Source organism: Plectropomus leopardus, chromosome 2 (genome assembly GCF_026936395.1).
Source record: "Plectropomus leopardus strain MGB_pleo_1.0 chromosome 2, ASM2693639v1, whole genome shotgun sequence".
Classification (NCBI taxonomy): domain Eukaryota; kingdom Metazoa; phylum Chordata; class Actinopteri; order Perciformes; family Serranidae; genus Plectropomus; species Plectropomus leopardus.
Window position 1 is genome coordinate 17,142,634 of NC_142177.1, and position 144,179 is coordinate 17,286,812.

At 40.1% G+C, this 144,179-nt stretch overlaps 5 protein-coding genes, 1 long non-coding RNA gene and 3 other non-coding genes across 10 annotated transcripts; 7 read left to right on the forward strand and 2 right to left on the reverse strand.

Annotated features, from left to right (window-relative positions):
• The first annotated feature begins 1,909 nt into the window (after positions 1 to 1,909).
• On the forward strand, positions 1,910 to 26,303 carry sfmbt1 (Scm like with four mbt domains 1). 2 transcript variants are annotated; one of them, XM_042502718.2, is made up of 21 exons: positions 1,910 to 2,512; positions 8,977 to 9,034; positions 9,130 to 9,224; positions 10,059 to 10,302; positions 11,784 to 11,872; positions 12,811 to 13,063; positions 14,573 to 14,670; positions 14,847 to 14,948; positions 15,289 to 15,448; positions 15,654 to 15,736; positions 16,495 to 16,621; positions 18,115 to 18,228; positions 18,397 to 18,439; positions 18,543 to 18,610; positions 18,732 to 18,871; positions 20,075 to 20,184; positions 20,992 to 21,167; positions 21,943 to 22,121; positions 22,234 to 22,455; positions 23,384 to 23,512; positions 23,882 to 26,303. In XM_042502718.2, exons 2-21 carry the CDS (start codon positions 9,010 to 9,012, stop codon positions 24,020 to 24,022), a joined length of 2,598 nt encoding a protein of 865 aa, XP_042358652.2. In that variant the 5' UTR covers positions 1,910 to 2,512; positions 8,977 to 9,009; the 3' UTR covers positions 24,023 to 26,303. The 2 variants fall into 2 exon arrangements, with proteins under 2 accessions (XP_042358652.2, XP_042358660.2); XM_042502726.2 differs by having other exon boundaries at positions 2,413 to 2,512; positions 8,909 to 9,034.
• A 107-nt stretch (positions 26,304 to 26,410) lies between these two features.
• Positions 26,411 to 43,039, forward strand: stimate (STIM activating enhance). Its single transcript, XM_088086655.1, has 8 exons — positions 26,411 to 27,385; positions 30,910 to 30,958; positions 31,061 to 31,156; positions 31,313 to 31,434; positions 33,362 to 33,474; positions 34,900 to 34,977; positions 35,190 to 35,333; positions 40,332 to 43,039. The coding sequence occupies exons 1-8, from the start codon at positions 27,175 to 27,177 to the stop codon at positions 40,443 to 40,445; spliced, it is 927 nt and encodes a 308-aa protein (XP_087942781.1). The 5' UTR covers positions 26,411 to 27,174; the 3' UTR covers positions 40,446 to 43,039.
• On the reverse strand, positions 37,175 to 37,246 carry trnae-cuc (transfer RNA glutamic acid (anticodon CUC)). The gene has a single exon. It is a non-coding gene; the product is annotated as a tRNA-Glu (tRNA).
• trnar-acg (transfer RNA arginine (anticodon ACG)) lies at positions 39,821 to 39,893 on the forward strand. Its single transcript has one exon. It is a non-coding gene; the product is annotated as a tRNA-Arg (tRNA).
• Positions 43,040 to 47,130: 4,091 nt separating the features above from the next.
• mustn1b (musculoskeletal, embryonic nuclear protein 1b) lies at positions 47,131 to 51,356 on the forward strand. The gene is made up of 3 exons (XM_088086663.1): positions 47,131 to 47,283; positions 47,388 to 47,511; positions 51,091 to 51,356. Exons 1-3 carry the CDS (start codon positions 47,275 to 47,277, stop codon positions 51,198 to 51,200), a joined length of 243 nt encoding a protein of 80 aa, XP_087942789.1. The 5' UTR covers positions 47,131 to 47,274; the 3' UTR covers positions 51,201 to 51,356.
• On the reverse strand, positions 48,203 to 48,274 carry trnae-cuc (transfer RNA glutamic acid (anticodon CUC)). Its single transcript has one exon. It is a non-coding gene; the product is annotated as a tRNA-Glu (tRNA).
• Positions 51,357 to 52,940: 1,584 nt separating the features above from the next.
• LOC121954985 (inter-alpha-trypsin inhibitor heavy chain H3-like) lies at positions 52,941 to 63,126 on the forward strand. The gene is made up of 22 exons (XM_042502760.2): positions 52,941 to 53,093; positions 53,415 to 53,444; positions 53,688 to 53,711; positions 54,297 to 54,451; positions 54,565 to 54,669; positions 54,808 to 54,970; positions 55,090 to 55,200; positions 55,384 to 55,512; positions 56,331 to 56,447; positions 56,538 to 56,706; positions 56,825 to 56,950; positions 57,072 to 57,253; positions 57,418 to 57,603; positions 57,724 to 57,863; positions 59,048 to 59,208; positions 59,444 to 59,470; positions 59,573 to 59,629; positions 60,944 to 61,057; positions 61,478 to 61,679; positions 61,795 to 61,967; positions 62,563 to 62,674; positions 62,773 to 63,126. Exons 1-22 carry the CDS (start codon positions 52,980 to 52,982, stop codon positions 62,909 to 62,911), a joined length of 2,736 nt encoding a protein of 911 aa, XP_042358694.2. The 5' UTR covers positions 52,941 to 52,979; the 3' UTR covers positions 62,912 to 63,126.
• A 2,577-nt stretch (positions 63,127 to 65,703) lies between these two features.
• Positions 65,704 to 83,157, forward strand: LOC121954972 (inter-alpha-trypsin inhibitor heavy chain H3-like). The gene is made up of 22 exons (XM_042502738.2): positions 65,704 to 66,358; positions 69,557 to 69,592; positions 69,722 to 69,745; positions 72,376 to 72,533; positions 72,614 to 72,718; positions 72,804 to 72,966; positions 74,257 to 74,367; positions 74,493 to 74,621; positions 75,565 to 75,681; positions 75,768 to 75,936; positions 76,193 to 76,318; positions 76,836 to 77,017; positions 77,138 to 77,323; positions 77,954 to 78,093; positions 78,280 to 78,440; positions 78,681 to 78,710; positions 78,811 to 78,954; positions 79,771 to 79,884; positions 79,994 to 80,195; positions 80,986 to 81,161; positions 81,295 to 81,406; positions 81,504 to 83,157. Exons 1-22 carry the CDS (start codon positions 66,218 to 66,220, stop codon positions 81,643 to 81,645), a joined length of 2,868 nt encoding a protein of 955 aa, XP_042358672.2. The 5' UTR covers positions 65,704 to 66,217; the 3' UTR covers positions 81,646 to 83,157.
• A 1,510-nt stretch (positions 83,158 to 84,667) lies between these two features.
• On the forward strand, positions 84,668 to 101,987 carry LOC148190188 (uncharacterized). The gene is made up of 4 exons (XR_015775320.1): positions 84,668 to 84,797; positions 85,102 to 85,158; positions 86,555 to 86,626; positions 101,280 to 101,987. It is a non-coding gene; the product is annotated as an uncharacterized LOC148190188 (long non-coding RNA).
• Positions 101,988 to 144,179: the final 42,192 nt, after the last annotated feature.

The window sequence follows — 144,179 nt, forward strand, 5'->3', positions numbered from 1 at the left end:
TAGAAAACAGGCACTGTGAGCATTACACTCAGTGTCAATGCATATTTCCAGCAGTTTCTCCCGCCCTCTCCTCAAAAAAAGCCCGACTTGATATCCTTGTGCAACTGAAGTACCGTACCAGCAGTGACATATTGAATTTTATCCAGTCATTATGACAGGGCGTTATTGTTATTTATTGTTGAAAAGAAAAGTAGTTGTCCTTGCCGAATTGTATTGCGCATTTTGTTTTGTTTTTTTTATTTACTTAACAAATATCATATTGAAGGGGAAATAAGCAACTCGAGGTCACCTTCAATAGAAGAATTTATGACAGAACGAATAGCTTTTCCACGGCAAAAAACACTCCACTCATCGAAAGTGGGTCGATTATATGTGCAATTAATTCCAGCTCAACCATTAACAAAGTGTTGACTCCGCTGGGGATTAAAAAAAAACCTTAACGATTGATCAGGTTAACCCTCGCGTTTTTGTAAGAATTAAAGCAATCGGAAAGCATTGTGCTTTCTTTTTTTCTTTTGTGCGTTTTGACAGATTTTGGTCTTGATTCCTGTAGTGTAATATTTTATTGTGTGTGTGTGAAGATGGAAGTCAGTGTGATGTAGCCGGGCTCAGAGGCATATAGGCGGCAGAACATGCGCAGTGGCCATTTGTGCCATATTGGAATGAGGTCGTGAACGAGAACTGCGTCAAGCTGGCGAGACGCTGCTAGAGCGAGACCGGAAGTCTCGCGATTTAATCCTAGACATAAAAAGACCGGGTAAAAAAAATATAATAATACTTTCATTAGAGATTCCTTTAGGCTTATACCTCAGCACCTGTTAAATATGAATGGACATACCAGAGTCCTTATGGTGAGGCATTTAATACTGCATTTACTCTTCCTTGCAAATATGTGCTGCCCAAGAAAATCAAAGAGTTGATTTTTAAAATTATACATAGATACTATCCAGTAAATTCTGTTATTTATAGATACATTTCTGATATTTCTGACAAATCCACCTTCTGTAACAATATGGTAGAAACATGACAGAACCTATTTTTTCAGTGTGTTCATGTGGCAATCATCTGGACTAGACATTTTGGCAAAAACATTTCACTCAAAGAACCTGATTTGTTACCAAAATTCAAAAATCCTAATTTGTCCAAGCATGAACAGTATGTAATGAGGCCTAATTTTATACAGATAAGATAACATGTGATATACGTCCTGTGAAAACAATCCTATAAATCATATATTCTCATGTATTTTGGATATACTGTAATTCTGAAAAGCAGAGGTCAAATGTGTCCTAGGCCAAAAAAAAAGACAAGTAAAATCAGACACTGAAGAAAACAAAGTATTATAAGATATGAAAACTAGTACGTAGTACAACTAGTACCTAGTAAATGCAGGCTTGGGGTATCAGATGACAAGTTTAAAGGTGTTTCAATTAAAACTTTTTCTTTTTTTTATATAAACAGTCACATTGTCAGTGATATGAGTCAGTAAATTAATTGTTGTACTTGACCCATTAAATGGTAATCATATACCCTTTCATGGGCCCTCCTTGGCCTTGGGTAGGGGTCATCTGTATCCTTGGACCCCACCTCAAAGCAGGCGTGTATATCTTATAACTAGGGGTCAGCCGATATTGGTTTTCAGGGCCAATTCCGATAGCCTGCCAACTATTAGTAGTTAATTAGGCTGACAACCTTTGGAACCGATATGCATTTATAACAAAAATGAAAATATTTCTGTTAATATTAAGAATTTGATATATATTAAATTCCAAACAAAACTTTTTAAAATGCCTTAAGCAAATGTGATAGCAAAACCGAAACTTTTAACATTAAATACTTTTCCCTTTAAAGTCAAGTAAAAATTTAAATTAAAAAAAAGAAAAGAAATCAAAAATTCTCCCTAGGGTTTTACAAAGTAAAAGTCCCCCATATGCTGACACTTTCTTTGAACTTTCTAATTAATTAATTTTTATCAGCCATCAATAAAATAAAACCCCAATAGGCCAGCAGATACCCTAACTGTTAAAATGCCAAATATCGGCGATAATCGGCCAGGCCGATAATCTGTCGACCCCTTCTTGAAACAACATCAAAATTAAAAAATATATAATAAAATTAACCAAAACTGATTTTTGCATGCAAATGTTACAGCTTTTTATATAACAATGTAGGTAACCCCTGTGTTTGTTCATAGGTGTATATCGTACATGTGTATTTAATTTATTTTTGTCTGCTTGTTTTTTACCTACTTCTCGCATTATTTTCATTATAATCTTTTTGTATTTACCACTGAATGTAGCTACTGTTTTAAAAACTTTAATAAAAAAGAGAGTTTGAGAAATAAAACAGCCGTTGCTTAGGAGACGGTTGGAACTTCCGCGCTGGTGACGGTTTTATTGTGAAACGTCTAACCGGTGCTCTCGGTGTTTCTTCACGTTAACTTAACGTTGCTGTGAGCGAGCAGGCGGAGAGGAACGGCATCTAAAAACCGACTTGGAAAAACTACTTAACGGTAAGGGGCGAATTTTGCGACTAAATATTCACATACTGTGTGTTGTTAGTTACAAATTGCCAGCGGTGTTTTGTATTGTGGTGGCGCATTCGTCTTTTTTCCCGTCTCTCAAAAAGATGAGTCGGGTTCGGTCGAGTGTAAGCGCCCTTATTGCTCGTCAGCCTGCTCTTATTGCTCAAGCCGTGACGTTCAGTAACTTGACTCGGACACAGGCGATTTTACCATGTGTTCAGTGAGTCCCACACGGTCGTTGCACATTCAGGACCGCGTGTTTACTCACAAGACAGCAATTTGATAATTCTCCCAGTCGGTATTTGCCATGTTCCCCTCAGTGTGAAAGTTAGACCGTCGGCGCTGTAGTCTCTCTCTGCAAAGCCATTGCGTTAATGGCCCATCTCTGTTTCTGAATGCTGCGGTTAGTCCGTGCAAGCAGTGCAATCTTAAGCTAGTTTCAGTTCAAGGATTGTGTGGAAATTTCCAGTGATTTGTCCTTGAATAGCCCAACTCAGTATATTTATAATGCCGAAGCATTACATAATGAAGGTTGCACGACCTCAGCCGATCTGTCTCACCAAACAGCTAAATAAAGTCATTTTGGATCTAAACGCTGTTCGCATTGGTCTGCTCCTAACAGCTGATGAACAGGAGGATGCTCAGTCAGGAGGTTGTCATTTTCTTGTCATATTCCACGTTGACTTATAGCAATCTTATTTTTCTTCTGGCGCTTAACTTCCCCATTGTGCAACTTGAGTGATCCGCTGGCAGCGCTGCTCCGGTTGACGTGCCGCTATGCAATGGCTACGATGACTGCAACTGAATGAAACCGCCTTGTTATTTATGTGTGTTGCTGTGTGGAGGAAATGTGGGGTTTTTTTTGTATTTCAGCACCCTGTTTGTTCTGAAGTTACAGCAGGTCGGTCAGTTGACAAAAATTGAGGGCATCTACTGAGCAGGCCAGCTCATAGAGCTTGGTCTTCAGAAAAAAAGCCCTTTGTTGTCAAACATAATATCCTTATTAATGACGTTTGGGGTGTTTAAAGTTATATAAAAAGCCTTGGCAGGTCAACACAGGAACCAGAACCTCCTCTGGGCTGCACAGTAGTTTGGTTCTAACTATTATCAGGAGTGGCACTGAGTGTAAACCTACTTTAACGTTATTTAAAGGCCTTTTTAAAGCATAATTTTACCAGAATTACAAAAAGACTCAAGTGCCTGTAGTGCTCTTGACTAGGAGTCGACCAATATTGGTTTTTCAGGGTTAATACCGGTACCAATTATTAAAAGTTCATGAGACCGATAACCGATATTTGGAACCAATGTGGATTTCCAAAAATCTTTCTGTCAATATTTAGAATTTGGAATATAACAAACTCCAACATAAAACTTTGTTTAAATGCCTATAGCATCATATGCAGCAAGTTCCCAGCAACTTTTTTTTAAATAAAATCAAATGAAACAAAAGTAGCTCCCTGAGGTTTTAAAAAAGAGTGAGATTTTTGTGATACGATAACCATTTTAGAAAATATTACGGTGTCATGATATCAGGATATACGGTACACAATTGGTATTACTGTTATCAGTTACGATTAGCCTTAAAGGAATGAAAACAGAAGTTATTTGTGGTTGAACAAGCACTTTATTGTAATTAAAGTTTGAGACCATTTTTTAATTCAGGGTTCCCATGTCATGGAAAACCTGAAAAAGTCGTGCAATATCACAATCACATTTTCCAGGCCTGGAAAAGTCATTGCTGAGCATAATGAAATTGTTGCTGTAATCTTCTGTGGATAACTTTCCATATAATGTTAAATAATGGAAAATGTATTTTCTGTAGCTGTCACCATAACATAGCTCTAAAAAGCATCAACGTCTGATGTTGCATTTACCGTCACTTCATTTCTCCATGTTTTTCCCCCATGTTTTGTCTCTCACTTCATAAATACCAGCTAGCTAAAATGACGTGTGAATAGAGTTTGATATGTGGGTATGATAAGTGGGGCAAAAAAAACCCCAGTGTTTTTATCGGTCTTGAAGAGTCATGGAAAAGTTTTGAAATTTTGTCGATGAAAATGTGTGGGAACCCTGAAGTATGTAAAATGAGGCAGTGAAGGAGATGCACAGGATAAATTCTCAGTCTAACTGTGTTTTTTCAACACCATAGATAAGTAAATGTACACTGTATGATAACCGTCAGCTCTCATTGCATGGTAAACCTTGAAACTGGTACATTGCTGGAACCCTACTTAAGACATAAGTCCATGAGATGTCTGTCCTCACCCCAAAATAACAGAGGTGAGTTTAATTTTTTTTTGTGGTGTTCAGCATTGAATGCTAAGCAAGATAATCTACAGACTTCACTGTAATCAGTTTCCATTGAAACTAATTTCTACATAAGAAATATTTCCTGTGAAAACTGATAACAGAGTTGATTGATAAAGACTTTTGTGAGCAGAGTTTCTGGAAGCAGCATGGATGCAGTACCTAATCAACGGGCCTGCTGGGCAGAAGCAGTAGTTTAGTTAAGTCAATTTGAAGTGGACATCACAGTTGCATTAGAATTGTACAGTTTTGCACAAAAAACAGATGCGCCGTGTGTAGTGTCTGTAGCGAAATGCTCATTCACACCTGTCCACAGGAGGCTTAAAAACAGAGTCACTCAAAATAACATTTACTGAACAGAAAGAGACTCAAAATGCCCACAAAGAAATGCAGAGGAACTGCAGAGACAGAAAATACTACTAAAAGGGACAAAACAGCTACAAAGAGACCAGGGTTTCTGCAATATACTGTGATACCAAACACTTTTATGAAAATTAACGGTTATCATACTGTGTGAATTTGCTTATCTGCAGTATTTAAAAAATGCCACTGAACAGACAATCTCACCTGTGCATGCGCATCTAGTTTCCTGCTCAACTGTCTTTTACAAATACTTCATTTTTTTTCAAAAAGTTTTAATTATAAATAAGTGTTTGTTCAACCCAAAAAATATTTTAAGTGATAACTCAAATACTGTAGTGTTGTAAAACCGTGGTATTTTCGTAGGTTGTTGTCATGCAGTGAAAATCTTATACCGTTGCACCCCTAAGAGAGACTCAAAATGACTACAAAGAAACAAAAAACAACTCAAAAAGGCAGAGCCATTACAAAGTCTGAGTGTTTTGCTCTTGTGTAGGAGACGCGGTGGGGCCTTTTGCATATGTATGCCAAGGGGCCCTTTGTCTTATAATCCGCCCATGACAAAGAAATGTTGCTGTTGAATTTATATATGTAACTTTTCAATTATTTGAGAACCACAAACACAGTTTCAATCCCCTCTGCTGTACGTGGGTGAAAGCAGAAATTTCAGACACTGATATGTCAAAAACTGGCACCACAAAACCAAAATTAATTGCATGACTCAACCATTTGAACTTGGGTTGAAATGAACATTTAAGTGTTTCAGTTAAACAAATTCATTACACGCGCCATTGTTAAAAAATTAATGCAAATTGTAATCAAGAAAAATAAGTTCTCTTCTGAAAATACTTTTTGGTTATGTTGGAATATGGTCACCAACAGGAGGACATGCTGATTTTCTGCTACATTGCTGCTGATAGAGTAATGTCATACTGGTGGTCTGCAGATGCCATTGAAAAGTGTTTGGGAAATGTTTCAGCAGCTTGTTTCTTTCTTTTTTTATTGAATTTTATTTGCTGCAGAAGCTAACCACTCGTTATTTTGTCCGGTTGCATTTTTTCCACCCGTGGACCTCGGAGGTTCAGGAAGGCTTGTTTAGAAATGCTCAATCGCATGCTAAGTGCTGATGAGAATATGATTCAGTAAGTACTTGGTAAGAGGATGTACTGTGGATCTCAGTTGTCTGCGAGTGCTTGTTATTGTGCGTGTTTGCGTGGGTGTGTGCACATTTGGCCCTTTCCCTCTCAGGTTCAGTCAGAGTCTCGGGTGGTGCACAACGATTCAGGCAGACTGCTGCTTGCTGCCGTCCACGCAGACCACTTGCGTTATATGAAAAAGGGGAAGTTGCTTTTCTTCCTGTGTGCTGAGGCCGTGCTGTTGTGCGAAGTTAAGTGCTGCAGAAACATACAGCTCAGGCAGACCAGTAAAAGCAGATACTGAAAGCCTGTCTTTGTACATTTCAAATGATAGTTCTCAGAGGTGTTGCAATCAATAGCCCTCTTAGAGTGTGTGTATATACACTATTTCATCTTCTGAGAATGACAGAGTTTCATCATATTTTACTTGTAACAGAAACATTCACATACATAGCCATGAAATCAAATTTCCCAGGAGTTTCTAGGTCGATGTATCAGAAATATAAACAAAATCAGCTGATAATTCCACCATGAGCTCGTAAATTATCAAGTATCCATAAGCTCAACATCAGGTGTTAGCATACAGCTTCTTAACTTTAGGGCTGTATTTCTACTCCTGTCTCTACTGCTCTTTTTTTTTCCACTCTTGTGTCAGGAGTGTGACCCCCCGGGACAATAAGCCCTCTGGTGTGTTTGTCAGAGGGGGGAGAAAGACAGAGGGAGTCTGGGGCAAGGTCGCGGGTGAAAGGTGGCGCTGATCCTGGTGGAGCACGGGGGTCGCGGTGGCAGTCCGCTCACCAGGAGGGGGTGGTTTCTGATGGCGGCCCTGGTTTTAATAGAGACGTCAGACATGACAAAGACGGGCCTGACAGGCCGGCTGAATGGAGCTGCCGTGACAGAGCAGCTACCCTCAGCATCCCATACACCGCTCTCTCCACTGTCGTCACGCCCAGCACTCCGTCCTTTCTCATTCATGCCATCTCTCTTGTTGTATCAACTTATTTCCATCTGCTTTTCACAACGGTGCGGGTCAGTTTGATGTGTCAAAGCTTGATGCGTGTGTCCACATTCATGTCAGGGGGCCGTTTGAAAGCTTCACACAGGGGCAGGAAAAGGTACACGGCTTTAAACAAATAAGCCCAAATGCGTTTCACAAGTAGAGGATAAGATTAGTATAATATATTTCCCGGCGTTCACGTACCATCTGGTGTGTTACTTAGGTGGTAGTCTGTGCCACCCAAATGAATGGCAACTGTGCAGGATGTAATTTGTGATTTTATTCACCACTTCTCCTATTTTGTATTGATGGAGACCAGAACCATCTTTGCAAATAATTTTAGCCTTGAAACAGGGTTTGTAAATTATGGCTATTAAATTATGCCTTTCGTGACTTGACCTAATGTTGCAGGTTGCTCTGCTTGCTCGTTCAGGTCATGGTTGCTTTTATATTTATTTAAATGTCAGTTAATTTGAATTACGACCAATAATACGTATTTCATTTTGAAATATATTTCAAAATGCCTATTGGCATTTAATGCACTTAAAATGCTAAGATGTGGGAGGTGTGATGTTGTGAGTCAATTTTCTGTCTTAATGATTTACTGATTGCCCCAGGATTAATGTCACGCAGATCAGGATAGTGGAGCCAACAACACTAATGTTGTATTTCTGGTCAAGATGCTCAGTGTAGAGAGGTCACTGTCTGCTAGCTAGCTGTCACTGTAGCCTGGATAAAATGAACTGCTCATTTAAGCAAGATTTAGGGGCTCGACTGAACTCGCTACAAGGCAGTGCATTTAAGGCTCAGCGCACTTCTCAGCAAAAAGTTTCTCAAACTCACAAAAGGAATTAAGTGAGTGGAATCCAACATGCAGAGTGAGAAACACAAAATCGCCACTGGCCAAAAAACTTTGCTGTGCCTTCATCTTGCAATGTTGTTCTTTCGGAGTTGCATTAAAATGTCTTGAAAAGTCTTAAATCTGTATATTCTGTGTGTATATTTCTATTTGTCTATTATATTTTTTCCGGGCAAGCATGTGTTTACGGCCTCTCTGTGGCCATCAAGTGGTTGTGCTCATTTACTCTTCCTTCAGAATTGTTGATTATTGTTTTGTTTTTTTGGTTTGTTTGTTTTTGTCTTTTCATTACTGCAATGTCTGTTTCGTCTCTAGTGATTCATTTCTTTTTGCATGTATGACGAGACCCCCACGAAAGATGGTTCATCCTAATGAACAAACTTGTGCAACAATATTGGTATTATCTGTAGCTGTCAGCTGACACATTATAAACTGATAGATGTCATGTGTCTTAGGTGGTGCAGTTTGCATATGATAGTCTCCCTTTCCAGCTCTTTTGTGTAACTTCAGCTAAACCAGTTTGGCTTGCGAACTGCTGAGCGGGCTGTTACAAGCCAGCTGCATCACTCATGTCATTAATCCTATAGTTGCTGCAAACAGAAGTGATTGCACAGATTATTTAGGGACGTTGAGATCTACGGACAGTGATTTGATGAGGCACTCCATAGTGTGCTACAGATTACTGCAATAGCTGCATGTCTATCCTTTCTTCTCTGTGTCACCAGAGTTTTGGACCGGTGCGCGTTCATTTACTCTTGCTGGATAATAATCCTCCTCCTCTGCTCCTCCGTAGAGCTCCTTGTCTCGGCCTTGAGGGGGCAGCAGCATGAGTCAGGAGTCGCCGGAGTCTGGTAAGAACTACTCTGTGAACAGCTGCGTGAAATGAGTGAGATAATATTTTGGAGGGCGGGTTGGTAAAGAGAAATGTGTTGTGTACGTGTTCCAGACAGAGACTCTGCTCAAGATGCGTCTGACTTTAACTGGGATGACTACCTGGAGGAGACTGGAGCCGTGTCCGTGCCACATCACGCCTTCAAACATGTGGGTGATGACAACCTTCACAGATAACACACATCACAGGACAAGCTTGTGCCAGCTATTTTTAAACAATTACTTAACATCTGTGTCAAGCTCTTACTAAGTTTTGAGAAACTGCTAGTTTAAATCTGAAAGTATGACTCAAATTTGTGGCATGTGTCGGCGAATAAAGCCCTAGAAAAAGCCGTAGAAGCATCCAGTCATAAAGTAATCAACAGCATTAACACAGAAGTCAATGTGGCATCACCATTAGTAACAAAGCTTCTATAAATAACATGTTTAACACGAGACACTTATCTGCATGCTTGCAGTCAGATTTAACTTTAGAAGGCCAGTAAATTAAAAATAGTCTTTTCTTTGTGCACTTTTGCAAATACTTTTCTGTATAACAAGCTGCAGAAGACAAATTCATGTACCAGTCAATTTAACCCTTTGAAACCTTGAGCGACTTTTCTCGATCACTTTTCTTGTGCTGCTCTTAGATGCTTTTCACAAGTATTTAAAACTTTGAACCCTAAGCAAATTGGAGGAAAAGGCAATGAACAACTTGGCAAGAAATATTCCACATATTGCTAGAAATTTGTAGATTTTGAAAATTACTTTTTAAAAAAAGCTAAAAGGAAAATGCCAAGGGAAAAAGGAAAAAAAAAGCAAGGAAAAACTATATTTATAATTACCATAGCTACATATTTAAAATTATGTAACAATATTCGTATGATTTTAAAGCACCTTTTCCGGGACATTTCCTTTTTTGATTAATTTGGTTGATTAATTTATTTATTTACTAATTTTTAGTTAATTTTCTTGTACATGTAACATGTATCTCTGTTCTGTCAGGTGGACCAGGGCCTACAGACAGGACTGACTCCAGGCATGAAGCTGGAGGTGTGTGTGCGCTCAGAGGCCGACAGCCCTTACTGGGTGGCCAACATCATCACCACATGTGGCCAGCTGCTGCTGCTACGCTACGAGGGATACCAGGATGACCGGCGTGCAGACTTCTGGTGTGACATCATGACCGCAGACCTCCACCCGGTGGGCTGGAGCCGCCAGCATGGGAAGACAATGAGGGCCCCTGAGGGTGAGGGATCTGCCTGTAGATGCTTAAAAAGTTGCATGGTGTCTGTCTTTCCTGGAGAGCTAAATGATCTTATTTAAAAAAACAGCTATGAAAAGTTGGTCTTGTGACAGATAGTAATCATTTTATTTTGTAAGTGAAACTCAGTTACTTTCGATGATAAATTGCAGACGTTAATTTCATACATCTGTAGTGTAACTTTAGTTGGGTTGTACCAAATAGTTTGAAGCTTCATTCATAATGTCGCCATATGAATTTTAAATCAACATTTGAATGCTGTGCAGCTTTTTTTGTTTTGTTTTGTTTTTGTTTTCCTTCCATTTATTCAGGTTAAACAAAGCATTTCTGCACAGCTGCAGATAGAGATTAAGCTTCACTAATATTATTGGTGTTATACTATTTGTAGAACTAGATTTCAGTGGTGGCTGCGTAGGATTGTTACTGACTCGTGTGATCTAAATATTTCCAGTAACGCCAGAGGGTTGTAAAGTCTAAAAGTCCAAATTTATTGATCAAGGATGGATGGAATTTTGTTCGATCCATAAGTTTTGGTGGTCAGCCTTGAAAAACAACACTTTCACTGTGGTAAAAAAAAAAACCACAAAGGGAGGTATGCAACTGTATTAATGCAGGGTGTAGCAGTGATATAACAGCACCATGAATTAAATGTATTCCTTAATGAAAGTCTATTAAAAAAAAGACAAAATAAAAAACACCAACGCACTTAATTCTAGGATTCACTTCATTCAAACTGAGCATTCTGTTTCAGGACCTTTTTTTTCTTAGGGTGTTGATGTAATGAAATATGGTGACAGACATTCAAAGCTTCATTCGAAAACCTCAGTAGAAGCTTCAGATGTGAAAAGTTACATTCCTCAGTGATTTGGGGACAGGTGAGCAGTGGACAGAGCACACGTTTGTGTACGTATGCTGTCGAACTGCTGTTTAAAACTGTAACCCAAATAAGTAAGCGCACTTTTGTTCAGCATAGCAAAGAGGAATGAATATTTCTGTTCTACTGACGCAGTGCTGCCACATCCTCCCAAGTTGTATTACACCTCTGATATTCTAGCTTCAGGAGAAATAGTTTTGTCAGAAAAATTGGCATGGTGCTAAAGCAATTTAACACTTTCCCTCTGATTATCTCTAATTAATTCAAAATAATTAGCACTCTTATTGCCTAGATATGCTAACCTGGTGAAACAAATATTTGATTTATTTTATAACTGAAATATTAAATTTGACTATTCAATTTGTGGTAGCTGCATGAAAATAATTAGATTACAAAGATGAAGTTGTTACAGTATGATGAAAAACACCTATCAGATGTAATAATCTGTTATCTTTGACTGAATTCCCATATTTGATCTTTAATTTATGGCTGATGCTGTGACTCAGGGTGACCAGCCAGAGGAGTGTATGAGTGATCCTGAGCACACCCGCTTGTTTTGATATTAAACTCATCACTGTATGATCTGCTTCAGGTGTGCGTGAGAAGCACCAGGACTGGGAGGCTCTGCTGGAAAAGGCCCTGGCTGAGGATTGCAGCGTGCCTGCCAACCTGCTGGAATTGGTAAGTCAGGGAACAGAGAAGCTGTCCTTTTTACAAACTCCTCACACTCAGGGTGTGGCATCAGCTTTCGTCATTCTCTCAAGTCTCTCTGTGCCAGGAACAATTTCCTCTATCAGTACTGATCAGATTAATCTAACCACTATAAAATCACATTTTGCAGTATATATGACTGTTGAGGTTGCCCTGAGTGTCCCCTTTATTCTACAAGTGGTGGGAATCCATCTGACTTTATAGAACAGGAATAGAATAGAATAGAAACCTATCAAGTGCAAACAGTAAAGTGCAAGCATCAGTAAACATAAATAAATTAATAAAAGACAAATGCCTCTAAAAACACCAAGTTGACAGTTTATACCCTCAGGTGATCAGAATCATGCCTCTGCAGTCTTCACACACACACACACACACACACACACACACACACACACTCACACTCACACACACACACACACACAACTGTCAACTGTATAACTGTTACATTTTCTTTTACTGTTGTTTGCTCCTTTATAGTGTAAATTTAAATCTCCAAGCACTTGGTTTGTTCGGTTTGCCCGTTTTGAATTCGCAAGACATGGCAAAAAAACCTTGACACTCAAAATGTCCGACAGAATAAATGTGAACTAAATAAGTCTGTTTAGCTGTTATGAAGTCTTGACATGTTTCCCTGCTTGATGTCCCAGGTTTTCCAAAGAAAAAAAAAAGGCTGTGAGCTTTTGTTTACAGCACAAGGGTTGTGCTGCTGCAGGAACAGTCTGTGAAATTCTTTAGAGCCATTATTTAGCTTTCAGTGACTGTGCTTCAGTTCTGCCACTTAGTCATGCAGTGCGTTCTCCACCATTACAAATTCCTCGCCTTGCCTAGGCGTGTGTTCGTATGTGTTTGTGTAAGTGTGTGTGCTGTAAGCTCCTCTTTTACCACCTCTCACCACCACCCCACAGCCTCAGCGTGGTAGAGACCCAGTGGAGCTCCTGTGCGCAGGCTGCTATGTGGAGCTCCAGGACAGTGTTGACCAGGGGATTGCCTGGGCTGCTGAGGTGGAGGAGAATGTCGGGGGAAGGCTGAAGCTGCGCCTGGTAGGCACAGAGGGCCTCCCAGACACGCCCGCAACCCTCTGGCTCTTTTACCTCCACCCACGCCTTCACCCACCCGGCTGGGCCAAAGAGCACGGCTGCACCCTCAGGCCTCCCTCAGGTCAGTGCCACTGACACAGGTCAGATTTTTTAAAAACTTACAAACAAAAGAAAATAAAGGGAAAAAGATTTCTAGATCTTGAGGTTTACTGCCAAAGCAGGTATAAGTAATAGTTTTTGATGGAAGGACACAAGTAGAATTCACATGGCAATCATTGACTGGATGCATGTCTAATGAAATAATGCAATCCAGTGATTTCCTATCACACTGTGTCATTTGGAATCACTCTGTCAGAGCTAATGTTGTATTACGAATCAGTTTTCTTCATTTGTCACATTATGTGAGTTTTATTAACTTTTTTGTAACACTTTCACGAGTGTGTAGCGTTGAAAAACAAGGAACCAATATTCAAAGTGTGATGGTATCAGTAGACCTTGAAATTTATTTTTCATGCAGGATTAAATAGATCTTTGTTTTTGGGAACACGATCTGCTAATGCTCTTCAAGTGAATAAAGTTTGTTAATATGCAAGATGGAAAAAGCACCGGAGGCTTCATCTCTCTCCTGACACAGCTGATCTACCTTCTGCTACCACTACAGTTAAAGCATTATTGGTATTTAATGCCAGGCGCTTATTGCTAAAATTGCAAATGTGTGTGTTTCATACCAAGGGGTTATACCTGGATATGCTGCATTTGCAAATTAACAGCAGAATGTAGTGAGCAGAAGTGGTGGATTAAACTGTTTTTGAAAAAAAAAATATAGTGTTAAAGTAATTATAGCATTTTGTTTTACGTGTATTTTATTGTTTAACTGAAGAATATGGAGGATAAAATGCTTTTTTGTATGTAGTTAAATGCAACAACCGAAGTTCAGCCTAATGAATTCAGAATATCATCTTGTTTATAAGGCCGTCTGGAACCCACTGTAGTGCAGTGTAGTAAGAAGTTAATGTGTTCTGGGGTTGCAAAATTTTGGAGGACAACACTGTTTTTTTTTTTATTTGCTTGTATAATTATTGTGGGTGACCTAATTGGAAATCCAGAACAAAAAAAAGTATAGACTAATACAGAAGTAATCCTTTTGAAATCATCACTCGTGACCCATTAGAAGTGTGTGGTGGTGTATTTATCTGCAGAGCCTGTATTTTCATATTTTCTTCTTATTTTCTGTGTTCGGGACCTTTATAGATGTGTAGCCCCCAGCTGCTAACAACACGCAGGTGAGGTTGGAGCTTTATAAAAATGTAGCGACCAGGTGCCAGACAGTAAGTAGCAGGGATCCAAGAGATACAGCGCCTAAAGAACACAAATGTAGTGAGGCGAAACGTCAATCGAGAGTGAATCTGGGGTTGGCTTGTACTTTCACTTTTGATGGCGAGTGTTTACAAACAGTAACCGACAATCCTGCATAGTTTACCTTTAAAGAAGAAGCGTGCAGTGTAAAACTCAATTCGAAGTAGGTCTCACCTTTTCATTAAATATATTTTAGATAAACAATACATACCCCAGTCATCAGGAGGTCAGGGTTTAGCTCCTCAGCAGCTGATTTGTGTGTATTTGTTTGCAGACTTGTTGCCGCTGCGGACAGAGGGAGAGTGGGAGGAGGTGAGGCAGAGGATCAGTGACCTGCCTCAGGATGAAGCTCTGACTGCAGAGTTCAGTAAGGTACTGCCAACTGTGCTCTTATTTCCTCTCATTGGCACAAACATATCACTTCTTTATTGCGTATCTGCTCATTAAGATTTTATTAGTATGCGTTGAGCTAAGAGTTGTGAGTTGTTTTCCTCTGGAGTGGACGCTGAAACGAAGAGCTGAGCTTTTGAAAATTTTGTTTTTCTCAGGATCAGCCTGCCATCGCTGCTCATTGTTTCAAGGAAGGAATGAAACTGGAGGCTGTTGACCCTGCTGCTCCTATTTCCATCAGGCCTGCCACTGTCACCAAGGTAACAGACTTTCCTATCAAATCTGTCTCTCCTGTGCTGCAATGTTTTTTTCCTGTTTGCTGTTTATTGGCTGTAATTGTTTATGATTTTTGTCTTCATTACCACACTGTCTTTGGTTAGTTAAGGCTGTAGCTAAGTTGCTAATGATCACCCCAGAGTCTTCAAAGACCACAGACATGGTTGGAGCTATTTCCTTTTGAGTTTTGCTAATTAATCACACACTCCAGTATATCTCCCTGCTTTACAAAGTCATTAGTGCGACTAGGTGAAACAAAACAAATGGTAAAAACATTTACAGAATGTCTAGAAGTGTCCTAAAATGACCTCCTCTCTGCTTCAGGTGTTCAATGAGCAGTACTTCCTTGTGAAGATGGACGACCTTTGTGGTATTGAGGAGTCCGAGAGTGCTGTTAGGTCCTTCCTGTGTCACAGAGACAGTCCAGGAATCTTCCCTACTCAGTGGAGCCTCAAAAATGGACTCACTGTCAGCCCTCCACCAGGTCTGCTCTGTCAGATGTCATTCTTTTCTATAACCACTCACCTTATCAGCTATCAGTGATATCAGAAAGGGAGGAATGGCAGTGATTGGATTACTCATGCTTTCTTTCCTGTGTCTCCCTGTCTTTGTTTGTTTCCTTTATCTGCACTTGCTTCTCTCTTAATGTCCATTCTTTCTCCCTTCTTTCTTTATTTAATCGTGTACAGGTTACCAAGGTCCGGACTTTGACTGGGCAGATTACCTGAAGCAGTGTGAGGCCGAGGCAGCTCCTCAACATTGCTTCCCAACAGTAAGTCAACCTTTGTTATACCCCTGTTAAGTTCACTGTTAACGGTTGTCTGATGTCCAGCAACTCGCGTGCTGACACACCAACAGATCAGCAGACTTACACCGGGTTCACACAGGATGCGGAAGCCCCCCAGTGAGTTAATTTTTGCGCAACAGACTCAGAGCTAAAAACCTCCTTTTCATTACTTGGGTTGTATTATCCAAAGAGGCAATCTAGGCTACTGTAGAACCCTTTTTTAATTGAAACAAATCCGCTGTTTACTGTGTACAGGTTCAGCTTGAGACTGAAATTGACAATATTCTTCTGAAAGCATTGTACGGTAGCAGCCTACAAAGTGTTATACATAATGTATCTTTTGCCCACTTCTTGTGTAAACTGCTTGTCACCTGTGTGGGTTTGATGCACAATGAGCTGGTTGGTGAACAGAGGTTGAACATTGCTCAGATCAGTGCTACTCTACAGTGAGCATATTGTCACCTTGGTTTGCAGCATTGTAACCATTACACTTTGGAGGAAATAGCTTTCATATTTTGCTATTCAACACGGCCTGAGATGTTTTTATCCTAACATAAACATCATGTATGACAGAGTGTAGGAAATTTTATTTTACCCATTTGACAGACAGCATAATAGAATGCCAGTGATGATACCTTTGTTGTTGTAAACAGGTGTCTCACTCAGGCTTTTTCTAGTCACACAACACTTTGCTGTGAAGCACTTCTCACATGTAGTTTTCCCCCTCTCTGTTTACCTGTCAGGAGCAGTGCGACCACAGCTTCAAAGAGGCCATGAAACTGGAGGCTGTCAACCTGCTGTCACCCGAGAACATTCACGTGGCAACTGTCACCAGGGTCAAAGGTCAATACATTTGGCTCAGCCTGGAAGGTGAGTGGGGCTACTGAAAGAATGTGTTTATTTTAGTGGATGGAAGTAGAAAATTAACGTGTATATTCTGTGCAGTCCCACAGCACAGACGTAACATTTAAATGACTTGTAGAGCATTAGTCTGTGTGGATCTAATCTGAATTTGCTGGCTCCCTATTTCAATGGTTACTTTATTATGTTATATGGAAAATGCAGGAATATGAGAAACAGATTTTAGTATTTTACATGAGTTCATACACGAGATCATGGCTGCATTATGCAGTCTGTTAAAAAGGCAGAAGTTAATTGTTTTACATTTCAGACATAGCAACCTAATAATCTGCTATTTTTCAAGCACATACAAACTCTTTAAAAAGGTACTACCAAAAGTCAAGAGATAAGGAAGTAGTAAGGAGTAGCTCTCAAAAACTTGAACAGATTTGATTGATATTGGCATCTCCCTTGCATCTGTTATGTTAAGAAGCTGTATAATAATAATACATTTATGGTTTTTCAGGGCCTTTAGACACGGTTAAAGAATAATCCACCCCTCTAATTATCATATATTTATCAATTAGTCATCCATGTTAAGCTGAATTTGAAAAGAAAATGTTGTTTCTCTCAACCCTTTACAAACTCTTCTACAACTCGTGCAGTGTAATCCAGATCTCTTTTATCCAGTCGTATGCTCACTTCTTCCCAGGCACATGCACTTTTGCTAAAACCTTACTATTTAAAACACTTCTGCATAAACAGTCTCAGGCAGGGACAAGTGGTGCGCCTGTGCTATTTATGCAGAAGTGTTTTATTTTTTTAATGAAAGCTTCATAAATGGACATGTCTCTATAAACTGGGTTGTCAAATTAGCATTTTTACTGCATATGTTATAAGATGTTTCATCACAAATGAACCTGCGAGTAGTAGTAAATCATTTGAAACATTATGTGACATTTGTGCTTTGCTTAATATGGGACACATCGGTGTAAACACACTGCAGATACAACATTTTCATTTATTATTAAGTGTAGGCATATATAAGTGCACAATTAAAAGGTGTGTGTGTGTGTGTGTGTGTGTGTGTGTACTACAACACTACTTGCAAACAAGTACATAGACAACCCCAAAGTAATTTTTACGAGTGTGACATTTGTTTATCAATGGCAATTTTATTTATAGAACACATTTCATTGCACACAAACATTGACACATTGAACATTGAAAGACAACAGATAAAAGAAAATATGAGAAAATAAGTAGTGTAAAGATATATGAGCAGTAGTTATCAACATCAACAAAATAACAGAACTCAAAAATGTCAACTAATAAAATGTGATCAAATGTAATCATAGCTTAAATCACTGTTCTTTTAACACTGGAGTTAAGTATGTCACTTCCAGTTGCTCTGGCTGAATTAGGCATCTCTGTCAGGGTAAGAATGTTGTCTGTGATGTTATTATGTCTTCTCACTGTCCGTGGTTGTCTAATAGCTCTGTGTCTGTATGATGTTTGTACAGGACTAAAGCAGCCCATGCCAGAGCTGATAGTTCATGTGGACTCCCTCGACATCTTCCCTGTCAGCTGGTGTGAGACAAACGGCTATCCACTCATCTTCCCCATCAAACCCTCAGGTATACAGCATGAGGGTAGTCTCATTCTCCTCACACATCTGCTTTAACAAAACTGTTACTGATGCTGTAGCAAACATAACACAGCCTGTTTTTATACTCTGACCTCCAAAGTAGTGGCATAATGTAATAGTGGAACTGGGAACACATTAGTCTATTGTTGTTTTTCAGTTGAAAAAGAGAGGAAGATTGCTGTCGTGCAGCCTGAAAAACAGTGAGTATAAGACGAGGGTGGGGGTGTCGACTGGTTTATTGGTTTAAATGAAATCAGTTGCTATTGCCTTTCAACATCTGACTCAGTTTTCATCACTTGACAGCCGAACTCCACCCAAGTCATCATCACCTGACGCGGTCAAACAGCAGATGGCCAACCAGTCAGAGACAGGTGAGTGGTATCATGTCTCAGGTCCCATTGAAGGATTTCAAACTGTGACATTGTCCCACAGACTATCTCTGTAGACTGTGGTTGTTTTATCATTTGTATCTCATTTCATGTCCATGCACAGGGCAGGGGAATGGGAAATACTGCTGTCCCAAGATCTACTTCAACCACCGCTGTTTCTCTGGCCCTTACCTGAACAAGGGACGCATTGCAGAACTTCCTCAGTTCATTGGGCCAGGAAACTGCGTTCTCGTGCTCAAAGAGGTGAGGGGTGCTGGTCCAGCTGTTTACTGTATGAGTAACACAAAAATGTACTGTCTCTGAGTCCTTTTAGGGACCCCAATATAAAAAAATACATATTTCTTATCTTACCAGTAGTGCTATTTATCAGTCGAGATTGTTTTGGTGTGAGTTACCAGTGTTGAAAATATTGGCCGTAGAGATGTTGTACTTCTCTCGAATATAATGGAAGTAGATGGCCAAAGTACACCTGACAACCATATCACCGCACAGAAGAAAGCGTGCATCTACTCACAAATGAGAGGCTTGTGCTCATGACAACCGAGATGAAAACATTAATGACGTCCTCCTCGGCTGAGCTGTCACATTAGCTATCTCAGCGGTGCGAGGTGAGCTAGCAGCAGATAGTAGAAATAGCAATACAGGTGAGGAAAAATATGTAGGCTGTGTTGGATTTTTGGGGTGAACTGTCCCTTTTAATATAAACAGGGTGGTTTCTTTGTGATATGTTCACCTTTGGGTTTTTTTTCATGCTAGGGGTGTGACACCATAGATGGCATTGCCAGCTGTTGGGTCTGACACTATTGAGCTGATTGTTATGACGTTTGATATAGACATTCATTGCTCATAGAGGATGAATTGTGAGCTTCAAGGAACCCATAGTCAAATATAGTGTGAAGTCAAAATTTTAATTTTTCCAATTCTTTGGTTCATAGCTGCAGATCTAATGGAAATCTCATCTGTCTCAACTGTACTTAATGTTTAGTGCTAATTCCCAAACGTTAGCATGCTAACACGCAAAACTAAGACGGTGAACATGACACAAATTATATCTGTCAAACATTAGCATGTTAGCATTGCCGTTGTGAGCGTGTTAGCATGCTGTAGTAAGCATTTAGCTCAAAGCACTGGTTTGCCACAGAGCTGCTTGCATGGCTATATACTTATAATTGTTCAAAATTCATTTAAATATTTAATCACAAGAAATTAAATCATGTTGGAGATGTCTGATGTCCTCTAGCTCACAAAATCGCACACAGCATAAAAGTCAGTTAAGGCTGATAATCCACTGACAGTCAAAAGTCATACAAGTTGTGTCTCAAAATGAATGGTAACTGTCTGACATTAAAATACTATACCTACTACCGTTTTAAGTATAAAAGACATAACTCTACAACCTGCAGATAACCTGCAAGTGTTTCAATCCTCTGCATGTCTTGTATCCAGGTATTGACTCTGCTGATAAACTCGGCGTACAAGCCCAGCCGTGTGCTGAGGGAGCTGCAGCTGGACCAGGAGAGCCGCTGGCAAGGCCATGGAGAGACACTCAAAGCCAAGTGAGGGGAAGCACCATTTAATCCTCAACTCAAAATTCTCCACTCTGTAGAAAACCTGCAGGAATAACAGGAGTGTTCACAGCTGGCCTATTTTAGGACGCATGCTGGATTAAACGTGTACTTGAATGCACAAGTGGAAATAAATATCTGCACACCAGAGCCCAGCTCAAGCTCCTGATACTTTATTAAAGCAATGATTTAGCTGAGAGCTTCTGGGTTACTTTAAAGAGAAGCCTTTCTGGTTGTTGCAACCTTGTTATATCAAACATTAACATAATAGGAGCTTTAGTGAGAGAGAAGAGTTAGATACAATTGTTAATTGTGTTTTTGAGAATGTAACTCTTTTTTTTTTATCCAACTTTTATATACCTTTTCTTTAGAACCATTAAAAACAAAAGATAAAGAGCAGAGCAAATAGAAAAAAAAGAATAAGTATGAGGTCATGTCTCATTGGCTCAATCAACACACCATGTTTCCACACTTGTTTTTCATCCCAATTCTTTGGGAGAAAAACTGATCATCTGTTCTAGGACATGTAAGTGTTAAACAAAGTTGAGAGAAAGGCCAACAGCAGGGTAGTTTTTCTGAAGCCAGTATTTTGTAATGGCCTTTTTACTTGCTGCCAGAAAAATCTTTATGGGATAGGTATCATCTTTACTTAATCTATCAGGGATGTGTCCAAGATTAAAGGTTTTGAATGTTGTCCCGATAAGGAAGCTAAAAAATTTTTTAACCCACTGTAATGGAAGTATGAACAATTTATCACAATTCATCAACTGTTCAATCTTGCTTTTCTTACGATGTCAGGTACAAGGGAAAGAGTTACCGGGCCACTGTGGAAATAGTCCGAACTGCAGACCGTGTCGCAGACTTCTGCAGGAAAACCTGTATCAAGCTAGAGTGCTGCCCAAACCTATTTGGACCTCGTATGGTTCTGGAGCGCTGCTCGGAGAATTGTTCTGTCCTCACCAAGACCAAATACAGTAGGTGGTTTACAGAACCAGAGACTGCTGATTATTGAGACTTCAAATTATTAATCAGACGATCTGAGGTGGCTGCTTTATTGTCAAAGCAGACGACGAACCTCTAATTGCTATGATTGTAATATATTAGAAATCTCTCTTTTCTCTCTTTGCTTTTCATTTTTTGACCTTAATTTTAAACATTATTCAGACTTACTCTAATTTAACACAAAGCTCATTAATTTTGTCTTTTTAAGAAACATATAATGCTTTTCCTTTGTGTTCCTCATGAATAGAAATGATCAGCAGGTGCATAAATGCTCCCTTGATGAATACACAGAATTTCTGTGATGCAGAGGGATTATATTTGCAATTTAGAAATTGTAAAAAAAACTTCCTAGGCAATGAATGTATGGTTTGCTGGAAATATGAGTCAGAATTGGCCTCTTTCATCTTCTGCTGAACTATATCGAATCACAGATTTGTTGATATGTTTAATTTGAATCTGCGCTGCTCTGTCGGGGTTATGAAACTGATGCAATTTGAAAGCAACCCACAAGTGATTATACTTTCTCTTTTGTCTCTGTTTTCATATCACTCCAGACAGGACATATCCTCCACAGACATGTTTTTACAGATTATTTATTTTGTCCTCGTGCAAAGCATACATTTATTTAAAATACAAAAGTCTTCATCTGTTTGATTGATTTATTTCCATCTATCTCAATAATGTATTAAACATTTTCAGGCATGTCAAATGCACTATTTCACAATAAGTCTGTTGTCTTATCACTAGCCTATTACTATGGAAAGAAGAAGAGTAAACGAGTTGGCCGTCCACCCGGGGGCCACTCCAACCTGGAGGGTGGCGTGAAGAGAAGAGGGAGGAGGAGGAAGAGGAGGAAGCAGCTCTTTGTCCACAAGAAAAGACGCTCCTCTGCCTCAGTGGACAACACGCCTGCTGGGTCTCCACAGGTAACACATATTTTTTTGATTAAGCGTTATATTCAACGATGCATAAGTTTTATCACACTAAACTTGAATCTGTGCTAATGGACTGTTTGTTGTCCTTGTCTTTGGCTCACAGGGCAGTGGGGAGGAAGAAGACCTGGATGAAGATGATTCCTTGAGTGACTCTGGCTCTGAGCTGCAGGACGATCTCCAGGATGATTCTGAACAATCGATGGGGAAGTCTCAGCCCACAACGCCGTCCCCTTCCCCGCCTGCAACACCCAGGCCCACACGCCGGCGCCGGAAACCCCGCTCACCCTCATTTTCTGATGATGAGAACCACCCTCCTTCACCAAAGGTAATGAAATTCCCCAAGAGTTTTAAAATGCATTTTAAGTAGTGTTTACTTTCCAGACTATCTTTAAAGGAATACTTCACCCACAAAATAACTATTCGGATATCAGTTATTCACCCTGTGTTACCTTGAATTTGTAAGGAAAACTTATTTTTCCTCACTGTGAAGGAAGAATCCAAAAATGCCAAACACTCTGGATGAATTATAGAATAGGGGGCCACGTTCAAAAAAAAGCAAAACTATATCAAAACATCCATTTACAAACTCACAAACAACCCGTGCAATATAATCAAAGTCTCATTTATCCAGCTCTATGCTGCTATTCATTCACAATAGAGGAATGCAAGAAAAACTAAGTTTTCTTCATAAGTTCAAAATAACACAGATTGAGTTAGTTATAGATATACAGAAGTATATCTGTTAGAAGTATTCCATTGATTAATACTCTATTATACAGAGCTGCTCAAGGGACATGGGAAAGAAAAAAAATAGATGGTGGAAAAAAATAGATGGTTAGAAATACTTACTGTTTTTCCACCATCAAAATGTTTTTTTCACCATCTATTTTTTTAAAAATATCTATGTTTTTTCTCCCCCATATCCCTATAGGGGCTCTGTACTATTATGTACCACTAGGTATAAAATAAATATTCCAGCTAATACAAAATTAATTTCACGCTCAGTCCCACCTCTCTGTCTTTTCTATAAAATATTACTGCCTTTTTCTGCCTACCTAAATAACATCTTGAATGATGCTCTCACCATGACCTAAACAGCTTATGGAGAAATCAACAAGACTGAAAAAGTGTTTCTTTTATGAAATGTTCAGGTCTAAAAGCCATTCTCCTCAGCATAAACTGTGGGTCTTTCCACTTGAGCTGGGAGATCTCTTAGAGTCTCTGTCTGACTCACCATTACTGTGTGTTTATAGAGCTCAAAGATTGAGCCTCCTCAGAAGTTGTGTTTGGACACCAGCCCACTGGAGTGGAGCGTTACTGATGTGGTGCGCTTCATCAGGACCACTGACTGTGCACCTCTTGCACGGATTTTCTTGGATCAGGTAAGAAGTACTCACGGCCATTCAGGATGAGAGCTCTGTCTGCTTTACTGCAACAGGCGCATTTTACACTTCTTTTGTAAAACATCACTTTGCCAGCCATAGATAGTCGAGCCAAACCTAATTTTAGAAATTGCATCTAATAGGGGTGCCCGGTAGCTCAGTTGGTAGAGTGGGTGACCCATGCACAGAGGCTGTGTCCTCGCTGCAGCGGCTGCAGGTTCAATTCCGGCCTCGGCTCTTTGCTGAATGTCATCCCCTCTCTCTCCCCCTTTCATGCTTAAGCTGTCCTATCCAAATAAAGGCAAAAAAGCCCAAAATATAATCTTTAAAAAAAGAAATTGCATCTAATATAGATGTATGTTTTTATAGGAGATAGACGGACAGGCACTGCTGCTTCTGAACCTCCCAACAGTGCAAGAGTGTATGGACCTGAAGCTGGGACCGGCCATCAAGCTGTGCCACCACATTGAGAGGGTCAAGCTGGCATTTTATCAGCAGTTTGCTACGTAGCTGACGGGGAATGAATATGGACGTGACTACATACTGTTCTGTGTATTAATTCTGTAAAAAAAAAAAAAAAAAAACACTGTATTTTCCAATTTTAACGTTTTGAACAGTGGACATCCTTTATTCCTGCATATTCCCCATTGTGTCAGAAAAAACACGGACGTGAGGTGGACGAAGCATCATTTTCTGATCATTGAAAAAACAACAAAGAAGAAGAGCTACATAAGGCAAAAACAGTTCAGGTGAAGAAAGACACGGGAGGACTAAAAGACAGAAGAATTCAAGACACTTTGATATCTCAAATAAGTGTAAAAACCTTGAGTAATTTCAGCACATTTTGCAAAATGGGGGATAGAAGCAAGCCATCGTCAAGGACATACTTCCACATTTCTGTGTTCTAATTTGTGTCTTCAGAGTGTCTCGGATTCTCCTCTTTTACTTCCTCTTTTTTTATGATGATTACCACTCATTGCTACAACTTCATTTGTCTGTTGTGTCCATTTATAATTCCCGCTGTTTCTAAAAAGGAATGCCACTTAATCTCAGCTTGTACTTGTCATACTCAGCCCTAGAATATTTGGGATCTGCTAGTCAACAATTGATATGGTCTACTGGACTCAGAAATTAGGTGGTCTTGCCTCGTATTCTGGTGATTTCACACTGAAATCTAAATTTGTTTAAAAGATTTCACCATGTTTGGTGCAGATAAGGCCAAACACAGTATATGACAGCCAACTTACATGGAAGCACATAGAAACAAATATTGTTTTTCACAAAGTTTTCTAAATGCAAAATCTTCAAGCTGTATTTTGGAGCCATTGCCTAAGGCTTCTTAGTAGGGATGGGCAAGTGTACTTGAAAACTTGAGTTGGACATTGTTCAGCATACAGAGAAATGGCATTTTTTTAATTTACTTTGTCAAAAAAAACATATACATCATAAATACAAACGTGAATTGAACCTGTTGTACATTAAAAGTTTTTGGATGGGACACAGTGGTGTAACTGCTATATCTATATTTGCACACATCCAGATAGCAAAAATAAGAGATCTTCACAGCCACAAACTGTTTTAGTCAGCCATCATTGAAGCTATTTTTACAGACATGATGGGGACCAGGCATTAGAGTGATGTATTTTGAAAAATAAATGAAATGAATGTGTAGTGCAATTATAAAACTTTATTCTCTACAGTCTATACAGTGCAGAAAAGTAGGCTAACCCTAACCACTACCTGTAATTTTAGCCCTTATACATACGCTACATTTTTTAATTTTATTTTATTATGAGTACTCATGTACTTGATCATGATGTAATGCAAGTACTTGAAAACAGACACACTTAAAATGCCCATCCCTACTTTATAGAGACTAACATGTTTGTGAAGAGCTCATTTGGCAAAGAGAAAAGTATTTGCATAAATATAAAACAACAAGTTGCATATAATCAATATGGTTTGCAAGTTTCTTGAAAGCCAGAGGTTATATTAAAGTAGATATGATGATAGTAGAAAAAAATGTATAGTGTGCCATTGCAAGTGAAGGACAGTAATTTAATTTTAGTGTGAACACCAGAAGTTTGTACTGTACTAACACCGTTTACAAATGTTATCCAGCTGAATTAAGATACAATCTGCTCAAAAGCAAATGTAAAGGGGTCTTCATCTCAAGAGATCAAATTGCTTTCTTGTTCAAGCTTCTACAGTATGTAAGAGCAGTTTACAATGTAAGGACTCGGTAATGCAAGCACAAGCAAAACCATATACTGTATGGTGGTATGCAAATATGACAGTGCATGTTTGTATATAATGTATATAATCAAATATCTTCTAGTTCAACAGGGTGATTAGAGAGAGAGAAAAACGGATATTGAGCAATTAACTCTCTACATAAGCAATGTGTAAATGCCCTAAATATACAGTATATTTGCACAGAATACACCTAAACTTTCTCATGTGGGATGTATGGTTAAATTAATTCAGCAACAATTTATTTGAGCCATTTCATATATTTCAATGATCTATTATTTTTAACTGTTAACTCAGTGATAAATGGGTAAGAAGCTATTCTGAAAATGCTTTTGTAAATCATTTTTCCTCTTTTTACCAGGTCTTGTAGTGTGATTTACTGTAATGTGCTTCCTTTGTTGTGGCATAAACCTTCCGTATGTTGTTTGTTTACTAATTTGCTTGTAGTTTCCGCCGTGCTCAAAGCAATGGAACCGCTTTTTAATTCACATTTGAAGATTATAAAAGTCAGACTGCAATTAAAACGGTGAACGACAAATTTTAAAGGGCTCCTGGTGTTTGTCATACATATCCCAGCATGCAGTTCGGGACAACGCAGGTCACGTGACACTACGTCTGTCAACATGAGTGGGCACTGCTGGGGCAGGGAAGCAGCTGGATGAACGCGAGCCGTGACCTGCAATTATTCATATTCAGTTTTTTATGTATACACACGAGCTGTGTATAGAGGCGTTAATGTCACGAGGAACCCATGCACGCTCTGTTTTCAACGCACGAGAGAAAATGTAAGTTTGCTGTTCCAGCGTTAGCTTAACGGAACAGAGTTGTGAGCTAGCGTTAGCTAGGTAGGTAATGATAGCATCTCAGCCGCTGGAGCTCCTTTTTTTTTTTTTTTCTTTTATCTCTGGACGTTTGTCTGCCAAATGTCAGTTTTGGTTGACCTGCACTGGGCGACACATTTGAAGTAAGTTGTAACACCGGGGTTTTTTAATGTTTGAGGAGCTGCATGACACAGGTTTAGCTAATGTTAGCTCGCAGCTTTCCAGCGAAGATTGGTTGAGCCAAGAAATGTTTGCCGGACCTCATAAACTAGCTATTGATTTTTAACGTTGCACTTGCAGTGCGTAAACGCCTCAGTCACCTCTACTTAGTACGTCATTGCAACTACTGCTAACCTTTTTGGGCGACGACTTTACTTGTTTCATGACCAAACAGCTATGAGTGCTGCGTGGATGTGTGAAGCAGGAGAATGAGTGGGCGCTTGGGAGGGAGAGGATGCCACCATCTTTCACCGAAGACTGTCCGGCTTAACACATCGATTAGCTGACCAACAACCGCGGGACTGAGAAACACACAGAGTCTGTGTGTGAGAGGCTTTTTCAACTTGTCTCGTTGAGCTCCTCTGTCCCATGGCTGCTGTTAGTGGCGTCAACATGGTGTCCCAGCTGGCAGGTCCAGGAGCAGCAGAGCTGTCCGCTGTGTCCTTCCCCAACACGTCGGTGTCTGCCAGCCCGACGCCAGGCTCTGAGAACCGGGGGTGCGAGAATGGCGCCTTGATGGACTCGTTTGGGATTTTCCTGCAAGGACTTCTGGCAGTGATGGCTTTCAGCACGCTGATGTGTGAGTATGACCACTGCTCTGCTGTGTGTCAGATATCTGACACCAGCTGCTGATGTGACCAGGCAATTATCCAATGGCCTCACTCGGTTGATCAGATGCGATATTGATCTCAACTAGGAGGCTCATTTCCGAGCCGATAACAAGAGAAGGCAAACAATAGTAAGATAGACAGACACTGCAGGGGCTGCAGTTCAACGTAAGACTACACCTGGTGACAGTTATTGTCTGTGGTTGTAAGAAAAGCTGCCTACTTCTAGCAAATGTTTGACCTACATCACAATAATATCTGTTCTGCCTGTCTCATAGGCTTGGGCGGTATGTAATATAAAAGTTTGCTGCTCACCTTAAGCTTTTCAACATGATAAAGACACAATAGAAACCATCAAAATATATAAAAACGTCATATTCTTACATCTATTGTCCCTATTAAATTGAGAAATACAACCTTCTCAGGCCTATTTGCCTTGTTAACTCATCATAAAACACATTTCATTCAAACAAGACAGAAGCGACATGGAACTCACCCAAACCATCTTGGTTAGCTTGCTATTAATCTAGTCGGTAAGTTCACTGTTCCATCAACCACCAGCTCTGGACTGGTTGATTTAAATACCTGCCGTTATTTCCCCACGGTCTCTCTCTGCTGTTGCTGGCCACCGGCTCTTTACAATCCTGTAATTTATCCCTCTAACTCTAGGTGTCATGGGATTGTTCAGCTCTGCCGCCTGTAACAGCAGTAGAGAGTGGAGACTGAGTTCTAGCAGTGTGCGCTGTGCACTACATACAGTGAGTTTAATAGCAAGAGGATCACCTTTAAACTGTTAAAAAAAAGAGGAAGAGGATCACCTGCAAAACTGCCCAATCCTACTCTTCCAGGTTAAAAACCCAGTCATGAGAATTCCCAACAGGAAACTGCTCTGGTTTTCACCACAGGGGTTTTGCTTTGCAGATGGCAGTCAAAGTTGGTTAAAAAAAAAAAAAAAGTCTTGGCATCAAGGGAGCAATAGCAGGTGAAAAGATAAGATAATACTTTAATAGTCTCATGTCAGGGAAATTTGCATCATTACAGCAGCAAAGGGGATAGTACAAACAAGAAGATCAATTAAAACAAACAAACAAAAGCAATATAGTAAGTACACGTCATGTGTTGGCAGGGTTGGCTGAGCAAAGTACTCCAAACGTCTCTCTCCCAGGAACACCTTCCAGCTCCTTTTGAGAGATCCCGAGGCGTTTCCAGGGAAGATGGGATATATTGTCCCGCAAAAACACCCAACAATTAAATTAAGTAAACAGTAAAAACACACAAAAAACAACAACCTCTGAGCAATATAATGAGTAAACAGTAGAAAATGCAGAGCAATATAATAAGTAAACAGTGATTATGTGTGTTGGAGGTTCACTCAAACTGTGATAGACGCTTGCAGCCTCAATTCACTTGAACTATACTGATTTTCAAACAAAAAAAATTCCCATTGTAGATGCAGAATAACTTCTGCTGTAACTCAATATACCCTGCAGCAGCTTCACAGTAAGAGCCAGAAGCATTTCTCTTTGTAGACACTGTTTTGTAAGAACTGGTATGTGTGCATTTCCAAAACATGCTAACATTGTACAAACTGTTATTTTCACAGCTGTGTACTGGCCACTAAGCTTAATTTAGTTCAATTTCTCGTGGTGAATCATCTGCACGGATTTGTTTTCAACTCTGGCCAAGGTGGCTTTACGTTATGGCTGGGCAGCTGAACTTGGTGAAATGTTTGTGTAGAAATAAAATCACACTGAGGGTTTAGTTATGGTTCCATTCAGTCAGTGTCTGGCACAGCACTGACAGCAGTGTGACCTAATGAGAGCAGCCTCAGTTTTTCTGTGTCCCAGCAGCCTCGCAGCTATGAAGAATGTTCAGCATTTTAGCCTGTCTTTTTTTTTCTCGAAGCAGCTCTCTGAGCAGAGAGAGTCGGCCGAGGCCTCCGCCTGCATCCACATCACACCCAGCTGCACGCAGGGTGTGTTCAGTCTGAAGACGTATTTGGTCTCAGAGCATAAACTGAGGTCACAGCTCACAGTGTTAGCTGCCTGCATCGAAACACACAAAGTACTGAGTAAATGGCTCAGCACAATTACAGTATTCACTGCAGGTTTTGAGAGGTTAGATAGTTTGATGTGTTCTTTATGAATTAAACGAATAAGTCACCCATAACTTTAACATTTGTATATCGATTACTCACCCCATGTTATCTTTAAATTGTTAAAGAAAAACCAAAAACTTATTTTATCTCCCATGCCTCAACGTGAACAAAGACTCCAAAAATGCCGATTATTACTGATGAATTGAAATACATGGGGACCATGTTTAACAGCAGCAAAACTATATCAAAACATCCTCTTAAAACTCTCACACAACTAATTAAGACTTGGAGTCTTAATTAAGACTCCAAGTCTTAATTAACCAGTCGAATTTATGGTAGTCCACCATAGGTGTCTCAGCTTAGAAAAATGAATTCTGTGTCTGATGTCCGAAAAGTTACTCGGTGATGTTGTAGTGTGTCTAAGATCCTAGCCCATAGTGCAGTTCTGTGATGTAGGAGTTAAAAGAAGATGGTAGTGGGGGAGCTATTGAAATCAAGCCACTATTGTGAAGAGAAGCAAGAGCTTTATTTGTAGACCTACATGCTTTCAACAATGAGCCTTCTTGGATAAAACCCCTAAGACTCAATTACACACTGGGATTAATTGAAGTTAGGTCCTCTGAAGGCCTTTAACAGCTGGTACAGATACGCCTAGTTGCTGCAGTTTGTTGTCTTTGTAACACAAAAAAATATTTCAGTTTGATTCTGGACAAGCAGCTCAATGTTAGTCACTTTATTGCTACGCTGTTTCTGAACCTGGTCAGATAAGATGTACAATTCTGATGAATAAACACTTAAGTATTTAGAGTCTGATCCACTTCTCTCTTTGGCTGCCTTTAAAGAGCATTCCTCTGATTCCTGTTAACTTTGCAGTGAGCTGAAAATATTGGTGTCAGATCTCACAGCTGCTACGTCACATGAGGTCATGCTTGAGGTTCTGGTCTGGGCCACTAGTTCTGCTTCCTCTTTGACCAACAAAATATTGCTCAGTTCTCTTTTATGCATTTAGCAAGTCATCCACATATAGATGTGGCTTGTATCACTCAGCCTGTTGCACTTTAACTCAAATAGCTGCTATTCAGTTTCCTGTTGACTCGATGAGAAACTGTCTGATGTCTCACTTCTGAGCGTGTGCTGGTTTAACTGCACAAAAGGGGATGTCAGCCCTCATTTCCAAATCATAAATATGTCAGCACTAGGCAAGATTTTTAGTTGAACTAAATGGATAACCCTCTATAAAGCCAACAAATGCTCATTGGACCCTTGACAGTTTATAGGAGGAGGATTGTAACTCGGTTGAATTAAAACAAGAGAGATTCTGTTTGATTGATTCTGTGTTTGTACGAGAAATATGTATTAAAAACCCACTATCTTTGTGGTGCACTTTTTCCTCCACAGTGAAACGCTTCAGGGAGCCAAAACATGAGAGGAGACCCTGGAGGATCTGGTAAGGCAGCTGAGCCAGCTTAAATTCATTTCTCTGCAAAGGCATCAAATGAGTCCTGCTGGAGTGCCTCGGAAGTGTATCAACCCTCCTGTCTCTCTGCAGGTTCCTGGACACCTCAAAACAGGCCATTGGCATGCTGTTTATCCACTTTGCTAATGTCTACTTGTCAGACCTCACAGAGGAGGATCCTTGCTCACTGTGAGTAAATTATTTCACTGTTCATGTCAGAGATTCTCGAATGATTACAGATAGATTTCTGATAAACCTTTAAAATCAGATTAGTAGACATAAAGTGTTGAGTAGGGAAGTTCTAACTGCAGATTCAAATTACATTGACTTCTCTGTCTATCCCAGATACCTCATTAACTTCCTGTTGGATGCTTCTCTGGGCATGTTGCTGATCTATGCTGGGGTGAGAGCTGTCAGCGCTGTTGTGGAGTGGAGGCAGTGGGACTCTCTGCGTTTTGGAGAATACGGTGAGGACAACGGGTCTTTTTCATCATGTTAACCAATGCATTCTCGCCTCCCGTGACCCGGACATGCACCCGAAGGAGAGAGGAGGTCTCTGGTGGAGCTTATAGAAAACCACAGGAATAAGTCCTAAAAGCCAGAAATTAATTAGCATTTTAGCACCTCTGGTTCCCTCGTCTCAAAGGCAATGATTTTTTTTAAAATGGGTTTTTCTCTGAGGTAAACACAAACTGAAGAGACTTTCAAATTTTGTTCTACAACATAAAAAACGTTAGTAAATACCCCCTCGCAAATATTGAAGGTTTTATGTGTCTTTAAAAGGTTGGTTGGGGTGACCTCTAGCTCACCTGGCAGAGTGTGTGCCCCGTATGCCTGAGGCCTCTGCAGCGGCCCGGGTTTGAGTCCGGCCTGTGGACCTTTGCTGCATGTCATTCCCCCATCTTTCCTGTCTGTCTTCAACTGTTGTATAAATGAAGGGAAAATACCCTAAAAAATAATAAAAAATTGTTTGTTTTAGCCTAGCAACAGCTTTTTACTTCAGGTGACTGCGTTTCCACCTCAAAAAAACTGAAGGTGGTGTTCATTTGTGAAGATTATATTGCCGAACAAAACGTGTAAGGATCATGTTTGTTTGCCCCAGAGTTAATTTTCTGAAATAATCCACAATCCAGTGGAATGAAGAAAAAAAGTATAATTCTTGTTAAAGGGAAGTCACGGGAGTCCGTGTTAAACAACAGCAAAACTATATTAAAACATCCACTAACATAAGTCTCATTTATTCAGCTGCAAGCTCAGTACTTTTTGCTAAAAGCTTTATGTTTGAAACTGAACTGTAATTTAATCTTATCTTTTATCTCTTCAAAGCTGGACTCTAATACTAAGGTTGTTGTAGTGGAAATGCACGTTTGGGATGTACTGATCATACAGATGGATAAATGAGACATGTAATATACTGCTCAAGTTGTGTGAGTGTATGTAAAAGTATGTTTTCATGTAGTTTTGCTCTTTGTAAGCATGTTCATCAGCCAGTCAATACATCAATATGTTTGCTGTTTTCCTTGGAGGCATGCGAGAAAAGCAAAGTTTTCTTCACAAATGGCATGACCATAACATGGTTCTTTATTCATACAGTTTTCTCGCAGCGCTTACTTAGAGTGTCATGAATAGGGATCTAGAGATAATACAATAATACAGTAACATGGTGAGAGGTAATAAAAAGCGCCATCACCTTATGTCTAATAAGTTTACTCTTTAGAATATAAAGGATCATTTAACCATAAAGTGTTGTGGAATGACACCAAGCAGTAGTTTGTTTTAATGTATTAATATGAATTAAGGCTTCTTGTCTATGTAAGATGTTTGTATACCCATAATATATTTTCCTACTTATCTATAAAAGATATGAAGTTCAGAAAATATTCTACTTATGTGGTTCAGTAGACATTTGTACAAGTGGTTTGACATGTGATGCAGTTGTGCAATATGTCATAAGTAACTGACGTCGCTTGAGACAAATACTGTGGAACCAAGGTTTTTTCATCAGGCAGCTTCAACTCCTCTGTCCTTGCGTCTTTTCCTTGCCTCCTCTGCTTGTATCTCCCTTGGAGCAAGTGAGGGAAACGAGGAGACCGGTTAGTGTGATAAAATGCACCCCGAGTGTGTGAGTGGTAAAGTGGGAGCTCCAGCACATTCCTAAAATGCCTATAATGCCCAATGGAGGGCAGCAGCTGCCTTCAGTACTGCAGTGCTGCGGCGTCAACTCTTAACATTGCCTTCTTTTGTCACTGAAACTGTTTCTGTATCACTTAAGTGGTGAAATCTGATAGTGATCTCTGCTACATAAACTGTGCACAAACCTAAGCAGATTTTTTGACGGTCATCTGACTCTCTTTTCCTGTGTGTGTGTGTGCGTGTGCGTGTGCGTGTGCGCAGGAGAACCAGTGCAGTGCTCAGCGTGGTTGGGCCAGTGTATCCTCTACATCCTCATCATGATGTTTGAGAAAGTCCTCATCATGCTGGTCCTCCTCATCCCGCAGTGGAAGAAGGTCAGAAAACAAAAGAGTTGAACTGATTTGAATAGATAGATGGGGACATTTAGTGCTCAGTAATGTCATAATTCCGTTTTTCATTTAGTTATTTAGGATTTTCAGTATTTAAATGTTGCGGTATTCTCCACAGCCATTATTTACCTGATTTTGACCCCATCAGGTGGATTAGTTGAAGTGGAGTTACAGTGATTAGCTGACCAGTAGCAGACACATACGCGAACTCACATTAACATGCACATACGACCCGTCGGCTACAACAACAAAGAACAGAGAAGCTCAGATTACTTGATGTAATCAAAACTATCAGTCACATCATCAATATTGGGATCCTGTAGGACATAAAACATGTGGTTATCCAGTTTGTCTTCAGTGTAGCTACCATGGTAGTAGATCCCTAGAATAAATAAATAAAGGCCACACAAAAAAAAAGACACATTCCTTCATGAGGAATCAAACCCAGGCCATGGTGTTGAGAGCATTAACTCCTAGATCGTGAGGGACAACTGTTGTGCTCAAAATCTCTGGAATATCTGTCATCTTCTGCACAGAGGACTGTTTTTGAAGCATTTGTTTGTTAGAGAAAAAAAATAGTTTCTGCATGAAACTGCTCACAACAAGGTCTGCTGATTTTCTTGAATAATCAGGTCATGATTTCTGGAAAGAGACATTGCTGTTGAGTTTGTCCAGTATTTCATCACTGAGGTTTATGCAGGAGTGGCATGAAGTATTGCTGTTATGTTGCGGTGGGCACACTCATTGGCATAGCTTTAATTTACTATTTTTGTCTCCATTACCCATACTTCCATTATAACTAACACTGCAGTGTCTCACATTCCTGTAGTTTAGTTCAAAAGGTAAATAGACCTACCAATCACAACACAACACCACACAAATTTAAAATACATTTGTCATACTTTATTAAAGAAATTGTTCCTCCAAATGTAAATAGTTCGAAGTGCCAACAAAATTAAAGTGTCAAAAAGTTTTAATAAATAAGCATGTGTGAGCAAACTTTTTAACTGATGTATCAATTTATTTATATATAAAACTGGACAGGCTAGACACTACTCTGGCACGTGACTGCGTCTTAGGTTTAAGACCGAATTGCACCTAACAGTTCAAACTGACTGGACAGATAGCCAGTCATAATGGAGTGGCACCCTGGGGTGGCCAATCAGATTTCAGGGCTGGCCCGGGCCACTTCCTAGACACACCCCTGGTTTACATTTGTACTCTTTATCATGATGTTTGGTGTCTGGCAGATTTTAAGTTGTGGTGTTTGCTCCAGTGGACAACCCTATTTATCCTTGCCCTTACTGAGCTTTTAACCTTGTAGTCTAAGGTTAGGTGTGCTGTCTGTGTTGCTGTGTATATGCTTATGTCTGTGCTTGTGTGTGTGTTGTATATGTCTGCGTGTCGCAGCTGGCTCTCCTCAACCCTATAGAGAATCCTGACCTGGAACTGGCCATCGTCATGCTCATCGTTCCGTTCTTCATTAACGTAAGTCTGCTGTAACTGTTTATCTTTGCACCCTGATTTTACAGCTCCTGCTACACACCACCACTGTAGTGTCAGTCTTCATCATTCCCGTTTGTTTACACCATGACCATTCTCTTGTGTGTGTATGAATGTAAAATAAAAATCTCTGAATTTTGGTGTATAAATCCATGGGGAAATGTTATTCACCGCAGTATTTTCTCTGTGTCCTTTAGGCCCTCATGTTCTGGGTGGTAGATAATTTTCTAATGAAGAAGCACAGGACAAAAGCAAAGCTGGAGGAGAGAGAGGAGGACTCACGGGGGAACAGCAAGGTGCGCTACAGACGAGCTCTGTCCCATGATGACTCCGAGTCGGAAGTAAGTCTCACTGTAGGAACACATCTGCAGGGCACACCTAGGATAAGAAAATAACAGAATCAGAATCAGAATGCTCTTTATTGTCATTATACAGTGTATAACGAGATTGGAGAGCTTCTCCATTCCTTCAGTGCAAAAGTACAAAAGCTTTTTACAGAATTAAGTACAAAATAGGTAAAAAAAAAAAAAAATAGCAATAGGAATAAGAATAAAAAAAAATAGAAATAAAAATAAAAATAGACTTATATACAGCTATGTACATGGGTGTGGAGGTATAAGTTAAATAATAAATATAAGTAGGGCGACTCGGTGTATTGCACGACATATTGCACAGTATGTGAAGTATATTGCACAGATAGAAATATATTGCACAGGAAATATATTGCACATAGGTAGATAATTAGGGTGTGCACCGGGTGGATTGAGGTAGGGATGTGATGTACATTGTCTATTGTCTGTTGTGATGTCCGAGGTGGTTATTTGTGAGAGTTCACGGTGGTGACGGCTCTCGGAAAGAAACTGTTTCTCAGTCTGTTTGTCCTTGCCTTGATGCACCTGTAGCGCCTGCCTGAGGGCAACAGGTCAAACAGCTGAGCGCCAGGGTGTGAGCTGTCCTTGATCATGTTATGTGCTCTGCTGAGGCACCGGGTGGTGTATATGTCCTCCAGGGAGGGGAGAGGGCAGCCAATGATCTTCTGGGCTGTTCTGACTGTCCTCCGTAGCCTCTCCCTGTCTGCCTCAGTGCAGCTCCCGTGCCAGGTGGTGATGCAGTAAGTCAGCAGGCTCTCGATGGACGAGCGGTAGAACGCCAGCAGCAGCTTCCTGTCCAGCTTCCTGTCCAGGAAGCTAGAGAAACAGTTTTATTACATTTACAGTTGAGCAGCAGCAAGTTCAGAGTTGACCACTGAAGGAGACAGAGGCGTGGTCAGACATGGTATGAAAATGCGTCTTACTCAGCACTTTCTGTTGATGCCGACTCAGTGATGAAGGACATTCTCCGGAGCCGTTCTGCTGGCGACTGGTCAGTTCAACATTTGCCTGGATGACCAAGCTAACACAACAGTTTAACAGTCCCAAAAAAATACTGTTGTTAAACCCATAAGTAACTGTTGGCTCAGTATGGCATCCTGTTATGGACAAACCTATTTGTCAATTTTATTTGGTACTTAGTCTGCACACCTTCAGTCAGAAGAGGAACTCATCTTAGAGCTGTTACGGCTTTCTTCATGAGACCACAAAACTAGGACAAAGGAGGCTGCTGACTTTTTAGTCTCTCTATAGACTGTAGTACACCTAGCAGTGAAACCTTGAATAATAATAATAATAAAGCTATGGTTCCTGACTAGGAATCGAACTCAGGCCGCAGCGATGAGAGTGCCAAAACAAAACCACTAGACCACCAGGAATCTGTGAGTGGCATTTGTTGTTGGAGTCGTGCAATCAGCTGAATCAAATATATAATTCATGAATATATTATAATAAAATTCATTTGAAAATATCTCGATTGGCACCCTGTTATGAGCAAACTTGGTACTAATTTTTTTACAGACCTCAGTGTGAAGAGGAATTTGTCCTAGAGCTGTTATGTTTGCCTAGATCATGGTTCATAGTTACTTTATAAGCTTGTAAAGCAGATGAGCCCAACGGAGAGCACTGCTCCAGACAGAACCAACCATTCATTCACCCACCATGTATTAAGTCATATAGTCTGGTAGAAGCACATTTTCAAGAATATTTACCTTTGGTGTTTCACTGTAAAGTGGTATCCTTTTCGGATGAAGTAATGCAGTCCTTATATTGCCTACAACTACAGTGTTGCTGTTTCCTGACATAATATAGTGTTCCCTGACCGGGAATCGAACCCGGGCCGCGGCGGTGAGAGCGCCGAATCCTAACCACTAGACCACCAGGGACAGCTGTCAGGGAGGGTGTACTGAGTTGTTGTTGAAGAACCACATACTCCCTCTAGTGGTGGCCCCTTTTAGAATAGAATAGAATAGAATAGAATATTCCTTTATTGATCCCCCATTGGGGGAAATTCCAAATGTTACAGCAGCATGAAAAAAGAAAAGTGAAATGTAACAAAGAAAATAACAATAACAATAACAATAAATAAGTATGTACATGGAGGAAATAGGGTATGTACACATAATAATAATTAAGTAATAGAATAGTATGTACACAAAAGATGGATTAGAGAATAATCCAACATAGCAAGGGTTCTATGTTCTATGTTCAAGAGCCTATGTTGGTAGGGTTCTACCAACATAGCAAGGGTTCAGTTTGCGCACCTAATTTTTTTAACAGTTTGAAGCATTTCAGCCAAACAAACTGGTCTGGAATCTGAAAAGTTGGTTTTCAGCTGAGTTTTTGTTGACTTGAAGTGAGAAGAGTGAACATCAGTGGGCATGTTGAAAAGTGTGGATGTAGAAGTCCAGGGATAAAAGAGCATGGTCTCATCAATAGTTGGCCCACGCTTGTTTTGGGGTTTTTTAAATAAAAATTATTTGAAATAACAAATCAAAAGCATGCTGGTAGTCAGTGCGATCCCCCATCTTCCTACTTCTGTTTTGTTCCATTGTGGATTGTGCATCGCCCTCCATTGATGATACGTCCTTGATTACAATAGTTCCACTCGAAACTGGTGGAAAAGCAAGCTGGTTCAATAGTTAGCTCCAAAAATCCTGAAAAGAGCCTTTTCAAGAACCAGAGCTAATTTGGTGGAAAAAGGGTGTTATGTGATATCTGATATTGTGTTTTAACAGCTGCCATTAAGAGCTTGACAGCAGTTTTCACTGATGAGTCCAGCACCTGAAATACCAGAAATACTTTGCATTTGAGGTGAATCAGCAATAACAGACAAAGGTGAAAGGACATTATCACGCAGATTAAGTTACACCTTTTATCATATAAACAGGTTTCAGTCGCTCATTTGTCTTGATCGTTGCCATGGGCTCTGATCCCTGCTGCTCATAGCACGCTGTGCCACTGTAGATCCTGTGCAGTTGTTATTGCAGTGGAGCTCTTTTTTAGTTTCTTTGTGAGACCAGAAAGGTAGCACAGGGAGCTGATTTCTCACTGTAATATAGTTTATGTGTAATGCATCATTAAAACCCGTGAGGGCATAATGTGAGCTTTCCTGACAGTGAATCAAACTCGGGCTGTGGCGGTGGAGCACCAAATCCTAGCCACTATACCACCAGGGAACTGGCAGGGTGAGCCTTTTTGTATTAGCAGTATTTTGTAAAATATTTACAGGTCGATAGTAAAATGAAATTTAATATCAAAAAGATAACAAAAAAAAGTTTTTAAACAATACAGATGAAATAAGAACTGGTCATTGCCTGCTGGTTAAAGTCAGCATAGCTGGTGATGAATTTTCTCCTCATTTGTTAGAAGTGATGTTGATTTATAAACCAAACATGGCTCACTTCCCTTGTATGTGCCGTTAATCGTGCTGTTAAACACGTGATATTGTTCTTCCTGTGGTCCGATAATGGAGCAGAAATGAGACATTAAGGTCACACAGAAGTCAAAAGAAGTAATCAGGTATGCACATTAGGATTTTTGCCTGCTTATCTGTTTTCTGAGGGTGGCACTCCACGGTGGGCCAGTGTTGCAATGGATAATGCATCTAACTGTAAATCCGAAGATCATAGCTTTAACTCCTGGCTGGCTTGTGACTAACTTTTGACATCTTTGTGTCTATCCATCGACCCATATAAATGACTTGCATCAATATGTTGATCTGAAGTTTGTGCAGCAGGCAGGTAAACACTGTCCATGGCCAGATTTATCCAAAATCATTTTACTTGGAAGTGTTTGGAGTTGTCAAATAATTGCCACAGTCATGGCCAGATTATGACCTTTGATCATGTTTTTACAGTCTGTCCTTATAAAGTCGATTTGGCATCTTATATTTTGGGCACATTCAGCTTTTAGGTCAAACCTCATTGAATTTGATTTGTGTCTGATGTTGCAGAAACACGAGTAATGTGACTCCCCGTTCCAAAGGGGACACAAGAACAAGGTGGACTTTAAGCCATTTTCACCTACTTCCTTATGCATTTAGTCATGAAAAAACGAATTAAATTCAGTATCAGATTGGTAAAGTCTAAATGCATCTTTATTTTCAACAAAAAATCTAACAGCTAACAGACTTATGTTGTGAAATCAGGTCTTTGCAAAATCATTTGAGGAACACGATGTTCTTTCTGTTACAAATAATAGTTCTTGTCAGTGGGCCACAAGTTACTTAGTTTTTATATGATGAAAAGAAATGTAAAGCTGCTTTTCAATGCATTTTAACATTTGAATGGTCAAAGCAAAGCAGACAAAAGCCAGCTTCATGGTTTGCTTCACTTCCTGTGTGTGTGCGCTGCAGCTGGCCTCAGAGAGCATGCTTTCAGCAGAGTGCTGAGTGATGGGGGATGGGCTGAGCTGTGCTGAAGCACGCTTTCTTTTCACCATCTGCATGCATGCACAGCGGGCCAGTGGCGCAATGGATAACGCGTCTGACTACGGATCAGAAGATTCTAGGTTCGACTCCTGGCTGGCTCGTACATCTTTTTTTTTGGTTTTTAGTACAGTGAAATCCAGGATTTGCTGATGTTGACTAGAAAATAAGAGAACCACAGTGAGATTTCTCTCACAGTTTCCATCCATATCAGTGAAAACATGGATGCTTCATACAGGAGCACAGAAGATCCATACAGTGAGCACAGTTCCAAGGTGGGCACCCAAGATTAGTCTCACTAATTCAGGATCTGACCAAATGTTAATTGAATACAGCATATATTCCAATAGCACTCCTATGATGGTCCAGCTCCACGAATTAATACATTGTTTGTACGATGATTTAATTGTGGCAGGCCACCACAAATAAATGAATGTATGGGAAACCCTGTTTAAAATGTTTCCATGAGCTGTCTCTCACTTAGCCAGCACTTATTTGTCTGTCTTTCCTGTTTCTTTTTTTTTTTTTTTTTTTAAATTTAGATCCTTTTCTCAGCAGACGATGAAATGGATGAGTCGGATGAAGACGATGTTCGTCGGCTCACTGGCCTGAAGACAGTGAAGAAGAAGAAGCTTCGCATGGGGATCCCTGTTTGACCTGTGTGCTTCGCTAAACTGCTACAGTGAAATTTTCTCTGGTGGCTTTTCACCTCGGAGGCCCACATATATACATTCCCCGTACCTCCACAGATTTCTGTGTAAGACGTAGGAGTTGACACAATCTCTTCAAACTAAGGACGCCCTTTGTAGCAGAAGAACATACTGTAAGTGAATTCCCTTTACTTTTGAATCCTGGAAGAACTTCTGCATAAACGGTGTCTAACCTGGGATTTAATTTAACGAACTGGGAGATATTTTTGCAGTTCACCTGGTACTTTAGATCACTGTTGCATTTTGACATGGCACTCCTGGGGTGAGCGTTGTGTTTAAAGAGACTGGGGATGAGAATCTCACCATGAACAAACATAATATCATTGTTGAATTCTTTATGTACGTATAATGTTAACACTGGTTTAATACTGTTTGGACTTCTGTGTGTGTGTGTGTGTGTGTGTGTGTGTGTGTGTGTGTGTGTGTGTGTGTGTGTGTGTGTGTGTGTGTGTGTGTGTGTGTGTGGGTGAGTGTGTGTGTGTGTGTGTGTGTATGTGGGGGGTGGTCCAGGATTAAGTCGGTTTGATAAATCTAAACGGCCACAACAAAACCAAACATCATGCAAACAAAACTGTTCAATGACTTTGTTACGTTTGATAGTCTAATATGTCCTTTACAGTGATTGTATTCCCAATGCAGATTCCATGTAATCTTTGTCCTTTGTTTTCTCGTACAGATGTACCACCATTGCCTGTGATGCGTGTTTGTGTCATAGAAATAGAATGGGCAGAACGGACATTGAACTTTTGCCACCAAACTAAGACTAACATCAGCTTTATTTTCTGCATGCAGGTAGCCATGCCCCACAATTACATATAAGTTCAAACACACTACTAAAATGCTTTGAATTTAGTTAAAATCGTGATAAACAGCTGCTATCATTGCGAACAGTTTGTTCCAATAATCACCAGCTCTGGTTTCGTTAAAATAAACCTTATATTCACTGGGTGAAAAGTGAAATGTGCTGATCTGCACACTGTTTATCCCTTAAGCCTGTCTTCCTCTATGCCGTCTAAGGAGCAGCGGCTCTCACTTGCTCTTCAACGGCAGCTACAATAACGCTACGCTATGTTTTCAAAAACTTGCAATTAATGGGAACAAAAGAAACAGAGAAATAACAGTGATGGTATTTTTTTCAACTCCGCTGCTCATTTGATTGTTTCTGCAAAACCTCAACTCAGTGACTTTATGAAAGCTGGTTTGTTTAAAGTTAGCACACCACAACAGTTTCAATGGCAATGATTCACATAATAACAGCTGGTGCTTTAACCATCCTGCTACATTGTTTTGAATGGGGAATGTCCGTTCTGCTGTCGTTCTGTATCTATGATGTGTGTGTGTGTGTGAGAGAGAAAAAGAGGGTGTGTACAGTTGGACACACCTAATTTAGGGAAGCATTATGTCAGAGTGTTTGAATCACTGTATTGATGCAATTTTTCAGCACAGTTAAACACACTTAACGACTGCATATCTTGTATGTAATGTTACTCATGTCAAAGGGAGCACATTAATGTTTGCAGCAACCTTCCATTTTTATCTCTTGACAGAGTCCTTTCAACCGTCTAACCTGTAGGACTGTAAGTACCACACTGCAACATCCCTCTAATATTAGCTCGGCATGTGTTGTCTGTGTGTAGACAACAGACTGCAGTCTCAGTTTGTCTCTGACCGTTTTACTGATGTGCTCAGACTGTGTCTCCTTGTCTTTGAATGTCTTTTGTCTCATTTTAAGTTGTCGGTTTTATTTGATGTAGATTTGAGTGTTATTTTCGGGCCAAAAAGGTGACTATGCTTGTTCCAAAAGTGTTCTTTATTCCTTAACTCCAACAAGGAGAGTAGATATGGGAACCATTTCTTGCACAATTTCCCATTTTTCACAGCTTTCACCTTTCCTTTTGTGTTTGTGTGATTTTATTTTTGTTACAATAATGTGCCTGAGTGAAATTACCAGCAGGTGTTTTTGTTTGTTTTCGATTACGGTTTTTTGACTGTTTTATCCAGAGCTCCAGATGTTCAGGCATGAAGCAGCATTCAGCAGGTTCTGATGTTAAGAATGTGACATGCATAGACCTCTAAACTGTTGAGTGACTGTGGACCAGACAGTTGGGAGAAAGTGTGTGTGTGTGTGTGTGTGTGTGTGTGTGTGTGTGTGTGTGCGTGTGCGCGTGTGCGTGCGAGCGCATGTCAGTGTATATATGCAGTATACCTGCATGTACTGACGTGTGGTGAATGTATGTATTCATAGTTTGTGTGGCTGCTGGTCCCACATGGAGAGTGACACTGTGACTGTGACGAGTATGGTGCTGGTGATGATTTCATTTTGATGTTTTTGGCATGTTGGGAAGGGAATTAATGACTGTGCATTTTAAAGGAGGAAAGTACAGCATCTTGCAGCAGTTGCTGTAATTCTCAGCTCAGCTGGGACAAAGAGGGCTTTTAGTATTTTGCAAAGTGAAACTACTAGATGATTATGATAAAGACAAGTGACGGAGGTAAAATATCATTCTAAATGCTTTTCCAATAAAGGATATGATACACTATGTTGAAAGCTGATTAATTTCTACTAGAGTGTTGCAGGGATTACTTTTATTTGTTGGCAAACCTGGATGTTGGCATCGTCTCTTGACAGAAAAACCTATGGGAATTTTCCATTAGATTTTGGATAATTGAAGAAAATAAGGTCCGTGGCAAACAAAAGTTTATGATTCTAACATGTTTTGTTCAGCAAGATAATCACAAATAAACATGACTTCAACATGACTACCACAATGAGGCTGTGTAGCCTTGTTCCAGCTGATGATGATTCTGCAGTCTCATTAGCCACTTGTTAGCAAATATCTAAAACACGTAAAAGCTTCAAAATTCATGACTGGGATATTTAGTGACGTATTTTATGTCTTAAAAACGGGAAAGTTTCACAAGCTTGTGTTACCACTGACCTTATTAAGAACCTTTGTGACAAGGGAACCAGGAGTGAGTTTGTGTTTCGAGGGTAGGGTAGGCACGCCTTGCTAAAAGCGAGGGTATGAAAGCATTTCTAGGCTTCTGTGAAGTAGAATGGTAAGAGGACCTGTACCAGAGTCACGTTGTATCTAAGTAAATGAATCCCTTTATCTAATCATGGATCACTATAACTACAGTATGACATGCTCTTCTTCACCTTCTCTGCCTCTGATTGGCTTACCCTAAAGCAGGGTTGTCCAAACTTTACTTAACTTTACTTCTAACTTTAAATGAAAAAAATCACATATAAATGAGATAACTGCAATTGTTTAATTTTTAAGTGAAAAAGTATTCAACTTTCCACCGCTCCTGAAAGCGGCAGCCCTTGCTGTCGACTTTATGCTTCCTTGCTGTGGCCATACCCAGCAGTTAAAGGTATTAGGTAACCGTTAGTTTGCTAATATACCGTCAGTTTATGAAAACGTGTTAGCTCAGCCTACACAGGTCCTACTTGGTGCATGTTCAACAAATTGTTTATCAGTCCTGCCATTGTGAGTTTAATTGGGGAAAAAAAGGAAATCTTTCTTGATAAACAAATAATTCGTCAATCATGTAATATACTCTGAAAGACAAGCCGAGGGCTGTTTAAAATCAAAGGGCCACCTCGGGCCGGACTTTGGATATGACTGCTTTAAACTACGGATGATAACAATTAATTAATGATCAATTAATTGGTCACTGAGAACTTAAACGACCATGTGAAATTAAATCTATTAACTGATAGGCTATGAAATGCTGTGAAAATATATGCAAAATGTTTGAGGATAAAACAAATTTGGTATTGGTATTTGAAATAAGCAGAGTTTTTCTTTTTTTCCCAAATAATAATTAATTAATTAGTTAAGGAAAGTGCTTGAAATTTTAAATCCTACTCTATACCCAACTAATCTAACTTCTCTTGTCCAAATTTAGCTAAACTAACCAATGAAGGCACTGAGAAGTAGATGATCACAGGGTAACTACAGCCACTCAAGCAATCACGATCGCTGGAAACACTTAAACCGCCTATAAGCAATAATCTCTTTAAGCATTTCATGAGATCTCGGAAAATCCTTCCCTGACCATCATCCCTCAGAAGCTCAAAAATACATTACATCCTGGCTTGTCATTCACACAAACACACCAGTTTTCCATTTATTACTCTGACTCTGTGCACCCTTTGATTTCACCCTACGCCCGACACAAGCATATAATTTGTTTTGTTTGTTGTTTTTCCTTCATCAGTAACACTTAGCATCATGTTTTTAAAAAAACACTGGTGTAGCTCCAAGTACAGGTTGTAGCACCATAGTTCAGGTTGTTAGAGGTTGAGACAAAGTTGGTAAACATACATGCGCAAAGAGATACTAATTACCTCAAGCCTTGCTCTTGTAAGAGCCTAATAAGCACCTGTACAAACATGTATTTTACTGTGAGATATACAGTGGACGGCCAACAACTGTGATCACACTCAGAGGGAATAACACACGAGAAGTGAGACTGTGTGTCCTATTTTATTCCTCTAGGCTTATGCATCTTTGTGACAGGATGTACTCTTAGTTTATAAGACTATCCTGGAACTGTGATGCTACTTAAATGCGTGTTGAGGCCTTCAGATTCCTCCCTGGGTTGCTCAGGTTGTCGTTTAAAAATAGTGAGTGAATTTATCCATCATCACACACTTGACGTCCCAATTTCAGATCATGATGTAGTGTTTTCTGACTGCCCAGTATTGCCTCTGTAGTCTGCTTACTCATTTTGCTTTAAAATATACTGTAAAAAAAAACATCACAGGAATCCAGCAAGTAAAAAAATAAAACTAGGCACAAACAGAAGTCTGTCACATACATTTAAAGTAGCCTTAATTTAAAAAATGATGTAATATATATTTATCAGAACAGAGCAGCATTCACACAATTGACTGTGAAATGTTCTCATTCATCATCTGCTAAATTATGATAACTGAGTATATGAATTTCAAAATGCTTTAATGAACTGAGATTTTCGCACAATACATTATTATACATAAAACATACATTTATACATTTACACAGTAATATCAACTTGGTCTTTAGTGGCATGTTGTCATTTACTCAAACATGAAGCACCAAAACCAAAAGATACTATTTTATTTAAATGTAGACCTGCCAGGCTGTATAAACACACATTTTTTTTATTAAATACTTGGTCCTATTTGTGCTTGTTACAGGGTAGCTTGGGTATTTTTGGATGCCATTTTCCATGTTTTTTTATTTAATGGAGACAGCAATTTTTGAAACTGGTACAGTATTGAGCAAGAGCGCTGCAGCTGGCAGCGGTGAAACAGACTTCAGTGTAACGTTAAAGGGTCATGTGTCAATAAATGTACACTAAAAGTGTTCTATTTTCTTTTACCACTGACAGGCTCAGGTTGTTATTATACGTGTCTGACAACATTATAGAAAGACTCCTGAAAGATAGATAGAGTTAGACCATTATGTTCAAAAGTTGTATTGTTTTTATTTTGTTTGTAGGTGGTTGTTTAAGGATTTTTTTTTTTTCAAATTTAGCACAGAATTAATAAAAGGTTAAAAGAAAGTTATCTGAAAATTAGCACAGAAAAAAGGAAAGAAAAGGGGTTTAAAAATAAATGAATAATTAAACAAAATGGACTGAAAAAACTTTAAATAGATATTTAAATAATTATTAGGATTATATTTTCCTCTCTCTCAGTGCCTCTTTTTTTCTGCCATTTTTTACTTTTTATTTATTTATTTATTTATGTGACATCTCTTAGTTGCACATTGCCCTTTTAACTGTTTTTAAAAGAAATACATTTCAGGATTCAAATGTTTAAACCAGAGACTGTATCTATCTATCTATCTATCTATCTATCTATCTATCTATCTATCTATCTATCTATCTATCTATCTATCTATCTATCTATCTATCTATCTATCTATCTATCTATCTATCTATCTATCTATCTATCTATCTATCTATCTATCTATCTATCTATCTATCTATCTATCTATCTATCTATCTATCTATCTATCTATCTATCTATCTCTCTCTCTCTCTCTCTCTCTCTCTCAGGGGCCATATCTAACCTGAGAACTGCTTATTGCCTAGTTTAAGCATAGATGGCCCTCTTGTAACTCAAACAAGACAGTTTTCTTAGCTCTCTTCTTGGTTCAGCCCTCATTTTGTTGAGTCATGTGTTAACTGTCTGGAAATGCTCTTTACAAGACTCTAAAAGACATTCCCTCAGGCTTGTATCAGATTGTAGCAATGGGCAGGCCAAGTCCCAGCTGCTGGAGGTGCAGGGAGTTGTTGCTGGATGGTGGACGCTCTTGATACCCCCTTTAGTGCAAAGTCCCACAACAACAAACAATAATTCTAATTCTCTGATATACTCAGTAAAAATAAAATGAATATTAAAACTGACTTGCATCCACTGGGGAATAAAAACATGGGAGTGGTGGTTAAAAAAGGAAGGCCGGGTCAGCAGGGGAGGCGGTGGCAGACTTCCACTTGTGTTGTGTCCTGAATTATCAGCTGTTGGCCTGTAAGCTTATCGTAAAAGACGGGAGACCCATTCCAGCTGTACCATCCCTCACGTCACACCTAATAATACTCAGTGACAACGGTCAGAGTGGGACAGAGGGGGTCTGACTGACTCACTGGGTCCAGACCAGGACTATATATAAACTCAGGCTTACTGGGAGACAAAGACACACGCAAGAAAACAACCAGCGAATCTGTCACACTGGAAAGAGGTGTCTGTGAGATCAATACAACAACTTCAGTCACCATGTCACAGGTAAGTTAGGTCAAATATGGGGTTTTGATTATTTATAGAAATTAAACACATCTTTTGCTGCTTTTCTTAACGCTCTTCCTTTAATCTACTGTAATTCACTCCAGCCAGGTGAGGTGAAGAAGAAGAAGCGCCCCCCGATGAAGGAGGAGGACCTGAAAGGAGCCCGCAGTAAACTGGGACTGAAGGGCGAGGTCAAGAGTAAGACCTATGAGGTCATGGTGGAGTGTGGTGAGTAAAGCCTTTTGTTAATGTTTTTTCCTCTGTCTCTGAAGCACAAGACAAGAGACGCAATGCCATGTCAGATGTTATTGATTACATTTGTATAGACATTTTAGCTCTCTTTCCTTACAAAGTCTCTCTTTGCTTTATTCCTGCTTAGCCTGTGGGCCTCAAGTGTCATACTTATTGACAGTCTAACATAACTATCTGGCCAATAACTAAATTAGAAAAGGCTCTAACTAACATTAAGTAATCTGAAATTGTGGATTTGTGTTTCAAAATACTATGTTTTCTGACATTTTCTACTGGGAACAAAAAGTTACTAATTTATTAATTAATTTAAAAAATTGATTATCCAGATTAATGCTGAAATAAACACAATTCAGATAATAAATATTTAAATTGATTAATTACATTCTAAATAATTGAACCTAACAAAGTAAATGACTAAATCTTTGGCATCATTGGAAATACAGTAATAATTTACATTTAAAGGTAGTCTTGAATAAATGTGAAAATAGATTTCAATCTCATTTTTTTAATCCCATTTTTCAACATTTATTTGTTCTTAAAAGTAGGCATGTAATTAAGCATTTCTCTATCACTCACAACACGTATTTCTTGTTTGTTTGGTTTTAATCAACATTTGGTCTTAATCGTGTTTACTTTTACTTACGTCGTCGGCACATTGTCAAAAGTGTTCCCTGACCGGGAATCGAACCCGGGCCGCGGCGGTGAGAGCGCCGAATCCTAACCACTAGACCACCAGGGACAGTTGAGCAGCATAAAGAGTCTTTGTATAAAGTAGATGACATTTGGTGATTGTGGATATGTTCTGATAATGTTGGTCGACCTACTATGGTTATCATTTTTTTAAATAAATACATTGATACATTATACATTTGAGCAGTTTTGACGTTGGGCTCAGTTTCCTAAAAGAGAGTCATACTTTAAGGGTACTCAAGTAGCTTCAACACTGATTCAGTACAGTTTTGGGCTAATTTGTTTGCACTTCTCTTGAATAGCCCACTCTCATTGTAACGTTGCATTTTTAGAGCATTTCTCATATTGTTGGTCTACTTGCACTCCAAATTATTATTTTAAACTTGGGACCAATTAAGACCACATATTGTGTAACTCATGTTATATTAAATTTGTTCCACTTTCACTACATACAAAATGTAAAACATAAGTTAAATATCACAACACACTTACAGAAGAAAATCAGACTGACTTTATTTTGATGCTTTAAATACATTTGTATACACTTTTACTGTTACAAGATTGTGATGGTGTGAGTTTTACTTTTGTTGTAGTATTTTTACATTGTGGGGTTACCACTTTTACATAGTGTAAGGTAATGATCTGGGTACCTCTCTGTTTACCATATTGATCATTTCAGGGTGAAAAGACTGATAGGTTAACTAAATATGTGACACACGGATGGGTACTATGTGGTGATACCATTTTGCAATCATGTACAATACACAACTGATACTGTGTATATTGTGTAATTTGTTTAAATATTTCACATTTGGGTTTGTAGGCACCTTAGATATCAGCACATTGTTTAACATTAGCAGTTGTAACACCTTTTATCTCAACACCTATAAGTTGCTGAAATGTCAGAGCCTCTCGAATTTTGACACATAATTTGTTACTACAAATAGCATGTTTTCAACTTCTCCAACTACATCATAGGACTCATTATTTAATATCATGTACACACAAGGAGTTTCATTGCCATAACCTTTATACTGGGGTAAGTTTTAACAGTGAGTCAAGAATTGAAAAAAATCACCATAATAAAAATGACAAAAAAATGGACACATTCAACAATAAGAAGTTCCTATTACGGTATAATTCACTAACCTTTACCTGTTAGATGCTTAGTACCTCGTGTGGAATGGGTCCAAAATACAAGTCTGCTGCATCAGTAAAGTAACCACAATATATCATCTTGCTTGCATTTGACCTTTTGACTTATGGCCCACACTGGACAGTTGTGTTGATCTTTGTTCCATGAGGATTTGTAATGTCTTGCAGTATCTGCTCAGTGTCTCAGGGCAGGTGGAGTGCTGTATTCTCTGAGGACAGATCTTATGGTCTTTCCCTGCTTCCATCCAATGCAGACTTTAAAGGGCCTATTTGTGCAAGACAATCCTTGCAGTTTCTCTCACTATCTGTCTTGGCATGCTAAAAGATGACTAGGGAGGAAACAATTATTTTAGTTGTCATTGGAGTTAGTTGTAACTCTTTTCAAAGCTGTAGCAGCAGGATGGTTTCAGTCAGTGAATGAAATCACTGATTGGCAGTTCAGCTCAGTGCACAAGGAGAGAAATAGAAGTGAGAACAGCAATGAAAGTCAAGAGTGCTTGAAACTGAAACAAAAATGTTATATCAGGAAAGGTTTTTTTCTTTTTAGCCACTGAGCTCTTTAGCAGACTGTTTCATGATTGTTTGTGGTATTGTTGGCTAGCATACAGTAAATGTCAGGTTGTGTAAATTTACAGACTGGCTACCTGATGTCTTGAATCTATCCTTTTGGTCTTCCAGTTTACCTTTTTGGATGACAAATACAGGCTATTTCTACCATGCAGGCGCAGAGCATACATGCTAGTTGGTTTCTGATTGTAGTCTTTGCGGTGTGTTCAAGTGCAATGTTTGGCCTAGACATAAGAGAGGTGAGGCAACCCAACAGTTAGACTTTGTCACCACTGATGTCTGATGTCTTCTCTGATGTCAGTTTGGTGTGCCTGGGCTTTAAAAGATAACTCTTTAATATAATCCAAATTACATAATCCTAATTTTGGTGAAAGTGGTGTTGTTACACCATCTCTTACCATACCCTGTCTCCCCTACTATACCAGGTTGGGTGTGATGTTGGTGTGTTCATGCTGCAGTTCATGTTGAGGGTTTAGACAAATCTAGCTTGAAACACAGCAGGCATTTTTTCAGCATTTTCCCTACATAATCCAAACACCACTCAGAAGCAGATCTCAAGTTCATTCTGGCCGGGGTTATAATATTTTAATCATTTCTTGATTAAATTCTTCCTCATTGCTCAAATGCTGAGTAATCTGCAGCTGCCTTAAAAATTGGCTCTTGCTTTTCGAAGTCAGCATCAGGCACACACAGCCCTGCTGCACCTGAACAACATCCACAAACTATTAGATTTGCTTCTATGCCCTTTCGACTTTACCCACCCACACACAGAACCTAAGTTTATATTTGTGTGTTGTAAGAATCTAAATAATCAGTTTCGCATGTGTATACTTTGTCCGGCCTCACATAAGTAATTCACATAAGTGACAGCAAAAAATAATGACTGAGCATGTATGCAAGGTGTGAAAACGAGATGGTAATGAGTAGTAAATCACAGGCCTGAACTGCAAAAGTATAGTCCTCCTGACTGAACTTTTGGTAGAGCTTCATTTAGTGAGAGTGACAAAGCAGTTGAAACAAAAACAGTTGTTGCAGACATTTTTGTTATCACATACTTCCCTTAAAGATACCAAAGTACTTGTTGAGGATGACTGGTCATCTGATTTAAGCATCTGTTTTTCTGATCTGTGTCTCTGTATTCAGAACGTATGGGCAAAACGGCTCCATCTGTGTTTAGCGGGGTGAGGACGGGGACAGAGACAGCCCTGGACAAGCCTGCCAAAGCTCCTGGAACCAGTGTGTTCAGCAAGTAGACACACCGCAGGATAAAACAAAAGCACTGAAGAAACGCATTGTCGTCTTTATGTTTCTGCGTAAATGGTGATGCTGCAGAGCATGGACTGCAAATAAACAAACAAAAAAAAAACTGGTAAGAGAGATAAATAGGGTACTAGTGTTGACATTACTGCTATGTAAGCAGTTTTTGCACTTTCTAATTTGCACAGTGCATCAGACTTGGAGAGCAGGTTTGGATTAATGTGGCTTTGTAAATCAGATGTGACATTTATTTATCAGTGTTACCAAATATTGTTAAAAATGTGCATATTTGTACACTTTTTTTACCTGATGATTTTTCCTAAATAAAAGAGCTCCCCCTGTACAAAAAAAAAAGTATGTTGGTTTTTTTTTGTCAGTAGTGGATCAAAAGGGGCTCACAGCTAATTTTTTCCCTAGGACCTCCAGTAGGTTAATCCAACACTGACTGAGATGATTAAGTTACTTAAACCAAACACAGAACAAGCGACCTGGTTACCAACAAAATCCCCAAATAACCTGCCCTGCTCTGAGCCCTGAATATAGTACTTTACTCTATTGCAAACACTGTATCATGACATCCATACTGCAGAATAAATTTTAAAAAATCAGTACAATATGAGCAGGTCTTTCTCGTCCAGCAGTAGTCTCATACCCCTTTAACCCTGTACGCCAAACACAGTGTCACATGATGAAGATGACACACCAAATGGAAAGCAGATAAGATTGCAGCTTACCCATGCAGAAAAAGATAATGTTATTTGTTCACAAGGTTCAGAGTGGCAAAATGCAAATATGCAACCAAAATGTGAGTCTGCAGTCAAGGTTATTTGTCCCAGTATCAAGTGGTTCTAATCGATCGCACAAATACTTTGAAAAGTGTTTTGTTAAAAATTACAAATACTTGCTTATAAAATGTATCAAAAATGAATACTAAACATGTGTCTGGTATGAGAAAATGTATTTAATTAAAATACAGGTAATATGTAAATTGAAAATACAAAAATGTGTTCTTTACAAACTGATACTATCACATGTAGACACTCAGTAGCCTCAGTATTACAAATAACAAAATACTCAAAAGTGAATATGTTTGTAATTGAAATACTGCCGATCTGTGCTGCTGGCTGTTCTCTCAAGTAATACACACAAGTCTGTCTGATTTTCTTACAGTACTCTACTGTTTGCTCCCTGGCAAGTTTGTACTGACATAAACACACATCCAGTGAAGCAGCACAGGCGGATGATTAAAAGGGCAGCAAAAAAGAAGAAACGCTCCAAGTGAGGGCTGAATGAAGCAAACATATGCCTGCTGATTGGTAACAAATATTTATCAAAACCAAATCACATACTAATAAATGTATCTACCTATTTTTGGTAAATATATAGTAAATATGAAGCACAGATATCCAGCTGCATAATGAACTCTGGTGCTACATGGTGTACCATGTTTGTATTAGGAACTGTTGCTTACACCGAATAACAGATTTGGTGTCACTAATATAAAAAATGCTCATGCTCTAAATGCTCGTCATGTTGCCAAATGATTTATTAATTGTTATTTCAGTATAATATTTATACACTTTTCAGCCTGAGTGCAGAGATTTTTCTTTGAGCTTTTCCAAGCACTGTGTCTGTTATGTCAGGGCCTCCTGCACATTGAGCTCAGGCCTGTTGGTCAATACTCCAGGACAGCACACACACTTTTTGTCCCTCCCCCTGGGCAGAGAGCTTTTTCTCAGCACTGAAGTCAGTCACTGTTCAGTGGAAGTTTGGTCATGTCTGGACTGCAGGGTGTTCGACTGCTGCTGCTGTGGGGCTGCGTCTGCCTCTGGCTGCCCAGCCTGGCTCGGGGGGCTCTGGTGATCTCCGGGGACCATGAAGCTCTGCAGGTAACATCACACACCAACCTTTTTGTTCTGTGATCTTAACTGTAAAATCAAATCATTTAACAGCCGAAGAATTCATTTTATCTGGTGGTCCCTGATTTAGCCACAAGTCTGTTTTCATTATCACAAACAATGCGAATTCAGATTTTTTAAAACTTTAATCCAAGTTTAACTATCAAATCACTCTTCATCACATTCTCCTCTTTCTATGTATATGCACAACAAAATTTAAAGTTTTTCTAATAAACTGGTTCATGTTAGGTCAGTGTTTTTTTTTAATGTCTTGGCATCGTGTTTGTTTATTATGCTGTATTTGTTTTTTAGGAGATAAGAGGAGCTGCCAAATCACTGCAGGTACTTATCAGAAACTATTTACTGATAGTCAGTCCCTTCATATTATAGTGAAAATGTTGTGCTAAAGTTGCTTCTTTCTGCTTGTGCATTTTAACTATTAAAAAAAAACATTTTTACATGTAGATAATTCATATTATTAAATACTATTAAACAAGAGTGGCAAATTATTTGATTTGTGCAGTCTTAAAATTTGATTTTTCAAACCCAAAAGTAAACTATATTTTGTTTGTTTGTTTGTTACAGAAAAGAAGCACAAATGAAGCCAAGGTAAGGAAACAATCTATTTGTATCTCTATTGATGAAAATAAGAAATATTCAGTTTATTTCAAAAAAACTTTGTTTATTGTGTATTGTCAGGGCAATGGTGTACGTATCACCTCACCGCCTCTGATCAACAATAGATACAGAAGAAAGAAAAAATCATTTTAATCACAGAATTAAAGGCAGTCTGCAGCACCAGCAAATCAAAGAAGGTCAATAGACTCTCACAAAAAGGCTGAAAAAGAGTTTAGTTTTCAAAAATCCACACTTGCCCTGTTTAGAGGACACAACACCCAGGTTGACTCACCCAATCGGCCTCACCCAACTCTCCCAAACTAGAATCAGTGACATAATGTCTTTCAAAATATTTTTTTCAAGCTGTTATAATTTTCTTTGGCACCCCTTGGGGCATCATGTTATAGACTGGAACCAGCTGCAAAAAAAAAACAATTCAGTATAAAAAATAACAGATCTAACAGTAATTCACTGTGGGGAAAGTGGATGTGAAGTTTTTGTTGGGGGGGCAACTGTAGCAAGGTAGATTAAGTGTCTAAATCTCTCCATCTCTTCCTTCCTCTCCTTCTGTTTCAGGTGGAGGTGCACAGTGTGAAAGTTGACTGCACTGTGATGTCTCGTTTCGCTCACACTGTCATGACCTCCAAGGCTCTGAATAAAGCAAACTTCTCGCAGGAAATCTTCTTTGAAGTGGAGCTGCCCAAGACGGCCTTCATCACTAACTTCAGCATGTCAGTCTGCCTCCCCTCTGATTTCCACTCTGTCCACATTCCTGCTCACATTAGGACTCTCTGTGAGAGCATTTATCCGCTTAGTCTTAATTCTCCATCTTTGTGTCTCACAGGGAAATTGAGAGCCAGGTGTATGTTGGGCAAGTGAAAGAAAAAGAGAAAGCCAAGAAACAGTACGAGAAGGCTGTGTCCTCTGGACAGACTGCTGGACTGGTCAAGTGAGTCAATCAAGACAAAAAATACATCAACATAGTATCAAATGCATATTCAAAGGAAGATGCTAAAATCTACATTTTTGTGTACTAAACTGATCACTTAAACATTAAACAGTCACTCATGTCTGTGTTTCATTACAGGGCATCTGGAAGAAAGATGGAGAAGTTTTCAGTGTCTGTCAACATTGCAGCTTACAGCAATGTGACTTTTATTCTGACCTACGAGGAGCTCCTTCAGAGGAAACTGGGCCAGTACGAGATCCTGACTCGAGTTAAACCTAAACAACGGGTCCAGGAGTTTCAGGTGAATGCATGTCAAGGTTCAAATCCTGTCTCTTGGTGATTTCAGATTTTCCAAATAAGTGGTTTACATAACAAATGATATTTGTTTCTGTGTGTGTGTGTGTGTGTGTGTGGACTCAGATTGTGACAAACATCTATGAGCCTCAGGGCATTTCTTATGTGGATACTCACGCAACCTTTCTCACCAACGAGCTGCTCCCCCTGGTGGAGAAGACTGTCACAGACAACAAGGTACTCAGTACAACAGGCCTTATGCATAAGAAGTTGTCTCTGTTTACTTGCCTGTTTTGCAGTTCCTGAATCACGTTTTTTTTTTCCATTTTCAGAATGACTTCTTTTTTTTCGCTTTCAGTGAAATTACTGACCCATGGTTGAATAGTAAATTTAACTGATCATATCATATCCTGTTGTCAGGCCCACATCTCTTTCTCACCAACTATGGAGGAGCAGAGGAAGTGTCCAGATTGTGATGGAACGCTGATTGATGGAGATTTTATCATCAAGTACGATGTGAACCGAGCAAAGAGCCTCGGGGACATTCAGGTCAGCTCGCAACAACTTCGCATTTACATTAGACTTCACACGCAAAAACAAACCCAGTTGCCAGAATAAAATAAAGGCATTGTACGTTTCTGCAAATCACTAATATGTTTCAGTTCAGTACATTTTATATGCATGATGTACTTTTAATGAGAGTTTGGGATGTTTCCAGCCATGTGTGTAGTGACACAGCGGGTTTTCTTTGATTAGAGATCAGGACATTTTTTTTGCCATTTTTTTAGCAACAAAAGTGTTTTTCGTTTGTTTGTTTGTTTGCTTTTTTGTTTGTTTTTTTTAACGAGAGGCCATTACTAGTGGTGTTTGTAGCAGCAAAACTGGTATTTTTTGGGGCACAAAAGTGGGGTTTTTTTCAATGAGAAGTCTTGACATTTCTAGCCATGTTTGTAGCTACAAAGCTTGTTTTTTTCTTCAAAATAATGAGACTTTTGCAGCTGTGTTTGTAGAGACAGAGAAGAGATTGGGACATTTCCAATTGTACTTTTAGTGACAAAAGCGTTATTTTTTGATAGGTTCGGACATTTCCATTTGTTTTTGTAGTGACAAAAGCAGATGTTTTTTAAATAGAGTTTGAGCCGTGGTTGTTAGACAAAAGCAGGCATATTTTCACAAGAGGTTGGGACATTTCCAACTGCATCCAGCTGTAGTGACCAAACCAATTATTATAAGTCGGAACATGATGTTTTCCAAAACATAAACCAAGTGTTATCTATATTTTAAGAGAAAAAAATCTTCTAAATCTTACATTGCCTTGTGATGTTTTCATGTATATCCCTGCTCTTTATTGATTCTCTTCACTTCAGGTTGTGAATGGATACTTTGTGCACTTCTTTGCTCCCCCTGACCTGCCCAGAGTCCCAAAAAATGTGGTGTTTGTGATAGACAGGAGCGGATCAATGAGTGGAAGAAAGATAGAACAGGTGAAAGACCGTTTAGACAGTTCATATGTTTCTATTATGCTGTTGGCCACATGCACACTTTTTGACCTCTAATCTGAAAACTCTTTGCAGACGCGACAGGCATTGCTGTCCATCCTTAAAGACATCCACGAAGAGGACTACTTTGCCCTCATTATATTTGATCATGGCTTTCAGACTTGGAGGGAATCCCTTACCAAAGCGACCAAGGAAAACGTGGCTAAAGCAATGGAATACGTCAGAAATATACGCATCGGTGGATGTAAATACAAAAACAAATGACATTAACTCCATAGCTAAATGTCCTCTCAATTCCCTAAATGACAGAAATACACTCTCATACTTTACAGTTTACAATTTGTTGTGTTTTTTTCTTCTAGCAACCAATATCAATGATCCATTGTTGAAAGGTGTGGCAATGCTGGTCAAAGACAGGCAGGAGAAGAGGATCCCAGAGAGGAGCGTTGATATGATTATTTTACTCACCGATGGAAATCCAGATGGTGGTGAGGATGCAGAATCTGTGCATACTGTAGGAAATGCTGTGTATTTGTGTGAGTGCACATTTGATGAATGTACTTTCTATACAGCATTAATTTTCTGCATGTTGTATGTGTGTGTTTGAAGGAAGGTCTGCCATACCACGTATTCAGGAGAACGTGCGTTCTGCTATTGGAGGAAACATGTCTCTGTTCTGTCTGGGATTCGGAAACGACGTTGAGTACTCCTTCCTGGATTTGATGAGCAAACAAAACAAGGGAGTGGCTCGCAGAATCTTTGAGGGTTCAGATGCAGAACTGCAACTTCAGGTGGTTGCTTTAGGCTGTGAATACAATTTTTTTTGCCAATTCTAAGATTTTAGTCACATCTTTCACAATGATTTAATCACTACCTTTGACAAAATTATAATTAAAACTATTTCTATAGAACATTTTGTGCAGATACATGTAATGTGCATGTGCATTTATTCCAGGGTTTCTATGAGGAGGTGGCCAGCCCTCTGCTCTCAGAGGTGGACCTGCGTTATCCTGAAAACTCAGTGGACTTCCTGACTACCAACCACTACAGCCAGTTGTTTAACGGCTCAGAGATTGTGGTGGCTGGTCGGCTGATGGACAATGACCTGGACAACTTCATGGTGGAAGTGTTTGGCCAAGGGGTGAGAAGCAGGAAATAACAGAAATTTAGAAACAATCGTGATGTGGATAAACGATGTGTGTTTAACAATCTGTGCTTTTTTTTTAAAAAAAAGTTTTTTCTCCATTTCGCTCACCTGTAGTTTGAGGAGGACTTCAGAGTGCAGGGCCAGCCCAGTGCTGTGGACTGGGACGTGATATACCCAGATGAGGACTACATTTTCGGAGATTTCACAGAGCGTCTGTGGGCTTATCTCACCATCCAGCAGCTACTGGAGAAGAGGTCTGTTTGAGTCCTTCCATTCACACTGAGAACAGTTTTAATTTGGAAATCATTATGTCTTTTAGTGTCATTAAAAGCTTTGTTAAAGGAAGCAGCTCCTGTGTTCAGCGAGGTAAAATTATGTGGGATGTCCCGATCCAATCTCAAACAAACGATTGCATGGGGACCAATCAAGGCATTGGAATCAAGGATTGATTGGGATCCTGAATATTTAGCTTATAGAGCATCCGATCCTTTGTTTAATGTCAGCTGTCACAAAGATGTTTTAACTTTCATGCAGAGAAACACGTAGTGCCTTCCTTATCACCTCTGCTCCACTAAGCTGTCTGTCTCTCTTGTCTGCTGAACATAAGAGCAGCTGTTGAGCCCTGCCAGCCCAAAACACCAAGAGTTACCAAAGTTATGAGCGCTCCTTTATTTCAGCTCAGTGTGAGAGTCACATGTATTGCTTTCAGCTATAACACTAGCTTTTTCCTGCGCCCCAATCAGAGACAGCAGAGGAGACCAGAGGGTTTACGACAGCCACACTGACTGCTGCAAAGTGAAACAACAACCTGTTTTATGTATTAAAGAAGGGTAGTATGCCCCAAAAGATGTGCACAAAAATAAACACACAGCAGAATACAGATAAGTCAGGTTACTGAGACACAAGCTGCACTGCAGCAACAAACACTGGTCTCTTAAAGGGACAGAGACACTCCCTCGAGACCACAAGGATACCAATAAGATTATAGGGAGGGTAAGTCATTTTATACTTAATTTTATAAAATAATAAATAAATTAGAGACTAATAAATTCAAAAAACATCAAGGAACATTGTGGATGCAGGTATTTTTTAAATATCTTCAAAGAAGCCTTTCTAAAGTGTGCACTGTGCAACTGTATTATTAAGCAAAACAAAAGTATTGCAGTGGGACTCTGTGTCGGCAGATACTCAACATTAACTGAACCGAATCGGGATCAGGACAAAAAACAAAAACGATCTCTAAAAATTACTGTCAGAATTTTCTCTATATTTGAGTAGTCAACATAAAAATAGACATTTTGGGGTGAAGTAGTCCTTTAATGATACTTTTTGAGCATCATCTGAGAGCCCTTGATAGTAATATTTCTTTTAGATTCACTGGTGGTTTTCTGAATGCTAGTGTTATGTTGCAATTTTACTATATTTGCTCTTCTTACAGCAAAAGTGGTGCCACAGACGAGAAACAAAACGCCACAGCAAAGGCCCTGGAAATGTCTCTGCATTACAGCTTTGTCACCCCTCTCACCTCCATGGTGGTCACCAAACCTGAAACTGAGGATGGGACAGACACTCCTCTCATTGCTGACAAACTGACTGAGGGTAAGGGAGGAAAGAGAGAGTTTAAAAGTGAAACATGGGCAGGCTTCTCTAAACATGGCTGCTGCTTTTCCCTAAAAATAGCAAACCCTACTCTAATACAGTCACTAGCAGCTCAGAGTCATGCTTTAAATTTAATATTCATCTTCACTTAACTGTACCAGCAGAGGGTGATGCTTGCATTTGAATATATGTGGAAAATACTAAGTTGTTTTTGGCCATCTGTGTTTTTTGACAGAGCAAAGACAACAGGCAGAAAGAATGTGTAAGACATTTTTCTTTTACCATATCACGTTAAAAAGACTTATGGGATTAAATAAATGTACTGTATTGCTTTCAACTTTAATTTTATTGTTTGTCTTCCCAGCATACCACCATGCACCCCCATCATATGGTTACCGTCCATCATCACCCACATATTTAGGTAAGTACATTTTTAGCAATATTGGCTAAATGGCTCGGTCATGTCAATCTGTAGGTCAGTTGGTCTGTCAATCCAACAAGAAATTTTCTGCAGATGGTCATGGTCCTCAGAGGATGAGTCCTTGTGACATTGATGATCCCTGATTTTCATTTAGCATCATTTAGTCAAAAATCTGTTGCATCAGCATCTTCTTCATGTGCAGAGTCCAGTCCGGGGGCAAATTATGGCCAATAATTTTTAACAGCCTGCAGCTTGTCTTTCAAAATGGTCCGCCACATAATATTGGTTAATCAAGCAAGTTCACTTTGCATTTTTTCTTTTACTTAATGATGGCAGCACTATCATACAGGTTGTAGACATGCACCAAGTAGGAACTACGTGAGCCGATCTGTTTTCATAAACAGACGGTAAACAAGCAAAGCATTAGTTACCTAGTAGCAGAAATTTGAATACTCATTCACATGTGATCTAATCTGGCCCTCGTTAAAATAAAACTGGATCCCTTAATTAGATTCCATCAGACAGATCAGCACAAAGTTTGTACAGATATCCATGGTCCTTTCATACATCCAATACTTAGGTCTATGACCAAATAATTACAAAATATTTGTCATTATTTCTAAAAAAAATTAAAGTAATTAACAAATATTGGCATGCTTACATGCTAAACTAAAATGGTGAAAATGCTACATTATACCTGCTAAACACCAGCCTGTTAACATAGTCATCAGGGTAGCATAAGACCCTCACTTCACATCTGTCCTCCTACTCAGATTTACACATATTCATTTATGTAAACTGATTGTCAGGGATTGGCGAGCACTATCTTTGCAGTTCAAACTGCAAAAGCATGCCAAGAGATGAGGTGTTCAAATGCAGTTTAAGTAAAAATCTGATAAGCCAGTATGGAGATATCAATTTCTGAAATCACATTTCTGAACATCTGACTGAGGAAAAAAACATTGCTAAGAACGTGAAACCCTTTGAAATGCCTTTTATGTCATAATAAGAGGTTATTGAGCTGGGGAACATAGATGTACTCAGTCGTTGTGAGCATGTTAAGAGGTAGAAGGCAGAAGGCAGAAGGTCGATTTATTATTTATTTTTGAAACAAAGTTTAAAAAAACAAAATTACATTTGTCCTTGATCCTGCCACTTCTTTGGTGTTGAAGGATGAGTTGATTCTGACGTCAGCATTTAGCCTCACAGACCCGCCGACTTAAGTCTTGTTGATATGTTGTCATCACCAGCATGCTTAGCCAATACCATATGAACGAAAAAAACATTCAGTTTTGTTTATCTCTGTAATTGCAGTGGATGGAGATCCTCATTTCATGATAGAGCTCCCTGACAGAGACGATGCTCTGTGCTTCAATATCAACGAAATGCCAGGAACCATTTTCAACCTGGTCAGAGACCCAGAACAAGGTCAGTCCTGAGTCCAGATTATCATTACAACTTTCTTACCCCTGCGCAAGTGCGTAGGTTTTGTTTTAACTGCTGGGGGCGGGACATATTTCACTGGGGGGGATTGAGGGTCCAAATTTTCAGCAAACACTTAATTTCCAAAATTATGGTAACTTTTTGTGCACCAATCTGTGCCTTACTGCATCAGTTCATTGTATAAATGTCTAAAAAATAAAAGTTCCCAGCTACTTTCATGTCTTTTCATGGTTTTGATGTGGACAAATGCACATGTTCTAAATGTTAAAGAGACTTATCCCCTGCGTCCCCTTTTAAATCTACAGCTATATACACTTACTGTTTGAACACTTCTAATATATGTGTCAGTCAATCATACCTTTCAGTTAAAAAAAAGAGTGACTGAATCACATGTTATTTTCTCAGGTATTTTGGTCAATGGTGAGATCATCGGAGACAAGAAACTGCCCCCTGATGGTAAAATTAACACCTATTTTTGGCGTTTTGGCATCATCCACCGGACTCTGGGGGTGAGGCTGGAGGTTAGCACTCAGGATATCTCAGTGCTCCAGGACGGCAAACGGGTCAAACTGCTGTGGTCTGATACAGCTTCCTTAAAGGAACCAAAGTAAGGACCCTTCAGTCACAGAGAAGTGTCTCCCTGCAGGAGTAATATGAAACACAAAATCCAGTTAAGAATGAATAACTATTATCTTCCTCTTCTCTTCTTCTTTCTCCTCCAGTGTGGATCTCCTCTTGACCAAAGACCGCAGCTTAACAGTGACTCTGAAGGATTCAGTTAAGTTTGTCGTCCTGCTTCACAAAGTGTGGGCGAAGCACCCATACCACCGGGACTACTTGGGTTTCTACACCCTGGACAGCCATCTTCTGTCCCCTTCTGTTCACGGCCTGCTAGGTACAACATGACACACATCAGAGGGTAGACTGCATGGTTTTAAGTCTAATCGCAGATGAAAACAAATGATCTGTGACTGATTTTTTTCTGTGTTTTGCAGAAAAAAAGTGGTTTACAGTTGTTACTAAACCAAAACTAGATTTGAAAAATTGTCCGCATTACCCATCTTTCATACAGTAGGAATACGTAGATATGAAGAGCTCAATCTGTTTTAGTGGGCAGTCATCACTGGTGGAGAGAACCAGGGCCTGAGTGATTTAATTTTTTTTGTCAATCACTGAGCTTTATTTTTCCAATTATTTTTATTGTTTTCTTTTTTCAGAGTTCTTTAACAGTCAACACAGTACAAACAGTACAAAACTGAACAAAGCATTCCCAAGCCTTCATTCCCTTACCCCTTGCCTTCACCTTTCTCATATTGTGAAGCATAGAAAGACAAACCAGAAGAAAAAATAAAAAAAATAAATTAATAATAAGAACAATTAAAACAATAAAACTAAATAAAATAGAACATGTGCGATGTTTAGTAGGTCGATTTATTCCATTATTTTAATTTTAAAATTATATTTACTTTTAATTGTGTGTCATCCTTCAGGTCAGTTCTACCATGGGATTGAATTTGAGGTGTCAGAGCTGCGTCCAGGTGAAGTCCCGGAGAAACCTGACGCCACTATGTATGTGAAAGGACAAGAGCTCAATGTGACCAGGTACACTGCATGCCTCTGATGAGTGTGGAAGAGTTTCAGTGCAATGTGTGTGTTAAATAAATAAATGATCTCCATGAAATTTCTGCCTGGGTCCACAGAGGCTGGCAGAGAGATTTCAGGAGGGACATCAAGAACGGAGAAAATGTTCCCTGCTGGTTCGTTCACAGTAATGGAACAGGCCTTATTGATGGAGATGCAGCAGACTACATTATGTCAGGCCTTTTTAAAACATATTAAGATCTGCCTGCAATTACACCATTGATGCTCTGACATCTTGTACTCAGGGGCGACCAGGCTTGATTCACAGCAATTTATGGACTTTTCACAGTTTCTATCAGTGTTCTTGCTGAAATCATTACGATGGTAAGCAAACCTATCTCAAAATAGTGAGAGGTACTGGGAGACAGCCTCAGCAATCATTTGTATTGAAATAAACATACAGAGCTCTTAAAGATGGACTAAAACTGGATTTTATTATTTCATTTCAGTGTTTCATTGTACGACAGAAAATACTGATTAGTTAATGTTTTTCAAGCCGTTGCTTTGGGTTTTCCTCCTTTTTCTAAAGAGACATGTTTGACATTGAAATATAGAGTGATGCAGGTATGAGTCTGAAAATGTGGTATCATGTGGGACTCCAGAGCTACATTATACCAACCAAATTTGACCTCAGTGGTGAAAAATTCTTGAAACATTTCTCCATGGTCAAACAAAAAAAGTACTCTGTGTCCCAAAATGACTCTAATTGTTGTTCTATTTTCCAGAAAATATCAGTTATGTAAGGAATAACATAATTGGTGATAAACACTTTCACATTCACATCTCAGCATGATTTATCTGACCTTAAAGCATATGTAGTAAACACAGACACACACACACACACACACACACACACACACACACACACACACACACACACAAACATAGACAAGCTGACATCAACCACTGGGCAAACAAGTCATGATTGGACTAAAGCAATTGTCCTTACAGAAATCTGAGCCCTTACCGTTGACTTCAAGGCAGCGGCTGTCTGGAAGGAGCTCCCATGTCTAGATACCCTTTTGTAATGTAAAATACAAAAAACATCTGAGCATGGTACAATGCAACCAATGCAATGTTTTAGAAATGTTTTCAGCAGCAGGCTTTCTTTTAGTTCCCAGAACATTATTCTTAAAGTTCAGGTAACATTCTCTATAAACATCAAAAAGTGTTAATTTTTTTTTGTTTTTTTATTGTTGTTAACATATAACATTACATTGCATTTTCATAAAAAAATGGTCTGTAATCTCAGTCCTTAATAACATGTTCTGAATGTTGCGTTGCAAATCTTCCTTAGTTCTCTTGTAACATTGTGGGAACATTCTATGATCTGTCACCTCTCAACATCACCAAAATATCCTCAGGATGTTGCAGTAATAATGTTATGTCTTAGTCAGCATTTAACCTTAAAGGAGCATTTTTTTAAATGATAAACATTCTTAAAACGTTCTTTGAACGTTAGATTAAAATCCATCCATCCATCCATTTTCTTCCGCTTATCCGAAGTCGGGTTGCGGGGGCAGCAGCCTAAGCAGGGAAGCCCAGACTTCCCTCTCCCCGGCCACTTCGTCCAGGTCTTCCTGGGGGATCCCGAGGCGTTCCCAGGCCAGCCGAGAGACATAGTCTCTCCAGCGTTTCCTGGGTCTACCCCAGGGCCTCCTACCGGTGGGACATGCCCTGAACACCTCACCAGGGAGGCGTCCAGGAGGCATCCTAATTAGATGCCCGAGCCACCTCATCTGGCTCTTCTCAACGCGGAGGTGCAGCAGCTCTACTCCAAGCTTCTCACTCTATCTCTAAGGGAGAGCCCAGCCACCCTACGGAGCAGGCTCATTTCGGCCGCTTGTACCTGTGATCTTGTTCTTTCGGTCACTACCCAAAGCTCATGACCATAGGTGAGGGTAGGAACGAAGATCGACCGGTAAATCGAGAGCTTTGTCTTTCGGCTCAGCTCCCTCTTCACCACAACAGATCGGCCTAGAAATTCTGTCCATAAACGTTATGAACAGAATCAGTGACAAAGGGCAGCCCTGGCGGAGTGCAACCCTCACCGGAAACGAGTCCAACGTACTGTCGGCAATGCGGTGCTCTGGCACCGGTCATACAGTGAAGCCCGTATCAGGGGGTCCGAAACTCCATATTCCCGGAGAACCCCCCACAGGACTCCCTGAGGGACACGGTTGAATGCCTTCTCCAAGTCCACAAAACACATGTGGGGGGGGGGCCTGCCACCGAAGAGCTTTTTAACCACCTCGGCAACCTCAGCCCCAGAGATGGAAGAGCCCACCCCCGAATCCCCAGGCCCTGCTACCTCACCGGAAGGCGTGTCGGTGAGATTGAGGAGGTCTTCGAAGTATTTTTCCACCGATCTACAACGTCCCGAGTTGAGGTCAGCAGTGCCAGGTCCCCACCATACATAGTATTGACAGAGCACCGCTTCCCCCTCCTGAGACGCCAAATTGTGGTCCAGAACTTCTTCAAAGCCGTCTGGAAGTCGCGAGGACGCTGATTGGCCTAAAGAACTGGTGGTGCCGACCATAGACTATATATAAAGATGGACAACATGACATCTCCCCAAAGGTGTAGACCTAGCTTTTCAATCTCGATCGGTGTCTGACTGCCAAATTTGATTGATTTATAATAGATCCATGCTGCCAAATAGGTTATAAAGCCCATCTTTCCATGTTAGTGAATGGAACATGGCAAAATTAAGAACTCAAAGTAGCCTACATGCCAAATAAAACTTTCCCAAAGACGGTTTCTAGCACTGAAAGTAGTACTCATCACCCAGATGTTTGTTTTAGTGACTGTTTTTATGATAAGTTCTGTTTTAATTAATTATTAAATTTTACAAAAAGGGGATTTTCTGTCATGATTGACAGCTGGGCCAGCCAATCCATGCACTTGCACTCAATGAAGCTCATTGCCATTGGTCTGATGGGTGTTTTGATGGCAGAGCCTCTTGGAAATTTTAGCCTCACTTAAGCATAGTGGGTGTAGGTGGGGGCAGGTCGTCCATCCTTATATGAAATGTAAATGAGTTCTACCATAAAGTAAACCCTTGCTCTGTTTCATTAGCCATTAAACATAGATTATGTTTTGCGGCAAAGAATGCTTAGATAAACAGTACTTCATTCATATCTTTGAAAAAATATAGGCTACAGGTGTGAACTCCAGGTCTGTCAGTGGCTTGCTGAAGAAGTTTGAATTGGACTGCGGGGGTTGCTGTGATTGGTCAGGAGCTGGGGCTGCGTTGCTGTGATTGGTCACATTGTTGGGGGCGGGGAGCGCCTTCCTGGCAGCCTCTGCCTTAAAGTCGGAAATGAGGGCTCAAAACATCATCGAGGGGCAATTTATGTTCGGGAAACCACGCACACTGACTCACACAAACATCCAGTTATTGTGTCCCTCCTCTTGCAGCGCAGAGTGTGGGTGGAGTAATACTGGTATGGGAAGACTTGATCCCCACATGCCTCACAGTCCCCTCCACACTTGTTTTTAGCCATGGCGGCGCAGAGGCTCTTCTGTTTCCCAATCATGCCTGTGATCTGGAGAGTCCTGCTGCTGTGGATTTGTGTCCGCATCTGTCCTCCAACTCAGGTCCAGGGAGCTCTCGTCGTGTCTCGCGGAGATGCAGTGATGCAGGTATTTCAAATAAACTACATGTGCAGCATTTTGCATGCAAACAAACGCCTGTTTGTTTATTTCCTGTGGTTAGCTCACACTCCATACACTGTTTAAAAGAGTCTGTATCTAACGTTGTAAAAGTTGATCTCTCCCATGATAAATCCTCAGGCATATAGGAAGTGGCGTGCTTTGCATGTCTGGCATCAGCACAGCAACAGTGGTTTCCTGGGAAGGGAATAAAAGAATATCAGTTCAGAGAGCACCAATACCAAGGCTGTGGAAAAAAACAAAAGAGCCCCATAGAAAATGTAATTTAAAAAGAGGCAAAAGCAGTGTGAGATAGTTCTTTCTAAAACACCAAAGCATTGTCAGCCGAAAGAAATGCAGTTGACAACTGCTAAAAACAGCTATGTAGGGATATATCTCACATTTCTAAGCCAATCTTTTGGTTTTTGGTGGAATGTGGGCATTTTTTTCAAGTGCTGATGATTTTAACTTGTCTGAAAACAAGTTCTAATAATTCAGGGTGTGCAGCTATGCAAGACTGGTATTGTGTCAAAGACTGTTTCCCCTTCAATATGTGTTTCCCAACTCAAATCCTAGCCCTAACCATAACCACCTGGGGGGTGCTATGCATTAACAGGGGGGAAACACTATTTGACAGGAACACACATCGATACTACACCGGCTAATCACTGTCCTATTCCCTTTTTTTAAATTTTTTTTTAATTTGTCGACTTAATGGTCCAGTGTGTAGGATTGAAGGGGTTTGAGTGGCATCTTGCGGTGAGGATTGCTAACCAGCTGAAACTTCTGGTCAGAGTTCCTCCAGTGTTCATTATTTAGGAGATTTATTTGTGCAAGCTGAATTATCCACACAGATCTCTTCTTCTCCAAAAAAAAAAAAAAAATGGACTAGTTGATGGAAACAGGTAAAAAAAAACAAAAAAAAAACACTGTAGTTTCATGTTACAAATCAGTATTTCTCTTACAAGTATGGCATGTCACAGATGGGCCAAAAGCCCAACACCTACTAATCTGTACACAATGTTTTTCTCTGATAATTTAGGATCCAGAAGTTTGGGAGTTTATTTCTTGGGAGCCAAATTGTCTGCAGAGGTGTCTTTCTCTCCAAAAGATAAAAAATAAATAAATTAAAAGACCCATTTCTTGTAGCTGTTAAAAACACTGAATAAACTAGTTTCACGTTAAAAAAAAAAAAAAAATTTTTAAAAATCAGCCTTTTTCCAAAGCTGTTGCACCAGAGGTAGGCCACCAATCACTGTGGCAGATGCAAAAAAAAAAAAAAAAAGCAAAAATAGCAAAGGCCCTTTTCAGAGCCAGTGTTTTATTTGTCCGTTTGGGGCTACTGTTGAAACTTGGCAGTGCGACTTTGTGATCTCTGTTGACGAGGATCTGCTCTATAGGTATATAGAAACAGCTCGTTCTAAAGTAACAAAAACACAACAGTTCTTATTCTGGGGTGATAATACACTGATGAAAACATAGTTATTATGTTATAAATATGTTATATATATTATAGATTTTTACAGCAGCCAAGTCAAAGGCAAGTTCAAGTCCTCAGTCCTGTCACTAAAGGCCCCTGTGCACTGAGCATTAATAATGAATTTGCCGGTTTATTGCATGGTCTAAATGGCTATTTGCATATTAGTAGTTATAGTAGTTACTCTCTGTGTTTTATGCTGAATTTGTGAAGAAAACTTTTGTCTTGCATGCCTCAATGATGAACGAGGAATTTGAAACAGGCAAACTGTCCTCATGAATTGAAGTAATGGAGGTCTGCGTTTCACTACAAAAAAAAAATTTAAAAATCTTTTTTTTATCTTCTCGAATCTTCTCCCAGGCAGACCATGGTGCCTGGTGGATGCTGAACTTTGTTGTAATAAATTGATTCTTATGCAACTAAGTCGGTGTCAGCGGAGGTTTCTTCATCGTCTACACATCATTGCTGCTTAGGAAACAACGACACTTCCCAAACACATTAATTTTCACTAAAATGTAGCAATCTACAATCTAAAGTACTTCCGCACCCCGAGCGTGGCTGAGCAGTAGTGATGGCGAGATGAAGTTTCATGAAGCATTGAAGCTTTCCATCCAATTGGTTCACTCATAGGCCGAAGCTTCACGGTGCTTCATTTGCTCTACTGTGCCATCAAGTGGACAATAAAAGTAAAACAGGCAAAGTGATTATAATGACACCATGGCTTTGGTGCATGAAGCATGATTTGAATGCTGTGAATTTGAATTGAATGTGCTTAAATGATAATGCCAATAAACCAATAATATACTCATTAATAAGCTTGAATCGATAGCAGAGAAACGCACAATAAAGTCCCAAGTCAACAAAATGTGAGGGGACAGTGAAGGTCCGTTGCGTTTCGTTGCCCCTTGTATTTTGTATCGCATGCTGAACCAACGAACCATTTCATGAATCAGTCATGTGGTACAGCTGGCTCCCAAGTCTTCATACGTCATCGATACAAGCCTTGAGTCGCGCTTCACAAAAATCTTCATAAATTACTTGACACACGCTTCGAAGCCTCGACACGGAAGGACACATCTTACAGGTCCAATGCGTATGATTTAGTGGCCTGTAAGCGCGAGGCTGCACAATTAAAACTTCTCTGGTGTGCCAAGAGTCCTGGAGAAGTGCAGTGGTCAGTGTGAAAATGTGAAAACACGATTAGCCGTTATCTAAAGCCGTTATTTGGTTTGTCCATTTTGGGCTACCGGAGAACAACATGGCTGACTCCCTGAAAGAGTACCCACTCAAACAGCTCATTTTATGGTGACAAAAACACAATTTCTATTTTTGGGCAATTAAAAAATAATGAAAACATAGTTATGAATGTGGTATACAATTTGCAAATAGATACCTCCATATCCCTACACACTGGATCCTTAATTTTTTTAGTGAACTCTAGTTCAGCTTTTGCTTTTGTTAAACATGGTCCCCATTTACGTCAGTTCATGAAGAATGTTTGCCTTCTTGGGATTCTTTGTTCACTGCAGGGGCATGCAAGAAAAAAGGGTGTTTTCTTCATGATTAAGATGACACGGGGTGATTAACTGATGTACAAATTGTCATTCTGTGGGTGAAGTTTCCCTCCGGTGATGGCAAATATTCATTTGTTGTGTGCACATCCTCTCTATAATCTCATTTCTCATTAACCATGCAGTCATGTTGTTTTCCAGGACACTGAAGAAGCTGTGGGCCCACGGTCTATAAAGGTACTCCACTTAAAATACTTAAGAGACTATAGGTTGTGTTTATGTGTTCATTCACCCTGCTACAAAACCCAAGTTGACAATTTTGGTTGTTAAATAAACCACATATGTATGTCTCCTTTTCTCCTACAGAAAAGAAGCATAAATTCTGCAAATGTAAGTAAATGTTTTTGTTTTTTTTGATACAGATATAAAATTCTGAAATCAAAACAGAGACATGCCCTTTTCTAACAACAAGGCATTTATATTTATTGGGTATTATTGGGAAATTGATTGTGGAACCTGGATATTGTAATTAAATACACATGAGGTCATGGTCAAGATTACTGGTAGCTTCTATCTCACAGTAGTGGTATTGTTACTGTTTGCAAAATGAAGTCCATATTTTCTATAAAACTCATTGTTTCCAGATGTTGCTTGTTCCGCTCTTCCCCCTGCGGTGTCCATTTGCATGTATTTCTTCTCTCTGCTTTGCTGGAGACAGTAAACATGCTGGAAGTCATTTGTCCATCTGTATTTTATTCCCTTTCTCTTGCATCTTACATCATGTTTATATAACGGTGACCTCTCTTGGTTCTTTGACATGAATAATTTGGGGACATTTCTCATGACTTCTGATCCAAACAAAAAAAAAGAAGAGGGATAACAGTAAGCTGCCGGTTCTCTTGGCTACTGGTCTTGCTATACGATGATATTTTGGATTTTTATTGGTAATAATTTGTTGATGCATTTTACAAAGTTTATAACTCAAAAAGCGAAATTTTCCTTTCTCTGTGCCACACCTGGTGGATTTTGAGCAACAAGGGGAGGAGACCTCAAATACAGATAAACCAGGCAAACTGGAAGGTTTTGTAACAGTTTCTGTAATTTTCTGGGAATAATAAAAACACAAAGGCTCACTGGTATGAGTGGCAAGTCTTAACAGATCTATTCCCTGTCAGACTGTTGCAGTCACAGTGTTACTTTGTTACTTTGTGCAAATGCTTTGGAGCATATACTGTTACCTCAAACCCTTTTCTGTTTATATTTTCCATTCCTGTGTCTGGTGGACCCTTATTTAACCCTTTGAAACCTGAGCAAATTGGCTTGATTTCTTTCAAAAATATGGAAAGAAGGCAATGAGTGACTTAGCAAGAGTTGACCCAAAAAATTGCTAGAAAATAGTATGAAGTTACAGGAATATTACCTGAAAATAAGCAAACAAACAAACAAAGAAAAAGAAACAACCCGAAAGATGTGCTCAAATAAAATAATCAATATAGATAAATAATAATATATATTTTACTGTAACCTTATTTTAAATATCTAATTGTTTTGTTGTTTAGTTTTTTTCCAGTTTGTGAGGCATTTGCTGATTTTCTTTTTTTCCCCACGTTTTTAAAATAAATCAAATCAAATTTGCATTTTCATGTTTGAAAGGTTTAGATTATTGTAAAAAATGTCTGAATGACGCACAAGAAAATGATGCTGAGAGAGTTTAAAGGGTTAAATACTGAGAAGAGGGAAAGAGGTTACTGCAGGACAGATACAGGAAGGTGGGAAAAAGTCTGAGGGCATCTGCTGGACAAGTAGAGAATTACATCAAATGTGAAAGCGAAAATGTGACTAGAGGCAGAAGTGACACTTTGGGCCTCGCTCAAAAAATGTTATACCAACAAATTAATCTTGCTCGTTATCAACGATTTTGTCTTATTTTTTTAGTACCCACTGATTTTTGGTATTCACCAATGTTTTCTTGTTTTTGCTCTTAAGTAAGAGAACATTTATGAGTGGTCGAGAGCACTATCAAGATAAGAGACAAACATCTTGTTTTCACAGGCCGCAAATTGTTGCCCAGCACAAGGAAAAATTGCATTTGATTAACATTTGAGAAAATGCGTGAATATCATTTTATGAAGTTTCGATGATGTTTCAGAGTAATTATATATTACTGCATTATTAAATTTAAGGGCTAAGTGCACTGATCCCAACTGCAGTTTCAGTTACTGTGATTCTCTCTGCCGACCAGTGGTGGAATGTAACTAAGTACATTTACTCAAATACAGTACTTAAGCACATATCTGGGGAACTTTTACATTACTTATGTATTTATTAAAGTCCATGCCACCTTCCACTTGTACTCCTTTACACTTCAGAGGGAAATATTGTACTTTTTACTCCATTACTATTATTAGATCACCACTTTACAAAAAGTACCTGGGATTATACAAGTGCAGGTAAAACAATTAGTTGATTCATTATAAAAAAATGAGATGGCATTTATTATTATTTTTCATGCATGAAACATTTCATGGCTCAAGCTTCTCTTATGTACTGTATGTATGAGGACTTGCTGCTTTTCCTCTTAGTTATTTTAATTATTTTTTAATTATCAGCTATATTTAAACGTTTTTGCATGCATACTTTTATTTTAATACTTCAAGACATTTCCCTAATATCACAGTCACTTTGTTTAAGTTTATTTAACAGGATGTGAATTTAACTATGTGTTATAGTTAGGGGAGTTTTTGCACATGTAGACGTAGAGATCTGCATCTACAACTTTGCACACATCACTATGACTGCCATTGTATAGTGTTAAGGGAGAGTTACCTTTGCTAATAGGTGACTATGATCAAGTGGGATTCAGCATTTAGCACACCTGCGTAAGAGCAAATTTGGATGGTTAAGAGTGTTTGGTGCATCTGGGGCTAACTTCTCTGAGATTTTCTCTTTCTTTCTTTAACTTTCTGGTAAGAGAAAATATAAGAGACCTTTTAAGAGAATGCTGCTTTCTGTTCTTTCAGATGGTGGAGGTCCACAGTGTGAAAATTGACTGCACTGTGATGTCTCGTTTCGCGCACACCGTCATGACCTCCAAGGCTCTGAATAAAGCAAACTTCTCGCAGGAAATCTTCTTTGAAGTGGAGCTGCCCAAGACCGCCTTCATCACTAACTTCAGCATGTCAGTTGAAACTCAGTTAGCACAGTAAGCACAGACTCATGACTTTTTTGACCTTTGACACATGTCTTTGTGCCTCACAGGGAAATTGATGGTCAGATGTATGTTGGGGAGGTGAAGGAGAAGGAAAAAGCCAAGAAACAGTATGAGAAGGCTGTTTCCTCAGGACAGACTGCTGGACTGGTCAAGTATGTTGGACTGGAAAATGTTGCAGTATGCATTGACGCCTGCCTGCGCAACAGCATATTAACATATACATGCCCATCATTTTAGAGCTTCTGGAAGGAAGATGGAGAAGTTTTCTGTGTCTGTCAACATTGCAGCCAACAGCAGTGTGACTTTTATTTTGACCTACGAGGAGCTCCTTCAGAGGAAACTGGGCCAGTACGAGATTCTAACCCGAGTTACACCCCAACAACCAGTGCAGGAGTTTCAGGTTGGACAAACTCTCTCTACTTTGATTTTTCTTAATAATGACACACTGGTCAGAAGCAGCTGAAAAACTTCTTGTTAGGAATTCAAAGTTTGAGGAATTTGTATTAATATTTCTGGATTTTTTTCTGATTGCTTAGGTGCTATCTTTGAAACTAAAGGCTATTTTTTTGTTTAATTTTTATTCATTTTAACACATACATTTTAACATGCTGACTTTATAGACTCAAAACAAAAATAGATAACAGTTAATATAGATGCAAGAAGGTCGATAGTGATAAATCTATTCAAATCAAATCAAACTAAATAAAACTGAAATAAAAGCAAAAAAACACCCAACTGAAATGGAAGCTACAGAAAACCCACCCCTGTACTCCAAAGGCTCTTAGACATACATATACACACATATGCCTACACAATATACTGTAAATATACATACAGTAAAGGCTAGTTTTGCTAAATTGTCACACTAAGTACAAAACCTTAAACCAAACAAGCACCCATCTCTTGCAAAAGCCATTTGTGCAAAACTCTTCAAACTCTGTTTTGTGTCAAGACAATACACATAAACCATCCACTGAATAAGCAAAACATGTCCTTACGAACTAACAGATGGTATTAAAAAAACACACACATTTTGCTTGTTCTATGTGCAGGCCATAACTATTTGCAATAAAGTTGTCATATATGTAGTAAACACACAAACACAGGAATCTGAATGTGTATGGTATGAATGTTTAATCTAAACAAAACACTATATAAATTTGAATAAGGGGGAAAAGGTTTTATTTATCAAGTTTTCAAATAAATAAAATAAAAAAGCAGCAGAGTAAATCAAAAACATTTGTTTTTCAAGAAAAAGAACGGAAAAAATAGGCTAAGTCAAATCCTCTCTGTGTGTCTGGCCGTAAGACATCATCCATATCACGCGATGTTGTTTGGTCTGCACAGCACATGTATCAACATGGAATGGCAAGGGTTAGCAATACGGACACCATGTTTACAGGTTTGCAAAAATAAATCTAAATTGTGTGTGAAGCAGAGAACATGCAGTACATTTGGCGTACTTGGTAAATACATTGGCTACAAATGTGATATAATGGTTTCAGTTAGTCCTTCAAGAACCACTGTTGATGTTTATGTCACAATGATTTCCCACTCGATTTGCCTCAGTTTTAGTGTTTGCGTGTGTGTGTGTGTGTGTGTGTGTGTGTGTGTGTGTCTGTGTGTGTGTGTCTGTCTGTCTGTCTGTCTGTCTGTCTGTCTGTCTGTCTGTCTGTCTGTCTGTAAACAGATTGTGGCACTTATCTATGAGCCTCAGGGCATTGCATTTGTTGATGCCACTGCAACTTTCCTCTCCAATGAGCTGCTTCCCCTGGTGGAGAAAACTGTCACAGACACAAAGGTAAAGTGTTAAAAGATTTCTATCCCTCTTGTTATAGACTTTTAAGAACCTAATAGTGATTTTTTTTTTATGCAGAAATTATGTGTCCAATAATCACAGTTGAAATTAATGTCTTTGTCTCTCAGGCACAGATCTCCTTCTCACCAACACTGGAGCAACAGAGAAAATGTCCAGGATGTGAAAGCACTATAATTGATGGTGATTTCATCATCAAGTACGATGTGAAACGAGAACAGAGCATCGGGGAAGTTCAGGTCAGCAGCCAACAAAGACTTTGCAGAAACACATAAGACTCACTTACATTATCTAAAGCACAATATCATGACATTCACCTGCTGGAGCGCTGCCTCTTTCCATATTCATTCCCCGCTCATACAGTTAAACTGCAGAAACTGTTGACATTGTACGTTGCTGCAAACCGCAAATACATTACATTTGTATGTTTCATACGTATCACAACAACGTTTCTAAAGTAATATATAGATGTGCAGTGCACGAGGCCAACAAAAACACACAGCAAAACTGGTTGTGATTTAACAAGTTGTTGCTGTGTCTCCAGCATTTTGCAGGCCCAACAAACAGTAGCTGTTTTTTGCTGGGACATCACTGCTTTTCTGGAGGGGATAGTTACCCAAAAGCCTTTTTTGTTTGTGTGTTTGTTTTTCTGAGACATTGCTGCTTTCCTGGCCTTGATGGTGCCCCTCAAATGGGGTATTTTAAACATTTTTGAAAGTGTCCCCAGGCTCACTGCCAGGGTCAAAGTGTACAGATGACCCCAGACTCAAGGCTCAGGGCGGCCCATGCAGTGGTCAGTGCTCCACTTTTGGTGCTGGAGTCGGTATAATGAGGGGCCCGATTAGGAACATTTTGTCCCCCCATCAGTTATTTCTAATGACTGGCCTAAACCTAACCATACGTTAACCCTGTCATTTTTGGAACATAACGTTTCAACGTATCTGCTACATAATCATGTAATGTACCCATCATTTGCAGAAATGCACAATGCCAACATTTTCTTTGGGAGCTGGGTCGCTTGAAAATAGCTTAGAGCACTGTTAAATAAACCTTAAGCTGAAAAAAAGTATTTTACTTCTGATCTTACTATCACTCCCCTAGCCATTTGAAGGTAAGCATACATTTGTACACTTGTGTTATATTTCCATATTAGTCTTAATCAAACATTGTATTTCCCTTCAGATTGTAAAGGGATACTTTGTGCACTTTTTTGCTCCACCTGACCTGGCCAGAGTCCCAAAGAATGTTGTGTTTGTGATTGACACAAGTGGATCAATGAGTGGAAGAAAGATTGCACAGGTAAAATCCTTTGTGTGTATCTAAGCTCCGTACTGTATGCATCACTGTATGCACATCTTCACATGTGGATTTGGGGACCTTTGCAGACCCGAGATGCTCTGGCCGCCATTCTGAAAGACCTCCATGAAGAGGACCACTTTGCTCTCATTCAGTTTGATCATAGGATTCAAACCTGGAAGGACTCTCTTACCAAAGCGACAAAGGGAAATGTGAATAAAGCCATCACCTTCGTCAGGAAACTAAAAGATGATGGATGTAAGAGGAAAATATCCCAGTCACTAGAAAAACATTTTTGCTATTGTGCATCTCCGCAAATCATGAATACTTTACATTTACATGTTATAATATAGTGGATAAGTAGAAAGTTAGTGGACAGAAATGAGAATGGCATGGATCTTGTCATATGATGCTCACCAAAATGTTGAATTATTAAAGAACATCTTGAAGAACTGTAATTATATATCTCTTGAAATGTTGATGTTAATCAATTCATTTTATTATTGTCTTTTAGCCACCAATATCAATGATGCTGTACTGATGGCTGTGAAAATGCTGATGAGTGAAAGAGAAAAGAAGAACCTTCCAGAGAGGAGTGCAGACATTATTATTTTACTGACTGATGGGATGCCAAACAGTGGTGAGCTGTCTTAATTTGGAAGATCATAATATTTAACATTCATAATATTTTATTGTGAAAGATCAGTAGTAGGTTAAGTACAGCGGCTTAAAACGAGTCTAAACTAGAACAACTGCCCCCACTCACCTTTCAAGTTGCACTTACAGTTTACATACATGAATCTAAAACATGGATTATAAGAAATTCCCCCCATGTTCTTGAATATAGGAACAGATGTGCAGACAACAAAATAGACAAAATAGTCCTTAACGGTTTCTTTATGACACATCAGTTTGTCAGGAAAGATAGGACTGAATTTTTTTCTGTGCATTAAGACTCATTTTTGGTACATGTATAGAGTGTGCTGTATTCCCTCCAGATTTGTAAATGCAACAGTTTTATTTACAAAAGAACTGAAAGTTTTCAATAGTTTGATAAGCTCTTGAATAATCTTAGAGGTGAAGTTAAGGTCTTGTTGGAACTGAAAGGCTTTCATTGCATATTCACATAAAACACGCGTATGCCTGTATGCATGTAGGGGAGTCCAACCTCCTACAGATTCAGCAGAATGTACGCACTGCTGTCGGGGGGAGGATGACTGTGTTCTGTCTTGGATTCGGAAATGATGTGGATTATGCTTTCCTGGATGTGATGGCCAGACAAAACAAAGGGCTTGCCCGCAGAATTTTTGAGGGTTCAGATGCAGCTGTTCAACTCAAGGTAAAAGGAAATGCTGCTTTAGGGCAGGCAAAAATGTTCATGCAAGTTTGGGGATACCTGTCTGCACCTCCTAGGACATTTTGGAAACTGTGCATGATTTGCGGTTTGTCTTTGTTTCAGGGTTTCTATGAAGAGGTGTCCAGCCCTCTGCTCCTGGAAGTGGACTTGCGTTATCCTGTCAATGCAGTGGGTTTCTTGACCAAAAACCACTACAGCCAGTTGTTTAACGGCTCAGAGATTGTGGTGGCCGGTCAGCTGACGGACAATGACCTGGACAACTTCATGGTGGAGGTGTTTGGCCAGGGGGTGAGAAATTTACAGTAATATATTAACAAAGCATGAATAAAACACTAAGTAGAAATAGTGGTGAATAGACAGTATGCGAATTTTCTCCTGTTTCAGTTCCTGTTACTGAATATTGAGTGCTTAGAGTGGTGGTTATGAATGAATTCAGTTTAGGATTGTTGTAGTCCAAGTGTTTTTACTTTAGCAGTTTGAGAGGCACTTTTTCCATACTATCTTAGGGCCTCATTAAAGATCAAATCACTATACCTTGGTGCTTCTTTACTCTTACACCCTATTGGGATTATCATTTGACCACCATGGTGCGCACTGAAAAATCACAACAATTTAGTAATATTATGAGATTTTTATTTTTTAACATTATGATTTCTTTTCTCAAAATTACAACTGTATTTTTATAATATTAGGATATTATTCTTGTAATATTATGACTTTATTCTTGTAATATTCTGACTTTAATTTTGAAATTTTGTACTGTGAAGGTAGGTCTTAGCAGTCTCCTGTAATGTAGGTTTATACGATCAGAACCCAGTACAAAGCTAGGGATGACCAATTTTCAAGCTGCTAGCACAGCTGTAGGCTCTTTGTCTTATTGTCAAATAATATTATTGATTTCCACGTCGTCTTCTCCAGCCTGAGGAGGACTTCCAGGTGCGGGGAAGGGCTAGCGAGGCAAAGTTGGATGCAATGTACCCAGGACAGGAGTACATTTTTGGGGATTTCACAGAGCGTCTGTGGGCCTACCTCACCATCCAACAGCTACTGGAGACCAGGTTTGTCCTTCTGACTTTTCCTTTATCTGTTTATCTACCTTTACCAGGATTTTAAACATGCTTGTCCATGAACTATAACTGATTCTCAAACAAACTCAAATAATTTTGTGGTGCATACTTTTTGTTGCACATGTCTGTTATGTGGCATTATTAAAATGACCAGCTCTTTTTAAAAAAATCTCCCAGCAACATTGGTACTCAGCAGGAGAAAGAAGAAGCCACAGCCAAGGCCCTGGAATTGTCCCTGCGATACAGCTTCGTCACCCCTGTCACCTCTATGGTTGTCACCAAGCCCGACACTGAAGACGGACCAGACAGCCCTCTCATCGCTGATAAACTGACTGAGGGTAGGGTAAATGCATATTCAACGTAGCAGTTGTTGTTTCCTTTTCTTTTATCTCCAAGAACAAAAAGGAGTAATGAGCTTAACTGACTCATAAAAAAGATTATTCTTATTTTTGTTTCAGAATCATAGCATATTGTTATATTAGAAACCCACTGAACCAGTAGAACCAGTATGTGTTTGTAGAACATGCCAAAGATATCCAACATGTCGTGTGTCTTCTAACTGTTGCCTTGTTTCACAGACCAGCGTCAGAAAGCAGAGAGACACAGGGGTACGTCAACTTCTGTTTTCGCAACTGTGTGTGACATACTTTACAAAACTTGTTGCCTCTTAACTTTACTGAAGTTTGCTTTTATTATTTTTAATAACAGATTCCTCTGCCTCTGGTAGGACGTTTCATGGCGGCAGTTCTCATGGTAGTCGTCTACATAAGTCTCCCGTCAGCGATGATTACTATGACAGCAGTTCCCATGGCAGCAGTCTCCATGATAGCGGTTCTCGTACCCAATCAGATGGTAAACTGTTCATACAAGAGTGCTTTAACTACTGCGTCATGTTTATCATATTTATGCTTCATTGTTCCTGTCACGTTTAATTAAACCTCCAATAGATTTTTGTATTGGTGCATAGAAGACCAAGATTCATCAAATACAGGAATCATGAATGTTTATGTATTTTTCTTTCTAAAATAAGGTCATTACAGTCAGTTATAAAATATCAGATATGATGTTATGACTCTTGTGACATTTTTAGTATTCAGTTTTATGCTATTTTGTCACAGCAGTTTTTGACATATTCATGGTGATTTAGTACTGGAAAGACGAGGTTAAAGTTCTTTTTAACATTACATATACCAACATTTTTACACTGGGATGTTGCACTGCATCTACTTTTCAAACAGCTGAACTAATTTGTAACGTTTATGGTGTGGTTGTTTTGTTTGGTTAAATGTTTTATATTTTTGTTTTTATGTGAATTGAAGTGAAACACTTAACATCCTGGGACGCCAGGTACATTTCAGACTTTATTTTTAATGGCAATCAATTGAAATCGAATCATGTGAGGGAGTTGGAAAATTGTTTATGACAAACTGCAACTGAATTTAACCTGAAAGGTTTTTCTTGGGCATAACACACTGATGTGTTTATCATGGGTTAATGCTTGTATTGATTATTTGTAATTCATAACATGCCACTATGTACCTATGTAACTACGCAGTGTTGCTGTTGCTGCAGATTGTAATAAAATATCATAATAAAATGCCTTTTATGCTAGAGTTTGACTCATATATGTTTTCTGTCCAACATGGCACTTTAATGATGCTTGTACAGTGGACGGAGATCCTCATTTCATGATAGAGCTGCCTGACAGAGACGATGCTCTGTGCTTCAACATCAACGACAAACCAGGAACCATTTTCAGCCTGGTCAGAGACCCAAAATCAGGTCAGCAGAGAGTTTTACTCACTCTGTGCCTCCGAAAACAGAGCACAGGTCCCTTTATTGTGAGAGATGTGAGAAATGACGACAAACTCAAACCTGTCATTACTTTCAGGCTTTGTGGTAAATGGACAAATTATTGGCAAGAAGAAAGTTGTGGAGGATGGAAAGATCAACACCTACTTTGGCCGTTTTGGCATCATCCACCAGAAGCTGGGGGTGAGGCTGGAGGTGAGCACCTGGGACATCTCAGTCTTTCTCAATGACAAGCAGCTCAAGCTGCTGTGGTCTGATGCAGCCTCGATCAAAGACGCTGAGTGAGTAACACTTCTTTGTCAACATTATCTACAGTAGGCCTAATTGGTCAACAACAAGCTTTACATTTGACCCTTTGATGCCTGGAGTGGCATCATTTCTTGTGCTGTTTTCAACTTTAAACCCTGAGCAAAGTGAAGTAGTTTCTTCCAAAATAAATTAATTGATTTAAAAAAAATATATGTAAAAGCTGGAAAAAAAAAAATGAAAAGACCCCTATAATTATATTAGCATTTTAACATTCAAAATTATGTGACTGTAATTGTTTAGCCATTTTTTCAAATTCTTGTTTGTCTCATTTGTTTTTGTTTTTTTAACTTTCTTTTTTGCATTTTGTTTGTTTTACTAGTTTTCAGGTAATTTTCTTGTTTTTTTAGTAATGTATTTTATTATTTTTTGGTAAAGATTATTTTTCTGTCTATTTGCCTTTACTCGATTGGACAGTTGCATGAAAGTGTGAGAGAGAAGGGATGGCATGCAGGAAAGGGCCAAGGTTGGAATTGAAAGGACGTAGCTTTTGTATTTTTTTTTAAGGAAACAAGCCAATCTGCTCAGGTTTCAAAGGGTTAAATGATAAAATAATTTACATATTTATTCAGTAGATAGTTTGTCGTTATGGTCAGGTCATGTCACTGGAGGTGGTGCTGTGGTACTGTGTACCATCACTCCCTCTCGTGATATTGCTTAACCAACAAATACATTTCACTTTGCTCCACGTGCTTCCTGTAAATCACAAAAAAAACAAATGATCATAAGTTTAGTTCATAAGCACTTTTTTTGTCTTTCCTGCAGTATGGAGTTGAGGTTGACTAAGAACTGCAGTCTGACAGTGACGCTGAAGCACACTGTTAAATTTGAGGTCATTAAACACACAAAGGTTTGGAAGAGACGCCATGACCAACAAGATTACCTGGGTTTCTACACCCTGGACAGCCACCACTTGTCGACTTCGGTTCATGGTCTGCTAGGTAGAAATCTGCAAGAAAGTTTCATATCTTTGTGCTTTAGTTATGTAGCTTTTAGGGTTGTTTGTTGATTTCTAATTTTTGAATTAGGAATCAACAAACGATTTTGAATAAATCAAAAGATGTTCTTCCCCAGGTCAGTTCTACCATGGGGTTGGGTTTGAGGTGACAGACCTGCGTCCAGGTGCGGTCCAGGAGAAATTAGATGCCACTATGTATGTGAAGGGACAAATACTCAACGTGACCAGGTGTGCATGCCTCATGAACACACATACATAATGCATGCAAGGTGAAGGAGTGCTTATTTTTATCTCCTCATTGTGTTTTTTCCCCTCTCTTCTGCAGACACTGGCAGAAAGACTTCAGCAGGGATGTAAAGACTGGGGAAAATATTCCCTGCTGGTTTGTCGACAATGATGGAACCGGCCTCATTGATGGAAGAGCCTCAGACTACATTGTATCTGGGCTTTTTAAGACTACTTTTTGAATCTTAAAAATTCAAAGACTCAGTAGCGAGGCACTGGGGCCACATTATTATGGTGAGAGATAGCAGATTATAGTGAGTCACAGTGTGTCTTCATTCAAACATTAAGCACATGCTGAAACAAGTATTTTAAAAACAGGATAATTACATTTTTAATATTATCAGTTTGTGATGTCAGTGCTCAGAACAGGACTTACCACATATGGCAATGTCACTGACAATGTCTGTGGTTTGTGAAAGTTAGAATAGAGGGTAAAATGTTATTTTAATAGTCGTGGTAGATTCATGGAATTATATAAGTCTGCATACTTCACATATCAAATTAAGTTCCATACATTTCTTTTCAATCAAATTTATATTTTGCTGTAATATTGTTTGCCGCCTGTTGGTGCAGGAATTACACTGGATGTACCTCATAGGAAATCTTTAACCCCAAATGTTCACTTGTTTATCAATTACTCACCCCTTGTTACATTGAATGCATGAAGAAAACTTGCCCACTGAACAAAGAATCCAAAAAAGTGAGAAAATGAATGATGATTTGAAGCCAACAATAGCAAAACAGTAATTTTAAGTAATTTTAAGCAGTAGTTTTACTTTGCTTTTAACACAGGAGCTGCTTGTCTACCTCTGCTTCAGTCCGTAGTTTGTGTTATTGTGGTTTTGGTGAATTAAACCTTTCATTAAACCTTTAAAACAAACTAACTGATCACAGCAGGGGAAGACCAGAGTTTGTGTTTTCTTTTCATTCCATGTTTTCAATGAGGTCAAATCGCTGTTTTTGTGAATGGAGTTTGGCACTGAAGACAGTATAGATGAGTTTCATTTTCTCTTCAGTTTTAAATCATAAGGTTTTAGCGAAAATGAATATGTATGGGAAATAGTGAGCGTACGACTGGATAAATTAGACTTTATTTCTTTTTTATTGTTTCTTTCTTTTTTGTTGTTTTCTTTCTTTTTTGTGGTTAGAAATAAATTCACAAACAAACAAACTTATCCTGCAGAACGTGTGTTAGTTTTTTGATACATTTTTGGTATAATTTGCTTTTGGAATGTAATTCATGTAATCTTTAATGACTTCAATTCATCAAGATTTTTTTTTGATTCTTCGTTCCCTGGAGGCTTGCGAGAAAAACAAATTTTTCTTTGCGAATTCAACCTGGTGACGATTTGATGTACAAATGGTCATTTGAGGGTGAAGTATTCCTATAGTGCCTGCCCATTTGGGTGTTAAAGTTTTCACTCCAAAGTAATATGGTTATGACCCCAGCCACATCTGTACCAATTGTATTTATCTCACACTGTTGTTTATGATTTGCAACTTTATTCACAAAAATATTGCCCCTCACCTTTGTGAGAAGAGGTAAAAAAAATAACTAGTTTGCATATACGGACTATGTGATGGTGGTGCTTAGTATTATTATTGCTGTATTGAGGTTTTTAGCCAACACAACAATTTCAAATAAAACCACCTTTTTATTAACAAAGTAATAAAACATATACTTGAAATCAAAATTTGAGGTCTCTGTGTTCTAGACTCTTTACCAATAATTGTTTTGACATGATCTGTATGTGACTGCAGTAAATCCAAATGTTCATCAAGTTTGTGTTGGATTAAAATAGCTTTTAGTGATCTCATGAATTTAGTATATCTAGAAACTGTTTAAACTTGAAATGAGAGTGGTGCTTCATGAGGCCCAATATGAGTTGGCTTGCTTGAGACTTTTTGGAGACCCACTGAAGCAGTATTGAGGGCAGGCGGCACAGAGCCCTAACACACTGTCCCACTTCTCTTCCTGAGCACCAGCCTCTCTCAGATATCATGGAAGCTGTCCGAAGTGTTGTCTTGGAACAACATGTCGGACTCAGCACTGGAGGTGAGGCTTGGTTTGGAGCTGGTGTGCTGGTGTGAAAATATCCAGTGGGGAGGATGTGGCCACTGCTGAGATGTTTGAGTGTTACAGGTACAGCTGGCACTTAATCATCACTGTTCTGCATGGCGAGAGATAATACTTTGGGGGACAGTAATGGATTTTTTTTCTGATAATACATATGTTCATTTATTTAATGGTGAAATGTATAACTATGAAGCTTTCTTGGACAACTATAGTGTTCATTTCTCATCAAGAGTTTGATCTGATTATCAAGTCAGTACTCCAGTATCTTTAGCACAAAGCAAATATTTTGATGTCGTTTTAAGGATATTACTACTTCCAGATTGATGGTTATACCTTAAAGATAAAATAACGGAACACAATCTTTTTTTTAAAACTCATAATTATATAATGCCAAATCAATGAGTTTCTTTTTAAAATTGCACACATATGCACTACCATGTTAAAGCTAATATCTGTCATTTCCTCACAAATGAGAACAATAGATAAACTTTTTGTATCTGTGAAGGAGAAATGATTAAACATGTTTGCAGATTGTTTTCTTGCCACTTATGTCTGGTTTGTTTTTAGGATGTACTTTTAAAAACATTTTGAAAATGATGACTCACTAATAGAGATAGTAAAATTACTCATTGTTAAAAATCCCAATTTCTCAACTGATGAGTATGTATTTAACTTTAATATTTTTGCAAAAATATTTTATTCATAAAATGATTTAGCTTTAAGGGATACCCAGCTTTTAATTTTGTAAAGATATAATTTTAAACCATACTTGACATTGCCGTTGAAAATGTCATCATTTAGACGCCTGAGTTTTATTCATCTGTTCAGAAGACCTTTAAGGTTATTATTTTAGTAATGTTTATTTATTTTCCCTGCAATTTATTTATTAATTGTTTATTTTTATATCAATTTTTATTTAAAAAAAATACTATTTCATACATTTTGTATGGGCATATGAAAATCTCACGTACATCCTCCAGGTGTTGAATGTATTCAATAACGTTTGAAAATATTAAAAGAAAAACTTAAGTAAATTTTTAACGCAGTGTTTAACTATAATGGTCAACACCGCCATTTATTTTCACGTGTATCTTTTCCTTTCAGCTAATCTCATGAAGGCAGGTGCAGACAGGAACTTGTCGATGTCGTTGCGGCCACAGGGGGCAGCAGTGAGCTCAGTCCGGCTTGTTGTGCCGCCATACGGAGGTAAAGAAGACACCGACCGCACTCAAAAACATTTTGACAAGCTGCTCAAAGGTGAGATTTCAGCGCTTTTTGTAAGGGATTTTAAATAGCGTGTCCACTTTTACAAATGTAAAGACTACAAGGACACTAACCGATGAGTGTGCAACAAGCAACGCGGAGCCACAACCGCAAACTAACGTTAGCTAACGTCAATCGCACAGGCTAGCGTTAGCTAAATGTTTTGGGTTTTTAAACTCGCCACAGAGCCAAATTTGAAAGGAAGCTAGCCATTATATGTGAGGTTGTGAGGCTCACTGTAGTTAGAATCGTATTTAAAAAACTCACATTTGCCCGTACCTATTTTCTGTATGTGCAGGAGACTGTTATTGACTAAACCTCATCAGTGGAGAGAAGAGAAACGCGTCGATCAAAGGTAATGAAGGAGGTATGTCCTCTACCCAAATACTCTATCTAACTGGATTTGTTCACTAGGAGCACACTACACTGTATGTTACTACACACCAGGTTAGGACTGCAGTAATTTGAGCTGCAATAAGTTTTAAAATGATTTGTGTCAGTAGCTACTCGTGAAACCTTAATGCAGTTTGCACTTTATGTAGGCTGTGCTCAAACAAATGATTGAAGGTGGAAAAATAATCATTGATTCTGTGATGATCAAGAATTAAGACCAATTCAAACCTTTGTTTTACCAAATTACATTGGGATAGAGAGGTGTCACTCCAATGGTAACAAAAAAATAAGTCTTATCTTTGTGGTCATTTTATTTTCTTTAACAAGCAACACACCTGCTAGTGTTTTTTTCTTTTTTCATTATATGTAGCCTTTAGTAAAGGTCCTGGACAACCCCTTGTTCACCTGTACAGGTGATTCATTAGGGATGCACGATAATATCGGCATGTCATCTGTATCAGTTGATATTGGCTTTAACCCTTTAACACCTAGACCATCATCAGTTTTCTTGTACTTGCATTTAGTTGCAAGCATTTTAACCTCTGAGACCTGAGAAATTGGCTTGATTTCTTTCAAAGCATAGGAAAAACATAATGAGCAACTTGGCAAGAAATATCATGGAAAGAAACACATGGAGACGTGGAAAAGAAAAAAAAAGAGATAAACATGTCCAGAAAACTAGTTAAACTTCTCTAAATAATATATTTAAATAATGTTGCAAAAAACAAAAAATAATTTCTAATAAATTTCTTGTATTGTTTATTAATTTCTTGTTAATTTTTGGGCCAGTTCTTATTGAGTTGCAAGCCACCCACAGATGGTTTTGAAAGAAAGCAAGCTAATTTTCTCAGGTTTCAAAGGGCTGAAATGGATGTCGTCCAACATGCTGATTTCTGCCAATGTGACCAAATGAATTTTATTTATTTATTTTCTCTAATTGACAAAATGAACATGTACAAAACATCAACACTACTTAAATGTATTTTAATTATTTTGCACAATAAATTAATATTACATACACAAAAAAAACATGATATTTAATGTCTCCATTTGCTGATGGATCATCACATTAAGCATGTGCGTAATATCATGGTAAATCCACAACAGAAGAGACTTGATGATCTCGAAAAAAAGATAGATAGATGATATCGGCAAAATATCCAGTATAATCCATCCCTTGTTTTCACCTGATTTGCTTTTTGGATGTCCTCTCTGGACTGCATAGGCTAGGAGAGACTGTGGTTGAAAGACCTCTTTAATAGCAGACAAAACTCACATGAACTGACTAAAGCGTATCATAGTAAGAAAATTACAAGTATTACTGATAACGTTACTCATTTGTTTTGCTTTTTTTTCAGGTGTCCCGTTAAGCCACGTCAATATGACAGTGAGTCAGCATGCACAATGCCAGGACTCTGACACTGAAAAAGGTAGGGTGAAACCCTCATACTGTTATTATTTACTTCTGTGCTTTTCCTACCGTGATTTATCAAAATTTCCGCTGTGAAAAATGATTAAATTCTTGTCCTTCCTGTAAGCTCTGGCTTCTTAAGTTTTACCTTCTGAGCTGTCAGACATTTAGTCCGTGCCATATTCACTCTGACTTCGTGGATTTTTAACACACGTGTCTGTCCCTTCCTCTGTTTATATTCTTCATTTGAATGAATGTTGGTATTTGCATCCATGGTTAGTTATGTGCTTTACTCGTCCCAGAGTCTAAAATGTGTGTGTGCGTGTGAGAACGCTGCACTGTAACAACTCACCAGCTCTTATTACATGGCTCTGGTGTGTGTACTAATAGATTCAGGGCAAGTGTGCTGACCCCAGTCATGTCGGAAGTTCAGGAGTTGAGAGGGATTTTCTTAAGGGGATCTTTGCAGAAGTGTTTGCTTGTGTGTGTCTGTCTCTTTGTATGTGTGTGTTTTTGTAAGCTTTGCTGATTAACACCAGATGTGCGGGGCTCAGGGTGTCGGCAATAGCTTGAGAGGGCCCCACTGTACTCCGTTCGGCCCAGGTTGCAGAAAATGCTCGAGCGACTTCTTCACACATGGTTGACATTAATATCTTTGCTGTTCATCCCCCAGATCCGCACAAGGTTAGAAACATCAGGTCAGACTAAAAGTTTTAATAAGGAGGTCATGCAGCGAAGGCAGGGAGATAATGTAGGTCCCCTGCTGCTCCACTAGAGGGCGGGAGAGAGCTGTAAAACATCTGTTGTGTCTCCGCTCAGGTCCAGAAAGTCAGGTTTGACTCCTCAGAGATAACAGTTTTTTAAGGATCTTTGCAGTTTTCAGTTCTTATAAAGCAACGCAACATTTTTGTGTTATATTTCTTGAAATTGAATTTGAAAGAACAATTATTTACCATGAAAGTTCCACATAGAAACTGCAGCAATAGTTTGAGGAAGTGGCTGAATTAAAGTTGTGATTCGTGCTGCAACTAAAGATTGTTTTCAATATATATTAATCTCTTGATATTTTTTAATAATGTATTGATTGTTTAGTCTATAACATGTAAGAAAATTGTATAAAATCACAAGTTTCCAATTAAATTGAGAAACTGATTATTTTGTCTGACCAGCAGTCAACAAACAACTAGTCAGTTGTTCACTTCATAATCGTGCAAAAGCGAGAGAAACAGCCAATCTGAGAATCAAAAATCGTTCCTTTTAATATGACTGAAACAGTCACTTGATTATTAAAATTGTTGATTATTGATTAGCTCATAGTTGACAAATTTGGCACTCACGATTAATTGTTTCAGCTGTCATTATGATTATTGATGACTATTATAATAGATTAGATAAAGTAAAATTAGTAATTAGATAATTGTAAAATAATTTGAAAATTAAAACAATTTATAACTAAGGACATCTTCCTTAGTAAAGAACATTTTGAGATCTCTTTTGCCAAAGTAAATCTCAAAATTAAGGCAAGACACCTCAGATGAAAACAGTTTTTTCATACACTCATCATTTTTGAGATTTTGGGCTGTTTCGCTTCCTTAACATGTCTTTTTTCAGACAAGTGGAAAGTAAATATCCAAAATACGCATTTAGGTGATCATTTTAGTTTTAATTTCTGGAATTTTATGCAAAAAAGCAGAGATTTAATTAGATAATTTGCATGTATAAACATGGCATTTGAAAAAATGATTCTCTTAATGGAAGTAATTAACTGGGGAAGTTTCTTGGTGATGTTTGTTAGTTACATTTTTTTTTTATTTTCTCATTTTTGATATCCCAAATGAACTTTTTTCTTGCTGTATGTGCTGCTGTGCAGTGACACATTTGTCTGAATGTTCAAGTCTGTCACAATTTATTATTTTATTCCACTTCTTCCATTTCAACCTCACTGTCTTGAACCTTTTCCTCTGTCTTCACCTCCCAGGCCCCCCCCCTCCCCGCCTGTCTCTCTACCTTTTGTCCCTGTGTGAATATTTCACATTGCTGCTGCCGCTGGTGCGTGATGCGGGGGACTGAGCGCTCATTGTATGTACGCAGTGTGGGTGCTGCGGTATGTGGCTCCTCGGCGTGTGGTGTGTCGTGACAGGCGTGCGGCCGCTGACGCCAGCCGGCCGCCTGCTTGTCTGTCTGTCGGTCTGTTCAGTTACACCTGACCGACGCTGACATCGCTGTACCCACACATCCACGTGTAAAAACATGCACACACACCCACTGCACCACCAGACATGGTGCCCAAAAGTTAGACGTAGGGTCATTGACTCCCTGCCACATCAGCTGACCACTCAGGACTTAAGTGCTGGAGGTTAACGTGGGGCTTTGTTGTTTCCTTTGATGTTCTATTGAGTTTGTGAGTTAATGGGTGTCGGCAAAATTTAATCAAAATGTAGTTTGTGTCAATGTTATTTAACTCCCTTTGTTGCAAATCTGCTGCAGTAAATAGGAATATTATTTATACTACTGCTTTTCAGCACATGCACTCATATTTTATGTGAAATCTGCACCAAGTACGTCCAACCGTGTTCCTGCAGACATTTTGTTGTGGCATTTACATTGAAAATGCATTATTGGATTTTGTGGTTTTGAAATGTGCTGTGCAGGTCTGCTCTGAAATGCGGTGGAGGCCGGCCGATATTGCAGCGCACCGTGGTGTAATCCTTGGTATTTAGTGTGTTCTCTCAGGCTGCCGAGGTGAAAAGTTGAACCTGGTGTTGACCTTCTCTTGAGAGAGGGTTTAGCTCTGAAGTCAGGCGCAGGCCAAACGCACAGGGAGGATATTCTCAAGTCCCCCCTCACTCCCCACCCCCTCACACGCACAGCTTCCCTCCACGGCCACCCTCCCCTCCCACACGGAAACAATTAGTATCTGTGATAAGATATTGTACATATTTCCATCATTTTATCTCATCAGTTTTGTTTGTTTGTTTTTCCAACGTGACAGAAGTCTTGTGTTGTCTTGTCATGGCGCTGTTAATCACAATTACATCTCCTTTAGGTGCAAGGAGTTGGAGAGAGAAAGAAGGACTGAGAGGGGTCTCATGTTTATCACTGCAGGGAGTTGAATTCCAGATGGAGAGATAATGCAGAAAACAAGCAAACAATTATGCAAAAATAGACAGAGTGGGGGGGGGGGAAGCAAGAGCAGACTGACAGACGACAGGGATGATCTTTGGGGCAAACTAGACAGGTTTTTATTTGCACTCCCGAGAGGCCAGTTTAGGACAGAACTGCACTGTCAACAGAAGAAAAGACAAACATTTCACTGATACATAATAAAGCTGGATATCTGCGTTTATCATAAACCACAACAAATACTTAAAAAAAAATACTTATTTTTCCTTCTTTTTTCCCCCTCCTTGTCTTAGTGTAGGGGTGGATGATATGGCCAACATCCTCTCTCACAATATATGTTTTTTGTTTGTTTTTTAAATCACTTTAACAATATACATCACAATGCAGTAATTGCTCTGTAAATTCATTAAAATAGGTTTAAAATACTGTACTTTATCACCTTTGATTATTATTATTTTCTTTTAATTTTAACTTGCATACAAATAAAAAGCAGCTGCTTTACATGAGACCATACTTAAGTTAAAAACAAAAGACTCAAAAAATTAAAATTCCTTCAATGTGGAAGCTTTAAGGTTCCTGAGAACAGTAATTTTAAGCATTAGTTTCTGTATTTATATTTTTACTTTCCTGCTTCATGTCTGCCTGTATCACAACTTTGTGAGGCAGCTGAATTTGTGAGATCATGAGAGAATCTAGCCTGTAAGTGCTACACAAGGTGTTTTCGGACTGGAGGAACTATTTCATAGCTCTAAGAATACCTTTTTCTGTGTCCGCACCACAAGGACAAAGAACAATCATAGTTTCTATAGAGTACCATTTTGAGGGACTTATATAGCTCAATTTCAGTGTAGGTACTTCAGTGACTTATACCCCTTTTCCACCAAAATTCCACAAAGTTTTTAAAACCAGCTTAATGTATGCGATAGACTGCATTCCCGCTGCCAGTGAACACACCCCTGCTGCACACGATTCTGCCTTTATGCCAGCTTTTGTTTGTGTGTGGGTTGTTTTGTCGGTGTGCCCAGCAATGTCACAGACAGGCAGGAGAACAGGTAAACAGTAAACAGCAGCAGGAACATAGGTCTGTGGAAACTTTTCAGTGGTTTATTCTCTTTATATATCTCTTACTTACTCAGTCTCTCTTTCAAACGGGGTGCAGATGTATTTGGATGGGTGTTTTAATGCTGCTTGGGAGAAGACGGGCTGTTATTAGTGTTGGCACGTCATTGCATCTCACCAGTTAAAGAGTGAAAATTACTACGTTCACCTGGGTATTATGTTCCCATCAATGCTGATCAGTGCCAGAAACAATAAAAAACCTGTGTTTATTGCGTCATATGACCCGGGTGTGAATGCAGATTGTTTGCGTTCTCATTGCATTAAAAAGCCAGATGTTAGCGGGTGTTAGTGGGATTTTTTTTTTGTTGTGCAGTTGGAATTAGGCTGAAGTGTATGTTGACTGGTCAAACACAGGCAGTGCAGCACTCGCAAATGCCATTTTAAAAAGACGTTCTCAGGGTAGCTCCGAAGTGTGCAAAACCTCACAGGGAGCGTGCCCTGAATAGCTCCTGTGGTAGAAACGGTATTGCCAGATCTTTCCCGGTGGACACATTTTAGCATTGCATGGTTTATATACTGGCCTATCCCTGTCTTGATGTGTATCTGTTTATGTGTACAGTATTTAGTATATTTAGGACCCTTTTGTGGACCCAAAAAAGTGTTTGATCTCCCTGCTACTCTAAAAGAAATTGTTTTAGGTGTGTGTTTGTGATAAAACACTTCAGTACAATAATCTAAAAAGGTATCAGTGTTGACCATGAACGTAGAGAACAATTTGAACAGTTTTTGTACATGGGCTTTGTTTCGCATATTTTGTTGTTTCTATGTTGTTTTTGTCTTTCTGAGGGACAGAGAGCATTCACCACTGTGTAAGATTTACACGTCTTATCATGTGTTGTATCAAACACCTCAGACTTGGTGATACACACTCTATTTTGTTAAAGCAACTTGACCCAGAATTCAAAACCAAAACTAAGTCTGAATTTTTTTTCAGTCCAGTGGAGCAGGAGAATACACGGCCTGAAGATATAAGTCCGACAGTAGATGTTGAGTCGTGCTGCACTCCGTTCTCCATCTGTTTTAGTTTTGGAGTGGTTGTGATAACCTCAGCCTGACCCCTGATTGGGCTAATCTCACCCTCATCTTCTCTCGTTGGTCAGCTGACAGAACGCCATGCTACAATTGGTGGGTGCACTGCTGAGGAAGAGGAATTTGTTTAGCATTGTGTTGGGGTAACTGTTAGCCACTGAGAAGTTTAGTCTACTGTGTAAACCAAAGCAAAGCTTCAAAACACAAAAACAGAGGGAATGTTTAGGGGGAGCATTCAAAGAGCCGAACATATTAGCTTTCCCAGGCAGTAGCCTTTGAAATACTGTTCCTTTGCAGTCAGTAAATACAAACTCATATATTCAGTGCAGTTCTTACAGTAATAGTCGTGCGCCTCGTATCCTAAATCTTTAGAAGTAAGTGCTTATTTCAAATTCAGAGCAGAATATATTGCAACTAACCCCTAATATGACCAATATATTAAAGGCACACTTAAGCATTTTTCAACTTGGACCCAGTTTTTTCACGTTTTATGTCTGAAAACCGTTTCAGAAGTAGGTCCAGTGTTGAGAGAGACTGCTGCATCCGGCAGCTGTGCAGTGGCTACCATCTAACCAGATGGGGCAATTGCGCACTGTCAATGTATGTCCACAAAAAGTGGTTATTTTTGCCACAGGGCTCAGATTATTATGAGTGTCTGATGTGTCTTTCTAGTCTTGTTCTTAAATCTTGTGAGCTGTACACTGCAGCTCAAATAAGTGCGAGCGGCCATCAAATTCAGAGGCCTCATCCACATAATATCAACTGAATAATCATCCGTGACAATGACAATCTTTTAGATCACACAAAGCTGTGCTTTCTGTACTTCAGTGCGACAAAATGTTCTCTCTAACTCGTGTTTACAGCGTTATCTTTCTGTAACAAATCCACTCTCGTGAAATTTCAGATATAGCAACAATATTGGACCAGTTTCAATACTTGTTGCTCACACCAGTCACTTAGACACAAAATTATGAAAAAAATAGGGCTCAGGTTGAAAACTACTCCACCCAGCCTATAAGGCCAATGAGTTTCATTTCATTTTTACTTTTTACTGTCAGTGGAAAGATCCTGTGAAAATGAATGCAGAGTACTTCGAGATTGTTATAAGGGACAGGACAGGCTGCTGTGTAGTAGCTGCTCCAGGCGGTTTGTTTGGAGGGCTTTAGTCCAGCCAGATTAGATCAGAGGACCACTCTGTTTGTTTGTTTTGATTTGGGAGGGGCCAGGCTCCTGAGGGAAAGCCCCCCCTCTCCCTCAGCTACCACTCTGCTATCCCTCCCCAGGATTCCCCCTCAGGGCACAGTCGACTGGAGCCCCCCTGACCTCTCTGTCACCCCTTCCTAACCTATGTTAGCCAAGGCATCCTGGGAACAAAAGAGAAAACGAAGGAAGACTCTGCTGCGTCTTAGTGTCCGCAGAACCAAATCAAAACCAGACACGCTCATCTTGGGGTGTAGGCAGTGCCACCCAGGCAGGCAGCGCCTCTAGTCCTGGTCAGCCCTCGAAGACTTTCACCCAAGCGGGTTGACCTCTCTTTCATCTGCTTGTGGGACTGATGTGTTCTCTCACACCAAGCAGTGCTTCAGGGGAAAGCTAACAGCTAAGTGAAAAGGTTTGCTGAAGGCATCTGTAGTCCTGTTCGCTTGTGTGTATTGTTATGTAATCATCTTCATAACTACTTTTTTTTAAAGATTATTTTTTGGGCTTTTTAATGCCTTTAGGCTATTTGATAGGACAGCGTAAGTGTAAAAGAGGAAGAGAGAGGGGAGGTGACATGCAGCAAAGGGCTGAGGCCAGAATCAAACCTGCAGCCACTGCAGCAAAGACACAGCCTCCGAACATGGGGCGCCTGCTCTACCCACTGAGCCACCAGGCGCCCCCTTCATAACTACTTTTTAAGGTAGAATATGTTGACCAAAGTGCTTATCTTAAAATTTGAGGATTTACCAGTATGGATGGAGTCCAAAATTTGATTAAAATAAACTTTGTTTTTTGCCTTGGGCTAGAATATTGTCAATTTTGGCATCTTTATCACATGATACTCTGCTTGTGCTCTGTTTGGTAGCCCTCTGGGTCCCATGATTGCAAATGCGCTTGTCTCCTTCTATTTCCATGTCTTTCCGTTGACACACTTTTCCCATTTCTCTGCCTTTCCATGTATCTGTCTGTCCAGGCTTCAATGAACAGCATCAGCCAAGGGCGTACAACTTCACACACAGACACACACACACACACACACACACACACACACACACACACACACACACACACACACACACACAGACACACACACACACACACACACACACACACACACACACACACACACACACACACACACACACACACACACACACCACTTCTCCTGACCTCTTCTTCATCTCCCACAGGCCTTGGGGTGAGGCAGCCTGGCACCAGACAGTTATTTAAACCCTCAGGCAGCTTCTCAACAGGTCAGAGAGAGAGGGATGTATTCACAGCTGATTACTTACTGAATAACTGGTGTCTTAACTTCAGAACTGAGACCCCAAGAAGTTTTCTCAGAGTAATGTTCAGTAATTGTCTGACATTGTTTTCTGGATTTACATCAAAATTTCCTTTAGAAATATATAAATACAAAATAAAATTTAAAGTCTAAGAAACTAATTTGCTCTTTTGACTTTAATTATTGCCTTTGTAGATTCCTTTTCAGTCTTTAAACCCTTCCATTTAAAACAGAAAAATATGTTATTCAGCCATAAATTAATTTTGTTTTTTATTATGTTTCGTTTAATTTTAATCCCATGAAACAGGAAATAAAAGCAGTGGGATGCTGTGATTGGATTAAAGTCGTCTTTGTAAACATTGTGACCCATGTCTTTGACACACCTCCTCTCTCCTCTTGAAGAAAGTCTCTTCATAACAGGAACGCCAAGAGATGAAGGTCTCTTTTTAAAGAGGACATGGGATGGGGAGGCAGACTTTGGAGTCTTTGTTAGGCACGTGGGCCTGTGTTTTGTGTCGGTTTTGTTCTTCTAAATCCTTCTCGGTTTGTGTTTGTCTCCGAGCTCTGCTTTGAGCGATTAGGGATGAGGGTTTGAACAGCTCAGTTAAATGAAGACATAATTTCAGCCCTTTCATTGTAGCTTTGAATAGTTTTTCTTTGTATCAATAAATGACACTGGTTTGAATATTAGCCATAGTGAAAGTTTGTCATTTAAAAAGAAAAGTGTTTGCAGAATTTTACCACTGTGTTTGACTTGGGGCTGTTTTGCTCTTTATGGGATGAGAGTATATTGTATTGGACAAGTGATGTCAGTAAACCATGCCACCAGAGATGAGCCATATCACAAGAGGCATCACAAGAAATCTGAGTTGTGCCATTAGACAGGGAGAAAGGCAGTATCTTGAGAGAGAGAGAGAGAGAGAGAAAAAAGGGGAGAGACACAGAACGGATTGTTCCACAACAGACTGACGGACCTTTTAGCCTTATCTTCCTGAGCTACTCTTACAGAAAACCAAGGAGAGAAGGGAAAAGAATGCCCTGCTCTTTCTCTCCCTCCTATTTCCCATTCTCTCATTTCTCCTGTCTGCCTCTCCCTTCCTTCTTCATTTCTTCTTCCTCTTTTGTCCATCGGTCTTTACCTGGTGTTTCTTAAAAATCCTCTTAACCCTTGCACTCCTTCCATTGTCCCCGTCCTTCAATATCTTACCTTGATGTTTTAATATCTTGTTTCTCTCCTCACCCACTACTATCTTATCCGTCTTCAGCTCTTTGGAGCACTCTTTGAGCTCATTGCTTCTACAGATTCTTAAAAGGTAGATTTGTAAGCCGCCTCCAAGTCTCAGCAGCAGTTGGTGTAAAAAAAAAAAAAAATCCCTCTCTCCATCTCAGGCTCACACTGTATGCATGACAGCTTTTCATGAGGGGTGCCGTACAAACGCAGGCCCAGTTGCCTTTGCAAGAACATCTTATTTGCATTTGTTTACATGTGCCACTCTGCACATTTGGATTTGCTGCATGTCACAATGTTTTGGTGCAGCCCCCTTGCCCCGATCCTGATACACACAGACACACACGCGCAACAGTATTTGGTTGCGATGACACTGTGAGTCGTCCCTCTCCTCCCTCTCTGACAGAATGAAACGGATGGATAATTAGATATCAAAGGGAGGCAGGCAGGGTGTGGCGAGGCGCGCGGGCCCCTACGATGGTAAAGCACTTATTAATGAGATAGGCCTTATCTGCTCTCCTCCCAGGAATTCTGCCTTTGATCGGCCCCGACTCCGGACTTAATACATTTTTGATTGATAGGCCGAGATGACAGAGAGAGGCGGCATGGATGGGGTAGGTGGGTGGAGGGGAGTGTGTATGTGCGTGTGGAAGGAGGGGGGGGGTGGGACCCTCAGATGCAACTGTAACGATGCCCTTCACATGATTAAGTAACTTATGACAATAGTGTGTTACCTTATGGAATAGGATATATTAGGATGAGCAGACACACATCTTGTTTGCATGGTGAATACATTTCAGTTACAGACACAATGTATTAATGCACACACATACACCTTCACATTCCTCTGCCCACAGAGACATAAATTCACTAAGACAACCCAAACAGACAGGCCTATTCAGTCACCTTAACCCCAACTATAACTCACACACCGGGGCACCAGAAAAATCTTTTCCCTAAGACAAGGCCTGCGGAGGGGGACTTAGATAAGGCCCTATCCCCGTCTGGAGATGAGTTATAGCCCACCCAGGAGGATGTGGCTAGCAACGACCCACCCGGACACGCTGCTCGGCTTGCTGGGATTGGTAGGGATGGTGTACTCCCGTTAGTGAGGCAGCCTCATGGACAGAGATAACAGCCCCACTCTCAATAACACCTTGACCAGAGGGAGGAGAGGCAACCTCGTCAGTGAGCCTACACACACACACACACACACACACACACACACACACACACACACACACATCATACACTTCTGCCCCCCGCTTCCTCTCTCCGCCCGACAAAGAGGTGACTGAGCGTCACCATTACAGTGCCGTGTCACCTTGTTATGAGTCTCTGTCAGTGTGAGGCGCAGGGTAAATTAAAGAAGCCATAACTGCTGCTCCGTCAATGGCTCGTCACCCCCCATTTATTACCATGCCAACAGGCGGGGGAGAACCCCCACCCCCACCATGAAGTGGACAGATCGATCAATGTGACAGGCACATTTCAGGTCTCCAAATCAATCACACTAACAAAGGCAGGTGAAAGAGGAGGTGGTTGTTGATTTTTGTCAGAGGACTACCACTATGTTTCTGGATGAGTCAGGAGGAAAGGCTTAAACATACCCTCTGTTGTCCTGAGCCAAAGACTCAAACTTTATCTAACTTCCTATACTGTGGGTCAATGCATTGATCTCTGTCCCATTACTTGTGCAGACTTTAGTGTCTATTATTCAGGCTACCGTTATTAGCCCTTTTCACACAGAGATTACGGTATAGAGCCGCTCTTTACACCACCTTTGCATTTTCACACAGAACCAAACAACAGCTGCACTGTGTTTCTCCAGTATATGTTTTTAGATAGCATGCCGGCATCGCAGAAGCAAAAGAAGCATGATGGGTGTGACGTTAAATACAGCAGCGTCTGCCTCTGAGTGACATGTACCATATGCATTGGCAGCCCTTTCTAAACAATAACAATGGCATAACATGGCAATGACAGTCATTTATCGTCCCTGTTACATTGCAGCTGAGGGAGGCTAACGAGCTCCTGCACCTCACAGTTTTTCCCAAATTGTGGAGATTTACGACCACTGTTCTTCTCTTTGAGTTAGCGGCTAACTGCTATTGGCTGCTACACGCTGTCAAAATGTCACATCTGTCCCACCCATGATCCTGTCCTGCCAGCTGTCCCTTTTACACAGACCTCAATGTGGCACTGTTACTGCCTTCATTACTGGATTAACAGTGAGACAAGTCTGTCCCTGCATTCTGCGTTTGTACCTTTTATACAGAATGACGAGACGGCACAACGGCAGAATATTTCCACCTTGAACAGGCAGCGTAAAACTGGTTATTGCTCCCTGATCACTCAGTTGGTTTGGAGTTTAAATTCTGATGGTACGTGAAGCTGGATAATTTATTGTGTAATCGAAGAACAACCATATAGGCAGATTTTAAACTCACACTTCAAAGTTTATATTCAACACACAGACTGAGCTGTAATGCTGGACACAGCGTGAGAGTGCGGCTCCATGAGAAACATGATGAAACGGAGGCAGCGCTGAACAGAGAAGGGGTGGGAAGCGAGACAGCGCGAGGAGGGGTTAGATGATAAGAGTGGGAAGAACTGATAGAGTGGAAGAAACCGTGTAGAGAAAGAAAATGATTAAAAACAGCAATCACCCGTCGGAGACTGATAAACCAACCAGTCGTTAATTGGAAGCGTGCAACTCGTGGGGATATGGTTGGATTAGGTTCACTTTTTCCCCTCCTCTCTTTCTTCTCTTCCCTCTTCTGTGGACTTAAATGTCTCAAAGACACATTTCATTATCAACTGTTAAAATTCTTACAGTTAATGTAATATTTATTTTTAAGCATTTGCCAACCAATAGAGACATATCGAATGGACACTTTTATAGAGTTCTTCTTTTGCTACTGTACATCTGAAACAAACTTGAGGGAGACAAAATAACATTTGTTAGCGCAGAAAATGAAAAAGGAAGAGAGTCAGAGATGGAGAGACAAAGAGTGGTGAGGTAGAAGCTATTTTTGAGTGATCTAGGCTTTTGGGGCATATAGGAGATGGGAGATGGGCGGTGGTCCATAAACAAAGGGCTGACAGCCCACCCATCACCCCGGCAGGTCTGGCTTGTGCTGCCTAGATAAAGCAGGGCTGTTGCCTTCTGTATCAACACCATCCATCATCCATCTTTGCTTGCTTACCCGCTCATTCGCCCTCACATCAGCCCTCTCACTCCCTACACCTGCCCCTCTGCCAGCTGAGTCTGTCTCTTTACCCATCACAGCGTACACCAAACTTTTACATAGCAACCACAACTATCTGCATTTCTGGTTTTTGTTACATTGACTAAACTTTTCCATTTAAGTCAAACCTTTGGTGAACATACTGCACAGGGCAGCAGCTATCGATTATTTTAGTATTCGAGTATTCTACAGATTATTCCATCAAGTAATTGGATATGGAATACTTTTGCTTCATTATCAGGTATACCAGTCTCTTAAATGACTAGTTGGTTTTCTTTTTAGAAAAATCAACTTTTTCACCGCTTAAATTAAGTACCATAATTAGGCTCTGGTTGCTACTTACATCACCTGATATTTTGATTTTGGGGGTATTTTATGCATCGCTGTGAGGGGAGTAGTGTAGGTGGGTGTGTGTGGGTTTGAGTTCTTGTATTAATGCGTTCATTACAGCGTCATGATAATAACATGAACGAAGCTCAGACGTTCACAAAGCACTTTATTTTCTGTGGTTACACCCTGATGTTAGTTTTGCTCAAGAAAATACAATGTGAAAGCCTAACCAGCCACCATATTAATTTACCGTTTTAAACGTGACTGTGTCATTTTTCAAACAGCTTTGTGTCACTGCTGTGTGAGCAGATTGCCAGATGAACTGTTTTTGGCTTCCTCCCGTGTTTAATGTAACCTTCTGTTGGGTCAGCTCTGTGGACTTAATGCTGTCTGTTGAAAAGCTGAAGTATTGACTTGTGCTGTTGTGGTAAGCTAGTTTGTTTTTATAATAGATGCACTATACAGAGTTTTCGTTTCACTTCAGCTTAAAATGATCCCAAAATGGACACTTTCTGTCGTTTTCTCTTGACTGTCTCATCTCCTCTGTTCATGCTTTGCTATTTTCTTTCTCCTCTGTCATTTTGCGATCCATGCTATCAAATTGCATCTTCTATATTGAGCATTTATGTGATTTGTGTCTTTTTGACATCACATGTTCACAGCATAAGCGCGCTGTGCCACAGTAAGAAACACAGTGTGCTGTTTATAGTTGTTTATATAGTGAATGATGCTTCAGTACAGATATTTTGTATCAATGATTTAGAGTAGTCCGTTTTCTCAAGGAATCATTTCAGCCGTAATACTGTATGTGTTTTCGATGCAGCTGTCCATCCGAGCTATAGTTCCTTTGATTGTCAGTCATCCGTCCACTCTTTGAGTGTGATATTGGGGCTTGTGGTGGAATTTTGCATCTTAAACTCAACTTTGCAAGGATGAGCATTAATCATTGATATGGCTGCCATCCTCTGTGCCTTTATCTGTTGCTGCTCATTTTTGATTTGCAGCAAAGTCAACGGATACTGACAGGTGAAATGACCAGCATTGTTTTCTTTGTATTTCTTTTTTGATTATGTGAGAACTAGTCAGGTTTTAATGTATTTTGCTCGTCAAATCAGACAAAGCCAGAGTCTGACTGAGCTTTGGCAAAATAGCATTTTTCCAAACGAGCCTGACAAAATATTAAACCATGATTTGGGAAATTTAAGCCCCCTCAAAATGACCCTTCAGGCCACCATTGTTCCCTCGTCAATTTGGTTTTTGTACGAGCATCTCCTTCTTTTCTTTGTTGCTCGTGGGGAATGGAAATTATGCAAATGGCGATGGGCACTCGGAAGAAAAAATGTTGACATCTTCTATCCTTGCTGCCCCCTAAATACACACACATCATGCACACACCATTCAGAGAGCTCTCTTTTGGCCCAGTTTGGTGGGTCTGTCTCTTTTGGCTGTCTCTCAAGCATACTTTAACAATTGCAGCCATATTGCCTGTGCCCCATCCTTTCTTCTATCCATTCTGGTCCATTTGAGTCAAACTGGACAGGTGCTGAGACAGGAGGACAGAATGCTGTCAGCCATTTGAACAAACAGTATTGGGTTATCTAACTTTGGAAAAGAACAGAAGAAGTGAAAGTTGTCCTGCGCTTTGATTAGCTGCCTCTGTCAGTGCCACCTCTCCACAATTTTACAGGGAAGACTGGGAGAATGGATGAGGATTTTTGTTTCAGAGACAGTGACATTTTAGAGACGGTTTGGTTCAGAGGAAACTTTGTAGATGCAGTTTTTTATTAAGTTCTTCAGTGTTTCATTCGGTTCCACCAATCAGAGGGGATTTAAGAGATAGAGTAAAGACCTGGAGACTGAGCAGGGCAGGGCAGCCAGGGAAATGGCTCAACTAGAGGATGAATTAAAATGAATAAAAGCCAAGAAATGGGAAAATGGGCTATCACTTGTGCAGCATAATGAACAAAGTGCAGATACCACTGCCTTTCTTTGCCGGGGGGCTCGAGGCTCTATGTTCTCACACTAGTAGAACAAATGAGAATGAACGGAGCCAGAAAGCATAATGATTGTCCATTAGTCTGTCCCTAAACTCTGCTTCCTGTTGTAGCTTTAGGGAAGCAGAGTTTGTGAGCTGTGGGAACCTGTCACGTGACCTCGGTGCACCCTCGGAATATCCCCAGCCTGCCCTTATGGACCCAGACACAACTCCCTGTATCCGCTGAACGTTTAGCACTGAGTCGGGGTTCAGTCGCAGCTTTAAAGGCTCTGTGTGAGTCTGGAAGCAGACTAATGTACAAAATAACGGAAACTAAAATAAATCTGGAAGTGCTATAAACACTCACATTTTGCCAGAAATAGTTTGTGAAGTATTATAATATAAGGTAATATAACGCAATATTCTATCGCTGTGTAATGTAATCGGACAGAATATATTTAATGCATTTGCACAAAGAAAAAAGCAAAAATGTTGCAAAAGGTTTCACAAAAGTTTGGCTTCTTAAATTTGCACAGAGTACATATTTAAGCAGAGGTGATAAAGGGTAACATAATGCTCTACAATAAATTAACATATATCTTTTCAGTTTGCCCTTCCCACATATGTTACTCAGACTACTCAGTGTGCTCTAATGGTCAGGCAATATTGACCATACACTATAACTTTAAATTATTTATTTGTTGAGGTTAGCAGAGATTTTGCTACAAAGTATGCTCATTTTTTAAATCTTCAATTTATTTTTTTGTATAGTTCATATAGTTGTATAGTTTTGTATAGTTTGTATTGCTATGCTTTTCTTTAATTTGTATTTTTTATTTCATTTGTTAAAACTTTTTTTTACCCATTTTTTTTAACACAGATTTGGTTTTCTTGGTTTTATGTCTTTCTGTAAAGCACATGACAACTTGTTTCTAAATAAGCCTTCAAATAGCATTTGTATATGTTGTCAATTAATGTACATATTAATTTCTTGATTCATTGATTAATCATTTGTGCACCAAAGTTTCCAGGAGCCTTACACGACTTACCTGAACAACAGTGCAAAACTCAAACATGATCAGTTTCCAGTGATGTAAAACAGAGGGCAAGTTGTTGCTAATAATCTTCTCTTGATCAACTAATTAACTTATCTCTTAGTCTTTTCAGCTCTTCAGAAAGAAATAATTAAACTTTTTTTTATTATTTAGCCTAATGGTTCTAGATATTTCAGGCAATGTTATAAAACAGTGATTAATTGGGTTTATATTAACCATGGATATGTTAAATTTGTAATTTTCATTCATGAAGGATATTTTGAAACTTTACATTTCTTTACATGTCAGTTGCATTATTTTGGAACAAAGCTACGGTTAGGTTTAGGCACAAAAAACACTCAGTGAGGGGATAGGGAATCTCCGTTCTGGTTTCTGGTTTTGTCTCCACAAATGCAGCTGGAAATGGTCTTGATGAGTGACTTTTGAAATTCTGATTCGATATGAAACATACAAATTAGGGTTGCAAATTGTCAGTACTTTACTAAATCAATTATTGGTCAAATTAATGATCAAATAATTATTTCATCAATTAATCGTTATTTGAAAAGAAACAAAAAAAACTTTGCTTATTTCAAACAATACCAAATGTGTTTTTTCTTCAATCAGCACTCAAAACACCCAGCATCATATCTCATATACTTTGACAGCATTGCATATCCTATTGAACTTTCACAGATTCATTGTTATCATCCATAGTACAAATGTAACATGGTTTGCAGAAACAACGGCAACATTTTATTCAGGGTGCTGGGCTTCCATGACAGAAATATTAATTCATTTTACCCATTCCTTCAACGATTAACAGCAAACTACCATTTTTCTTTGAATATATGAGAAACTGACATTTTTTATGCGTCTTTTAAGAACTTAGCTTTTATCTTTCAAAGAAAAAAGTGTTCACTATGAACACAAAATATGTGCACAGCCTGATGCATTTCACACTTTTCTTTGAGTGAATGAGTTATTTCCCCTCATAGACATGACAAATGAGCACCATCATCTCCTTATGATGAGCTCATCGCTGCGTAGTCTCAGCTCTAATGATGATGATCTTCAGTCATGCGTGGACAAAGAAAGAGCGTGCTGCATTTAAGACCCCTGCGCTCACCATCGTCTCTATTAACCCCAATGACTCAGCTGTCGACACGTACCCCTCCCCGGTTTGATGTTCACACATCAAACAGCCACGATCGACACTCTCAGCCTCTGTGGTTAGACTGACATGATCGGATGTGTCATAAGCAGACTGAGAGTGGACAAGAAATGTGTGAGGGAGAAAGAGAGAGCAAAGAAAAGGGCTTCTTGATATTTGTGCTGAGGAATGTGATGTGTTGGAGGTCATGTGAAACACCGCTGGCACTGTGAATAACCTTCAGGAAGGCTATCACGACATGACCCGGAAGTAGTCAGGTCATGTGTCAGGGCAAAAGGCTTGTCTCTGTTGACAGCACCCGCTCCAATCTATACACAACTCTCACTCCTCAATCTCCTGGGAACCGGCTGCTCAGTTTAAAGGGCTCCGTCCACACAGGAAAAGAAACGCTAATGTGACTGACCAAAGCATAGAGAGCCATTGTTGGAAGTATGGATATCAAGGAGTCATTTTCTTGGGGTCTGACCTGAGAGGAAAACTTCCCCCAGGAAGTGCTGCGGTTAACTAATCGAAGCCACATGATGTACCTCACTGGTCAAACTCCCTCTGATTTACAATTTTAATCCCAGATACAGAAAGGTGTCCCTGGCTTGAACCATGTGGACTGCTGATCAATGTTTGAGGGTCTAAGAATAGAGAGGGATGGAGAGGGGGAGGCGATGGGTGGAGGAAGGGTTGACGTAAAAGTCACAGAGTTCAAGTTGCGTGTTAAACAAACAGCAGGGTCTTTTGAGTGGCCAGGGCCTGAGGTTTGCGTAAGTTTAGTAAATTAGTGTAAATTTGCAGAAGTAACCTAATTTTAAGAGAAAACAAATGGAGGAATTTTAATTGAGTACAATAGCAGTCAAGTCACCAGGCAGAATAGGGAAAATGAAGCGAGACTGATGGAAAGAGTAATGGCTTGTGTGGGCTGCTGCCACAGCAATTATCAACTGCCCTTTACTTTGTTAAAGAGGGCAGTGTAAACTCAGTAAAATGATCTTTTTTCTAGAGGAGATCACAAAGAAGAGTGCAGCACCCGGTTATTGTTTTATTTCAAACAAATGGCTAAAAACAATGTACGATATATGCAAATAAAAAAATGCTAAATAATATAAAGACCGTCTTTCGAGCAGCTGGGGTGTTGCTTTAATTAATGCAGCACCTAAACTAGGGTTGCAGAGACACACCAGTGATAAGGTATACCATGATATAAAAACTGATGTTTATCATACTGTGTTCATAAGCTTATCAATGCTATTGGAAAAAATATGATACATATATCATAAAAAATATTTATGATACCATGATTTCATCTGGATAATTACATGTCCTAAAATTGACTTATTACCTATTATAACCTTATAATATAAGGTTACTTCTAACCTATTAAAGGAATACTTCACCTACAAAATTGTCATTTGTGTATCAGTTACTCTCCCTGTGTTACGATGAATTTGTGAGGAAAACGTAGCTCTTTTTTGCATGCCTCCGCTGTCAAAGAATAATCTAAACACTGAGAAAAGTCTTGAAGAATTGGAGTAAATGGGGGCCACATTTAACAACAGTAAAACCTTAACAAAACATCTGTTTACAAACTCTTACAAAACTTATGCGGTATAATCCAAGTTTCATTTATCCATTCATATGCTCAGTACTTCACAAAACAAACATTTTTGCTAAAACTATCAACACTTCTGCATGAATAGTTTCACGCACCCATGAATAGCTAGCTGTGGCAAGCGTGTGCATTTGGACTCTGCTCAGTGAAATGCATAAGCAGGCATTAAAAGCACCCTAGAGGGCTTTTTGTATATTTGTGTATGTATGTATGGAATTATATTGTATGCATTGTGTGAGAATTTGTAAACAAATGTTTTGTTATAGTTTTGCTATTGCCATTTGTTATTGTTATAGTTAAAAGTGGCCCCCAGTTACTTACAAATTGTCAAGAATTTTTTCAGTTTTTGGATTTTTCGTTCACTGTGGAGGCATACCACCATACTGGTAAAGTCATTGTAATACTGGGTGAGTGACTGATATACCAATAATAATTTTGTGAGTGAGGTATTCCTACAATTCTCTTTTCATTGCAGTGTGAAAACATGAAGTAGTTAAGCAGCATTATCAGATGTAAGTATCATGATTCTGATCAAAAGAAAATTAGAACTTTTTTGATAACCAATTAATCACCTGAGTCAAGTTAATTTAAAAAGTACATATTTTTAAATGTGAAGATTTTATGCTTTTCTCATTTGGGTTTTGGTCTGTTGGTCTGACAAAAAAAAAAGGAATGTGAAGACATCAGTTTGGAATTTAAAAACACGCAATTGGTGTTTTTCACCATTTGTTAAAGGCAAAACAATATGTTTGGACCATTTGGATAGTTTTTGTTATGTCTTGCACAACTTCTCAAAGCAGACATAAATTCTCGTTATTATTTATCAGAGCTAACTAGCTGCCTTTGTAACTGTAATAACACTTAATGTGCTGTTTCTTTTATGTTATATCTTAAATAATAACAAGTATTAGGTAGTTTAATGTGATTCACTGTAAATAACTTAGTAAACCAATGAACTTGAAACCATTAAAGTATTAGGATGAAAGCATTATAAATCATATTATTAATGTGTATGCCATGTTATTAAACTGTAGTTAGACTATGTTAATGTTGTGTGTGTGTGTGTGTGTGTGTGTGTGTGTGTGTGTGTGTGTGTGTGTGTGTGTGGTGTCTGTGGTGCTCTCTTTTTTCTCTTCTCCTTGTTTAAACAAATCCACTGTACATCAGTTGCACCGCTTTTTAGCAAGGTCAGAACAGCTCAACTTGTCAGTGTGTGCACATCTGTGTGCAGCATTAGTGTGTGTGCGTGTGTGCACGCACTCTAATGTGTGTTTTAATGTTTTAACATATGCAACCCCTTATAAACAGTGTTTTATGCAAACAGTGGCAGAGCTCCCATCAGATAAGGCTCCAGAACAGGAGAAGGAGACTGGCTTTTGAGGGAGAGAGAGGGGCGGTGGAGAGGCGGAATGAGTGAGGGGTGAAAGCAGAGGCAATGTGAGAAATGAGCGCAAAACATCGTGGCCAAGAAAATGTCTCTTTTGAGCATTTTGAGACAGCTAAATAAATAGCAACACTTTTGTCTGGGGGACTTTTGTCGCTTTTCATTTGACCTTTTTTAACATTTTAGCATAAAATCTCTGTGACCTTGCTTTAGTTTTTTAGCTCCAGCTGATGGCAACTTTGCCAACAACTTAAAAACGATACAGAAGTTTTGTAGGGATAAAAATACACGTCAACAAAATGTACTCAGTGTTGTTGCTGTACAGAGAGAGGGCCGTGTAGCTTTAGCCCTTCACACCAGGATTTTATTTGGGTAAAATGCACTATTTTTCCCTCGCATGTGATATCAGCTGTCCACTGCAGTCCAAAGTGTATCTGAGTTTTAGGTGTTTTTCAGCGTAATCTGCAGTGTTGTGTGTGTGTGTTAGTATCTGAGGGATGGCATGGCATCGGTCACTTTATCACCGCTAATGTAATCTCCCCTCTACTTCCTCTACCAACACAACATAAAAGACTGCTGCCTGATAGAGAAAAATATAACACAACAACTTGGCCCAGTGGCATCTATCACCCTATCTTCTATCTCTCTCTTTCTGTGGCTCCTCACTTCTCGGCAGAGGAGAGAAAAATGTCTCCAGTCTCCTCAGAGTTCTGATGCGCGTCTTGCCTTCTGTTTTAACTTTCTCAGCATTTCTCCTCTCTGTATTATGATTTTCTTTTGTTTTTGAAGATTGAGGAAGCACTGTGGTGTTGACTGAACTACTACTCTGCCCTACATCAGCTAAATCTCTCATTTTGAACACCCCCCGCCAATTTCTGTCACTCCAGGAGACAAATGTGCATCTCGAGTTCATTCCCCCCTCTCCCCGTGCCCACTGGCTCCCTGAAACTCAGTTCCTTTCGCCTTTGAAGTGCTGCGTGCAGAATGGAGATTCTTTGCATGGTAAATTTGCCCAGTTGCCCGCAGCGTATCCATTACACAAGTTTAAAGTATGCTTCGGAGTCGTTTTGGAAGGGCCCTTTTTTCTCACTTCACAACCAATTTCTCTGTGTTTTGAACTTCGGTAGTCATGAGCCATGTAATCTGTAAATTGGGCCCTTTCTTCCGAGCTCGCGCTCCACCATCGAGCAGCGTTTGATGTGCAATTATTTTGCTCATTACAAGTTAATTTTATTGTTATAGTTTGCAAATGTTTCTCGGGGTCATGATGTTAAAAGTTTCTGAAGAAGTAAGAAAGAGGGAGAATTAGCGAGTCGAGCGCACATCACGGCGGCGCGGAGAGCTCATTTGAGATGCCAGAGCTGGCTATCTCTAGGCTCACTTTCAAGCCTTTTAGAAACAACCTGCTGGGTGGTTTGAATAGCTAAGGAGAAGTTGATCTGGGATTTAGTGTGGAAAAGGGATCCAAGGCCCTTTATCTGCTGTAAAAGGTTGAGGAAAATGGAGATTTGTCGTGTTTGTTAGAACGAAACCATAATCTCTTCTACAGAGAAATCTTAGCAGTATGGGAATCATATGTCCCATTTATTTAGCCTTTTGTCTCCATTCTCTCTCTGTATACATCTTGGCAACCTGGTGCGATTATGTATGTTTGCAGACTCTGTTGATATGAGAAGGGAGGGATGGCGAAGAAGAAAATCTGTGGGGTTTTTTACCGGATTTGAGTGTCTTGCTAATTTCACATAGAAGAGGATCAACACATTAATTATGTCTGGCTCATGAACAAAGCTATTTTTTTGGAGCTGCTAAATGTCATTGTTAGAGCTTGGCAGTACAACTCTGAACATCATATAATCATGCCGCTAAGCATTAAATTTATGTCAGTGAATTATGCTGTCAAGCTTTTTATTTTTTTCATTTGAATAGCTGCTTAATCCATTGATGGAAATAAGATTGGATTTTACACTGACATTTTCAAATTAATTTCATGATACCCAGAATCATTTGGCAAAATGCGTTTATTGTTTTGCCTTTCTTGGCTTAAATAAAGACAGTTGGTTTAGTGTTATTACTGTTTTGTGTTTTGATCCAGTCGCCCTAACTCAAATACATTTATAATTACCCTTTATAGCTGTGGGACAGAAACACACATGCCCAAATTGTTTGTAGACTCTCCTTTTCATCTGCGGTAGAGATAGCGCTCAGTGCTCTTTCTTTTACCTCTCTTTCATTTCTCCCCGTCTCATGGCAAAGGCAAATCCTGGTGGACTGTGTTCTTTAATACCATCAACGCTAAATAAACTTTGTTGACAACAATAGCTGCTGGCAAAGCGCCTGCACAAACAAAGGGGAGCCAACAGGTTCAAAGGCAATGCATCACTCTGCTTCTGACTCTTCATTATTCATCCCTCTGTCTTTACCTCTCATCCCCCATTCTTTTCTATGCACGTGTGTGTGTATGTGTGTTTTCTTTGTGGCTCTTTGTCTGTTAAACTGCTACATGGTCTGGATACTGAGGCTTATTAGCTGTTCAGTTTAATTAAAAAAGGCCATTCATATGAAAATGTGAGTCCGATAGCGATTGCTGTCCCCAGCAGCTTCCTCCTGTTACTTTTAATTAGACACCCACTTGATTGACATCAAGCCTACTGGCTGGCTGAAGCCTAGTGTGTGAGAGTGAGTGTTTGTGTGCACCTGTTTTGTGTCTATGTACATGTGCGTAGGCATTTTCTCCATACATATACACAGGCGTGCAGAAGCTCTAAGGTCATTAAAGCGTTACAGCGGGAGACTGTACATCAAAGTTCACTTTGTCGTCATGAGGTAATTATCCGCACAGTAGCACAGAGCCCTGCTGCCCACCTTGTCACTCATGTCCGCTGGGTCATGTCCAACAATGAACAGTAACCTTGTGATTATGAACAGGGTCCATAGTGTTGCTGTGTTCAGTCGCACCAGCGCCACCCGCCTCACTGATGGAAAAGGTGATGAGCTACTTTTCAATTTCTATTTGTCCTCTCTTTCCTCATTCGCTCTCTCTCCCTCTGTCTCCGGAGAGAAGCGGCTCTCTTCATCTGTTTTCAGTGCACGCTCTAGCTCTCGCTACCTTATTATTATACTGTCAGCGGCACGTGCCCGGCTGATAGATGTTCCTCTCAACTGTTTACTACAAGCAGATGATTTAACTAAGGCTCTCTGTTCAACTTGACCTCTCCTCTTCTCTTCTTCTAAAACAAGATGACTTCATCTGTTGTTTACGACGACTCCATTTTATGGGAGCAGGCAGAGGAATAAGCTAGCTATACGGTTGATGGTTGTGTTTTAAGATGAAGGTGTTTGTGTGTTAAAGTGGAAATTGAGGAGGTCCGTGTATGTGTGCATTTTTTTTCCTCTCACATCTCTGTTATCGCGGGGCAGATTGCTTGCAGTGCAGATGCCTTTTGTGCAGCTTTTATTCCCAAACACAACAACAGCTCGTGTGTGTTGGAGTAACACACACATCTCCTGAATTTAGCCCAGAGTAGCAGCCTGTTTCATGTTAAGGGCTGAGTAAGGCCCACCTCCACGCAGACTGGAGTCTCCAGCAGAAATGGCCCATCAGAAGTCACTGCTCTGTAAAGTTGTGTTCCTTTCCCCGTGTTTTGTTTTGATTTGCAGGACGTTTGGGAATGATTTGGGAGAAAAGCTTGATGGAGGCAGGGATATCAGAGCAAGACATGCACCGTGGACCTAAAATGTTGTTCCAATTACTGCCTTCATTATGGGTTTGTCATCCGCTGTTTAAATGCACGGCGGCCCGCATTTCATGGTGTAGCAGGAGAGGCCGCATGTTGTTTTTTCCTGTAGTCTGATATTCGCTTGAGGCTAAAGCAGCTCAGAGTGTGGAAACAGCCACCGATAGGGAGCAATCAATGTGAATTGAAATGGCTTTGATAGTAATGCCAGTTTTGGTGTTGTTTTGGGTTGGTCTCATAGGAATAGAATGAGTAGAGAGGATATTGAATTGTATGCTGTGGTCATGTGAGTAGTTAAAGAAAACAAAGGTGATTGATGTTAATTGTTATGGTGACACCCATGTCATTGGGGCCATGAAGTGTGTCACACTTTGATTGAGAGCTCTGTTTCAGCCTTTTGTTACACCTATTTTCCATATTATACAAAAAAATATAACAGTTAACCTATCTTAGAGTTAACGTCAGCTTAATTTCCTTGTTAATTCATTAGTAGAATGCATTCAAACTCTAGAGAAACAATATAACACTCATCAAACTGTCTTAGTTAATCTCATTAGTCATCTAGTTTGTTAGTCCACTGTAGCAATCGCATCTCTGGTTTGATTGGAATAAAGCTTTAATTCTCTGAGTTAGATCTGAAAATATGTCGTCTGGCATGCTGTTTATCCCCACGGTCTCTGTCTGTCAGTTGTCCTAAGCAGCGCTTCTCCCTTGCTCTATAGAGGCAACTACATTTTCAGTTTACATGTTTCCACAAACATGCAATTAGTGGCAACAAAACAAATTTTGAAAGTGAGGGATTGCTTATTTGAAAACATGCTACTACAATGCTCGTTTGGTTGTTACTGCAAAACCTCACCTCAGTGAGTTTGTAACTTACCCCAAGTTGGTTTGTTTATACGAAGAATTAGAATCTAGATGCGGTGGTGGCCTAAGACGGGGATAGAATAATTGATCTGTCAATCCAGTCAAAGCTTCTCCGATCATCTGGAGCTGCTTCACTGTCACTGAATCTGGCATTCTGCTGCTCCGTCTGTGCTCAGAGTACGCGCTGTGCTCCGAGAGTGTTCTGCGATGAATAACTTAATGGTTCGTATATATTCCCATAGCGGGGAAATGTAAAATAAATGAATGTGTTGGAAACCCTGGAAGTTATCCCAATACAACATTTGCAATCGCAACAGTAGGGTAAACATAAAAATGGATGGTACTCTGATCATCCTGCTTAATTGATTTGAAGGACAATGTCCGTTCTTCTCTCATTAATTCTCTGTGGTCTGTCTACAGTATAAGAAATATTCGTTTTTTGTCATCATCGTGTTTTGAATCAGATTTAATCCACATTACCTTAGCCTTTTATCCACCTGTGAAATAAAAATTACTTAAAGTTGTTTCGCTTTGCTTCAGGAGAGATCCATTTAAAGGTCTGCAGATCTATTTGGTTACTCTGTTACACAGTGTTCTCTCCTTCCTCTCAGACAGATTAAATCACTTGTGTTACTCGGAAATGCTCCAAGTAATAAGGCAGGATGGAGCACGCACAAAAGAGCCTAACATGGTTTAAAAGAGCAAGACAGAGAGCGAGACGGAGGGGAGTGTGCTGATGTAACATATCATTGTGACGACTCTCCTGAGTTAACACCATTAGCCAACCAGTGCGAGAGTCCAGCTGTCTCCCTGAGCCGCTAAGGTGAGTTACCTGGGCTGACTTACCTGTCCTCCCAATGCCCCCCAGGATACAGTGTTTCAGCCAGGCCCCGTGTCCTCCCCTCTCCACAGCACTTAGCAGTGATTAACCCCGGATTCGGCCGGCCCACCTGCCATCTGACTACCATTACAGCCCTGCTTATCTGCCTCTCCATCTCCCTACAATAGGGCTGGGGCCTGGGCTAGGCTGGGGGATCGGGCTGGGGAGGACTGCCTGCTCTGTTTAATAATAAATCATTAGCTAAATACTTTTGTCCATTTGTGTCATGTTACATGTACTTCAATTTTCTGCTCTGTCTCTGTCCATCACCCCCCCTCCCGCTCTTTTCCTCCACTTTCTCGTCACCGCCGCCGTCTGCTGCCACCATCCAGTCGCTGCCAGTGTCTGTCCACCAGGCTTCTTCCTGTTTTTTTTTCTTTTCTTTCTGTCTCCAGAAAATCTGATTCATATCAAAGCAAAAGTTGATAATCTTTCTTCACATAAGCAACCTCATAATTGTGTGTATCCTATAATCTGAACTAGTGAGAAAAAAAATGTTTACGGCTTGGAGATCTCAGAAAAAAAAAAGGAAAACTGATTTTCCACCTTGGGTTGATCATTCCATTATGTTGAGTGTTAATTCAAGCGAGCGCACAGCTTCGTGTTATGTGCGTGTTTCTCAGAATGGCTACATTCTGAATGGCACCATCTGAATTGGCATGTTTTGGCTGCTACCATGTCAAACCATCCATTCAGACATATCACCACTTCATTGTACACTCTCTTTTTTTGTCCAGTTTACTGTAAAAGGACACCACAGAGGTACAGAGGATTTGTATCCTAGAGGGTTCACAACAACACACACACATACTCTTGACACCAGCATCGGCAATCTGGACAGCGAGGAGGAGATAAGTCTGTTGGTTCATCTAACTTGTATAAAGTGATTATGGACATACTGAGCCCTCCATATTTAGACTGCTTGACGCCCTCTCTTCAGTTCCCCCCTGGTCTGACTGTTGTAATCTAATTTTCCGCTGACAGAGGCCGTGGAGATCCTTGGGTCACGGTGCGAGTCCCTCCAGCTCTCCCTCAACCCCCCCTTACCCTGCGCCCTCATGCTCTAACTAAGAAGTCGCCATGCAGCAGACAGCACACATTAGATCTGTCTACCACCACGGCGGCTAACCCAGCCGATTCATAACCCTGAGCTGCTTTAGTAACGAGAGAGATTAGAGGAAAAAAGATGGCAGAAAAGAATTGCATTTATCCTTCGCTTTTTGTCGTTGCTATCGTTGCTCAGCACCTTACAATACCTGTCAGAGTGAAAGATGAACTGTGCATTGCATAAGATTTTAAACCTGTCAGAGATCATTTGGGGGGATAAAAATGGCGATGGAGTGAGTGTGGAAGTGTGCCCGCTGTGTCGGAGCTAAGAGAGGGGGCCACACCTGGAGAGGTCACGCTCCTTGTTGACCTTCAGTGTGTCACCGACCTGACTCGCCCGCAGTTTCACCATACATCACTCTGCTTGTCAACACTTGCCTATGGCCTTCATTGCTACTGTTATCTGCGACGGAGAGCAGTCAGGCTCTTTAACTTGATTCGCCCGTTGAGGGATTTATCCCAATCGTTTGACCGTTGCAGTGAAATGCCGATGTCAATATGTGGCATGTGCAAAATGTGTACTTCCTGAGTTGTTTTTACCTCACATGGCTTTAAAAAAATCAGACTGGTGTGGGATTTTTATTTTTGTCCTCAGCGAGAAATTACTCCTTTTCCGATTTCTTTCTTGATGCGGACTATTTTTTCATTCAGAATCTTGTATTGTAGACCCCCCCCCACCCTCTCTCTTTTTTTCTCCCTCCCTCTCTCCTCCAGGCCGTAGCATAGCCACTAGCTGATAGGCATCTCCTCTGGAGTCTGCTGTAGTCTGCCCCGGCTTCAGACAAAGTGCCTCCATCAGACCAGTGAGGCTCCCTGGGAACCTAGCAGCAGACCCACTGGCCCCACCACCAGTCTGTGTGCGCGTGCGTCTGTGTGTGTGTGTGTGTGTGTGTGTGTGTGTGTGTGTGTGTGTGCATATATATGTATGTATGTGTGTGGATGGATGACGAGGGCTCAGACTGGAACCTTTTGTGTTCCAGTCCCTCCTGGTGCTGTAAATGGGTTTTGTAAACTGGGAGATGTGGAGATGTGTCGTGGCTGTGATACACAGGCCACAGCATGAATGCTCGGTTTATTCTGAGTATTCATCTGGAAGCAGCGCACCACACTATTACTGACTATTCATTATATATGTTTGTATTCATGCGGTTGTGTTGTCGTCCATGTGAAGGAGCCATATCAAGATTGACCATTTCTCAAAGACACTGTAGGGTGCGCATACACACACGCATGCATACACACACACACACACGCATGCATATATACACACACACTTCATAAGTCATGCTCCCACTTCAAATCTGCACTTGGCATCAGGGAACACTTGGGAACGCTTGGCTTTTTGACTTTCATCATAACTAGAAAGAGACGGACCAAATGGACAAAAACAAAAACCAAAAGAGGAAATCAGAAGAAGTGCTTTTATCAGGGGCCCAGTGTTCAGGGCATGACACACACGTACACACACATACTCTTCCTGTACCTGACCCCCATGTGACCCCCATAACTTTCCAACATTTAAAAACGCAGTCAAGGAGCCTATTCCCCCACTGGAGTGTGTGTGTGTGTGTGTGTGTGTGTGTGTGTGTGTGTGTGTGTGTGTGTGTGTGTGTGTGTGTGTGTGTGTGTGTGTGTGTGTGTGTGTGTGTGTGTGTGTGTGTGTGTGCATGTGCATACATTCCTCTTAGGCTATCGCCACCATCACTTGACAAGAATTATATAATTGCAGCCTGTGATCTCATTTTCCTCAAAGAGCATTTTGAAGTTTCCTTTCCTCTTTTGCTCTTTTTGTTTCCTCTGCGTCCCACTTGTTTTAATGTTAAAATGACTCACATTAAATCACCCGGCTCTCCTCCGCTCTGTCATGCCACTCTGCAGCGCATTAGCTCTCTGCTCACTGTTTGTGGAAACTTTCATAGGTTCAGAGAGTATGTTGGAATTAAGTGTTTTTATTGTTACTATAGAGTAACATAAAACACGTTTATGGCATCTGCCTTTTTAGTGTTTGCAGCAGTGGTGGCACAAAGAAAGAATTTACTGAAATCTTATTTTGTATTTTAAATCAAGAAACAAGACATTTAGTTATAATGAAAAACTGAAGTGGATTTAGGGCTCATCATTGAATTTAATGTTATTGTAATTAACGTAACACCTAGAAAATTTCAGAAAATTTGTGATAAATGATATAGAATGCATATCTATTATCTATATCTACAAATGTGGGTATCTATTATTTATTATAGTCTAAATTACTCATTCTTAATTTATTATCTGTCATCAGACTTCTCTGTTTTTCAATTTCTTCCCAGTTTCATTTTTGTAGAGCTCGTCTGTCATATATTGAGTATTAAAAACTTTATTAAAAGGGTTCCCACAGTCATGGAAAACCTAGAATTCTCATGGAAATTTACAGTCATTAATTCCAGACAAGGAAAAGTCATGGAAATCGTAAAATGTATTAAAAGTTTGGAAAAGTCATGGAATGTTGTTCTTTGTTACAATGCTCTAATGTGGGCAACCCTCCACATTATTTTAACAAACATAACCAACTATTAGATAGTGGAATAGGTTTAGTGTTTAACTTTCATACAGTACTTAACATTTGGAGTCATGCACTTCTGTCCATGTTATACATTGTGAATTCTCATTCAGTTTTATTATAGGTCCTTGAAAAGTCATGGAAAAGTTTTGGAAATATTATTTAAATAGCATAATTTTACAAGAAATATATATAATTTAGGTCATAGTGAATACTAATACAGACGACTCCTGTTTTTCTAACAGCTGCCCATAACTAATTAAGCAGCTAATGACGCTGTACTTTGACTCTCTGGACTCTTTATATAAAACCACACTAAATAAAAACTTAATCTCGACATCTTCTCTAATTCCACTCTCTTAACGCCACATCTCTGCAGCTGCAGTCCTTTTCATAGTCAATAGAGGGCAGAAGTGCTCTGCAGAGGCTTGACACAAAATGAACGGAGACTGTCTAAATGTGTACAACTGTGTGTGTGTGTGTGTGTGTGTGTGTGTGTGTGTGTGTGTGTGTGTGTGTGTGTGTGTGTGTGTGTGGTGTGTGCCCATCTGCCCATGTGTTTAAGTTTTGATAAGTATGCTTGTTTATGCTTTTGATGAATGTCTGTATATCAGTGACGCACAATGATACAAATAGAACAGCAAAAATGTGAAAACTCCTAATGGCACTATATCTGTAGTATTGGCTCTACATCATAAGAGATTTAAAAAAAAAAATCCAATGAAAGTTTTTTTTTCTGGCATAGATAATGATGGTGACACTGAGACTAGATATCTTAGTTTTTGGATATTGTAATATAAGTGTTGTCTTTTCATGAGTTTAAAGGCTGAATTACAGCAGAGTAATGCAATTTTCTGAATTTACCAGACTGTTCTAGCTGTTCTACAATTTGTCTTTACCCACTTCATCATTATATCCACATTACTGATGATAAGTCATCTAAAATTTCATAATGTAATTATTTTGTGAAATCATATTGCAATATTGATATTGAGGTATTTGTCCAAACATTTCAGGATATTTGATTTTTGATATATCACCAGGCAACACTGGCAGTATTACAATTATTTAAATTAAGGGGTTTATTCATACTTTTCTTAATGTCTAGCACAGTGTGTTTTCCTTGACATCCAGCATACCGAAGCCACACAATCGTATGTTAAAGGCAACACTTTTGTCCAGCACTCTGACTGGCAACATCAGCTCTTTCCGTCCTCTAACAGTTTAATGAAGAAGGAAATGGCTGTCCTTCTTTCTGCTCCCATAAATCAAATAGCTTCAAATGTATGGAAGAGTTAAAGAGCATTGCGGCCCCCCCTGTTAGGTTTAGTGGCTTTATTGTCACACAGGCCTTATCTCCGATTGACACCTCTGGAAACGTCCCAGGAGAGGGACAGATTTGCTGCAGGATTAAACTAATTTACCAGATGATTGAATGTGAGTCCAAAGCCACTCTTTTGGAAAAAATGCAAAAGGGGGCTCACGGCCACCCCTCCAGTAGCCATGATACATGAATGACTTGGCAATCATGCTTACTGTGTGTGTACATCTGAGTTTGTGTTGTATGTAAATCTGCAGTACGTTCTCCTTCATACGATGATTTGAAGGTGATTTCCATGTGGTGTATTTCAGCATGTTGTCGTTCTGCGGTGTAAGGTGCATGTTTTTGTTCTTCAAAATCTTGTTCCACTATTAAGTTTTCGGAGATACTCATTTAAAAGCATGCAGCCTGACACCCAAGCCAGACACCATCTCTGGATTTGCAGCATTAGCAGCAGACGTGAATCATCGTCGCGATATTGAGCAGATGGCGACGTGGAAAGATGGCTTTGGGGTCAGACAGTTAGGGAGAAGGAGGCTCCTCTGTAAGTCTTTGGAGAAACCAAAAATCTTTTTTTAACACTTGTATGTAAACTTTGCATTTTGTTCACGTTCCTCATCGTCTCCGAAAATATGTAAAAATATGGGAACGTTTTCAGTGTGTCCAAACCAATTTGTGCCTGAGGGATGTTTCTTAATTGGAACACATTCAAGAGAACACTTACACGCTCCCGAGTGGTGTACAAAATATTACATTAATTAACATGCAAAACAGTACCGCTCGGCTCAGGCACACACACACACACACACACACGCACAATGCAGGCACGCAAAAAGATTGCAGCGACAGCACAAAACACACGTAGGCCAAGAGGAAATAAGGGCAAAGAATAGGAAGGAAATTTGCTCGAAAATTTAGCTGTAAGCCTGCTGAAGATCTTATTACATAGGCTGAAGATAGAGATCTCAGCTGGAATAATACTTAGCACATGCTGCCCTTTTAATTAAGCAGTAATATCTGCAGAGAGGGGTGGAGAGCAAAATCTCTCTCTTTCTGTCTTCATCTTTCTCGCTCGCTTACTTCCATATCATGGTTCCCCATCTTTACCCTCTGCTCCTCTCTCTCTCCCAATAATCTCCTATGAAAGGGATGGGCCGAGGTGTGGGATGGGGGAGGAACAGGGGACCCACTTCTCTGTGAAGTGAGTGTCTTCTTTAAGGCCTTACACATGTTTCTGTGTTTCTGCCTCACTGGGGCTGTCTGAGCGCCCCGCCGATGGCCCTGGGGCTCTCACTTTGAGGTGCGTGAAGCGTGTGTGAGTTAGAGCCGACATGCATGTATCCTGTTTATGCACGCAAATTCTGCTCCTGTGTGTGTAGGTGAGGACCACCTCTAATGCCGGTGGGTGGTACATAGGTACTTTTATACCAGCGTGTCAGCGCTGAGGCCCGGCCCTGGTGTGCCCTCAGGCTTCAGGGCTGTCCTCCTGTGGCCGCGATGCCTCTTGTGAGTGTAGGATAGGAACCAGTTGTCCAAACAGCTCCGTCCAGTCCGGTGGGGTCTGAATATCAGACTCTCTCACCATGGGGCTGCTGTCAGGGACAGACTGTCGGCGTCAGGACCTTGGACCTTATTAAGATCAGTCACCAAAGTGTTTTGCTGTGAAACTCAGCAATATTTTAGTGTTTTTCCTACCGTGGTCACAATAACTGTCACCTATTATAAAGGTTTTGTGTTTTTCAAGTTGCGTAAAGAAAAGTGCAAAGAAGGGCTAACCTGAATGCTTTGAAGCTTCGATCATCGCCATGACAAATCGTTGTCAAAATCAGTATTTAAATGCTCTGGTTTTTTAAAACGGTTAGGGTGTAATACTCAGATAAAATGACTATCCAATATAGATAATGTTATGTTTATGAGTAGGAGTATCATATGAGTAAAAAGTATCACTATCAGTACTCATGATGAAGGAAGATACTTGTGTCTTACTTTTGTGACTAAAAATGATCTGAAGCTCAATTCTTAGGCTGTTCTGTTAATAGTTTTCTAAAAAAAAAAAAATAAATACATATAGCAACTTCTGATTAACCCATACCAATTTTAAACCTAAATTGCAACTTCTGGTAAGGTTCAACCCACCTCCGCGTTACACTCACACTTCGCGAATTCTGCGTACAGATTTGGACACACATAATTTAGATGGTTGAACAGAAACAGACACAGATACTGATAACGGTGTAGTCCCTGATACCAAGTTGTTTTTTTTAATATACAGTATATGCAGAACCCCAAAAAAGTGTGTGTAGTTGTTTTTGAATTTCTGGAGATGACCCCCAAAAGTCGAGTACCATATATGCCAAGGAAACTATTACGTCAAAAATCCACAATGAACTCTGCAAATCATCTTTAAAATTGTTCTTTTTTTATAACTTTTTTGGCTAACATGTGTGCTGTGTGCTACAAAGTGGCTAATTGTCACATTATTTTAGGCGCATCAACTCACGTCCTCCTCTCTCATGTATTCGGGGCAGCCCCAGTGCAAAGTCACTGCATCATGAAGTGATGAGTCGGCGAGCAGGCAGTGGGTGAGCTGAACGCCCTGTTTTTACACTGTTCTTAGGTATAAAGTCTTTAATCTTCTGAGTATGCTATTTAATCTAGTGGCTGAGTGACGCCTCTGTGCACTTCCAATTGTACGACATGTAGCACATAAAGCCATTATTCAGATGTGTTAACCATTGCTCTGTGCGCCATACAAGTGCAAATCAAGTTAACACTCTCTGTTCGCCTGTGTCTACACACCCTGCGCCTGTGTCATTACTCTGCTCACACTGGCAACGAAGCTCACTCTGTAATTCTGCACACACACACACACACACACACACACACACACACACACACACAAACACACACACACACACACACACTGCACACACAGAAGCTCCAAAAGGCCACATGTTAATCAGCTGTGAGTTAAACTTGCAGCAGAGAAAAGACAACAGATCAGCTCAATTAACACAAAAAAGAAAGTGCTCTCTCTACACACACACTTGTACACACACACATGGCCTTAGCCATTGCACCTGCAGCTGAAGGGGCATTGTTCCAACGGCCCCCTCCTCTCTCTCTCTGTCTCTCTCTCTCTCTCTGGAGGAAAGCTGTTTTGTGGACGCTCTTTTCTCTCCACTCTGGGCCTTGGCCTTTTCCACAGAGCACCCCTCCTTTCTCCCATTTTCCTGGGTCGCTACTCTCTTTCGGAGGTGCAGGGCGCCCCTCGCCTGCCTCACTGCAAACACAGCTGACAGAGGGCTGCTCACGTGCCGCTCCACAGGGCCCCAAAATCCCTTTGAGTGTGTGTAAGAGAGTGAGTGGTGAAGAAAAAAAAGAGGGGGGGGGCTGTGTTTGAGAAGGATCTGTGCTATTCATCCAATTTCTCTTGATGCTGCGGATGTCTGTCCATTTTCAGTTGTTTGGTGGGATTGTTCTCTGAAAAACTACCAAACGTATCATGTAATATAATCTTATCTTTGTATGAATGAGACGTATTAAGAAGCAAGAGTTAAAGGGATACTTTGGTGATTTTTAACCAGCTTTGTATCATAATAATGTGGGTAGTGTGTGTCAATGAACTGTGGTAAACTTACCTTCATTTTACAAGTGCTGAGATCTCCTTGCTCATCTCTCAGCTCAAATCTGCTGAATGACGTATTTCACTGGCTCTTGAGCAGACGCACAAACTACAGATTGCACTTCTATAGAAGTGGATCAAGAGAGAAACTGCCCCTCTCTCTCAATTCAGTTTCTTATTCCAGTACAATTATAAATTAAAGTAGCTTTATTGGCATGAACAGGAATATTTTATTGCCCAAGCAGTTCACCAAAAGGTCATATTTTACACAAATTACTTACAATCATTCATTGCATATAAGTATAAAATGTACAAGTGTCATGTACATCTCTCTCTTGCCCTTTTTATACAGAGAGCTTACCATAAAAGTCGCTGCGAACTCCCACCTTTACACTGCCTTTTCATTTTTACACACAACCTACAAACAGCAGCATTACTACACTCTAGTGTGTGATTTTAGATAGCCTGCTGGCATTGCAGAAACAAAAGAGGCATTTAACACAACAGCATTGGCCTCCAATGTGACATGGAGGCTAATGCTGTTGGCAGCACTTTTGGCAGCACTTTCTAAACAATAACAATGGCATAACATGTCAATAATAATTTACAAACCTTATTAGTGACCGATGTCGCCCTCTGCTTTGAGGGGAAGAGTTTTTGAATGTCATTGTTTTCCTAATTTGTGTACCTTTGCACGTGTTTTTTTTTTTTTTTTTTTGTGGCTATTCTTCTTCTTTGTGTTAGCCGCCAACTACTACCACTGTTTATTGGTCTATTGTCCCTTTTCCTGTTTGTTTTTTCATTCCTGCAATGAAACACTGTAGCAAAGCAGGTCTTATCTGATGCTGCCAGAGTTTTCACTTGTATCATTTTAATTTGAGAACTTAATTACATTGCAGACTGCAAAAAACCTAAGTATGAACACTAAAATCTATGCAGCAAAATCGCAGCACCTGTTCTACTGATTGTGTTTCTGTTTCAGTGTTAAACAGACTCTCATACGCGACTTGAAACTGAAAAATGTGAAATGGAATAAATGACTAAATGACTGATATCAGGAGGTTATTAGTGACCTGCTTGTTCTGAGAAAGTATGTTTTGTCTCCACTCCTTTTGGAAAATCATTCTGTCCTTGGCTCTAATGCCGTTTTGCATTGCTCTCCTCTTTGGCTCCCTGTCCCATTTGTCACCGCAGCCCGTATTGCTCATTCTCACTGATCATCCTATCACAGTGCTATTTTTCATATTTCTCATATCCGCTCCCCTTATCTCTCCTCCAGCGCCTGGGCCAGACACGCAAAGCTAATACAGGCTCCCAATACGTGTGCAGAATTCAGTGACCAAAGATCACAGCGGTGTGAAATACATATAGATTTCATACGTTATTCTGTGTTTGCTTGTAATAGGATCAGGCTTATCCCATTTCCAATAACTCAGGAGATAACATGAGAGTACACATTGTTGATCAATGAGAAAGTGGAATTCCTAACAGGCCCACGGATATGAATTTACTCAGCCCACACAAATTGGGAAAGTGGCGGAAATGGCAACTGTTATAATTATTTGCAACATCAGTTTTTCACTGAGCACTTGACAATCAATTTTTGTGGCAGAAAAACACACACACACAGAGAATTAAGGTTGCATATGTGTGTGTCTCCAAGCACATATGCAAGTGTGTGTGTGTGTGTGTGTGTGTGTGTGTGTGTGTGTGTGTGTGTGTGTGTGTCGAGGCTGTAATGGATGAGCTGCTGTAACTGTCGGCTGAGTGGTGTTTCTGGTATTCTAACCATGCTGCCTATGTGTTTTACTGCCCTGCTGGGGTGCTCTTTCATAAAGACCCGGCCTGGCTGCATCTATCTCCCCAGGTTAAAACAAACACAAACTCCCACTACCACCATTCAGCCTCCTGCCCTGGCCTGCTTGGCCTGCCCTCCTCTTTCCCTGGCTCCAACAGCCCCGTCCAGGGGGCAATAAACTCGTTATCTCCCCCTCTCAGATCCTAATCTGACGGCCCGCCGCCCTGCATGCTGCCAGGTGACCTGGGGTGGGGTAGGGTGGAAAGGGGGGAGTGGAAGCTCCCTCTCCAGCTCTTACTGCTCCAACTCTAGCTCCCCTCTGTTCGCCTTTTAAATCCCTTCAGCTTTCCCTGCCTGTCAGCACCATCTTAACCCCCACCTTCTGAAACCCTCCCCTGCCTGAGGCTCTGACGACCTCCTCCCTCCTCCTTCTCCTCGCTCTCCTCCTCCCTCCTCCCTCCTCCCCGGCCCTTTCAGCAATTAATCCAGCTATTGATCACAGTGAATCTCTTAAGGCTGGGAGGCTGCAGGCAGACCGGTTGAGGTCTATTCAGGCCGGTGGCTGCAAGAGGCCACACTGCTGATGAGGCCAGAGCATCACAACCTTGTTCAGTGCAGTGGTCATTTTATTTGGTTTATTATTCTGTTGTTTTTATTTGGTAAATTAGCTTTTAGTTTTTTCAAGTTACAAGAGGTACCGAAATTACACTGGTATGTGTCGGTAGATAATTTTAATTGTATGCTAGATAATTCTGCAGTGCTGCTGCTTTGGTTAATTCACAGACGTGATAGTTTTTATTGTTTTTAATTTTAATTTTTTATTTTTCCTGTTGTTGTTGTTATGTATTCTTCACTAGAGTTGTTTGCTATTTAACTTTCTCATCTTTTTTACTGCTATTCATGATTTTGACAGACATTCCTGCTAGTTGTTTTTTTAATGGAATTTATCACATTATTGTGATTGCTGTCATCCTTTTGGCCCAGTAACATGTATTCATTTACTGTCTTAACCATATTGCAAATCAATGCAATTTTAAAAAAAATTTCAAAAAATTTTAATTCACTCTAACCCTTGTCTCTATCTAATCCTGAACTGAAAACTTTCTAGTTCTTATGTTATAAGGAAAAGCAAGTGTTTGTTCCATGCAGTGTGCTTGTAAGACCTGAGAGTTGAGTTTGCAGTATTTCACTACAGTTGGTCTATGTATCAGTGAAGGCGCGGGGCTTTCAACAGAGTGGAAGATTTTGGCAGGATTCCAGTCATTCTTCAACTCTTTTTGAGGAATGTTTTAAGATACTGCCCCACACTTTGCTTATTGTTCTTCTCATGCAGGGTCAAGAGAGGCCCTTCAACATTTTACAGTAAAGTAAAACCAGACAGATACACACAGACAGGCTGGAGATGTGTTGTGACACTCCTTTTGGCATTCTGCACTTTAAAATACATTCATAATGTTGACATAACCGAACTACAGTTAGTGTTACTCAGACAGCGTCCAGGGGAATAGTTTATTAGCTGGACCACCACCTGTGATCGCTGCACAGGAACAATGCTAATGTAAGAAAGGTCTGTGTGACGGCTCAAGGTCTCACTAATGGAAAATTCCCCAAGATTCACACACTTCCTTAATGACTCATTGTGCAGGTCCCCGGTTGTTCAGACCCGATTTAGTAAAGATCTGTTTGATGAAAGTGTTTGTATTTCAGCATGTGCGTGCGAGAAGTGTGCTTCCCCGAGTGATTCCTTGAATCTTAGCCATCCTCTTCACTGTTTCATCAAATGTGATCATGAAAACTCTTAGTGGAGTTTCCACAGTGATCACAACGGTATTGGTGAGCCACTGTGATTTTCCCTGGCTGGTGACACAGTCGGTCTCTGTGCTGCGCAGGGCTGAGGCTGCAGTCTGGGTCCTGGTCTTTGATGTAAGGAGCGAGGCGAGCTGTTTGGGTGTTTGGGCAGGAGCTGGGACAGACGGGGGCAGAGTGTGATGGAGTGATTACTCTCCGCACTGCTCTCCTGTCTGCCCTGGCATGAATGCCCCTCTTCATCCACCCTAAAAGGCACATTATTGGCCCAAGAGAGTGGGATATCCTGGCCAGTGACCCCAGAGTAGAGGTCAAGGGGAACAGGGGGGCAGATGAAAGGGAGCGTAATTATGGGCGAAAGACAAAAAGAAACCTTGTCTCCAAACAACTATTTTGGTGGGAAGGGGGGTGGGGGTGGGGTCGGGTTGAAGGGGTTACAATTGAGATCAAGACGTTTTCCCCTGGCAAGCTATATCTTTATCGCGTTCCCTGCCCCACCATGTGAAGCCGAGGCCTCGCTCTGATTGGCAGAATTGTGGCTCTTATCTGATGGTGATTGGCTGAGGCCTGCGGGCACAGGAAGTGACAGCATGTTTCCCACAGTACCACCCCTGTGAGAACCTGACCGATCAGTGTGTGAGCGTGCGTGTGCGTGCATGAGTGTGTTAGGTATCCATGTCTCCAAATTATTATTAAAACCCCATTTTGCTGAGCTGATCTGTTGTTTACAGACAACATTTTTACTACAAGTGGGAGGGTTTTCCTGCACACCACTGAGGGTCTCAGTGTTTGGCCTCTGACATCGTGGCAGGCTCAGGGTCTGTGTTTGTCTGACCTAACATGCTCTAACTGGCCAAATGACCATCGGACTCTGTATTTTTCAGCTTATACTCCAGGGATCAGTTTTTTACTGAAAGAATCCTGTCAGTTTCGGAGTTGATTTTGTCGGGCTTGAGTGGGATGTTGTATGCTGTCGTCGCTCGTCAGAAAAATTGTGAGTGAGTGAAATACTTACTGTCAAAAGCGTAATTCACTCTGTCTGTCAGTTGGTTTGGAAATGTGAGGGCTTCTTTTAGAGTCTGTGCATCAGGCAAGTCACCAGTTTTTTTAGAGTGGCCAAGCGTTGTCTCTGGAGATCAGGAGCAATTTATTGAGATTTTCATCTTAATGATGGAAAAAGGCCAAAAGGCTGTACCTGACCTTATTTGACAAGGTTTTTTTCCCATTTAAAGTTTTAAATTTTCAATGGGGTACAGCGGACTGTTCTGGCGACATGACAGCAGCATTCATACTATATGAGGCTTTCGCACAGTTTAAGCTGAGCCACGTATTGAATCCCCAAGATCAGCGAATATGACCTTAGGCTTTTTTTCTGTGACATCTGTCTGCATTATTGTAAACCGCACCTATGCTAGCAAGCAAACTTCTACTTTCTACAGCCCCAAACCTTAAAAACAAACCTTTATTGACAACTGTCAATAGCCAGAACACTCCATCGGGGCCAGCAGACTATTATATTGTCTATTTTTCACATACATTGTGAGAAATTAGGTCATGCATTGACAATTAGACCGCACAGTGTGAGCACATTAATCAGTTCTGGCTTTACATCATAGACAACCTACTTGTACAGTGGTTGTTTGAATTTTGTAACCTGTGGTATCAAAATTTGTGTTGTAAAAGTACCTCACTCTATGCGCATCTTCAATACAATTTACAGATATAAAAATGTCACTTTTTCTTAAGCCAAATTTTAAAATGAACATACTGATCAGTAGAATTATGAAAACCATAAAACCAGATTAACAGTCCATTAAACTCGAGTTTGGAGTGAACACTGGGTTAGCCTCCCTGCTCTATCACTTTGAGATTTGTTTTTTTAATAACACTGAAATTTGCTGTAACAGATCTCATTTCTAAAGCACAGAATCAGGATCTGGTTTATGGCTGAGTAGACATGCATTTGCTTATAGTAGAGTATTGGTGCGTAACATAAACAAAGTAAGAGAAAATGAAATGAGTAATAAAGGAAAATATTGAACAACATAAAAAAACATAAATAGAAAATAGAAAAAACTAAAAAAAAAAAACTAAAAAAAAAAGAGAGAGAGTGAGTCAGTAAAGCACCAATTGCACCTGTGGGCACTCCCCCACATCTCTTATTGTTGACCAACAGAAACTGCCTCTGAATGCAGATGCGTCTCTGGGCGTTTCAGGCCAAGAATCAGACCTTTTCGTGTGTGTGTGTGTGTGTGTGTGTGTGTGTGTGTGTGTGTGTGTGTGTGTGTGTCTGTGTGTGTGTGTGTCTGTGTGTGTGTGTGGCACTTGCTTTATGAGATAAGTCACATGCTGCTCTTTTCATCATTCTCAAATTTTTCTGAATCAATGGCATTCTGCTCTTCTTGTTGCAATAAAGGAGGAGTCGAAAGGGGATTTGTAAGTGATAAGTCAGGAGTTTAATAGTCGACCACTTGACAGAATTATCTGAAAGTTGACTGATTACGTGGTTGTGGTCTGAGTGTTTAGAGCTGTTAGTGCATGTTTTGACACCTGTGGGCCTCGGACAGGCTAGATGCTGCTGGAGGGTGTGTGCGTGCGTGCGTGCGTGCGTGTGTGTGCGCGCGCGCGCGTGCATGTGTGCTAGCAGGAGGATTTAGGATCTAGTGAGCAGAGGCGAGCACTCCCTCCTGGCTGATGGATGGAGGTCAGGGAGGTGCGGGGCTCTCCTGCCCACCCAAGGATAACTTTTAATGGGGATTGGAGGAGTGCTGCCACAGGCCGCCTCACCAGCAGAGGACACAGATTCCTGGCCAAGATTCATGATCGCCCTTTACAGGAATGTGGTCAGGCAGAGGGAACGGTGTGTGTGTGTGTGTGTGTTTGTGTGTCTAAAAGTTGTTAGAAGTGTGTTTGTGTGCAGGGCCTGGCATGTGAGTGTACTCTGCATTTATAAGTGCGTTTATGATGTGTGTTGCTACTCTCTAGGATGTATTCGTGCTAGACCGTGGATCTCCCAAAACTCTTAAACCTGGATTGAGAGCTGACACTTGAGGATGACTTAGTGGGAGCAATGAAAGGCAGTCGGGGCTTGTCTTGTAAAAAGTACAAATTTGTGATGAGGGAGAGACGAACCAGCATTAGGAAGGAACATTGGCCTGAGCAGCTTTATTACTGCCAGAGATTTACGCTCTACTTTATTCCCAACTGTCACTCGTAAAACTAAAGGAGAGGAGAGGAGAAGAGAGGGAGGGGATGATATACTAGCGCGGCCCTATATGATAATCAAACCCAAACAGGAAATCAGTCGGAGGACTTGGCGGAGAGGAGGATGTCATCATGCAGCTGGATGCTCTGATGGGGAACAATATTTCTGTTATTTCTCATTTCACCTTCAGTCAATCTGCCCCTGAGCCTCCTTTCCACTTAAACATTTTTTCTTTCACAGAAGGAAATGCGATAAAAAAAAGCCCAAATAATAATGTTATTAACTGCATTACTGACTGCATTATACCATATCATAATTGCCGTACCATTATTAATTCCGCCTCTAACATAAACATCCTCTGTCAAACACGCACACATGATACTGTCATCTTCAGGGGAAGTATCCTCGGGTGATCTCTGTAGGGGAAAAAAATGAAATGCTTTGACGACTTGAGGAGGAATTTGAAGAACTGTCCCGAGGAGTGTTTCTGAGAAAACAGATAAGATAAACCGATGGAAGAGTTCAATGAGGCATTCAGAGAGATCAACCTCTGTGATAAACTAGAAGATAGTGAGGGGAAAGAGGAGGGAGATAGTGCAGGTATGTGTGAGGTAGTCAGATTTAGGAGATGCAGTTGGCAGGTTTTGTGTACAACATTGTCGTTAGATTATGGTATCTTATTTGAGCAAGCGAGATACACGGAGGTGGTCAGAGTCACTTTGTAGCAATGCTTGAGCATGCGGAAGCTATGTGCCGTTGTTTTGCCACACTTGGCTATATGGGCCCCTCTCTCGGACTGCATTGTAAAATCACATTGATCTGGCCTGACAAGGCGTTGAGTCTTATCCCCGCAGCGCAAGCTTAGGGGTTGACGCCACCGGCTGAGGAGGATAGCAGCAGCGGATAAGATGAGGGAGAGGCGAAGATCCTCTGCCTCATCGGCCGCATTAAGAGATGGGAGGAATCTAAAGTGTAAAATCGGCCTCTTTTGCGATCAGTTGGGATTTAGCGCTGGTTTGTGGCAGTCGGCGCCGGCGCTGAGTTCTCCCTCCTGACAGGGTAATCGCCCAGGGGCTTAGCGCCACAGGAAGAACAATACCTCCCACTTCCTCTCATCTCATCTCACGGATGATCTGGACAAAGTACACGTCCACATCGACCATATCTGCTGGAGCGAAGCAGCCGGGGAGAGACAGGAAGATGACAGAGCGAGGCCTGAGAGAATGCTTAAAAGTCCAACATGCTGTCAGTGAGGGGCAGGCATGAAGGAGTATTTGTGTTTGTGTGTGTCTCTAAATTTGCAGTTTGTTTGTGTTTGTGCATCAGTTTGGGAGTTTGCGTGCTCTTCTATATGCTGTTTGTGTGCGTTATTAGATTACACATACTCGTGTGTGTGTGTGTGTGTGTGTGTGTGTGTGTATGTATGTGTGTGCATGTATTTACAGTATTATAGGATGTGAGAGTGCACCTGCACACACAGATAATATGCTCATAAATGTATGTGAAAAAAACAGCATGTGAGATCCAGGGGGGTCAGCGCTAATCTGCCTCAGGTTTTAGTATCTAGAATCCCTCCTGTTCCCATTAATAAGCGCCCTAAATAAAGCTGTATCTCTGACACATGCAAATGAACCGACGCAGCAGTAAAAAAGATCAAAAGATGAGAAAGGCTGCTATTACAGTAATCTACCTCGGCGGAGATGAGAGGCTTTTTATCTGGCCTAAATTAACTGGATGATCCGCAGTCCATCATCAGCCACGGGATCAGAAGACGTCAGGTAGCGCAGTGCCGCACAAATGTGTTGCCAACATAAAACACTAAAAAACAGCCGGTGGTCTGCTTTTATCAGAGTTATGCATGAGTAAACTCATTTAAATCTTTCCATCTACATCTTTTTTTCCGCTGTGTGGCACTTTCAAAAAAGCGGTAGGAGGAGTTCATTTGACAAAACTGTGGAACTGCTGAAATTGTAGATTGCTAAAAGCAGCACATAAATTCTCTAAATCATAAATACAGCTGTTCGGTCTGCCTTCTTGCTAAAAGTTTTACCACTCTTCTTGACCTATACAGGTTTCCTCTGTATCTCTGAGATTCAGGCCGGGACGGCTGCGCTGTAACCTGAGATACGACTCTCCTCCCCTCTTTCTCTCTGTCCAGGTGCTGGGCTTCACTGACCGTCTAAATCTGTTAAGTACAGTCTCACTCCTCTCTGTCTAGCCCTGTGATAAGGAACAGAGTTTCCAGTCTCCACCTCACACATGCATTCTCATATGACCCAGCCATTACTTTGCATCATTGAGGTTTATTTTACCTGATAAGCACACTGAGGGACCATTCTCTCCGCTCTAAGTCCCAAAGAGAAGCGGCTGGATTTTAGCTATCTGAGGTATTGCAACCATTTTTATGACGCTGCCTGTTGCACTTAGCAGCTTGTTGCAAGGTTCTCATGTCAGGCACGTGCACGGCGGAAAAGTACCCCATAGTGTGCATAAAAACAATCTGGGGTAATTGTATGGCCATAAAAGCCTGGGCCTCAAAGCAGGGGAGCCATTAGAGAGAGTCGTTTTTAACGTGCATAAATCACGCACACACACAAACAAGCATGCACACATTTAAACAAGCACACACACACATAACGTAGCCTTGGGGCATGACCTCTGCCCTGAAGGAGCTGCTAATACGTCCAAATGACTGCCCAACAACTTGGAAACGTCAAGTGGCTGACTGCTCGACAATAGTGACATCTGCCTCAGACCATCCAATTGGCACCACAAACGGCCACAAGAGGTCCTGCATGTATGTGTCACTGTGTCCCATCCGTGCTCTTTGATGCAAACTAAAGTTATATCAGTGTGCATCACTTAAATAGAGGCATCGAGTCTTTTGCTGTATGTGTGTGTATTACCTGTCTCTTTTGGCTGGAAACTGTCACTGTCTCTGTCTAATCGGATTGGGAGAACACCAGCGGCTAATGCAGCCTGCTGCCATCAAGTCGTCCATTTAAAGCAGCGCTGATCTGATTGCCCGAGTTTATTGGAAAATGGAGCGAGGCAGGGGCAGGGCCGAGCTCCCCCGCGTTCCCTCCACTGTAGCTCTTTTCACTGGCCGAGCACTGGGAAGTGCTTCAGCCTTTACCTAGTTAGCACCCTTATCAGTCTCAGCGAGTTTGGGGTCACTTTGGACAAGGACCTAGAGGGAGATGTTTAATGTAATTTCATTGACAGGAAATGGGACTTTGGATGCGATTAGGTACTTGCGGGACAGGTAGGGGAGAAGAGAAGTGCTGCTTGGAGTTTGTATAAAAGCCATTTGATTGTGCAGCTTGTAGCCCCTCGTATCACTGTGCAATCAGCCAAGCTGGAGAGAAGGCACGGCGTTTACTGCAGATTGAAAGTCATATAGGTCACTTAAAGAGATACTTCGCTGATTTTTAACCAGCTTTGTATCATAACAATGTGCAAATGAATGGATGAGGCCGGATGAGACAATTTGATGTGTGTTTTACCGTTGGAGTTTTGCTGGCTCTCAGGGCTGTTGCTCGAACTACAGGCTGTGCTTCTGCATTTTTGTATTGCCAGCCACCCATGCCGCCACCGCAGACACAAATCAAGAGACACACCCACCCCTCTCTCTCTCTCTCTCTCTCTCTCAAACTTGGACTGAAATCTGATCAAACAATAAAACTAGGCATTGCTGATTGAATCTAAGTTGAATGTAAAGATTATGTTCAGGCATTGCCTGTTTGTCATAAAAAATGTTTTTGGAAACACATTTAAGTGCCGCGTTTAGCTGTAATACAGGGTTCCCACGGTCATGGCAAACCTGAAAAAGTCACAGAATTTCACAAACACTTTTTCCAAGCCTGGAAAAGTCATGGGATTAGTAAATATCATCGATATTTTGGGAAAATTAATGGAATTTTGTAGTATGTAGTGAAATTGTTACAGTAATCTTTAATTGATAGCCAAATGCCTAACCAGTAAAGTAAAATAACGGCAATTTAATTTGTCTGTAGCTGTTGTTTTAACTTAGCTCTAATTCATCTTGATGGATGGTAGCATTTTGTTTACCATTATGTTTGTTTCCTTATTTTCTCCCCATGTTCCATCTCTCCCTTCAGGTATGCCAGCTAGCTGAAATTATGTTTGAATAGAGTTTGAATCTGACGTGTTTAAAAAACGCTGAGCAAGTGGGGCAAGAAAAATAATGTATTGTGGGTCCTTGAAAAGTCATGTAAAAGTTTTGAAATTTTGTCCATGAAAATGTGTTTCAACCCTGGTACGAGTAAGAGTTTGTGAACAGAAGTTGGGGCTTACTCCTTCCTACACAGTGAAAAACGGAGACAGAAAAAACTGAGATCAAATGGTAAAACAGAGCAGCGCTGATCAAATATAAACCAAGACTCTTTTAAGCCCGGTATACACTGTGCAATTTTGGGCTGTCTGAGACAAAAGATGACATTCGTGACAGAAACATGGCGATATCTTTGGTTGTGGCTCTCAAACAGTGGTCCTACATTGCACTGTGAGAGGTTCAAGGATGGCCGTTGTCACGGTCTTGCAATCAAAGACAGCCTGGGATAAAATTCTGACAGTTTCAGAAATTTGGGATCAGCATCTTACTGTGTGACTGCCGTTACGACCTACATCTACTAACCAATAGACATGTGGCATGAAATGACGCACTGATCAGCACGACTCTGTTATTGCATACTAAATGCTAACAGATGCTAATACTTACGCCGAGCTCTCCGTGCAAAACTTCCGTGCCAACTTTTCCATAGCCGCAACCGTATCCACATTCTCCTCCTCCTCTTCTTCAGATTTTTACCGACACATATGAGCCACTATAGCGAGGGCTCGATTTGTTTGTTTACATTTTGCTCTTACCACTACAGTGGCGTAGATGGATGACGCACGCCAACGACGTTTGGCTCCTGCGTATTGACATTGATGGACATATGTCATAGTTTGCGTTTCACTAGGTGATGTCATCGTACAGTCTGCGAACATCAAACTTGATGTCGTACCCAAGTGTAGCTTGCACTTAATTTATAAGATTGCAAATATCTCACAGTCTGCAGGAGGCTTTACTGCGTTGCCGATGTGTTTCTCACCTTAAATGTTTTCAGAAACATGTTCTAGCTTACAGTTTAACTGCAATAAGAGGTCGTTTCTTGCCGGCTGATCATCATTTTTGCAAAGGTATGAGTTTGCATTATGTCACCCACCAGTGGGAGCTTTTATTGGTCTGGGACAGAGCAGTGCATTCTGGTAGTTGTAGGTTCTCTGCCTCCTTTTTTTCTGGTTATGTGGCACCAATTTCAAAAATATTTGCATCACTCTACTGCAAAGAAAGCCTAGTTTTCAGAAAAGGCCATCTTTCCAGCAGTGAAATGCTTCTTATATGGTCTCCTCCACTACATCCGCTTGTCTCTGCTCTGACAGGAGAAAACGGAAGAGTCAGAGGTGCTCTGTTGTCACTCAGCACAAATGTTCATGACACATTCTTATTCAGAAAACAAACAGAGAGCGTGATTGTTTGGTTTTTGAGTGAGTGAAAATTGGTGCCATTTTTACATGCTGCAGAGCAGAAAGACAAGAGATTACACAGACTGAAAATGGAAGTGTTTGGGTGGAAAAATAGCACTCCCCAGTGAATTGCATAAAAGTGTGTGAATGTGTGTGTCACTAATGCCCACCTCCCCCCTTTTCTATGACTTCCTACGCCCCCCCAACCTCCCCACCCCTCTCCCCTGCTTGCGGCCACCTCTCTCCCAGTCTCTGTCGCCCTGTGATCTTATCACAACTCTTCTGATTTCATTTGACCGTCGCTGGCTAATCAGAGGCCAACATCTGGATGGTTCCCATAGCAACCGGCAGGACCAAATATTCTGGGCCTTAAAAGGTGGGTCGGGGTCTGGAGAGAGAGGGGGGGGTGCAATGAGAAATGCCCTGAGATTGACAGCTTTGATGGACAGAGCAGAACAGAGGCCTGAATGGCGCTACACTGCCACTGTGTTTTTTTATGTGTGTGTGTGTGTGTTACCTCATTTCCCCTGAGTTCACTGCCCATCCCATGGACCCAGTGGGAAAGGGTGGAGTGGAGGCCTATTTGTTTGTGAGTATGTGTGAGGGAGAAAGAGTGCTGGGATACAGATGGAGCTATTTACTAACTGTACCAAAGGGCTCCGAGCAGCCGCTACAGTGGCCGTAGCTTATAAATACATTCATACACACAATAGTGTCTCTCCAATAGTGGGAGAGAGGAAGTGCGCTGAGCAGTGTGTAGACCTCTGCCGCCTCCATGTTGCGTCACTAAGAGCTTTAAAGCATTACCGCAGCCTTATTTAACTTACTTAATAACCATAGCTGCCGGTAGACATTTGTTTTGCTTCCTTTATGATGCAGCTATGTCATTGATTATCTGAGAGATTCACATTGGATTGATCAGTGGATTGACTGATCACTTTACCTGTTAATTAGTGTCACTGTCCTTCCGTCTCCTCTGCTCCGAGCAGCCTTTCCTGCACTGGCCTGCCTCTCTTCTTCGTGTATTAATTTACCAGGGTCCATTAAAGTTGGGCTCCCCGGGGCAAGTAAAAACCTCATTTAGCACAGCCTGCGCAGCCAAGACGGGAAACGCCAGGCCCCCTCAGCCCTAACTGGATTAGGAACCAGCCATCGGATGGGCTGCGGGACAGAACTCCCACACCAAAACAGAGCAGTGGGATATGAGGGGACCAGTGGGCTGTAGTAGGCTGTAATGGTTACTCATTTCCATAAAAGAAAGTCAGATAGTATTGTACCAGGAGTTGCTGCCAACTCATACATCACCCCAGAGTTTACTGAAAAACTTGGTATCTTCTAGGATGTTTGTCCGGCCTCCAGTCATATTGTTTATTGTCTCACTTTCTTTTTCTTTCTTTTTTCTTGTCTTGCCTTTTTATCCTTTTTAATGTAAATTTGACAGAGACATAGGACTGGGCAGTATACTCGCATTACGTTGATATCGTGGTATGAGACTATATTGTCTTTTCCTGGTTGTAAAGCTGCATTAGAGTCAAGTGATTTAATTTTCTGAACTAACCACATTGCTCTAGCTGTTCTATTATTTGCTATTCCCACTTAGTGCAAATATTTTGTGAGAGCACCAAATAGTCAGCCCCTGTATAAAAATTGCAATATCGATATTGTAAAAAAAGGCTGTATTTGATTTTCTCCATAACGCCCAGGCCTTGTATGTGACTGTGCAGCATAAATACTGACTAAAACAGGGTAATTTTAGATCTCCTTAAACTTGATTTCATTTCTTATATTTCCCATTTTCATGACTAAATAGTTGACCAAGATAAAGTCAGAAAAAATATCATCCTTAGTTGTAGTATGTTAAGAGTTTGACAGTAACAGTATCTCTCTCCTTAATCATATCAAGAACCAGATGAAGAAAAAACTGCGGTGAACTATTTTCATTCCAAAAATTAAGGCCAATTTCACTTGTGTAGTGTACAAACACTGAACAAACATTTTCCTGAAAGGCCACTGGTTAAAAAAGGCTGTAAAACTAAAATGCAACTGTTATATTATAAAACTGACAATACCAAAATACATTCAATAATAAAAAAATGAAACTTGTCCATAAGGAGGAGTGTTTTAGTTAGTTCTAGTTTGGCTATATTTAAACTTTCAAAGAACTCTAATGTTTATCATCTCTGTGATCTGATTGATGCCGTCAAATATGCGTAAGCATGTTGGCTGCGTTTCCATTCACATAACCTACAACGGTGGACAAACCATCATGATCTTATACACAACTCTCTCTCTCTCTCTCCTTTGCAGCCGTAACTGACTGCGAATCTCTCCAGGGTAGGTCTCTTAGTTCAGGCATTTAATTCGGGCCTGCCATAGCGTAACTGACTCGCACACCAATCTGCTTGCTGTGCTGACCTCAGCACATGTTGCTGAGGACATAGGCTCAAATTGTATGAACTGAAGTATGTGCATCAGTCAGTGTACATGCAGTGTATTCTGCTTGTGGGTGCGTGCACTAAACCAGGGACCCTCGTACTGTGACGATTCAGTACTAATACATGAACTATTATAGCTCCACTACCTTTGGAGCTGTAACAATGCTTTGGTAACGATAGTGTTGTAATATCATATATTGAGATATATTGCAATTTGCTTTTTTCAACTGCAAATTAAGGAAAAGTTTTTGTCAGAATCGTAACGTACGTACATAATAAAATAAAGTCTTCAGTCTGGTCATATCACTTTGGTCATTTTTAGTGCAGCAAAGTGCATTTAGTGGACTTATAGCCAATTTTGTCATTATATAGGCTGCTAGAAATTTAATTTGTGTCTGCCACATGAACATTTTGTATTATACAAAAAGAAATCAGTGCTTGGCATTCGTCTGTCAATAAAACATTTTTTCCCTCACCCCTTTTAGAAAGACTGACTTCAAGTGATTTCTGGAAAGAGCAGTACAACAACACCACAGAAATTAGCACCTGCTCCACCTAAGATATCAGAATCAGAAATACTCTGTTGATTTCCCAGAATGAAATTGTGGTTTGATGCTGTCGCTCTGATGCCAAGCATACAGAATTATAGAAAGTAGAAATTAGTGCACAAAGAATGCAAAAATATAAAATGGAAATACAGCAATAATAAAAACAATGTTAAGGCTTGTATTTCAAAATATTTAAAATTATCAATATGTGTAATGTGCTGAGTGTGTAAAGTGTGCAAAAGTATAAAATGTCAACACTACAATACAATCTATAGAATTAGCATGTAAGTTAGAAATGTAAAATGTGTATGATGCTACAATATACAACAGATATACACTTAAGTAACATTAAGAATAAATACAATACATGTTAAATATGCCTTCAAGAGTTGGCAGAATATTGCACATTTGATTAATTGCACAGAGTATTGCTATAGTTGAATTACTGCACTTCACACTGTTCTTCCTCACTGACAAAACAGTACAAATGTATGGTCATTTCAAATAAGGTTTTGTCTTTTAGCTTTAGATAACATTTTACAAAAAACATTTGTTGCAACAAAAACCTGTGTAATCCCCACTGGGCTTTACTCAACAGCAGTCACATTTTAACAATGATCTTGTTTTAATTTGCACTTTGGTCAAATTCACATATGCAAAATACTTCCAAGGACTTTTAGTCATTGCATGGACTTTACTATTTAGTATCATTGGGATCATACTTTTCACATACAATATGAAAAGGGTGCTACACAGGAATAAAGCCATTGTAAAACGTCGTGTTAAGTGTTTGAATGATCACTGTCATAAACAGACCGGTATGTAAGCTCTCTCCTGGTCGTCCCGGCTCTCCCTCCCCTCAGTACCTCCCTTATCTGGCTCTCTCTTGTGTCACATTTTAAGACTATTCTCTGATGATTTACACATCTTTTCTAAACAGACAGACAAAGATCACAGATCCCCCCGGCACAACCCCTCACACCATTATCTCCCTGTTAAATATTAGTCGCATGGGACATTAAAGTGTTTTATTACATGGAAAGAAATTTAGTTTGTTTTTATCCACAGTGATTCATTTGTTATTGCTGTTAGTCATTCTCTGTGTGTGCTATTGGTTTCATAAGAACTCGTTTAAACTTTCAGGCTTTATTCTACCTCCTGATGTTTGCTGAGTTTGCTACACAGTAAATGGTGCTACCCTGATTGGCGAATAAGGGAGATTTTGAAAGGTCAGGGCAGTGCTGAAATGTTTAGTTTTGAAAACAAAACATGGAGGAGGTAAAGGTAGGGTTAAGAGTCTGAGACAGAGACAGGGTGGGACGTTCCTCAGAGATCACAGCATACCGAGTGAGAGGAAGACAGAGATGGAGGGAGGGAGACACATTTTGGTCCTGTACAAACAAAAATGTTTGATCTATCAGACGCAGTAATTCACAGCCATGAAATTAAACACTCCTTTCCTTTCCTTTTGATACCTAAATCAATCTTCCCGTTTCTGTTACATTAGGGTTCCTGGATGTGTGTATGATTAAATTCACACAATTGAATTCATGTTACAGATTATTAAACTCGCTTATCTAACAGTTACATCATGCTCATTTACCAGTTTAGAAATCAAAACAGCGTGTACGATGTGCTCACAATCATATCCTATGATATGAATTATATTAATGTTATTTATTACCAAGTCAAAGCAGCTCAGTCCACAACAACATGGAGCCTCAGTTGACAGTTGTGGACTCTTCCTCGTCGTTGTTGCCATGTGCTATTGGTCAATTTGAATGAATACATCGTTGCAGACCAAAATACACCAACCATGCCAACACCAGACTGTCCTTACAAACGCTGCCGTTAGAGATAATACCCCAGGGATCCCAGAGGACAGAGTGGCTGAGGGTGGGAGTGGGGAGAAAAAATGGGAAAAAAGGGGGGAAATGGGGAGAATAGAGCCAAGAGAAAGTCATTGAGTATCAGGGGAGTTGTATGGATCCGTTATGGCGGAGCCGTAATTAAGAGGGACAAACAGAATGTGTAGAGGGAGTATAGCAGGGTGTAAATGCATTAGGGCCCTCTAACCACAGCCTGGTGGGATCAATATGTCTCCATTGACATCAGGCTGGACAGGAGCTGTCCAGCTCTCTGAGTGCTGAGCGTCACTTTCTACAGCATTAAGCCTGACTCGGGCTGAGGCTGCTGGGAGCTGCTAAAACCCTGAACAAAAAGTATTGAGATGTATAACACACTGTGGAGCTCACTGAAGGAATTTCATGCCAGACACCTGTTGAAGGAAGAAGAGAGTAGACTGAAATAGGAAAGGACAGAGGAACCAGCAGGGGAAGATAATAAAATAAAAGTGATCAGACAAGAAGGAAAACGGGAGCCCACATTGAGGAGATGATGACAGGCAGAGGGAGGAGAACTGATAACCTTGCTGGCTTAAAAGCTTCCTCCGGAGCCTAATCAGGCGTCCCAATTACAAAGACGAGCTCCCAGTGTCCCCCTCCGATAAACGGCATTATTAATTAAAAGGCTCCAATTGAATTTTTGCCTGATGGACGAGCCTCGGGACGATTAGCTACAAGACCTGACAGAGCTTATTTCTGCATGATGGAATCTGTCGATAAAGGGAAGTCAACACACCCATACAATGACATACACACTGAGAGATGGACAAAAACACTGACAAAGCATTCACCTAAATACTAAATACTGATATTACTGATAACATCAATATCATGTAAGAAAACTGCTTTTATAAAAATAGGGAAGTTTCCATTTTTGAGTCACCTCAGAGGTCACTAAGAGTTACACAAGAGTACAGCTTTTTTAAGATGATGTTTTTTGGCTGTTTCTGCCCTCATTTGACAGATTACAGAAGAGATAGGCAGGAGACATGGGGAAAGAGAACAAGGAGGATGACATGCAACCTAGGTCCACAGTCCTAATCAAACTGGGGACTTTGCAAATTCATGGTGTATGTCCCAAGGCCCAGACACACCCAACCGACATTAGTGACAAAAAAAGCCGACTGTTGCATCACCTCACGTCGCCTTTGTATCAGACAAAAAGTTGAGCATGAATACACTGCAAAAACTAAAACGGACTGCCAACCAGCATGCATGTTCTGTACCTGAATGGTACCAGTTGTCTGTTATTCAGAAAGAGAGACTGTAAAACCACCATGACGCTAGTTAGCCAGTCAACACATCAACACAATACACTGTTTTCAAAAAACAAAAAACAAAGCATATGTACGATGCGCCAGTGAGCAACAATGCAGACCAGCAGGAAATGTTTCTGCTAGAAAACTCAATGGCTAAAGATAAACAATCTTTACTAATATAACAAGTTTGTTTTTACCTCGCGCCCTCTGACTTCAACTGTTTGTTTCCTTTCCTCACTTCTGTTTCTCTTTTGTACGCTAAGCTGAACTGCCAATCAGAGTGATTTTATCCACCAACAAGCTCTGCCATCTCCAATGTAGACTGACATGCTGAATTGGCTGGAAAAAAGCAGACAAGGGCCAATGAGGGCCAACAGTGCGGAGAAAACTGCAAAGACCTAGTCATGCACTACTGTGTGCCAACAGATCATACAAATGTCTACAATCTGTCACATCATTTCAGAGATTGCTTGATTAAAATACAAACAAGTGTAACCTACGTGCATGTAAAATGAATAAAATAGCCCTTAATGTGCTTCGAAAAAGAAAGAAAAAAATAATTTTATGCCAACTGGGCAAACTCGAGCTGAAGATGATCATGTGTTGTAATAAAATTCCAGAACAGCTACTGAATGAACCTTGTGATGGGATTGTTTTCACAAAATCTAACATAGCTGTTGGCTAAAGTGGCTAAAATATTATAAACTAACTCCCCTGCTGAATCTAGGTAACCATGTTTCAATAATTTGACAAAAATGAAGTCACTGATTCATTGAAGTATTGGTTCCTGTTTGAAAATATCATTAAGTACTTTCACTTTTTATTTTGATGTCAACAAGAGAAAAAAAAGCCTCTTTAAAGGAAACTATTATTGTTATTATATTAATTAATTGTTATTTATTTTGAACATACCAAGAAGCATATAAATGCCAGTGCAGAGTAGCTTTTTGTAGACATGAGAATTTAAACAGTGACAGATAAAAAGACATCAGTACTTGGCAAGGTCTGATATACTTATATTATACATGTATCATTAATTTGTCAACATGGTCCAACAAGTCAGGTTATCAATGAAAGAATGCAGCTGAGTGCATTTAAGTACTGCACAGATGTACAACTTTGAGGTACTTGAGTATTTCCATTTAATGCTACTTTATACTTGTATTCCACAACATTTCAGAGGGAAATATAGCACTTTTTACTTATCTGCATTTATCTGATAGCTGTTATTGGAATACACTTTGTAAATTGACACTTTAGAAACATACATATGTTAGGACTGATCATCTTATGAAATAAAACCATTTACTTTCAGTCAAACACACACAGTAAAAATACTCTTATAACATTAAAAAATACAGTAAAACACTGGCAGGCCATTTCTCTGCCTAATGATTGCTTGTACTAATACTTAAGGTACATTTTGCTTGATTGTGCTGTTGCTTTCATGCTATAAACAGCTTTAAAGCCTAAATTGTAATTTCTGGTTAATAGACACAACTGGCTGATAGCTAATAGATTTACAACACCAGTTAAACCCATTTTATGGACTTTATCACATGCTATGATGCCTTTGCCCAATTTTTGTTTGACGTCTTCACTCTATACCAGCTATTTAAACATAGATGATTCTCACAGGTTGCACCTCTCTTGATGAAAGTTTTGCTGTTTATGGGGAGGTATGTAGACATGGCTTGGCTTGGCTTGGCTGGGATGCCCCATCTCTACCCCTCCACCCCCCTAGGGAGCCCTGGGGGATCAGATAAGACCTGGTTCCCAGATCAGGGTCAGATTGACAGTTGAGTGCCTAAGGAAGAATGATGGGCTTGGGATTGAGAATGGAGGAGGGTCCCTTTTTCTAGAAAGCCCCTAAGGGACCCCACAAAATATGTTGACCGTAATGATAAAGGGGGGAAAATAACTCTGGTGACAATTCAATAAAAACGAATCATTATTAATATATATTATAGCTCGTATTCAGTGTTTGAGTCTGGATTTCCATTTTTGGCTCTGAACTGTGATTCAGCTTTTGCTAATTAGTTTGATTGTGGTTCAAGCTTGTGAATATGAGCAATCGGATAATTGTTGCTGATGAGATTGGAGCTTGACAAGAAAACTGATTGTGATTAAAGTCCCCTGGGAGCCTTCCCCTACACCTCCTGTTCCATGATAGAACAAGATAGTTAAATAATAGTAGCATTCTCACATATGAATCAACCATGGATACAGCAACATGTTAAAGGAAGGGTCAAAGGTTAGATGCAAGGATTTTATCTTGAAGCAACCATTCCATGTGAGGAGTCCCCACAGGGACAGAAAGAAACAGGCAAATTATCTTTTAAAATGAGACTCTAATGGTAGATTTTAATCAATACAATGGACAAATTTAGCATTTTTGTTAAAGGGGACCTATTAGGGTTCTTTTTAAGTATTTTGTGTCTTAAATATAGTATTACTATAAATTACATTAATATTAAATATGACCAAGTTCCAAACAATGACCTGAATGCAAGTAGAAGTTATACCAAAAAACTCAGGCTTCCCACCATTCTGAATAACCTTTTTTCAGCGTTTTGTTTTTTTTTACTCTAGCTACAGCATGGCAGCATAATGAGCCAGAGTTTTATATATTGTCATCTGCTCCAGGCACGCTACTGCGAGTGTTTACATCATGTAGCTTATGCTGCCACATGAAGCTACATCCCAAATTCAGGGACAAATGTCAACTTGGTTGCTGATTTCTCTCCAATTCTGGCTCATATTCCAGCTACAACATGTCTGGGTGTGTTAAGAAGCTCTTTCTGTTGATTTTTCATTGGAGAAAGTGCAGCTATTCTCCTTTACAGTCATTCCCCACAGCAAGTACACTGCTGATTTACATGGAACTACATGCTTATGTCACGGAAACATCTTATCTTGGTTGCTGATGTTCATTTCTCTCTAATCTTGGATAAAGTGCTGCTATTCTCCATTGTAGCCGTGTCGTTGTTGATGTTAACTTCCCAGATTTTGGATCATATGTCTGTTGGAACATGTCCAGCTGTGTTTAGAAGCTTTTACTGCAATAGGAGGTGCAATTTTCAGTACAGTCTTTCCCTTGCTGCAATGAAGGTGCAGAGATGCCTACAGAAAACCCAGGCACGCTGACCAAAAGCAGACTGCTCTTTTGAGAGAGGAGCTTAAGACCCTGACAAACCAAACCCACATCAGAGAACTACTGGCAACACCAAAAAGTTGTAAATGAACACATCAAACCAACAGCCAACAAGCACGTATTTTCTGCGCTTGAGTGTAAGGAAATGCCCCTACATACCACCAAATGGAAGTCATCTGTATTTATCATTCAAAAAGAGAAACTGGATGACTGTCTTAACATTAGTTAGCCGGTTAGCACATTAACAACACAATCTAATGTCGAAAGAACAAAGCATATGAACCGTGCAGCAGAGAAAAGCAGCGCAAACCATCAGGAAGCGTTTCTGTCCAGAGCTCAATGGCTAAAGAGTTTGTTTTGACCTCACTCCTCCTTGATTTTAGCCATTTGTTTATGTTTCTCCTGCGCTGAGCTGAACCGCTAATCAGACAGATTTCATTCACTGACAGGCTCAACGACAGAAAAGACGTTGATGAGGGTCAGTAAGAGCCAATGATGTGGGACATACTGAAGGGGTGAGGGCGACGGACGCTTGCCAATGGCCCCACTTTGACCGACGGCTGACCGTCAACTTGGTGTGTCAGGGCCTTTAAAGAAGCAGGTGCTAAAAGGTGCATTTTAGAAAGAGGGTGAATACAAGTTACTCAGCACAGACAGTATGAGGGAAATAAAGTCTTTTTTTTACTATACATGTTTTAATGGAAACCTGAAAATTAGCACAATAGGTCAACTGTAAGCATCTTAAATAAATTTCCTGGTACAAATTGTGACTTTGTGCTCAATCAGTTGTGTTTGGTAATTGGCTGTTAAAGAGGTTAAAGATGCATGCTTTAGATAGTGACTTAAAGGCAGAAGTTAACCCGTTCATAAAGTTCATGTGTATGTTATCTAAGAGGGGATTGTGTTCTGTGTTATATTTAAAAGGAATTTAAAAGAAAGACACTCTAGTATTCTAGAAAAAGAGGCGATGTGCTTTCAAGGCTATCAAAGAATCCTCCACAGCTTCTGACTCAGAAATAATGTTGCTGCAGACACAGACTGCATTATTGTCCTCAGCCTGCAGTCAACCTTTTACATATTTTCCCCTTTGGTTGATGGAGCTTTGAGACTTTATGTCTCTGCTAGACACATACACAGACACACACACACTCGATTATATACACATGCTCATGCCCCTTACAACCGTGAACTGACCTATTAACCCAGTACACAGCACCATTTACATTCAGTCACACACTTACATAGGACTTGTACTGCACTACGTACACAGACAGAGTTGCGGATGTGCACATACTGTTTCCCTCTGCCACACACATGGGGCAGAAATGCACACGGTGTTGGTCAGACAGACTAACTGGCTCTTGGGCTAATTGAGTAGAGTTTGTGGCCCCGTGTGGCCCCGCTCTGACCCCGCTATAGCCGAGGACACCACTGAGCCTCTGCTTTGATACATTTGATACGGTTTAAGTGAGGAATGAAGACCTAAGCCTGTTTACATTTGAACTGGATTAGTGTTGGGGTGACAGTGTAGTAACGACGGAGAGAGAGTGAGAGTCTATTGAGATGTATTGGAGGACATAAAAATAGAAATCAGTTGCTTTTATTGTAAATTTGCCAGTTTGACTTTGTTTGCTTTGCATTTTTTCATCTTTTCAGTTCAGTTATAGTGCTGACTAAAGTTAACCCTTTAAAACCTGGGTCGACATCAGTTTTCTTGTGCTGTGATCAGACCCCTTTCACAAGCATTTCAACCTTTGAAACCTGAGGAAATTGATTTGATTTCTCTCAAAAAAAACATGTAATGAAAAAAGGCAACCAGTAACTTTGCCTGAAATGTCCCGTGAATTGCAAAAAATGTGTAAAACATACTTTAAAAAACTCAAATAAAAAAAACAGAGGAATACACACACACACACACACACACACACACACATATATATATAATATTCAGAGCATTACCTGTGTGCAGCAGCAGCAACCCTCCCGGCCAGTGATTTTGTCCACTGTTTATTATGGGTAGCATTCCATTATGTATTAGTAAAATGGGTCCCTGCACATTACTGTAATGGAGTGACTGAGCACAGGAGAAATCTGATATCTCCCTCTTTTTCTGTGTGTGTCTTGTT

Bases quoted from the DNA above. Each gene is read 5' to 3' on its own strand.
- sfmbt1 (XM_042502718.2), top strand. From the start codon at position 9,010: ATGAGTCAGGAGTCGCCGGAGTCTG. The intron at 14,671-14,846 runs GTACTGCCAACT...TGTTTTTCTCAG, and splicing joins TGACTGCAGAGTTCAGTAAG to GATCAGCCTGCCATCGCTGC. The intron at 23,513-23,881 runs GTAAGAAGTACT...ATGTTTTTATAG, and splicing joins CACGGATTTTCTTGGATCAG to GAGATAGACGGACAGGCACT.
- stimate (XM_088086655.1), top strand. From the start codon at position 27,175: ATGGCTGCTGTTAGTGGCGTCAACATGGTGTCCCAGCTGGCAGGTCCA. The intron at 27,386-30,909 runs GTGAGTATGACC...TTTCCTCCACAG, and splicing joins GGCTTTCAGCACGCTGATGT to TGAAACGCTTCAGGGAGCCA. The intron at 31,157-31,312 runs GTGAGTAAATTA...TGTCTATCCCAG, and splicing joins GAGGAGGATCCTTGCTCACT to ATACCTCATTAACTTCCTGT.
- mustn1b (XM_088086663.1), top strand. The intron at 47,512-51,090 runs GTGAGTAAAGCC...CTCTGTATTCAG, and splicing joins TGAGGTCATGGTGGAGTGTG to AACGTATGGGCAAAACGGCT.
- LOC121954985 (XM_042502760.2), top strand. From the start codon at position 52,980: ATGTCTGGACTGCAGGGTGTTCGACTGCTGCTGCTGTGGGGCTGCGTC. The intron at 56,448-56,537 runs GTGAAAGACCGT...AACTCTTTGCAG, and splicing joins GTGGAAGAAAGATAGAACAG to ACGCGACAGGCATTGCTGTC. The intron at 61,058-61,477 runs GTCAGTCCTGAG...TTATTTTCTCAG, and splicing joins GGTCAGAGACCCAGAACAAG to GTATTTTGGTCAATGGTGAG.
- LOC121954972 (XM_042502738.2), top strand. From the start codon at position 66,218: ATGGCGGCGCAGAGGCTCTTCTGTTTCCCAATCATGCCTGTGATCTGG. The intron at 72,967-74,256 runs GTTGGACAAACT...GTCTGTAAACAG, and splicing joins AACCAGTGCAGGAGTTTCAG to ATTGTGGCACTTATCTATGA. The intron at 76,319-76,835 runs GTGAGCTGTCTT...GTATGCATGTAG, and splicing joins TGATGGGATGCCAAACAGTG to GGGAGTCCAACCTCCTACAG.